The sequence below is a fragment of the Gopherus flavomarginatus genome, chromosome 20, assembly GCF_025201925.1.
Source record: "Gopherus flavomarginatus isolate rGopFla2 chromosome 20, rGopFla2.mat.asm, whole genome shotgun sequence".
Classification (NCBI taxonomy): Eukaryota; Metazoa; Chordata; order Testudines; family Testudinidae; genus Gopherus; species Gopherus flavomarginatus.
The window spans coordinates 4241472-4366300 of NC_066636.1; the positions used below are offsets into that span (position 1 = coordinate 4241472).

The 124829-nt window shown below is 49.7% G+C and overlaps 6 protein-coding genes across 7 annotated transcripts in view; all 6 read left to right on the forward strand.

Annotated features, from left to right (window-relative positions):
• LOC127037989 (serine protease 1-like) overlaps positions 1-5390 on the forward strand; it is a 7653-nt gene extending 2263 nt beyond the window's left edge. The window contains exons 3-4 of the mRNA XM_050930310.1: positions 250-386; positions 5088-5390. Coding sequence (XP_050786267.1) covers positions 250-386; positions 5088-5240 — 290 coding nt within the window. The 3' untranslated portion in view covers positions 5241-5390. The remainder of the gene's footprint in view (positions 1-249; positions 387-5087) is intronic.
• A 19702-nt stretch (positions 5391-25092) lies between these two features.
• Positions 25093-33614, forward strand: LOC127037984 (trypsin-like). Its single transcript, XM_050930298.1, has 5 exons — positions 25093-25132; positions 25266-25425; positions 26321-26574; positions 29646-29821; positions 33462-33614. The coding sequence occupies exons 1-5, from the start codon at positions 25093-25095 to the stop codon at positions 33612-33614; spliced, it is 783 nt and encodes a 260-aa protein (XP_050786255.1).
• Positions 33615-35324: 1710 nt separating this feature from the next.
• LOC127037980 (trypsin-3-like) lies at positions 35325-74097 on the forward strand. 2 transcript variants are annotated; one of them, XM_050930295.1, is made up of 8 exons: positions 35325-36241; positions 36704-36804; positions 61447-62276; positions 63559-63648; positions 68179-68341; positions 70760-71013; positions 71709-71845; positions 72302-74097. In XM_050930295.1, exons 4-8 carry the CDS (start codon positions 63603-63605, stop codon positions 72467-72469), a joined length of 768 nt encoding a protein of 255 aa, XP_050786252.1. In that variant the 5' UTR covers positions 35325-36241; positions 36704-36804; positions 61447-62276; positions 63559-63602; the 3' UTR covers positions 72470-74097. The 2 variants fall into 2 exon arrangements, with proteins under 2 accessions (XP_050786252.1, XP_050786251.1); XM_050930294.1 differs by having other exon boundaries at positions 35325-36804.
• Positions 74098-79068: 4971 nt separating this feature from the next.
• Positions 79069-86519, forward strand: LOC127037985 (trypsin-3-like). The gene is made up of 5 exons (XM_050930299.1): positions 79069-79114; positions 82479-82641; positions 84677-84930; positions 85751-85887; positions 86352-86519. Exons 1-5 carry the CDS (start codon positions 79069-79071, stop codon positions 86517-86519), a joined length of 768 nt encoding a protein of 255 aa, XP_050786256.1.
• A 2705-nt stretch (positions 86520-89224) lies between these two features.
• Positions 89225-102840, forward strand: LOC127038377 (trypsin-3-like). The gene is made up of 7 exons (XM_050930955.1): positions 89225-89285; positions 90794-91042; positions 91146-91235; positions 96382-96544; positions 99186-99439; positions 100510-100646; positions 101248-102840. The coding sequence occupies exons 1-7, from the start codon at positions 89225-89227 to the stop codon at positions 101443-101445; spliced, it is 1152 nt and encodes a 383-aa protein (XP_050786912.1). The 3' UTR covers positions 101446-102840.
• A 3725-nt stretch (positions 102841-106565) lies between these two features.
• LOC127037987 (kallikrein-14-like) lies at positions 106566-113618 on the forward strand. The gene is made up of 5 exons (XM_050930309.1): positions 106566-106611; positions 108200-108371; positions 111362-111615; positions 112261-112397; positions 113493-113618. The coding sequence occupies exons 1-5, from the start codon at positions 106566-106568 to the stop codon at positions 113616-113618; spliced, it is 735 nt and encodes a 244-aa protein (XP_050786266.1).
• The last annotated feature ends 11211 nt before the right edge of the window (positions 113619-124829 follow it).

Here is a 124829-nt window from a genome sequence, read left to right on the forward strand (position 1 = left end):
CACACTACGTCACTGAGGCTGTGTCCAATGACCCCGGCCCTGGATCTAACCCAAAGTCACTGGGGCTGTGTCCAATGACCCCGGCCCGGGATCCCACACTACGTCACTGAGGCTGTGTCCAATGACCCCAGCCCTGGATCTCACCCTACGTTACTGGGGCTGTGTCCATTGACTCCGGCCCTGGATCTAACTCTAAGACTTTCTCCCACTGACAAAATATCCATTGTGTTGTGTTGTCATTTTTTGTAGTGTACTTCCCACCTGTTCTCCACTGTGGCAAGGTGTCCATTTTCTCCCAGGAACAGTGCCGCAGTATCTACCCTCGCTACTACACTGAGAACATGCTGTGTGCTGGGGTGCTGGAAGGGGGAATAGACTCGTGCCAGGTGAGGGGATGGCACAGCTGAGGGTGGGATTTGGGAGCTGGCTTTGTGGTCCTACTGCCTTGGGGGCAGCTGGTGCAGGGATGGGACCAAGAGAGGGGAGAGGGAATGGGTGGAAGGTGAGACCAACTCGGGTGCACTCTTGAGTGGTTTTCTGTAGAGGTGTAGCTTTCCAGGCCAGAACAGACCAGTCTGCCCACCTAGGGTGCCCTGCTGCAGAGCCCAGGCTAGAAAACCTCCCCAGGGATTCCTGCATTCAGCCCATATTGGCAGGTCTAGCTAGAGCATCCGTAATTCCACCTCGTTGTGTGATTGCTCTTAACTCTGCCCAGTTCCGAGTTCTGATGGATGATTAGATCAACTAGCAGGGGCACCCAGAGTGGGGGGCAAGTGGGGCAATTTGCCCCGGCCCTGGGCCCTGCAGGGGCCCCCACGAGAGTTTTTCGGGGCCACTGGAGCGGGGTCCTTCACTCACTCCGGGGGCCCCAGAAAACTCTCGCGAGGCTCAGGCCCCCAGAGCTTCTTCCGCTCCGGGTCTTCGGCGGCAATTCAGCGGCGGGGGGTCCTTCCGCTCCTGGACCTGCCGCTGAAGTGCCCTGAAGTCCCATAGTGGGGGGTCCTTCTGCTCCGGGACCCACTGTCGACATGCCCCGAAGACCCATGGCAGGGAGTCCTTCCGTCCCAGAAATCCTCTGGGCGGCCTTGTCAACTAGGGTGGAAAATTTCACCCATATACTCCTGTATCAACCCAAATCTGATGTACACAGTTGCTTAGAGCTACACTGAGATGCGTGTTGTTTGCGTGAGCACCGTTTACTATGCAATCCAGATGGTTCTGGAGAATTGACCTGTTCTCTGCTGTCTGGTTATTGACCCTCTCCGGGATCACATTTTTCCAGCCCAAGAGGGTTAGAAAGCTACTTTATTTTTTAAATCAGAGCTGAAATTCTCCTACACTCACCAGGGCAATAATGGATTTTTCAGGTCTCTGGACATTCCAGAAAATCAGGAAAAAAAAAAGTCATTCCTGCTCCAACCACATATGAAAATTTTCATAATTTTTGGTCAATCAAAAAGTCCGAAAAAATAGCTTTGGGTCGAGGGGAAGGTTTCATTTCAACAACATCAAAATATTTCCTTTCAGTTGTGACCCTTTGTAACTAGGGTTAGATTTAAAAGGAAATTGTGAAGAGCAACGTCATTGCGAGCCGGAAAATGGCCAGGTTTGGTTTCCAAATTGGCGAGACGACACATTTTGATGTTTCAGAAACGTTGGGTCAGTTTCTGTCCGTCTGAAACAAATTGGGTGAAATCGAGGTGAAGTCACAGAATGGGTCCGTGTCACCAAACCGCCACTTTTCACCGAAAGAAAGCTTTGTGTGAAAAAAATTTTCAGCTCTCCTCGCATAGTCATAAAGTCATAGAGTTCCAGGCTAGATGAGATCACCAGCCCATTTAGCCTCCTGTATATCACAGGCCATCAGCACTGAAGCCAACGACCAAAATTAAACGAAATTATTACAGCGAGGATCCCATGACCAGGGCTGGCTCCAGTTTTTTTTGCTGCCCCAAGTGATGAAAAAAAAAAAAAGATAAAGCCACAATCGGCGGCACTTCGGTGGCAGCTCTCCCGCGCTGCTTCATTCTTCGGTGGCAATTCAGTGGATGGTCCTTCCCTCCGAGAGGGACTGAGAGACTCGCTGCCGAATTGCGGCCGAAGACCCAGACATGCCGCCCCTCTCCATTGACCGACTCAAGCACCTGCTTCCTGCGCTGGTGCCTGGAGCCGGCCCTGCCAGTGACTCTGGGAGCGGAGGGGTTAAAGAAAGCCCTGAACATCCTGAGCCTCACCAGAGTTTGGCAAGTTTGGAGATGAATTCCGAAGTTCTCAGAAACCCGGGACAAAGAGCAGGAGCGAATGAATGCAATTATAATGGGTGGGACTTGCTTATCTGATTGTTGCAGTAGGATCTGAGTAACTAATGGGCAGACATGTCTTGACAGGGGAGGGTTGGGGTAGCCCGGAGTAACCCCAGTCACAAAAATGATCCCATTGTGGCTGCAAAGACGAGAAGTTCTCTGAAATCTCCCTGTGCTCTGCTTTGGACAAGGGAAAGGGAGCATAAACCTGCCACATCTCTTGTGCCCCTGAGGTGGCTGGGTGGGAGCTTCCTACGACAGCAAAAAGCCGGATCTTCCCATTCTGCCCCCATATCGGCAGCGTGGTCCACACGTTAGAGCAGGGGAGGGTAGGCGCTGGGGATCTGTGCTTCCACTGTCTGTGAATTTAAATAGAAGCGGAACAACCACATTTCCTTCCCCCACCCGTCCCCCAAGCTGGGTTTGAAAATCCCAGCCCTACCTGCTGCGGCAAGTGACCGCTCTCATCTGTGACTCAGTTTCCCCATCTTGGGTATAATAAAAATATTTGCTCCTCCCATGCCTAGAATCAGGGTAGCAAAGAGTCAGGACACCTTTGTTCTGTTCTCAGTTCCTGCTGGGTTACCTTGGCCAAATCACTTCTCCCCACTCTGTGCCTCAGTTTCCCCCTCTGCATAATGGAGAATAAGGGAACAAACACATGCTATGCCCATGCAAGTAGCCATCAAGAGACTTAGACAAAGGTGCTGGCTTAGAAGTCAGGACACCTGGGTTCTTTTGCCACCAGGTGACCTTGGGCAAATCACTTCTCCTCTCTCTTTACCTCAGCCCACCCCACCCCGTTTGCTTAGACTCCTTTTTTTGTAAAGGGGGGAGGAATTGAACACCAGGCACCCAGAACCCCAGTTGGCACCTTAACCATTAGACTTTTTTTCCTAGCCAGTTAGTGGCAACCTAAACGAAAGGCGTTTTTGAAAAATGTTGGCCTGTAGTTTTAAAGTGGTAGCAAGAATCCAGTCAACGGGAGGGGCTGGGGATTGTCATAATCAGGAATGAAGCAGACAAAGGAGACAGAGCCACTTCCGAGGATAACGCCATTTCCTTTATTAGAATAGAGCCCCTTGTTCAGCATCAGAAGAAAGTGACTATGCACAGCATAGGTGGACACCAAACGGCTCGCAGCCCCCTCTAGTGGCTGCTGCGTGGGCTCCTGGTGGCAGACTAGAATGATACTGCCCAAGCTTTCGTTCCCTAGCTGTGCAGTCACTTCGGGGTCTGCTGATGAGGCTCAGAAGAAGCTATTCATGTGTAACCCTGTGCGTTTGCATCACAGCAGGGTGGGGAATTTTGCTCCTGGCCATTGCTGAAAGGTCTCAGGGCTTCTGTTCAGCCACAAAGAGGAATTAAAGTTGCTGATGGGAAAAGCCATTTGGTGGGTCTTACAACACCCAGAACACGTGTTACATACTTTTGAGCGCCACCTATTGGCACCTTTTACCTTGACGAGCTATTTGCTAGGCCTGGTCGGAAATTTTCCAAAGAAATGGTGAAAGTGGGTTTTCGACTAAACTAAGCTTATGGTGAAAAGTGTCTGTTCTCTACGAAAATTTAATTTTTTTGGCGACAAACCAAATGCCAGAGGAACAAAAATCTGGAAAGGCCACTGTGATGCTTCATAGCAGTTGTAGTTCAGGTAGCATGTCCCTGTTCTCTGTAGGCTGGACTCCTCAGCCAGACAACTTCTCCCATCATGCACCACAACCTAGGATTTCCATGATGCACCATATCCCGTCTCCAAGAGTGGAGATTGTGGTGCATCCTGGGAGGTGTAGTCCGGCTGGGGAGCCCGACCTATAGAGGAGAACATGGGGTATCTGAACTACAATTCCCATGAAGTATCACAGGTTTAAAACAAACAAACACAACTTCTTCACACAACCCGCAGTCAGCCTGTAAAACTTGTTCCCAGGGGATGTTGTGAAGGCCAAAAAATTTACTGGATTCAAAAGAGAGAACTTCTGGAGAAGTTCATGGAAGATAAGTCCATCAGTGGCTATTAGTCAAGATGGTCATGGATGCAACCCCATGCTCTGGGTGTCCCTCAGCCTCTGACTGCCAGAAGATGGGCCTGGACAGCAGGGAATGGCTCACTCGATAATTGCCCTGTTCTGTTCATTCCCTCTTAAGCATCTGGCACCAGCCACTGTCAGAAGACAGGATACTGGACTAGATGGGCCATTGACCATTTTTATGTTCTTATGTCCTTTCCAGATGGAACTATAATGGTTTTCAGGCAGTTGGTTCTTTGCCAAATTTTCACAGCCAGCAGATACTTTCCTCCAAAATTTACGTTAGTCGAAGCCCCAATTTTCCATCGAAAAGCGGTTTCTATGGAAAATGTCCCTAGCAAATAGTTCGTCAAGGCAAATGGTGCCAATAAGTGGTGCTTAAGGGTATGCAACACGTGCTGGATGTTATAAAACCAGTCAAATGCATTGTGCTACAAATGACTTCCCCTGCGCGTTGCTTCCCATCATTTCCGAGTTGAAATATTTCAGTTGGGGCCAAACTACTTCGATATTTGAATTTTTGATGAAGAAAATCAAGAAGTTGGGTGGAAAACGTGGGCAAAAGTGAAATTTGTTATCATTTTCGTTGATTGTTTCTACTGGAAAAGACCTGCCTTTTCGGGTGTGCTTTGCTCTGTACCCATAGAGCAGAGAACTCTCGTCACGGCATTGTAGATTCGATAATGTTGTTTCTGAGGTGCATTCTTGCCTGTCGTTCTTGGCCATGATGTAGTGTTGTCTTGTCTCCTTCTAGGGAGATTCCGGGGGACCCCTACTCTGCAACGGGAAACTCCAGGGTATTGTGTCTTGGGGGACCCAGACATGCGCACTGCCCAACAAACCAGGTGTCTATGTTGCCGTCTGTAAATATGTCGACTGGATCCGGGAGACCATGAACAACAACTGATCCTCAGTCCCTCAGGAGACCACGGTATCCCTCCCTCTCCGACCTGCGTTGCCACATAGGGTCCATACGGTGCCATTGCAGGCGCATTAACCGGATTGTCCCTCCTGGCTCTGTGCACAGATGTTAAATAATAAATGCCCTCTGCTGCTGGGAGCGGTTAGTTCATGGATGCACCACATGATTTCATGCCACCTTCTTAGTGTAGCACCATGCCCTGTAAGTGTAACTCTTCACTTCAGCATCTGGGTGCCTCACAGTCACCAAAGTCTTTATCCTCACACACCCATTTGAGGCAAAGCAGGGCTATTCTCCTCATTATATAGCTGGGGAAACTGAGGAACGGAGCAGCTAAGTGATTTGTTCATGCTCACCCGAAGTCTGTAGCAGAGCAGTGGCTTGAACCCAGGTCACCAAGGCCAAGGTGTGTGCATTAACCTCTAGGCCATCCTGTGCTCCCCTTCCCTGTTAGCTGGTTGGAAAAGTGGGTCGGGTGAGAAATGGAACGTTCCATGGGAAAATGCAGAACTTCCCATCTGGGAAGATTCCAAAGTTTGGGTAAGCAGAAAACAGCTACTTTCTCTTTCCCCGATGGGCAGAAAACTGGACAAAAGTTTGTGAAAGCTCCTTCCCACTTTCTCATTCTTTGGTGCTGGCCAAAGTTGGGAAACAATGTGAGACAGTAGGTTTCCCCCTGCATTTTCTTTCTTTTTTGAACGTTTTCCCACTGGGAAACAGAAATTTCCTGGTGGGAAAATTTCAGAAGGAGGTATTCTCTCCCCTCTCCAGTGTGAAAAATCTGCTGAACACCGAGAGCCATTGACTTTGGATCAGGCACTGAGTGGAGACACATTTGATCCCAGGCTCCCAGCGTGCAAACCCTCTGCCATTTCAGAACGGGCCAGTATCTCTGACCCAGCAGTGCTGGGCTCGGCACAGGAAACTGGAGGTGTTGGGCAAATGCAGATTGCATCTTGGAAGATCTAGTCCTGCCAGAAAAAGAAAAAGGAGGCATCTGAAACTACAACTTCCATAATGCACCATGGTGGTTTAGCAAGGGGGGAGACCACGGTGCATCATGGGAGCTGTAGTCAAACCACAGTGCCTGGCCCATAGAGGAAAATGAGGGTACAAGGCACCTGAACTACATTTATTTACTTATTTCCTGTTTGAACTAGGGCAGATCTTTTAGAAAAAAAAATCCCATCTTGACTTAATAACAGCCAGTGATGGAGAATCCCCTATGGTCCTTGGTACATTTTTTCAATAATCAATTACCCTTCCTGTTAAAAATATAGCATTGTATTTCTAGTCTGCATTTGTCTCCCTTCAACTTCCAGCCATTGGATCTTGTTACATCTTAGCTAGATTGAAGAGGCCTCCTTGATCAAATTTCTACTTAAGGGCAGGGATCACATCACCCCTTAACCTCCTCTTTGTCGAACTGAATAAACTGAGCTCCTTGCGTGTGTCACTATAACACATGTTTTCGAATCCTTTACTCATTCTGGTGGCTCTTCTCTGCCCCTTCTCCAACTGATCATCAGCCTTCTTGAATTACAGATGCCAGAACTGGGTGCAGTATTCCAGCAGCGGTCGCATCAGTGCCAAACACAGCATTGCACTCCATGAAAGAGAGAGCATGCGGTTTTCACACCGCTTAAGAAAAGAAACAGGAGAGGCTCATGCAGATCTTTGAGGCTTGTATAATCCTCATTTCCCTTCCGTGCATGAGCCCCTGTATCACCAGCTCGGAACAGGCAAAAATCACGAGCTTGCATTTAAAAATCATGCGATCTTTACAAAAATAATAAATGCCGGCTCACCAGCTCCAGTGTCCACATTACTGAAGGGAAGTTGGACAACAGCAGAGAGTGCAGAGAAGAGCCACGGAAATGATCTGAGGGTTGTGGAAAAGGCCAGATGTTAGGGCAAACATATTCATATCTCTGTACAGCAGTAGAGCTTTTTTCCTTCCCCCTCCTCCTTCTTAATAGGCTTAATTATACCCATAGTGCCTGCCTCTGGTCCCATCCCTTGCAATTTATGGTCATGTTCCATTTTGGAGGGTGTTGAATCTGGGGGCTTTGGCACTACCTCTTTTGTACCCCATGGGAGGGTTAGGGAGTGAGGTTATGTACTGGCCATGGCCACCTTCTCTTTGGCTTGTAGAGTTTCTTATACCTCCCACACACATCGCCTTCACCCCTCCCAGCTGGTTGCTTGACCTTGTCTTGGGAAAGGAGTTATACAGTCGTATAGTAAACTCCCACCACATCCAGCAACACTTTAACACTCTGTCTTATCTTTCCACATTGCATTAAAACACCCTATCTGGCTGCAGGCAAAGCAACACCTGGCGTCTTTGTTCCTTGTTCACTATGTCAATAAGGATATAAGGCGCAAAGAATTGCATTTTTAAAACCTCAGAATTAAGACGGTCAGTGGCTCAAAGAGAAGGCTGGATGTTTGCCTAGCAGAGCTGCTCTAGGAGTGATTTGGGGGGCAGGTCTCTGGCCAGGGTTACACAGCAGGTCAGACTAGAAGATCCCAATGCTTCCTTCTGGCCTGGGGAATCTCTGAACATGGATCTTGGCATCTTGACAAACCCAAGTTATTGAGCTCCAGGTTGGGTAACTCGGTGGAATGTATTGGCAAGTGTGCTCTGCAGGAGGCCAGATTAGATGCTGGTCTTCTGACCTTAAACTCCATGAATCAGTTATTTCTGTAGAACCATAGAAATGTGGGGCTGGAAGGGACCTTGAGAGGTCATCAAATCCAGTCCCCTGTGCTGTGTCAGGACCCAGTAACCTCATCCCTGATGGGGTTTGTCTAACCTGTCCTTTAAAACCTCCAGTGATGGGGATCCTGCAGCCGCCCTTGGAAGCCTGTTCCAGAGCTGAACTCCCCTGAGAGTTAGAAAGTGTTTCCTAATATCTTGCCTCAGTCTCCCTTGCTGCAGATGAAGCCCATTCCTGCTTGTCCTACCTTCAGTGGACATGGAGAACTACTGATTCCCAGCCTCTATAACAGCCTGTAACATGTTTGAATGCCATTATCAGGTCCCGGGTCAGTCGTCTTTTCTTAAGGCTAAACGTGCACCCATAGGTGCCAACTCTGGAGGTGCTCTGGACTGGAGCACCCACAGGAAAAAAACAGCGGGTGCTCAGCACCCACTGGCAGCCCCATGGATCAGGACTTCCCCCTCCCACCAGTGCCTCCTGCCTGCTATCAGCCCCGCTGATCAGCACCTCCCCCTCCCTTCCCTTGCCTCCCACCCACCATGGATCAGCTGTTCCACAGTGTGCAGGAGGTGCTGAGGGGGAGGGGAGAGAATTGGGGCAGGAAGAGGCAGGGTGGCTTTGAGGAAGGGATGGAGGGGGGGAAGAGCCTGGAGTGGAGGGAGAGTCGAGCACACCCCGGGTAGAGAGGAAGTCGGTGCCTATGCATGCACCATTTTTTAAACCTTTCCTCACAGGTCCAGTTTTCTAAACCTTCTATCGCGTTTGTTGCCCTCCAGCTTGTCCACATCTGTCCTAGAGTGTGGTGCCCAGAGCTGGACATGGGGCTTCAGCTGAGGCCTCATCAGTGCTGAGTAGAGCAGGACAGGTACCTCCCATGTCTTACTTACAGCATTCCTGTTAATCCACCCCACAGTGATATCAGCCTTTTCCCCAGCGGCCTCCCGCTGTTGACATATTCATTCTGACCCACTATAACCCCCCGGTCCTGTTCAACAGGACGACCACCTGGCTGGCTAGTCCCCTTTTTGTCATCATGCGTTTGATTTTTCCCCCAAAGTAAAATTGTTAGTTCTTGATTCATCTTTTCTGGAGGTGCCAGACGGGTGTTGAGCTCCATCTCCTGTCCAATAAACAGGTGTCTGTGCATCACGCTGTGGGTATGGATTATCAAAGTGTGAATCCATTGGGCGATAAAGATCTCTGCCCCGCCAATAATCCCTCTTGGAAGACGCTGCTAGTGGAGCTGGTGCGAGTGCTAATCAGGGATAATTATGGGTGAAGCAGATCCTGGCAGATATTCCCTTCCCTGCACATTCCAGCTCCAAGTATCCGAGGGTAGCCGTGTTAGTCTGTATCCACAAAAACAACGAGGAGTCGGATGGCACCTTGAAGACTAACAGATTCATTTGGGCATAAACTGTCATGGGCAAAAACCCACTGCTTCAGATGCATGGAATGAAAATTACAGATACAGGCATATATATACTGGCACATGAAGAGAAGGGAATTACCTTACAAATGGAGAACCAGTGTTGACAAGGCCGATTCAGGCAGGCTGGAGGTGGTCCACTCCCAATCATTGATGAGGTGGTGTCAATACCAGGAGAGGGAAAATTGCTTTTGTAGTGAGCCAGCCACTCCCAGTCCCTATCCAAACCCAAATTGATGGTATTAAATTTGCAGTTTCTCTTTGAAGTCTGTTTTTGACGTTTTTCTGTTGAAGGATGGCTACTTTTAAATCTGTTATTGAATGTTCAGGGAGATTGAAGTGTTCTCCTACTGGCTTTTGTACGTAACCATTCCTGATGTCTGATTTGTGTCCATTTATCCTTTTACCTAGAGACTGTCTGGTCTGGCCAATGTATATGGCAGAGGGGCATTGCTGGCACATGATGGCACATATCACCCCACCATCAGCCTCAGCCTGGACCAGTCCACACAAGAGATCCACTTCCTGGACATTACAGTGCAAATAAGTGATGGTCACATAAATACCACCCTGTACCGGAAATCTACGGACCACTATACTTACCTACATGCCTCCAGCTTCCATCCAGGACACATCACACGATCCATTGTCTACAGCCAAGCCCTAAGATACAACCACATTTGCTCCAATCCCTCAGACAGAGACAAACACCCACAAGATCTCTATTAAGCATTCTTAAAACTACAATACCCACCTGGGGAAGTGAGGGAACAGATTGACAGAGCGAGATGGGTACTCAGAAGTCACTTACTACAGACCAGACCCAACAAGGAAAATAACAGAACAGCACTGGCCATCACGTACAGCCCCCAGCTAAAACCTCTCCAGCGCACGATCAATGATCTACAACTTATCCTGGAAAACAATTTCCCCACTCTCACAGACCTTGGGAGACAGGCCAGTCCTCGCTTACAGACAGCCCCCCAACCTGAAGCAAATACTTACCAGCAATTACACACCTCGCCAAAGGAACACTAACCCAGGAACCAATCCCTCTAACAAACCCCATTGCCTTCTCTGTCCCCATATCTACTCTAGTGACACCATCATAGGACCCAGCCACACTATCAGGGGCTCATTCCCCTGCACATCTACCAATGTGATATATGCCATCATGTGCCAGCAATGCCCCTCTGCCTGCACATTGGTCAAACCGGACAGGATCTATGTAATAGAATAAATGGACACAAATCGGACATCAGGAATGGTAATGTACAAAAGCCGTAGGAGAACACTTCAATCTCCCTGGACACTCAATAACAGATTTAAAAGTAGCCATCCTTCAACAAAAGATCTTCAAAAACAGACTTCAAAGAGAAACTGCAGAACTTCAATTTATTTGCAAACTTAACACCATCAGTTTGGGTTTGCATAGGGACTGGGAGTGGCTGGCTCACTACAAAAGCAATTTTTCCTCTCTTGGTATTGACACCTCCTCATCAATGACTGAGCGTGGACCACCTCCAGCCCGACCGAATTGGCCTTCAGCACTGGTTCTCCACTTGTATGGCAACTCCCTTCTCTTCATGTGCCAGTATATCTATGCCTGTGTCTGTAATTTTCACTCCATGCACCTGAAGAAGTGTTTTGTTACCACGACAGCTTATGCCCAAATAAATCTGTTAGGCTTTAAGGTGCCACTGGTCTTCTTGGAATTCCACAGCCCCACTCCCAGAGTGGGAGGGAGATAACTTAGATACCGCCCTAAACAAAGACCTGAGCCCTGCCAAGAATGCACATAGCTGATCCCAGCCTGTGGCGTGTTCTGTGCATGTCCTTTCCATGCTAACGCAACCCTGAATTCATGCTCCGTTGAGCTGGCCCCAAGTGTGAGCGTCCCACTTCCCCTGGCTAAGCTCATCCAGCCTTCCCTGTGGGACTCAGCAGCCCTCTGCCCTGCCCAGCCATGCCCCCAATCTTCACAGCCACCCTCCCACCTCCATACATACACCTGGCTCTGAATTTCCCTTCTCCCCTCCCCGGAGGAACAGTCACTCCAGAGTGGAGCTCAGAGGGCAGTGGGGATTAGCATCTGCCCCACCTGGGGAGGTGGAAGGTTTCAACAACGCCCGAACTGCCTTGCAAAACTCATTTGGGAACGCGAGCTTCGTGGCAGCAACTCTGGCCCTCTGCCAGCATTGATTTCACTGCAGTAGCTTTTTCCGATGACATTTTCAGCCTCTGTTGCCTATACAGTGGAGGCGCTGGGCAACTGCATGCAGCAGGTGGAGGTGGGGGGAGGGCTTTTTGTCAACCAGATCTAGTCCACCAGGAGTCAACTGCTCCGTCATGCATAGTGCTTCAAGTGGCATCTTCCACCCAGCTCATTGCGCATGCGAGGTCCCTGGTAGGGGCCCCAGAGTTAAGCTTTGCAGGGGAGCAACCACCGCCATAGCCCCCACTTGTATTTCCAAACAAGCCCCTCCGTGGCAGCTCCCACACTGCCCCTCCTGGGCCCTGCAGACACCCCCCGAATCTGCTTTGCCTGCGAAACCCTTGCCAATGCTCAGGCCGCGGTGTGCAGAGGCCATTGTCTGTCAGGCAGACTGGCAGGGTCTCATGGTTGCTTCCAGGGGCTCAGCTGTCTGTAGCCACCTGTTCTCGCTTGTCTCAGACTTAGGTTGTCAGCTCTTCGGGGCGGGGTCCTCTTTTGGTGCAGCACCTAGCGGAATGGGAGGCCTGCTCCAGGAGTGGGGGGCCTACATGCTCTGAGAACTCTAGATATAGATGATCAATTAATAATTGTCACACCTCCCATCAGGGCCGCCCGAGGGGGTCAAGTGGGGAAAACCCATGAGAGTTTTTTGGGGCCCCTGGAGCAGGGTCTTTCACTCGCTTCGGGGGCCCCAGAAAACTCTCGCAGGGCCCGGGCCCCCAGAGCTGCTTCTGCTCTGGGTCTTCGGTGGCATTTCGGCAGTAGGGGGGTCCTTCAGCTCCGGGACCCACTGCCAAAGTGCCCCGAAGGCCTGCAGCGGGGGGGTCCTTCTGCCCTGGGACCCGCCACCGAAGTGCCGGGTCTTCGGTGGCAATTCGGCCACGGGGGCCACCCGCCGCCAAAGACCCCAGGCCCCCTGAATTCTCTGAGCGGCCCTGCCTCCCATGGGCTCGACCCTGCCTAAATCAGGTGTTTGGAACAGGTCAACAGACCCAGATGGCTGAAATGACGCTGTGATTCGCTAGTGACCCTTTCCCTGCTGAAAATGTCGGAGCCTACCAGTCGAGGAACAGAAGCAGAGCCATGTGACTCACACGACCAATGCCACGTGGCGAATAATGGCAAGCACATAGTTTGCAAACACCCCTTGGCTGAAATTTATTGCCATAAATCTCTCGGTCAATATTTAGGAATATCAAATCCAAAGAAACTGGGATTGATCCACGGGGTGTTTGAAACAGCATAGATAGATAGATAGATAGATAGATAGATAGATAGAGGGGGTGTATGGAGATAGATAGATATTTAGGACCAATGGCTTGCAGTAGAACAGAGGACATTGGCCACTGCCCCTCTCAAGGGTGCTCAGCAGGCCAGCTGCAGGGCACAGCTGTGTACAGTTGCTGTGGAGAGCCCCCTAGTGGCTGATGATAAACAGCTCCATGTCCTTCTGCCTGGATGTCCCATACTCACTGTTTGATCCTCGGCTGGGGTCAATGGGCCGTAGCTCCATTGGAGCCAATGGGGCCAAACCCCAGCTGGGGTCAGTGGGCCATAGCTCCATTGGAGTCAGTGGGGCCAGATCCCAGCTGGGGTCAATGGGCCATAGCTCCATTGGAGTCAATGGGGCCAAACCCCAGCTGGGGTCAGTAGGCCATAGCTCCACTGGAGTCGGTGGGGCCAGATCCCAGCGGGGGTCAATGGGCTGTAGCTCTATTGGAGCCAATGGGGCCAAACCCCAGCTGGGGTCAGTGGGCCATAGCTCCATTGGAGTCAGTGGGGCCAGATCCCAGCTGGGGTCAATGGGCTGTAGCTCCATTGGAGCCAATGGGGCCAAACCTCAGCTGGGGTCAATGGGCCATAGCTCCATTGGAGTCAGTGGGGCCAGATCCCAGCTGGGGTCAATGGGCTGTAGCTCCATTGGAGCCAATGGGGCCAAACCTCAGCTGGGGTCAATGGGCCATAGCTCCATTGAGGTCAATGGGGCCAGCTCCCATCTGGGGTCAATCGGCCATAGGTCCACTGGAGTCAATGGGGCAGATCCCAGCTGGGGTCAATGGGCCATAGCTCCATTGGCGTCAATGGGGTCAGATCTCAGCTGGGGTCAATTGACCATAGCTCCATTGGAGTCAATGGGGCCAGCTTCCAGCTGGGGTCAATGGGCCGTAGCTCCATTGGGGTCAATGGGGCCAGATCTCAGCTAGGGTCAATCAGCCGTAGCTCCATTTGAGCCAATGGGGCCAGATCCCAGCTGGGGTCAATGGGCCTTAGCTCCATTGGAGCCAATGGGGCCAGCTCCCAGCTGGGGTCAATTGGCCGTAGCTCCACTCATGCCCAATGCTTTAGCCCATTTAGCTGAGTGTTTCCTTCATGGCGTTTGCTGTTTCCTCTCTGCCGATGGGACAGGCTTTCTCAGTCCTTGTCCTGGGTAGGAGCTGCCCTTCCTGTCCCTCTGCCGATCCTGTGCGGCATCGAAAGCCATTGACACCCAGCCAAGAAGAGATTATTCTGCTGCTAGACTAGATGTCTTGGCCTCACCCGTGCGTGGAGCTAACATGGGCTGGGAGCAAGGTGGCAGAAGCAGCACCCCACTCATCCAGCGCATTGGCATGACGCCTGGCCCTGCCCGCTCCAGACTCTATCCAGCACCTTACTGAGCATTCAATGGATTCTGGGATACTAGTAATTAGCCACCTTGCGATCATGGGAATAGTCCCTCAGAGGTGTGGTAGAACTTCAAAGATTGCCAGTTAATATCCACAGCTTGCCTGGGCAGAAAGAGGAACGAAAGCCCATTAGGCAATGACCTAAATCCCAGCCTGGTGCCATGAGAACACGCGTATCCATGGGCTGGTGCCAGTCCTCCGCCATGGCTCACTGGGCTTGGGTGTGACCATCAATAGCTTGTCAACAGCCGCATGGTGCCTGGCAATTTCTTTACTCCAAGGAGTTTGCAGGCCCTGTGCCAGATTCCAGTTTCACAGGGTACAGTGTGAATCAACTGTAGCTCCACTGGGGTCAATGAAGCCAGATCCCAGCTGGGGTCAATGGGCCGTAGCTCCATTGGAGTCAATGTGGCCAGATCCCAGCTGAGGTCAATGGGCCATAGCTCCATTGGAGTCCATGGGGCCAGTTTCCCCTCCACATTTTGTTCTGATGATGTATGATTTGTAGTTCATAGTTTCATTGTATTTCAGTCCAGAAGACAGCAGCTTGGCCATAGAATCATAGAATCATAGAATATCAGGGTTGGAAGGGACCTCAGGAGGTCATCTAGTCCAACCCCCTGCTCAAATCAGGACCAATTCCCAACTAAACCATCTCAGCCAGGGCTTTGTCAAGCCTGACCTTAAAAACCTCTAAGGATGGAGATTCCACCACCTCCCTAGGGAACCCATTCCAGTGTTTCACCACCCTCCTAATGAAAAAGTTTTTCCTAATATCCATCCTAAACCTCCCCCACTGCAACTCGAGACCATTAATCCTTGTTCTGTCATCTGGTACCACTTGGAACAGTCTAGATCCATCCTCTTTGGAATCCCCTTTCAGGAGTTGAAAGCAGTTGTCAATTCCCACCTCATTCTTCTCTTCTGCAGACTAAATAATCCCAGTTCCCTCAGCCTCTCCTCATAAATCATGTGCTCCAGCCCCCTAATCATTTTTGTTGCCCTCTGCTGGACTCTTTCCAATTTTTCCACAGGTCAGAGAAATTCACTCCATTCCCCCATGGATTGAGCCAGTAACTTGTTCCGGACTAAAGTGTCTTCCAGGAGGGCCTGGAAGATGGGCAATCCAGCCCTGCCCTGGAGAGTTTGTCCCAGTGGTTAATCATCTGGCTGTTCAAAACAGGTGCCTGATTTCTAACTGGAATGTGTCTGGCATTAACTCCCAGCTGTTGGCTCTTGTTCAGCCTTTTCCCCCCAGCTTCAAAAGCCTGTTAGGACCTAGGGTTTTTTCCCCACGAAGGTCCTTACACACCTCACGACTGCTTCGATCAGCTAAACAGATCAAGCCCCTCTCCAAAACAAACCTCAGAGCTGGGCGCATCATCCCAGAGTCGCTCTCTCCAGTGCCCTCCTAGGCTCCCCCTCACTGGCCCCATTTACATCCCCAAGGATTGCACCCGGGGGCTCCTTTTCCCCCCAGCCGCACCGTGGGAACTCCTGTTGAGTTTCTTATCCGCTGCGAACCCTAGAACCTTTCCGGTGCCCCTGTTTTCCAAGGTATGGCCCCCACTCAGGAGGTATGGCCTGCAGTACTTACTCGCATTTGGCTGGATTTAGGCTATCAGGGCCGTTTCCCCCATGCTTCAGGTCACTCTGTAACACTGCCCTCTCCTAGTCGTTGTTTGCCAGTCAGCTGCAAAGTCTGACCAGGCCCAGCTCACCCACGTGAAGGCTGAGTAGCGTCAGGCTATATCATGGGGCTCCCGGCCCAGGAGTGCCCCTTTGAGGCACATTCACCTGTCTCAGCCAGTGGGGTGGTTGGGTCTAACTGGAGCCCTGAATCAATGTCCAGTTCTGCTTTGGCCTGTCATCAGAGTCGCTGTAACCCAGGTCTCCTCCCTCCACAGCTCTGATCTCCAGCCCAGCTGGGTCAAATACTGATCTGAGTTTGATTCCTGCACCAGAGGGGCGCGAGGCTCCACGGGGTCTGAACCCAGCTCTGCAGAGCCGCAGCAAGTTGTCATAACCTGGTAGCCTCTCCACGGCTGGCCAGGAGGCTGCGGCTGATGGGACCCTGGCCCACTCGTGATGATGCCCTGACTGGAGGAGCCCGTTGCACTATTTAAGCTGGGGGAGGCAAGAGAAGTTGTCTGTGCAACCGGTCGAATTCCTGGCCGGCTGCTGTGTTGGAGCTGGACTTGCTCCCCGGTTCCTGAGCTGTGCCTGGCTCCTGATCCTAGACCAGGTCCCTGACGCCAGCTCCAGCTCGGACCCTTGGTTCAGCTCCCAGCTCCAGTTCCCAGCTCCCGGCTCCAGTTCCCAGCTCCCACCTGTGAATCCTAGCTCCGGTTCCAGTTCCTAGATCCCGACTCCAGTTCCCAGCTCCCACCTGTGAATCCTGGCTCTGACCCTTGGCTCAGCTCCCGGCTCCAGTTCCCAGCTCCCGACTCCAGTTCCCAGCTCCCTCCTGTGAATCCTGGCTCTGACCCTTGGGTTGTCTCCAGGCTCTGCCCCTCGGGTCAGCTTCTGGCTCAGGTTCCTGTCTCCTGGGCTCTGACCACTAGATCTGACCACCCAAGGTCTGGGCAGGACAGTGGGCCTCTTGGCCTCCCCTATCCCTTTGTTTCCCATGTGTTTCCCACCCCCCGGCCTAGTATTTGTGGTAGCAGCTCAAAGCAGAGCCAAGTGGGGAATGGCGTTTTCAGCTGACCCGAGAAATCCAGGAGAAAACGATATCCCATTAGACTTGAACTACACCACATCTTTTCAGTTTTGGCCACTGTGGATATTTTTTACCGTGTGTGTGTGGGGGGGGGGGGACTGTCCCCTGCTGGAGGGGCTGAGCTCTGCTTTGTGTATGTGTGTTTGTGTGCTTTGTCTATGTGTGTGTGTGTGCGTATGTGTGTCCGTCCCTGCTGCCCCCTGCTGGAGGGGCTGGGCCCTGCTGTGTGTGGGTGAACATAGAACATAAGAACGGCCGTACCGGGTCAGACCAAAGGTCCATCTAGCCCAATATCTATCTTCTGACAGTGGACAATACCAGGTGCCCCAAAGGGAGTGAACCTAACAGGCAATGATCAAGTGATCTCCCTCCTGCCATCCATCTCCATCCTCTGCCAAACAGAGGCTAGGGACACCATTCCTTACCCAGCCTGGCTAATAGCCATTTATGGACTTAACCTCCATGAATTTATCCAGTTCTCTTTCAAAAGCTGTTATAGTCCCAGCCCTCACAACCTGCTCAGGCAAAGAGTTCCACATGTTGACTGTGTGTTGTGTGAAGAAGAACTTCCTTTTATTTGTTTTTAAACCTGCTGCCCATTAATTTCATTTGGTGGCCCCTAGTTTTATTATGGGAACAGGTAAATAACTTTTCCTTATTTACTTTCTCCACATCACTCGTGATTTTATATACCTCTATCATATCCTCCCCACTTAGTCTCCTCTTTTCCAAGCTGAAAAGTCCTCGCCTCTTTAATCTCTCCTCATATGGGATCAGTTCCAAACTCCTAATCATTTTAGTTGCCCTTTTCGGAACCTTTTCTAGTGCTAGAATATCTTTTTTGAGATGAGGAGACCACATCTGTACACAGTATTCAAGATGCAGGAGTACCAGGGATTTATATAAGGGCAATAATATATTCTCACTCTTATTCTCTATCCCCGTTTTAATGATTCCTAACATCCTGTTGGTTTTTTTGACCGCCGCTGCACACTGCGTGGATGTCTTCAGAGAACTATCTACGATGACTCCAAGAACTTTTTCCTGATTCATTATAGCTAAATTAGCCTCCATCATATTGTATGTATAGTTGGGGTTATTTTTTCAAATGTGCATTACTTGACATTTATCCACATTAAATTTCATTTGCCATTTTGTTGCCCAATCACTTCGTTTTGTGAGATCTTTTTGAAGTTCTTCACAATCTGCTTTGGTCTTAACTATCTTGAGCAGTTTAGTATCATCTGCAAACTTTGCCACCTCACTGTTTATTCCTTTCTCCAGATCATTTATGAATAAGTTGAAAAGGATTGGTCTTGGGACTGACCCTTGCTGGAGGGGCTGGGCCCTGCTCTCTGTGTATGTGTTTTAATGGCCAGACAAATATGAAATGCCATTTAGAAATGAAAAAGCTGAAATGAAACTTTTTGGCTCTTGAAATCCCCCTGCTGCCGCCAATAGTTTTGGACTCTGAAAAGTGAATTTCTCAGTGAAACAATCTGCTGGAAAAAAAATTCACCGGGCTAAACACTCTGAGGGCACATGGTGTCCCAGCTTGTTTGTGTGGGAATAAGGGGCAGTTTTGACAAATGTCTCTACTGGAACATTCCCTTTTTCCATCCCCTCCCTCCAGTTTTCCAAAGTTTCCCTCCAATATTTCAATCATTTCTGGGGGGGTCCCAAAACATCACCATTTTTTCACAGAACAAACAAGTCAGTTCAAAATTTCAGCTTGTGTCCAAAAAGGTTGTAAAAAAAGGCTCGAGGCAGCAAGGAAATAGTTTGGAATTACCCCAACAAAATGGTTCAGAGGAGCTGACTTGATTTTTGTTTCATCTTGAGACAGGAAAAAATCATTTGGAATTACAAAGCTTTTCCTGGGCTTTTGAGTGGGACTCATGATGGGTGGTTTGACTGCAGTGTGATAGACCCAGGCCAGTTGGGAATGGCAGACTAGTAGAAGGCAGATATACTGGCCACTGGATAAGCAGTTTTCTGTTCCCTGAGTGACCAGAGCAGGGGCTGCTCCAGGCTAATCATAGAATATCAGGGTTGGAAGGGACTTCAGGAGATCATCTAGTCCAACCCCCTGCTCAAAGCAGGGCCAATCCCCAGACAGATTTTTGCCCCAGATCCCTAGGTGGCTCCCTCATGGGATGAACTCACAACCCTGGGTCTAGCAGGCCAATGCTCAAACCAATGAGCTATGCCTCCCCCTGAGAACACCTGACTCTAATTAACCTGCTACGAGTCAGGTGAGGCTGTTAAGTACCTGACTCTAATTAAGACCCTCTGATGCTATAAAAGAGCTCACTCCAGTCAGGCTAGAGGGAGCCAGGGACCCAGAGGAGAGGAAGTGCTTGCGTGCGTGCGTGCATGCATGTGTGTGTGAGGAACTGGGAGCAAGAGGTGTGCAAGGAGCTGAGAGTGAGTAGGCACACTGCTGGAGGACTGAGAAGTACAAGCGCGATCAGACGTCAGGAGGAAGGTCTGGTGATGAGGACAAACAAGTAGCCCAGGGAGTTGTAGCTGTCACGCAACTGTACCAGGAGGCACTCTAGACAGTTGCAGTGCACAGGGCCCTGGGCTGGAACCAGGAGTAAAGGGCAGGCCTGGGTTCCCCCTACACCTCCCAACTCCTGGTCAGACACAGGAGGAATTGACCTGGACTGTGGCTTCTACCAGAGGGGAAGGTCTCTGGGCTGTTTCCTGACCCACAGGGTGAATCTGTGAGGTGAGCAAATCCGCCAATAAGCACAGGACCCACCAAAGTAGAGGAAGAACTTTGTCACAGCAGGTAACTGCAGAGGCACTGGGCTGCATGCCTGGAGTCACAGATTCATAAATTCCAAGGCCAGAGGGGATCACTGTGAGCATCCAGTCCAGGGGGTCTCAAATGTCACTGCACCCCAACCCTTTTCTGACTACAAAAATTACTACATGGCCCCAGGAGGAGGGACCTGCCAGAGCCCCCCCACTCCGGGCAGTGGGGCCAAAGCTGAAGGCCAAGGGGCTTCAGCCCCTGGCAGAGGACCTGTAACCAGAGCCCCACCGCCCAGGGCTGAAGGCCTTGGGCTCCAGCCCCAGATGGTGGGGGTTGGGTTTTGGCTTTGGGCCCGGATCCTAGAAAGTCTAACACCAGCCCTGGTGACCCCATTAAAATAACATCGTGACCCACTTAGGGGTCCCAACCCACAGTCTGAGACCCCCTGATCTAGTCTGACCTCCTGTATAGCCCAAAACTTTCCCCAGAATAATTCTTAGAGAAGCTTTTTTAGATAACCAGCCACTCATGATGTAAACATTGTCGGTGATGGAGAACACACTCCCTCCATGACCCTTGTCAATTATCTTCTCCGTTAAAAAGTTCATCTGATTTCCAGTCTGAATTTGTCTAGCTTCAACTTGCAGCTGTTGGATTGCGGTAGGCCTTTCTCCGCTAGATTGCAGAGCCCATTATTAAAAATTTGCTCCCTGTGTAGATTCTCCCTGGCCTGTTGCTGGAAATATCTCCAGTGGTTTCACGCAACAATTCCCCTTCTGAGCAGAGGTGGAGGCCGGGAAAGTTCAGCCCTACGGGGAGTGTCTGTACGACATGGTCTCCAAAGCAAGGCCCTGTTACCTCTCTGCTCTAGGGTAGCAGAAACTGGGGCCTTGATGCTCCGCTTGCCATTGGAAGAAAGAGCAGCACTACAGAGGCTGGCTGTTTGTGCAGCTTGTTGATTTATACTGTAGATACTAGTCCTAGAGCACAGGCGGTCGCAAATGGCCACAACGGGTATACTCAGCTCAAGCACCAACAACCAGGGAGCAAGTGGCCCTCATTAGAGTAATTAAGGAAGGAGCCAACTTCCCTGCTGCTTGCAACAGCTCTGCTACAAAGAAAACTACAGCAAAAAATTAACAACAGGCACTTCTTCAAAGGCTGGCCACTGCCTATGCATTAAGGGGAAGAGCTTGTAAGAGCATATGTAAGAGCACCACCTGGTGCCCATAACAACAGAATCATTCTGCACCTCAGCCCTGTTGAGGCTGGTACCTGCAGGGCCAGCTCTAGCCATTTCGTTGCCCCAAGCACGGCGGCACGCCGCAGGGAGCGCTCTGCCGCTCGCTGGTCCCGTGGCTCCGGTGGACCTCCCGCAGGCGTGCCTGAGGATGCTCCACAGGAGCCCTGGGACCAGCGGACCCTCCACAGGCACTCCTGCAGGAGGTCCACAAGAGCCTCCTGCCACCCTCTCGGCAACCGGCAGAGCGCTCCCCACAGCATGCTGCGCCAAGCACGTGCTTGGCACGCTGGGGCCTAGAGCCGGCTCTGGGTACCTGGTCGGGGTCTGTGCAGTGTCTGGCACAATAGGATCCCTGATCTTGGTCAGAGTCTGTGCAGCGCCTGGCACAATGGAGCTCATGTTTTGGCTGTAACTCTTAGATGCTACCATAATACCCCTAATAACTTTTAAAATCTACGCCACCCTTTGTCCTTCAAGTATACTGAGAGTGAATTTAATTTCTGTTTGCTTTCACTTGTCATGACTCAATAGCCTAGTTTAACCCAATCTCATCTCGTTTTGCCCTCGGTCTGTCAAACATTCCAAGTACTTCTGTGTTATTGTAGGGCCTAACACAACATGCACCATCACAAACTAAAAACTCCCCCACTGCACCCCGTAGCCTTTTAATGTCTTGAAATGAAGCGGCCTCTCTTTGTTTGCAACTGGAGTGTAGATGGGCCCTTCAGCTAATGCATCTTAGTGAGAGTGGTAAATAACGATGTGGTAAATACGGAAAAAGACAGGACACTGACTCGGAGTGATCTGGACCTGGGGCCCACACATGGATCCATGTATCCATCTGAGAACAAAGAACTTCAGCCATACATCCGGGATGGGGGACTCTATGCTGGGAAGCAGTGATTCTGAAAAAGATTTGGGGGGTAGGGTTGTGATGGAGAATCAGCTGAACACGAGCTCCCAGTGTGACGTTGTGTCCACAAAAGCTAATGCAATCTTGGGAGACATAAACAGGGGACTCTCAAGTAGGAGCAGAGAGGTTAGTTTGACCTCTGTGTTTGGCCCTGGTGCAACAATGGCTGGAATCCTGCCTCCAGTTCCAATTCAAGAAGGATGTTGATCAATTGGAGACGGTTCGGAAAAAAGCCAGGAGAACGATGAATGGATCAGAAAACCGGCCTTATAGTAATAGACTCAAGGAGCTCAATTTGTTCAGTTTAACACAAAGAAGGCTGAGGGATGACTGGGGCCCCATCTATAAGTATCTACCCGGGCAACAAATCCCTAATAACAGGCTCTTCGATCCAGCAGAGGAAGGTCTAATCCAACCCCCCGGCTGGAAGCTGAAGTTAGACAAATCCAGACTGGAAATAAGGCAGACAGTTTTGACAGTGAGAGTAATTAACCACTGGGACGATTCACCAAGGGATTGTGGTGGATTCTTCCTCGGAGACAAGTCTAAAATCAAGACAGGATGTTTTTCTAACAGTTCTGCTCTAGGAACTATTCTGGGGCGGTTCTTCGGACTGCGCGATACAGGTCAGACTGGATGATCGCAGTGGGCCCTTCTGCCCTGGGAATCTAGGAATTCCACAGCACACAGAGGAGAGTGATTCTGGGGAGGGGCCAGTCTTGAGGCACCATGTGTTGCAACCAGAGCGTCTTTCCGCTTGTCTGAACCTGATGGTTGTTGGAGCTTAAACTGTCCAGCCTAGGGACCCCAGTGAGCTTTGCTCCATTAGTGACCTATATCCCCAATGGCCTGCTTGCATGTCAGTTTCTCTGGGCCTCCGCCCCAATAAAAATGACTCACATAGGGACATTTTTGCTTTATTGCAAGGAGGGGGCTAAATTAAGGAGGCGTCTCCGAGGGAGCGAATGCTCACCATTGCCTGGGGCCACGGGCTGGCTGGTGGTTAAAAGCAGGCGGCCCGGGGAGCGCGGCGGGCGAGACAGGGGAGCTAAGCCGGGCTGGATCCAAGCTGCCTGGGTGCCAAGCAGGGCGTGGGGTGAGTGCTGCTTGTGGAAGCGGTGGGGCAGGATCTGACTCGCTGAACCCAGGTCGGTGCGGGCGAGCGGGAGATAGCCAGGCCAGGTCTGCAGGAGGAGGGCAGTGCGGGCTTGGTCACCTGGGACTGCATGTTGCTGCTGGGTTGAGTCCAGACTCGTCCAGGAGGCAGTGGCTGGTTGCACCGTGGCAGGGTGCTCCTCTGGAAAGACTGGCTGCTTTGCACCAGAGCCACCTCGTAGGTTTGGGAAGGGAGCTGGGGTCTGTCGGGGGTGAAGCGAATATATGTGTGTGTGTGTGTGCGCGCGCCCGCACATGTGTGATACGTGTGTGCCTCTGTTTAACTCTCTATGTATATTTGTGTGTATGCATGTTTTGCTATGATCACGTGTGCACACATGTATGTGCCATATGTGTGTGCCCCTGGGTATTTAAACATGTCTGTGAACATGTATGTATTACATGTGTGTGTGCTCCTCTGCATGGCTATATGTGTGGGTGTGCACTCATATATGTGGATCATGTGTGTGAACACATGGTGTCATGTATGTGCCTCTGTGTACTTAAATGTAGGCATGTATGTATGTGTGATGTGTGTTTGAGTGTGCCACTGCATGTGTTGATATGTTTGTGTGTGTGTGTACATGTGTATATGAGATGTGTGCCGCTGTGTGTGTTGAGATATATCTGTGGGCATGTATATGTGGTGTATGTTTGTGTGTATGTGCCTCCACACATTAGCATGCTTGTGTGTGTAGGTGTGTGTGTGTATCTCTGTGTGTGCACATGTATGTGTGTGCCTCTGTGTGGTATAAATATATGTTCACACATGTGTCTCTGCATGAGTTTAACTATACACGTATGTGTGGGGCATACATGTGTGTGTGATACATTTGTGTGCCTCTTTGTATGTCTATATGTGTGCTCGTGTATATTTGATGCATGTTTTTGTGACTCTGTGTGTGTGTTTAAATATGTGTATGTATTTACATGCGTGCCTGTGAGTATATTTAAATGTGTGTGCGTGGGGGGGAGCATATGCTTGCACATGTGTCTGTATTTAAATGTGTATTAGAGTGTGTGTGTGTGTGTGTGTTCACTTGCATGTGGGAGTGTGCATCCGTGTGTGTCTGTGTGTGTTGTGCACATGTGTGTCCATGTGGGTACTTGCATGTGGATATTCACATGTGGGCAGTTTGAATGTGCATATAAATGTGTATGAAAATGGGTCTGTGATTGTGGGGGGGAGTGGGCGTGTGCGAATGTGTGTTGAAACGTGCTTACGTGGATTACTTGTGCATGTTCATGTATGGGCGTGTGAGCGTATTTAAAGATGTGTGGGCATTTCTGTTTGCACTGGAGATAGGTAATAACACCTAGCTCTTGTCAGAGCTTTGCATCAGGCCATTTAGGCGGGTGGGGTCATTTTCCCTATTGCACAGATGGGGAAATTGAGGCATGGGGCGGGAAGCAGAACTGGGACTAAAACCCCGGTTGTCTGAGTCCCACTCTAGTGCTCTTTCCACTAGGCACCACTACCTCAACGCGGAGGGTGGGCCATGGACTAGTGCGTGTGGAGACCTGTCTGTGGGCGGGGGGCTCATTGACCGATTGCACTCAGCAACGCTGGGTCTGGAGCACTGATCGTCTGCCTGCTGAGCTGAGGAACCAGCCGCAGATTCATAAGCATCTGCAGTACCCAGCTGCCAAGGGGGACCAGAAATCATCTGGTGATGTGCAGGTTACAGGTGTAATTAATTTCCATTGGGGTCCATGGAGCCGAATCCCGGCTGGGGTCAATTGGCCGTAGCTCCATTGGAGTCAATGGGGCCAGATCCCAGGTGAGGTCAATCGGCCATTGCTCTGTTGAGGTTATGTGAGGATCTGGCCCATAGACGCTATCCTTTTCATATGCCAATATCAGAACCATCAGCAGGTCTAAGTGGGTGGAGGCTGTGGGGTGACTGTGGGATCTGGGGGTCAATTCTCCATTCACAAGCCGCTCTCTGTCTCCTCACCAGAACCAGCAGCCTTCTGCCCTGCCCATCACCGCAACTGAGCACCATGAAGCTGCTGGGCCTCGTGCTGCTGTTGGTAACTGGGGGTGAGTGTGTGTGTCTGTACTTGTCTCTCTCTGTGGGGGTCTGTGGGTGCTGGGGAGGTGGGCTTCAACATGTGTGAGCATGTGACATGCCCATTGGTCATCCAGCTGTAACTCCTGCCCCTCTCCCCTGCAGCCACGGTGCAGGACATCCCCCGGATGCTGCGGGGTTTCCAGTGCCAGGAGCACTCCCATCCATGGATCGTGGCGCTTTTTGATGGGGTCCGTTTCCGGTGCACCGGCACCCTGATAGACAGGCAGTGGGTGGTGACGGCTGCTCGGTGCAACACTGGCCGGTAAGTCCGTCCATGGGCTGGGAGGGTCAAGGGGCTGGTGGGCAGGGGGGAATCCTTTGCACTGCAGGGACTGTTCTTCCAATGGAAGGAGGTTCTCCAGTCTGCCCTTAACTCTGCCCCTTTGGGTATATGTGTCCTTAACACCACCCCCGTGGGTGGGTGTGCCCTTAACTCTGTCTCCTTGTGTGTGCAACATTAAATTCACCCCCTTGGTGTGAGTAACATTAACTCCACCCCTTTGGATGGGAATGTCCTTAGCTCCACCCCTTGGGTGTGAATGACTTTAACACCACCCCTTGGGTGGATGTGTCCTTAACTCTGCCCCTTTGGATGTGTGGCTTTTAACTCTGTCCCCTTAGGTATGTTTATCTTTAAGTCTCCCACTTTGGATGAATACCCTTAACTCCATCACCCTCTTGGGTAAGTGTGTGTCCTTAACTCTTCCTCCTTGTGTGTGTTCTTAACTCCAACCCCTTAGATGAATGCCCTTAACTCTGCCCCTTATATATGTGTGTGGCAGTGTATGTACGTCCTTAGCTCCACCCCTTGTCTGAATGCCCTTTACTCCATCCCTTTCATTGTCTCATAGATTCTAAGGCCAGAAGGGACCGTTCTTCCCATCCATCCTGTCCCTCCTGCATAGCTCAGGCCGGAGAACCTCCCTCAAGGATGCATTGAGGGTGCTCTAGCTCGACCTGCGCTGGAGGCAGAAATCTGTGTGGGAGGGTCTCTGGACTGGGCTGTGCAGGGGGCTTAGACTGGAGGGTACTTCCTGGCCTCCTATGGGTGCCATCCTGGCCCCCTCACAGTCAAGTGGAGTTTTGCCCTGGGCTTCAGTGTGGCCGGCGCTTCACGCAGCCATGTACCCCGTGACCACGGTTCCTTTCTACTGCAGCACCCTGAACGTCCGCCTCGGGGAGCACAACCTCTGGCATCTAGACTGGTCAGAGCAGCTGATCATAAGCTCCCGGCTCATCCCGCACCCCTTGTACAACAGAAGCACCAGCCAAAACAACATCATGCTGGTGAAACTCCTGGCGCCGGCCATCCTGAACCGTGATGTCAAGCCGCTCCCGCTGCCCAGGAACTGCCCCAGGCCCGATTCGACCTGTGTGCTTTCCGGGTGGGGCAGCAGCGTCTTCCAGAAAGGTAGAGGAGCACAAACAAACCCCAAAAAACCCAAAACAAGGCCCAGGTTTTTATCAGGGAGGGTGATTAACCATTGAAGCAAACTTCCCAGGGAGGGGCGTGAAGGATCTGGGAGCTGGGGTGGATCACAATCTCCGCTTGAGTCAGCAATGCCATGCTGGTGCCAAACAAGTGAATGCAGTTGTAGGTTGTGTTAACAGAGGCATTGCCTGCAAGTCAGGGGGAGTGATAGCACCACTGTCCTCGGTGCTGGTGAGGCTTCAGCTGGAAGACTGTGTCCAGTTTTGGTCACTCCGGTTCCTGGACCATGGCCCCTCTGCACCGAGGCCCAGCTCCCTCTCTCACTCGGCCTCTTCCCCCTGACACCCACCTGCACTCTGCCTTGAGACCCTGCCCACCCCCCGGCCTCTTTCCCCCAAAGCCCCACCACTGGTCACACAGTGTTGGAGCGGAGAGAAGCGAGTGGTGGGCAGGGCCTCAGGGCGCAGCAGGGGGCAGGCCCATGGTCTGGGTGCCGTGGCACCATTGTAAACCCAGTACTGTGTATAGAAAGGAGGTCTCTTCACATACTTGAAAAGCTGCCATATAAGAGATGGAGAAAAGTTGTTCTCTCTCGCCACAGAGGGCAGAACAAGAGACAACGGGGTCAAACTACAGCAGAGCAGATTTAGATAGGGTGACCAGATGTCTCGATTTTATAGGGACAGTCCCAATTTTTGGGTCTTTTTCTTATATAGCAGGAGTTCCCAATGCGGCGCCCGCAGGTGCCATGGCGCCCGCGGGGGCATCTTAATGCGCCCGCGTCCTGGCCCCCGGGAGAGCACCTGCCAAAATGCCACCGAATTTCTGTGGCTTTTCAGCAGGGTTGCCTCTCGATGACATCACTTGTCGACGGCAAGTGGCGTCATCGAGAGGTGTCGCCACTGAAATGCCGCGGAAATTCGGCGGCATTTCAGCTGGTGCTCCACCACCACAGTGGTCCATCATCTGGTGCCCACCAGACTAAAAGGTTGGGGACCACTGTTATATAGGATCCTATTACCCCCCACTGCCATCCCAATTTTTCACACTTGCTGTCTGGTCACCCTAGATTTAGATTAAACCACAAGAAAAACTGCCTAACTGTGAGAGCAGTCGGGCAATGGACCAGACGCCCAGGGAGGTCGTGGAAGCTCCTTCACTGGGATGTTTTGAGAGAAGGCTGGACAACGTCTGTCTGGGATGATTTAGACACAACTAATCCTGCATCTTGGCAGGAGATTGGACTAGCTGACCCGTGCAGTCCCTTCTAACCCTGCGGTACTATGGTTCTATGGTGTATTCTCCTGCGCTTGGCATCTTCTAATCTAGCCTGGAGGCCCATCTCTAAAATGCTTCCATTAAACCTAAATTATTGAGCTGAGGACAGAGGGAACTGGGAGAACTTCTCTGGCCTGGATTGTCCAGCTCAGAATATGATCTGGCATTTTTTTCTGATCTTACGCCCTGTGATAATTCTATAAAATGGGTTCCAGTCCCAGGCAAATTTGGGAGATTTTGAACAATCTTGAGATCTCGAAAATTTTCCCAAGCTGAAAATCTTAGGGGAAAGATCAAAATCCAATTTGTGTTTCCATTTCAAACTTTCCCAAGCCAAAAAGTGGCAGCAGGGTGAAAACAAATCTGATTTGGTTTTCAATTTTGAACTTTCCCAAATGGAAAATCCAGGATTTCAATTTTGAGTTTAAATTTTTTTCATTTCAATTTTGAAATGAAAAGTGGTTTTTTGAAGTGAAAAAAACCTGATGAGTCCTGCTGGGAAAATGTCAAAAGGGGACTGACCCTTCCACCACTTTGAATGGTTTTTTATCTCCAGAATTAGCAAACTGGGAAATTTATCGCGTCCGCAGCCTTGTTGCCGGGAAAGATTCAGTTTCAACAAATCGCCATTTTTTGAATGAGGATCCCCCAAAAAGCAACCTGCTCAGGGTGCAGCTGATCTCCAGATTTGGAGTCAAGGAGAGATTTTCCCCAAGTTGGATTGGCAGAAACCATGGGTGGACTTTTTGCCGCCCTCTGCAATGTGGGGTGTGGGTCTCAGGTGATGAATTCCCTGCAGTTACCATGATCTTTTGCTTTGGTAGCACCTCGATCTCTCCTGTTCTCTGCCTGTGGCACTCAGCACTTTCATCTCCTGAGAACTGAAATGTGTTGGTCTAATTAAAGTCTTCGGGCGTAGTGCAGGGTAATGGAATGAGAGTCTCTGACCTCTGCTATACAGGAAATCAGACTAGACGATCGAACAATCCCCTCTGGCCTAAACTCTATGAATCTAGGAGCTCAGCAAAAGAGCTGGAGCATGAGACAAGAATCTGGGGCTGGTCTACATTGGGGGTGGAGGGAATTGATCTAAGATCCGCAATTTCAGCGACGAGAACAGCATAGCCGAAGTCAACGTATCTTTGATTTAAACTGATTTACTTCGCATCCTCGCGGCGCGGGATCGACAGCTGCCGCTCCCCAGTCAACTCCACTTCCGCCTCTCGCCTGGTGGAGTTCCAGAGTCGACAGGGAGCGCGTTCGGGGATTGATGTATCGCGTCCAGACGAGATGCAATACATCGATCCCTGATAGACGGATAACTACCCGTTGTTCAGCGGGTAGTGTAGACATACCCTGGGATGTGGATGAAGGGGAATCCATCTGCTGAAGCTGTGTTCTTCCCCTAGGAGCCTACACTAAAGCAGTGAGACGCACCAGGCTGCCACCCAGAGATAGATGCTACAAGAGAAAGAGGCCCTAGATAGATAGATAGAGGGGGGTATGTGGGGATAGATGGATGGATAGATAGAGGGGGGTGTCTGCGGATGGATAGATAGATGGAGAGATGTGGTGTCTGCGGATGGATAGATAGATGGATAGACGTGGTGTCTGCGGATGGATAGATAGGGTGTGTGGGGATAGATAGAGGGGGTGTACAGGGATACATAGATATATAGATAGATAAGAGCCCCACGTAGACCTCCTGGATCCAGCCTGGGCTGAGCATTTCCTAGAACTCAGGAGACTCTCACCCACTGTCTCTCCCACAGCCCAACAGTCTCCCGACCAGCCTCTCTGCACCCGCCAGCTGCTGCACTCCGACATCCTGCTCTGTGGGAATATCACGGTTCTGGCTGATGCCCAGTGTCAGCACAGCCACCCCAACCGCATCACCCCCAACATGATCTGTGCCGGTGTGGTCCACGGGGGCACTGACTCCTGCCAGGTGAGGGGCACGGGGGTAGGTGAATGATGTGAGCCCCCCCCAATGGGGCAGGATGGAGGGGCAGGACAGGGTGGGCTGGAGGGGGTGTATGAGGTGTGGCGCTCCCTGCTGGGACAGGATGGGGCAGGACAAGGTGAGTGGGGGTGTGAATCGGATGTGGAGCCCCCTGCTGGGGCAAGATGCAGGCAGCAGGACATGGAGGGCCAGGGGGTGTATGGGATACGCCCCCCCGCTGGAGCAGGACAGGGCGGGCTGGGGGCTGTATAGGGCATGGAGCCCCCCACTGGGGCAGGATGGAGGGGGTGGGACAGGGCGGGCTGGAGGCTCTATGGGGCGTGGAGCCACCCTGCTGGGGCAGGATGGGGCGTGGAGCCACCCTGCTGGGGCAGGATGAAGGGGGCGGGACAGGACGGGCTGGGGGCTGTATGGGACGTGGAGCCCCCTGCTGGGGCACGATGGAGGGGGCAGGACAAGGCGGGCTGGGGGCTCTATAGGGCGTGGAGCCCCCCACTGGGGCAGGACGGAGGGGTGGGACAGGGCGGGCTGGAGGTTCTATGGGGCGTGGAGCCACCCTGCTGGGGCAGGATGGGGCGTGGAGCCCCCTGCTGGGGCAGGATGAAGGGGGCGGGACAGGGCGGGCTGGGGGCTGTATGGGACGTGGAGCCACCCTGCTGGGGCAGGATGGGGCGTGGAGCCTCCCGCTGGGGCAGGATGAAGGGGGCGGGACAGGGCGGGCTGGGGGCTGCATGGGACGTGGAGCCCCCCGCTGGGGCAGGATGAAGGGGGCGGGACAGGGCGGGCTGGGGGATGTATGGGACGTGGAGCCCCCTGCTGGGGCAGGATGGAGGGGGCAGGACAAGGCGGACTGGGGGCTCTATAGGGCGTGGAGCCCCCCGCTGGGGCAGGATGGAGGCTCTATGGGGTGTGGAGCCCGCTCTGGGGCAGGATGAAGGGGGCGGGACAGGGTGGGCTGGGGGATGTATGAGACGTGGAGCCCCCTGCTGGGGCAGGATGGGGCATGGAGCCCCCCGCTGGGGCAGGATGGAGGGGGCAGGACAAGGCGGGCTGGGGGCTCTATAGGGCGTGGAGCCCCCCGTTGGAGCAGGACGGAGCGGGTGGGACAAACCTGCAGAAGTGTTTGAGATTCCCATGGTCTGGGCTGTCCTGGAGCTCAGAGCCAATGATCACAGCTGTCCTCTCTTGATCCCTTCTGCTTCTGCTTCACCCAAAAACAACTGGAAGGGGCTGGTGGGGACAGATCAGTGGCGAAAAATGCCAAATTAACTCTCTCCAAAACACTGCAAATCATCAACTGTCCCGTCACCTCAGCCTGGCTCAGGCAACGCGCTCGGTGACCTTGTGGTTCCCCGCAGCAGTTAAGGGCATTTGGGCCAAAGTGTCTTAGCTGGGCTGACCAGATAGCAAGTGTGAAAAATTGGGACACTTTTTGGTGGGGGCATCATTGTGTATATAAACAAAGCCCCTCAGATTGGGTCGTCTGGGCTAAAACTAGGGTGACCAAAGACTGGGGTTACTCTCTCAGCATCCGGTCGATACAGATCCAGCCGCGTGGGACGGATGCGACTTTTCCAGCCGAACCCTCCCCCGAAATGGTGGGTTTCCGCTCTCCAGGGCAAACAAGGACATGAAGGAAACAGCGGTTCCTGAGCTGGACATGGATGTTTGCTGGGCAGCTCTTGCGCAGCCACGTTGGGTCGTTAGCAGGGGACCTCGTTAATGATGCTGGGATTCTTCTGATGACCAGCTGTCTTCACTGGCTTCTGAACGGTCTCCCTTCCCCAGCCCTTCTGCAGAAGCACCCAGTGTAGGGTGACCAGACAGCAAGTATGAAAAAATAGGGACGGGGGTGGGGGGTAATAGGAGCCTAGACAAGAAAGAGACCCAGAAATCTGGACCGTCCCTATAAAATCAGGACAACTGGTCACCCTAACCCAGTGGGTTCTAGCCCCAGCTCTGGGAGGGGTGTGGAGTCTAGTGGGTTAGAGCAGGGGGGCTGGAAGTCAGGACTCCTGGGTTTTATTCCTGGTTCTTCTGCTGATTTCCTGCAAGTCCCTTCCTGCCTTTGCTTCTCTTCCTACCCTTAGTCCATATAGACTGTAACCCCTTGAGGGCAGGGACTGGTTATACAGCCTGCCTGGGGCCAGCGCTGGGCCCTCCTGAAGTGAAGAGCTCAGCACCAGTGTAATAGATTCACATCCTCTGTGACTGGCGCAAGGTATCGGACGTAGTGGATTACACAAGCCCATATCTTGACTTTAGCAAAGCTTTTGATACAGTCTCCCACAGGATTCCTGCCAGCAAGTTAAAGAAGTATGGGCTGGATGAATGGACTATAAGGTGCATAGAAACAATGAGGAGACCTAAAGTCTTTAAGGTGCCACCGGACTCCCCGTTGTTTTTGTGGATGCAGACTAACACAGCTACCTCCTGATATAAGGTAGATAGAAAGCTGGCTAGATTGTCAGGCTCAACGGGTCGTGATCAACGGCTCCATGTCTAGTTGGCAGCCGGTGTCAAGCAGAGTACTAGGGGTCGGTCCTGGGACCGGTTTGTTCTAACATCTTTATTAACGATCTGGAGGATGGCGTGGACTGCACCCTCAGCAAGTTCTCAGATGACACTAAGCTGGGCGGAGAGGTAGATACGCTGGAGGGTAGGGAGAGAATCCAGAGTGACCTAGACAAATTGGAGGACTGGGCCAAAAGAAATCTGATGAGGTTCAACAATGACACATGCAGAGTCCTGCGCTTAGGAAGGAAGAATCCCATGCACTGCTACAGGCTGGGAACCAACTGGCTAAGCAGCAGTTCTGCAGAAAAGGGCCTGGGGATTACAGTGGATGAGAAGCTGGATATGAGTCAGTAGGGTGCCCTTGTTGCCAAGAAGGCTACTAGCATATTGGGCTGTAGTAGTAGGACCATTGCCAGCAGATCAAGGGAAGTGATTATTCCCCTCTATTCAGCACTGGTGAGGTCACACCTGGAGTATTGTGTCCAGTTTTGAGCCTCCTCACTATAGAAAGGCTGTGGACAAATTGGAGAGAGTCCAGCAGAGAGCAATGAAAATGATCAGGGGCTGGGACACATGACTTATGAGGAGAGGCTGAGGGAACCAGGCTTGTTTAGTCTGCAGAAGAGAAGAGTGAGGGGGGATTTGATAGCAGCCTTCAACTACATGAAGGGGGGTCCAAAAGGGATGGAGCTCGGCTGTTCTCAGTGGTGGCAGATGACAGAACAGGGAGTAATGGTCTTCAGTTGCAGTGGGGGAAGTCCAGGATGGATATTAGGAAACACTGTTTCACTAGGAGGGTGGTGAAGCACTGGAATGGGTTACCTAGGGAGGTGGTGGAGTCTCCATCCTTAGAGGTTTTTAAGGTCAGGCTTGACAAAGCCCTGGCTGGGATGATTTAGTTGGGATTGGTCCTGCTTTGAGCAGGGGGTTGGACTAGAACCTCCTGAGGTCCCTTCCAACCCTGATATTCTATGGTAGGCATGGCACATTCACTCTGAAAGGCAAGGCTGAGGAGCAAAGGCTAGCTCTGTCACATGAGGGGCCTGGACTGGGCTCTGTACGTGTGATGCTTATCCTATTAACGCACTTTGCGGCACTTGCCCTGCAGGGAGACCCCGGCTCGCCGCTTGTCTGCCAGAGAGAACTTCAGGGCATCGCCTCCTGGGGCTTCGAAGGATGCTCCCGGCCCAACCAGACGGGTGTGTTCGTTAAGGTGTGCAACTACTTGACTTGGCTGCAGGACACCATGAGGTCTGGCTGACAACGCCGGCCGGGATGGGAGCACTGGCAGGGAGACCGCAGAATAAACCAGTGACAACCGTAGCCCTGCTTCTCTGGTGTCTCCTTCCTGCATGGCCACGCCTGCTGCTTGATCCGCCAAGGGACTTAAGTGCCCATGCAACACTGACGTGCACAAGACCCCTGCTCAGCTAACCCCATAGGTGCCTAATCCCCCTAGGCACCTACATTTTGGTCAGTCCTGCCTGAGTCTGCGGATCACCCGACCTCTAACAAGCTCCATGGTGCCAATTGCTCATGCCTAAATCCCAGCGTGATTCTGAAGCATGCTCCCATGCTGTGATGAGACCAGTCTGCGGGGGGGCTGCGCCTTGTGATGGGAGCAGCAGTCATGTCTAGTGGTTAGGGCTGGCATCAGTAGCCAGGAATCAGAGTCAGAACTGGAGTTAGGGGTCCTCTGGAATGAGGCAGGGTGGGAGAAAGGCTGGGGACAAGCGGGTGCAGGAGCTAATGTGGCTGGCTACTGACTCTCCCAATCAATTAGGCAAAGTAGCCCAATTAGGCAGCCTCCAACAGGCCAGCTGTGCTCATTAGGTTGCCTGGAGACTAGCTCTGCAGCAGGTCCTGACACTTACTGTGATAGGTTCAGTCAAAAAGGCCCCCTTGGGACTGTCATCTGATGTGCTGAAACTACCTCTGAGCCCATTTTCTCTGCCAGCTTGGGACTCCAGAACCCTGCCTTGTTGAGCCAGCCATGCTAGCCTGCTGCAACACAGACCCAGGGTCTGACCCACACCCCCAATAGCTGCAGACTTAACTGAAAACAGCTCGGTAAGTGCTCCTGTCTCCAGCACCCAGACACCCAGTTCCCAATGGGATTCAAACCCCAAATAAATCTGTTTTTATCTGTATAAAGCTTATACAGGGTAAACTCATAAATTGCCCTCCCTCTATAACACAGAGAGATATTCACAGCTGTTTGCTTCCCCAGATATTAATCACTTACTCTGGGTCAATTAATAAACAAAAAAGTGATTTTATTAAGTGTAAAAAAGTAAGGTTTAAGTGGTTCCAAGTAATAACAGACAGAACAAAGTAAGTTACTAAGCAAAATAAAACAAAACACCCAAGTCTAAGCCTAATACATTAAGAAACTGAATACAAGTAAATCTCACCCTTAGAGATGGTCCAATAAGCTTCTTTCACAGACTAGACTCCTTCCTAGTCTGGGCCCAAACCTTCCCCTGGTACAGCCCTTGTTAGTTCCAGCTCAGGTGGTACCTAGGGGATTTCTCATGACTGCAGTCCCTTTTTTCTGTTCCACCCACTTCTATAGCTTTGGCACAAGGCAGGAATCCTTGGTCTCTCTCTGGGTTCCCACTCCTCCTTCTAAATGGAAAAGCACCAGCTTAAAGATGGATTCTAGCATCATGTGACATGTTCACATGTCCTGTAAGCCCCCCTCCATTCCTCCAGGACTGGCCCGCACGTGTGCAGTGGAGGCTTTCAGGTAAACAGAGCCATCTACAACCAGTTGTCCTAGTCAATGGGAGCTGTCAAGATTCCAAGCCACCATTAATGGCCCACACTTTGCATAATTACAATAGGACTTCAGCGTTAAACTTTATATTTCTAGTTTCAGATCCAAGAATGATACATTCATACAAATAGGTTGAACACACTCAGTAGATTATAAGCGTTGTAATGATACCTTACAAGAGACCTTTTGCAGTTACATTATATTCACACTCATCAGCATATTTCCATAAAACATATGGAGGGCAACATCACGCGCTCCTTATGAACTTATTGCCGGAGGCTTGGACACTGTCCGTGGGGGAGGCAGTATGTGTAAAATCCCTGTTTGTCTCTGGTTACACACCCTCCCAGTACTTTTAAATCCTATGATGTAATTTATAGATGTTCTTGCAAAGTTCTGGATCCACAAGTGCCTGAAAACAGGTTGGGGTGTAGTATTGCTAACAGAATGCAGATAGCAATATCTGTTCAAGTGTAGGTGTCTTGGCATTTAGCCACGAGTGCCATGAGACAGTGTGCCTCAGTTTCCCCTTCCACACAGCAGCTTAGGCCGATTATGCTTTTGCTGCTGTGCCAAGCTTCCAGCCTGTTTACAGATATAAGCTGAAAATAACAGTCCCACAAGCACGTCTTGTCACCATTCCTAGCATGGACAAAAGTTTTTCCCACAAATCAGGTATGTCCCACATCTTTAAAGGTTAACCATTAGTATTAACTCCTTTGTCCTGACCCCTAGATGAAGTAGCAAAAGACACAAGATTAACAGCCAGCTTATGATGGACAGACTCTGTTCACGCAGCCTGGCTTGCCCAGCATCCACTATATTTCCCAATCCCTTTGTATACCATGCTGGGGGCTCAGACACAGATTCTCCTGCCTCTCGGGAGAAGGCTCTCAATACAGGCATGTGTTTGAGGTTCTGGCAAGGAAAGGGTGAACTGCAACCATGCCTGCCCTCGGCCCCTCCCTCTGGAATCTCTGTGTGTTGGACCCCACCCCCTTGTGAAGTTTCCCCAATGCAAAGTTTTCCTGCTGCCTACCTTGAAGAGGCAGTTTTCTCTCTTACAAGCATAGCAGGAACAACATCCTTCAATGGAGTGCTTTGGATTGGTAAGATTCCCCTCGGTCACCCCACTCTCTGTTCCCAAAAGGTCAGCTGGGTGGACTCTCCCCTCCAGGAGATCTGACCCCCAGTGTTCCCTTAAAACCTGATCCACAGGTGAGGGGTCTGGCATTTCAGATGCAGATCCTCCACCCTCCTCGTGGGGAAAAGCCTCCCTACAAATGTGGGCAGACTCCCCTGTCCCCTCTCACCTTCCATCTGGACTTTCCTCTCCGGGCTCCCCTCTGAGGCACACACTCCTGTGTCCCCCAGAAGGGAATGTGACCCTGTGATAAATGAGAGAAGGTAAAGCTCCATTTTATGGACACCCAGACACTTAGGCCCTCAACAGTAAAAAGTTACAGGAAGCTTAACCTGAGTTGGCACCTGACCAGGGGAACCAACAGGGAGGCTGCACCCTTTCAAATCTGAAAAATTGCTGGGTGTGGGTTTTTTGCTTTGTGTCTCAGACTGGAGAGAGGGGAAGACAGCAACAAGCTGTAAGCTTTAAGCCACGTGTGGAAATCATCAGCATCATACCTAGAAACTGCTCATTTGGAACCCCAGATACGTAAGTAGCACAAAAAAAGTTAAGACAGATGTGATTAGAAAGCTTTCTGGTTGTTTTGGTTTGTGGATTCCTCTGTGCTAATCCCAGGTGCTTTTGTTTTTCGTGTAACCTTTAAACTGAACCCCCCCAAAATATTTTTGGTCTTTAATCCCTAAAGCCTGAGTTTTCAGATGTTGTTTTTCTTTTTTAATAAAATTTACGTTTTAAAAAAAATCCTTTAATTCCAAAGTCCTTAGACAAGGGCTTGGTCTGTGCTCACATTGCTAAGGCAACTGATTGGTATTTTATTCTCAAGCTTCCCCAGGAAAGGGGGTGAAGAGACTGGGGGAGTTATTTGGGGGGGGAAATAGGGCTCCAAGTGACCGCTGAATATTTGTAAAAATCACTTGGTGGTGGCAGCAATATCTGTCCAAGGCAAAAAACTGTGCCTTGAAAAAGTTTTAACTTAAGCTGGTAGAAGATAAGCTTGGGGGGTCTTTCATGTGGATCACCACATCTGTACCCCAGAGTTCAGATCTGGGGGGGGGTATACCCTAACAAACTCTAATCCAGTCATGGGCTCACAGCTACCAGCCAAGACAGACCCTTCACTGGCCAGCAAAATCCCCCCCTTTCCCTCAGGTTGTGCTTGCTCCCAGCTACAGAGCCCTTGGGGTCTGTTCCCACTGTTGTGGTCCCCAGAACCCCAACTTCCGTCTCTGGGATACATGTCTCTGTGCACCCCATGGCAGGACCCCTGCTGACCTGCAACTTCCTGTCAGTCAACAGCTGGGAAGGCCACCCCCGTTACAAGGTGGAACATCCCCCTCCCCCAGGGAAATGATCACAGACAGGAGCTGGCTCTATCCAGCCCTTCCTACAGGGACTTGCCTTGAGCCCAGGGGCTACAGGAACTGGTTTTGACCACCCTTTTCCCCAAAGTCGCATTCTCCACTGCTACAGAGGAATTAAAGAGACACTCTCCTATTCCTCCAGCAGCACATGCCACTCCAGCCTACCCCCTGGGGCTTTCAGCACAAGATTCCTTCTTGCTGCTAACAAACCCTAGGACAGATTCTGCCACATCAAAAAAAATAATAATAATAATTTCCCAATAGAAACAGTGCAAAATTGTGTGCCACCGCTGCACCGTTCAGCCTGCTAACCACCAGTTTCCATGTGTACCTTAGCTAAAGGTGCAAGGATGTTGTTACCTCTGAACAATTCAAATTCTGCCATTTTTTCTGGTAACAAATCCTTCTTCTGGATCAAGTCTCTCCTGGCCACAGAAATTTCTGCACCAGTGTCTCTCCAGCCTTGGAGCACTTTGCCATTAAGCTTAACAGCATGCATATGCTCACTGCTTGGTTGTGCAGAAGCAACCTTTACAAATCCTGTGTGATAAGAGGCAGTGGCCTGGGATACCCCTGTGCTCTGGGAAGCAGCAGTTTCATGTGTTACTGCTGCCTGTTCCCACTTAGCCTCGGACATTTATTCCTCAGGTGCTCAGTGGACTTACAAAGATAGCACCTCTTGGGCTCCTCTGCTTGTACAGGAGACTTGGGACAAGTAACAGGGGAATGGGGGGGAGGTGAACGCCCAGCCGCCTTTTTCTCATGGGTAAAACAGTGATTCTGCTTTCCATCAACCCTATATCCCTCTGCCAGTGGTTTATGGTTAATTGCAGCTTGTGACTGTTCGAAAGAGTCTGCAAACCCAGCTAATTCACCCACAGAACCTACCTTTTTGTCCCACAAATACTGTTTTACATCATCACTGTACATATTCAGGAACCGTTCTCGAGTAACCAAATCACACATTTCTTCCAAGCTTGTAATGCCTTTTCCCCTCTCCCCTGTGTCTAACAAATCTTTCATTTCATTTACATAGGCCACATTACTTAATTCAGATCCCCTCTTAAGACTCCTGAATTTCACCCTGTGGGTTTCAGATGTAACCTGGAACTCTTTCAAAACCAGTTCCTTAAATTTACCACCGTTTGAAGCATCAGCAATAGGCATCTTATTAAATATGTCCAAAGCTCTCCCAGTCGATTTTGCAACCAAAATGGTCATCTTCTCATCTTCAGGAATTGAAAAGAGAGTGCACAGTCTTTCAAAGGTGTTGAAATATTCACCAATATCACTGGATTCATCATACTGCGGACACAACTGCTCCCATTTATGGATTTTTGGGGAAGTGGGGTCAGCTTCTGGAGGGTTTTGCCTCTTCTACTTCATTACAGCCAGTTCATGCTTCTGAGTCTCAATTTGGGCCTGTATTTCTTGGTCTTTTAACGCCAGGGCTAGCTGCCTCTCCCTTTCCTTGTCCTCCTGGGCAGCTTTCTGGGCTTCAAGCTCTTTTTCTTTTAAGCCCATGGCTCTTTTGTGAGCAGCTTCCTCTCTGGCTGCCTCTGCTTCTTTGAGCCTCATCTGAAACTCACGGTCCTTTGCCTTCTCTTCTGCTCCCAGTCTGGCCTGCTCTAGTTTTGCAGCTGTCTCACTGGTAGTCATTTTTCTGCTTTCTTGTGCTTATTTCCCTCACCCAAAATAAACAAACCGAAAATAACAAACCAGTAACCACTTCATCTGTTCTCCAGCCACCACACTCAAAACTCACTTACAGTCACTACCAGTGTCTCAAAACAATCAGCTGTGCACAGATCCTGCCAACTACGCCACTGTGATGGGTTCGGTCACAGGGACCGTCTTGGGACTGTCACCAGATGTGCTGAGACTACCTCTGAGTCCATTTTGTCTGCTAGCTTGGGCCTCCAGAATCCTGCCTTGTTGAGCCAGACACGCAACACAGACCCAGGGTCTGAACCACGCCCTCAAAGCTGCAGACTGAACTGAAAACAGCTCAGCAAGTGCTCCTGTCTCTAGTACCCAGACACCCAGCTCCCAATGGGATCTAAACCTCAAATAAATCCATTTTACTCTGTATAAAGCTTATACAGGGTAAACTCATAAATTGCCCTCCCTCTGTAACACTGATAGAAAGTATCAGAGGGGTAACCGTGTTGGATCTGTAAAAAGCAATATAGAATCCTGTGGCACCTTATAGACTAAAAGACGTATTGGAGAAAAAGCTTTCATGGGTGAATACCCACTTAATCAGACGCAAGAACACCCACTTGACAAAGTGGATATTCACCCACAAAAGCTTATGCTCCAATACATCTGTTAGCCTATCAGCGGTGCAGCGGGGGCCGGGGGCTAAGGCAGGCTCCCTGCCTGCCCTAGTTCCGTGTGGCTCCTGGAAGTGGCCACCAGGTCCCTTCAGCATCTGGGCAGCCAGAAAGGCTCCATGTGCTGCCCTAGCCCTGAGTGCCAGCTCCGCACTTCCCATTGGCCAAGAACCATGGCCAATGGGAGCTGTGGGGGCGGTTCCTGTGGGTGCGAGGGCAGCTCGTGAAGCCTCCCCTGCTGCCAGTGCATCTAGGGGCTGCAAGGACCTGATGTTCGCTTCTCAGGAGCCATGGTAACCACTGCCAGCACCTCCTCCCATACCCCAACACCTTGCCCCAGCTGAATTCCCTCCCAGAGGCCGCACCTTCCCCCAACACCCGAACCCCTGCCACAGCCCCCTCCTGCACCCCAAAAACCCAAATATGGCCCCACCCCAGAGCTGACACTCCCAGTCATAGGCCACACCCCTTCCCACACCTTAACCCCTATCCCAGCCTGGAGCCCCTTTCTTCACCCCAAACCACTCATCTCCAGTCCCACCCAGAGTCCACAACCCCAGCTGGAGCCCAGAGCCATCTCCCACACCCTGAACCCCTCATTTCTGGCCCCACCCAGAGCCTACACCCCCAGCCCAGAGCCCATAACCCCCCACATTCCAACCCCCTGCCCCAGGCTGGCGCCCTCTCCTGTACCCCAAACTTCTCATCCCCGGCCCTACCCCAGAGCCTGCACCCCCAACCAGAGTCCTCACCCCCCCTCCTGCACCCCAACCACCTACCCCAGCCCAGTGAGGGTGTGGGAGGGTGAGCGATGGAGGGAGAGGGGATGCAGCGAGTGGGGGTGGGGCCTCAGAGAAGGGGCAGGGTAGGGGAGCCTCAGGAGTGGGGTGGGGCAGGGGTGTTTGGTTTTGTTCAATTAGAAAGTTGGCAACCCTACTAGCTAGCAATAACCAAATTACAATAATTTGGACATGTCTGTGTGCATATTTATTTGTTCTTCCTAAACCAAATAAAGTATTTTAGGGAAAAGTGTGAGCGTGGCCAAGTCTGAGGCCACCAAAAAATGTGTCCTGAGAACCCCTGATCTAGACCATCCCTGACAGGTGTTTGTCCAACCTGGTCTTAACATTCTCCAGTGATGGAGATTCCACAACCTTCCTAGGCAATTTATGCCAGTGCTTAACCACTGAATGTTAGGAAGTTTTTCCTAATGTCCAACCTAAACCTCCCTTGCTGCAGTTTAATCCCATTGATTTTTGTCCTACCCTCAGAGATTAAGGAGAACAATTTATTACCCTCCTCTTTATGACAACCTTTCATGTACTTGAAAACTGTTCTCATGTCCCCTCTCAGTCATCTCTTCTCTGGACTAAACAAACCCAAATGTTTCAATCTTTCCTCCTCGGTCATAAGCCGACCCTATATTTCAGGAGTTGGCAAACTTTGGCTCCTGACCATCAGGGTAAGCCGCTGGCAGGTAGGGACATTTTGTTTACTTGGAGCGTCTGCAGGCATGGAGCCTCTCAGCGGCGAACCGCAGCCACAGGGAGTTGAGGGGCTCCATGCCTGCAGACTCTCCAGGTAAACAAATGACAATGTATTAGATATTCAGTTCAATGATGCCATAGAGTTTAAAATCATCAGATTTTGGTGTCAACCCATTTATAAGCCAACCCCCACTCTTTCATGCATCACTTTTTTATCAGAAATATGCCTCTTATGAACGAGTGTCTTGCTGACACCACTCCTGCTTATACATCCCAGAATGGTGTTTGCTTTTTATGCAATGGTGTTACATTGTTGACTCTTATGTAGCTTGTGATCCACCCAGATCCCTTTCTGCCGGACTCCTTCCTAGACAGGCCTTTCCCATTTTGTATTTCTGCAATGGGTTGTTCCTTCCTCAGTGTTGTCCTTATTGAATTTCATCCTATTTACTTCAGACCATTTCTCCAGTGTGTCCTGATCATTTTGAATTCTGACCCTGTGCTCCAAAGCACTTGTAACCCATCCCCACGTGGTATCGTCCGCAAACTTTCTCTTTGTTCTCCCTATGCCATTATTCAAATCATTGATGAAGAAATTGAACAGGACCAAACCAGGACTGATCCCCCAGGGACCCCACCCATGATGCCCTTCCAGCTTGTCTGTGAACCTCTGATAACGACTCTCTGAGTCAGCTTTTCCAACCAGGTGTGCACCCACCTCATAATAAGCTGGTCTAGGCGGTTCCCTTATAATCAGTGGTGATGTTGGATGATTGGAGATGTGTAGAATAATTGCCACAAAAACAATTCAAGGGCTGGAGAAATGGTCTGACAGTGAGAGACTTAAAGAGCTCTGTCTGCTTAGCTCAGTGTGTTTCTCAAGGACCGGTCCGTGGCAGCCTCCTTGCCACTCACTGAGATCTCCCTGACACAGGTTGGAAAGGCAGCAAGCTGGTCCCTGGTATCAGAGGCGTTGACTTCCCCGGTTCCAGGGGGGGAGCTCGACCCCTGCTCTGCTCCAGGCCCATCCCCCTCCACCCCTTCCCCCAAGCCCTCACCTCTGCCCTGCCTCTTCCCACCCCTACACCATCCCGTTCTGCCCCCTCCCCCACCTCTTCTTGCCCCCACTCCTCCCCCATGTGTCTCCTGCACACCACTGAACAGCTGATCGCAGTGGACAGGAGGCACTGGGAGGTGGAGGAGGAGCCGATCCGCGAGGCTGCCGGTGGGTGCCGAGTGTGACGTTGCACTCCACATGTTTTATGGAAATATGCCTATGAGTGTGACTATAATGTAACTGGAATATGCTTTATGCAAAAGGTCTCTTGTAAGGTATCACTACAAAGTTTATAATCTACTAAGTGATTAATACCTGGGGGAGCAAACAGCTGGGCATATCTCTCTATCAGTGTTATAGAGGGCGAACAATTTATGAATTTACCCTGTATAAGCTTTATACAGAGTAAAATGGATTTATTTGGGGTTTGGATCCCGTTGGGAACTGGGTGTCTGGGTGCTGGAGATAGGTGACCTGCTAGCAGTTTTTGGTTAAAGCCTGCAGCTTTTGGGGTCATGGACCAGACCTGGGTCTGTGTTGCAGCAGGCTAGCATGTCTGGCTCAACAAGGCAGGGTTCTGGAGTTCCAAGCCAGCAGGGAAAATGGGCTCAGAGGTAATTCCAGCACATCAAGTGACAGTCCCAAGGGAGAATCTGTGACCAAACCCGTCACACTGAGCACCTGCTATTTTTTTCCGTGGGTGCTCAGCTCTGGTTAGCTGATCACAAAGATCAAAAGGTGATGATTTATGGTAACTAGGTACCTTTTGGGGGGGCGGAAATACAGGGTACTTGAGTGATAGAGGACAGACGTTCAAACTGTTTAGCTTCACAAGGAGAAGATTCCGAAGTAACATGATCCCCGTCTATAAGTACCTACGTGGGGAACAAATATTTAATAACGGGATCTTCGCTCTAGCCAAGGAAGGTCAAACACCATCCCTTGGCTGGAAGTTGAAGCCAGACATATTCAACTTAGAAATACATTTCAAATATTTACCAGCACAGGTGATCGATCATTGGAACAAACGCTGTGTGGAAGTAGTGAATTGTCCATTTCTTGGTGTTTCACAAATCAAATCTTTTGCATCCTGAATAATGTCTTACATTTTTTACAAAAAAAAACCCTCCTAAAATTCGAAACATAAAATGCTGCTCAACCACTACTACCTCCAAACCCATAAAACCTCAGTATAAAAATATTTTTTAAAAAAATCTTTAAAAAGCCCACTGCCATTTCTCCACTGGCCAGAAATAATTCCCCTGCCGCATCCTTTTTAATCGTCAAATGGGGTGGAGTAATTGTAAAAATAATTTACTCTAAATGTCCAGTGGGTCAGTCCGTACTCCATTGTAAATCACATCCCCCACCCCCAACAGCGTACCAGCTTTAGCAACCATGCAAACTAAAATAAGTGCATGCCAATCAGCTCACAACATATGTTTGTTTCTCCCTAAATTTCTGGTCATAGCATCACATGCCTCGGTTATAAACCAGCCACCTACCTAAACTCTCCTGGTTTCCAGCTGTCCATAAAATTATCTAAAAAACAATAATAAGAATTAAAAGAAAAAAACCACCCCTCCAAAGGCGCTCTCTCTGTCTCAAGCTGCTAATAAAGCCCAAACCATCATGTAGCGCAAGGCTACAAACAAACAAAAAAGTCTGAAAACTGGCACATAATCCAGATAAACACAGCAGGACCACAGCAAAATACCTGGTGGGTGGCCCCAACCCTCCCTTAAATCCCATAGAAACAAACCCTGTTCCTCCTAGAATGGCCTAAAATGAAAATAATATAAAAAGCACTTTGGCAAGTAATAGCAATCCCTAAATGCAATATTATTGTTACCACCTACTAAACCAAGCAAACAACACCCAAAACAAAAGCTAAAAAAAGCTATAAAAAAAACTCATAATTAAAAAAAAAAATTTCATCCACGCCTCAGTTTCCCCATGTATGTTGTTCAGGTATGTTAACAAAACAAAGCAACAATAGCAAAAGCCCCCAAACACCCTAAACAAAAGTGGTAAAACAACTCTTGCTGCTTCAGGCCTGCAAAATCCTCTTTCATTGTAATACAACATTTTTTCTGGGTATTTTCCAAAAACAGCCACCGGCCGAAAGCTTCAGCTCCCCTAGCTCTGCATATCACCGCCCCAGTTAGGTCCCAAATAAAATTAACCCAAAAAAGCTCCGTACCCCGCCAGGGAGCACCACACAGAACAATGTTGTGTCCCATTGTCTCATCAGCGGTGGTAGCAGATTTTACCAGCCACCAAATAAAAGGCAGCCATTCAACGCTAAATCCTCCTGAATGCCACCTTGGGAGCTTTAAACATCTACCTGCCCCTAACACACTTCCAGGTCCCAGCCTTCCTTCCCAATTGTACTGGGGGGGGGGGGCACCCTCCAGCTCGCTCTCTCAGGTATACAGTGTCCTTGTCCCGCCCCCAAAAGGAAACCCTAATGGGCTCCTTGTGCAGGGGGCCGGAATAACACGGTCCTCAAAATCTCACCGCATTATAGGTGAGACCGTGTTATATCAAATTTGCTTTGCCCCCTTGTTCCTCATTCCCTGACCGCTCCCCCCAGAGACTCCCAGGACCCCACCCCTTATCCAACCCCCATGTCCCCTGACTGCTCCAACCCCTATCAACCCCGTCCCTCCACCCCCGACAGGCACTTACCGGCGGCAGTGGGAAACGGAGCAACCCGGCCCCAGCCCGCTCCACCCTACCAGCTCCCAGCTGTGGCGCTCCACTTCCCGCTGCAGGTGAGCGGGGAGGTTGGGGAAAGGATGCCCCCTGCACTCACCTGCCCGGCGGGAAGTGGAGCGACACAGCTGGGAGCTGGCGGAATGGAGCTGGCTGGGTTTGGGCTGCTCTGCTTCCCACCGTTAGTGGTGAGTGCGGGGAGGATCCCTTCTCCCAAGTGCCCACCCCTGAGCGACACGGCTGGGGCGAGGGAAGCAGAGTGGGCTGCTCCCGGACCCCCGCGAATCCCCTGGGCCACTCTTGGACTGCGGGGCCCCCAAAAGTGCCCCCCACAGCTCCTGCCCCCCAGACTCTTGGGGGGAGAGCCCCTGACCGCCCCCGAGACCCTCTGCCCCTTATTGAACCCCTCAGCCCTGGCCTGACCCTGCACCCTTAACACGCTGCTCAGAGCAGCGTGTCAGAGCTTTACCGCCTTGTATGCGAACCCACGTTATATTGGGGTAGAGGTGTAAAACAATTAAAAACCCATAAAACTGGTCATAAATGCAAATCTCACCCACCAACAGTGGCCACCGCCATCCTCAAACAAACTGCCAAAATGGCCCTCCACATGCAAAACGCCTTACAAAAACAAATTAAATCCATAATTAAAGCCCAAAACCAACCAACATTAAATTCGGTGTGCTCCCAGCTCCAACAATATGTAACCCAACAAATCTGTAGCCCAGGCATGCTATATTGCTATATATATAAAAGGCCAATGGTAACCCTAGCCACTGTGTCAAAAAAAGGGTAAAACCCAAATTGGTGACCCCTCACAACAAAATGTTGATTCGGGATCAAGGTGGAGACTGTCCCAGACCCAAGGACTCCCTCCCTCAGGCATCCCACGGGACGGCAGATCAGCATTGTGTGTTGCTAACGCGGTTGTGAGCATCGCAAGGCATTTTAGGGATGGAGGAGAGAAGGTCAAAGGTGTACGTGTAGAATGGAAGGTTCCCTTGCAGGGAGCGAGAGGCCAAGAGGGGGAAGGAGGAGATGGGCAGAGAATGGGTTAACTCGATACTCCAGCTTGCTCAGTCAAAAGATAAAGCACTGACTCCGGCCCAAGGCCGCAGCTCACAGCCGACCCTCAGCTGCCTGCCAAGAAAGAGGGGGGCCTGGATTTCCCCCCCTTGCCCCAACCAACCATAAGAAAAGGGGATCCAGCTAAACAAGCCTGAAAGGTAGCCCAAAACAAACAAGACAGCAAAGGCCAACACGGGGGAAAACAAAGTCCCGCTGGTGTGTCTGGAGCTGGGGGGGTTTGGAAAAGTTGAGGAAACCACTGAAAGCCAGTTTGGACTGGTACAAAAAGCCTCAGGAGCAGAGGTCCCTAAACAAAACACCCCCAAAGAGAAGCCATGACTTAAAACCCTCCTAAGAGCTGGAGCAACTCGGAGATTACAGCGGACCCCAAATGACCCGGGCCCAGGACAAAACTCCCGTCCCCCTGTTCTTGCATTACACTCAGGCTTGGCCAGCCGTGGGTAAAACGTGTGAGAGTATGAAAATGGGTTAGGGCTTGGGGCACTAATGTTTTTTTCCTTCCTCTGAGAGACGTGGGGGGTACCCATCCCTCTCCACTGTTCTGTTTATTATTTTATTAATAAAGCTTTACAATTTAAACCCTTGGCATGTTTCGTCATCTCCTCCCCCAACAATCCTGTGGCCTCAGCCCAATCCCCTGACGCCTCAGGCAGATTGGTAACTAAAATCTGTCACAATAATGCTGCGGAGGAGGAGAACACTCATCCCCTACCCCAGATAGATCCTGGCAGTGTCAGAGAGCTGCTGCAGCATGAAATAATCCTCCATCAGCTCACCCACCCTTGGAAAGGTGAATCGCTCCTGGGTGGCTCGCCTGTGTCCTTGACTCGTAGGGTCACCCCTTTTGGCCTGAGCCCCTCACTGAGATCTGCGGCCTGGCAGGGTCATTCCTGTCAGGATTCTGGCCAGTGCTTGGAGGAATCTCGTTTACTCCCAGAAATACGTCCCCACAGGCCTGTTCTCTTGAGTGCAGCAAGCAGTTCCATAGTTCTAAAATCCCCACACCTGTCCCTCCAGCAGGCCCTGGGCCCAAAAATCTCTGCCTCTCTGCTTCCACCCACAGTCCCACTTGCAGCTTCTGCTCCTGGCTTCCTGCTTCCCACATGCACAGGCTGCAGCCGATCGCCTCGCCCCCATGTTGGCTACCAGAGAAACCCTTCAACCCACATGGCTCAGCTCTGAGCCACCATGGATTACGGGTGGTAACTTCCTTTGCATGCAGCTCTCTCTGCACCATAATGGGGTTTGATTTCTCCTTCCATTGAGCCTGAAGCAGGGAGTTTGGGGCAGCCACTGGCTTAGCAGGTCCTGTGACTGACTTTGGATCCAATATCCCACTGAGCCAGCCATTTCAGCATAACATGAGCACAGAGCTGAGCTCTCCAAACTTTGCTCTTTATAGCCAAGAGACAATGTGGCCAAATGGATAGCACACCAGGCTGGGCCTTCAGAGGCCTGAGTTTTAGTGCCAGTTCTTCCAGTGGCCTGCTGTGGATCACGTCACTTGTCTGTGACTCAGTTTCCCCCCCGGCAAATAGGGTAATGATACTGAACTCCTTTGTACAGTGCTTAGAGATCTCTGGGTGGAAAGTCCTAGATAAGTATTTATTAATGACGCTGGGTGGGAAATCTGGTCTGTTTCCCAAGTATAAATTTTCAAAGGAAAAACATTTCCCACTGGGGAATTCCAGGTTTCCTACGGGCAGTCTAGAAACCTGGGGAAATGGGTGGCTTTCCACATTTTTGGAGTGTTTTCCTCCAGGGGGAAAACAGAAAATGTTGGGGGAAAACTCCCACTTTTCACTTTTGAAACACCCTCCTGGTCAGATGATAACTACAGCTGGTGACGAAACCTGCCGATGGAACAGTTTTCTGTTGAAAGGTGGGGAGGGGAGACCCAGCATTTCATTTTTCAAAATGAAAAATGTCAGAAACACCCTCAAACTAGCCCCCCCGCCAACATTTTTTTTTCTCTTTTGAAAACTATTCTGGAAAATGAAAAATTTCATCGAAAATGAACTTTTTTCTACAAAAAATCTAATAGAAAAAAATCATTTTTGTTCAACTATTGCTACATAAAAATCCTTTCCTTCCAGGGGTGAGTTAAGTCCATAAATATCTGGGAGATGATCTTGCCACTGTGGTGATGTGGGTCGCACATGAGCATTTAGCCATCCCTGTCCTGGGATCCTTTTCCTTATCTGACCCCCAATCACCAGGGCATCTAGACACCTCACGATCTTCCTTCCCAGCTGGGTCTCGCACTCTTTGCTAAGGTAGGTGGCTGCCAGGCATGCTTTACGGCTGGAAAGCAACCATAAGTGTTTGGTATGACAGTGGGTGAATCACTCCGGGTGGCTTCTGAAAAGAGTGACTCATGGCAGCAATGCGGATGGTGAAAGAGGCCGTGTTGCCAGGCAGCGTTTGAGATGAGTGGATCTTGGCCTGCTGATGACGGTGGATACCGAACTAATGTTGGAACCCGAGAGTTCTTGGCCTATGGTTGGGTAACCTGTTGGAACGCATCTATATGCCCATAGGATTGGGTCACTGAGTCCAGATCCCAGATGAGGGTTTGGTCTAGTGGTTAGATCATGAGGGGGCTGGAGGTCAGGACTCCTGTCTGCCATTCCCGGCTCTGGGAGGTGAGCTGGGTCTAGTGTGCTAGAGCAGGGGACTAGGGGTTCAGGACTCCTGGGTTCTGTCCCCAGATCTGAGTGGGGTCTAGTGCATTAGAGCACAAGGGGCTAGGTATCAGACTCCTGGGTTCCATCCCTGGCTTGGGAAGGGGCATAAGGTCTAGTGGTTGGAGCATTGGGGACTCCCTGACTACTCCACATCTTCCATGATGCACCACGTGGCCCAGCCAGCCAGTGGTGCACCGTAGGAGTTGTAGCCCAGCCAAGGACTCCAGCTCCCACAAGAGAATGAGGGCGTGACATGAACTACAACTCCCATAACGCACCTTGGGGAGATGCACTTTAATGTTTACATTACAATTTGCCTGGTGGACAATGCAAATATTGGAGCACAACGCGTGGAAAACGCCGATTTCACAGAAACCACTTTTTTCTGCTCCAAAAATGGCTTTGATGGAAAATTCCCCTCCAACTCCAGTTCTGATTTTAAATCCCTGCCTGCAACCGTAACTAAAGTTGGAGTACGGCCCTCTCCTCCCACTGAGTTTGACACCCTTAATCTAGTGACATTTAAGCTACTCACAATCACTTGCAGAAGCAGCTGGAAAATTGCAGGAGGAGCAATTCCAGGTGCCTTCACTAGGAGGCGTTGCCTCCATGAAAGAGCAGGTGCTAGCAGATGCAAATACACAGCTTAGGTGTAGGTTTCCTTAGGGAACCAGGGAGGTAAGAGTGGGGAAGAGAAGAGGGCAACAGGCAGCTTTGGGAGAGGGGATGAAATGACGACTTTACAGATCTCCATCTGTAGATCTCAAAGCACTTTACACCAGAGGGTCAATATCATTATCCCAATGGGGAAACTGAGGCTTGGGGGGACAAAGTGACTTGACAGAGGTCAGTAGCAGAGCCAGGAATTGAATCCAGCTCTCCTGAGAAGAATTTTTTTGGGCAAAAAAAAAAATGCAGATTCAGGTCGACTGCACCATCTTGCGAATTCATGTCCGTTTTACTGAATCGCTTTGGTGGAGGAAATAACAGACCTTATACACGTTCCATTTTTGGCATTTCTAAACCAAACAGTTCCATGGTTTGGAGTCAAAATGCCTTTTCTTTCAAAATCACCTTCAGATTCATTTTTGACAACAGTTTGAAAATCTTTCAAACAAGCTGAAATCGTTTCATTTGACCCCGAAATGATTTTTTTTTCAACATTTAGATTGGTTGAAAATGTTGAAAAATTTCGTTGTTGGGCCAACCTAAAATTAATCTCCCCCCAACTTTTTCAGAATGGTTAGAGAACCAAAAACTCCATTCTTTGCCCCATTCTGCTCTTGTGTACCTAATCGCTAGGCAGTCCTGCCTTCCATCCACGCCCAGGCCATTTTGACTCGTGTAATCCCTTGACAATGTGCATCCTTGCGACACTGCTGCTAGGACGAGAACTAGGATAACACCCAACTGCAAAGCACTCAGCGTAAGCTGATTGTAGCAGGGTGCTGGGGCAAAAGCACCTAATTAGCCCCTGCCCAGTAAGCTCCAATCAGGGGAAGCTGATGGGGGCTGCTGGAAAAGGTGTGATGCCGGCCTGAGGATTGGCAACACCTGCTGGCCTGACAAGCCAAGGGCTAAAAAGGCTGGGAGAGAGTCGGGAGGGGGAGGCACCCAGGGAGAAGTCAGTCAGGGAGGGAACTGGAGGCCTCCCAGCTGAAAGCTGCCTCTGCCTGTAAAGGAGGTGACCAATCCTGCAAGACTTGTCTATAAATAGACACTGGTGGTGGGATAATCTTAAGTGAATAAAGACACGGGTGTTGCACAATGCCAAAGCCTCTCTGAGCCTTAGTGGGGGCAGCAAGCGGGCCCCAGGGAGAGGGGCAGGTCATGGACCCTGTGACACTAGGGTGACCAGACAGCAAGTGTGAAAAATTGGGACAGGGACTGGGAGTAATAGGAACCTATATAAGAAAAAGCCCCAAAATCAGGACTGGCCCTATAAAATCAAGAAACCTGGTCACCCAATGTGACACTGATGTGCATGCAGGATGCGTGGGGAAATCGGCCACCCGGCTACGCATTGGGCTCTGCACCATTGTTCCATTGCACAGCCAGTGTGGGCATCTGCAAGTGGCGAGTGGAAAAGATCAGCCTCAGCATGGACCATGGGGGAGGGATCCATTGGCCAACGGTGTGATGGGACACAGTTTCCTTTCCGAGGTTTGCAGGCAGGGCCAGCTCGAACTTTTTTGCCACCCCAAGCAAAAAAAAAAAAAGCGCCACTCTGCCATAACAACCCCCCCCCCCGAGCACCGCGCTGCCCCACTGAAACAACCCCCCGAGCGCTGTGCTGCACCGCCAAAACAACCCCCCCAAGCGCCACCCCGCTGGGCTGTAACAACTCCCCCAGTGCCACCCCGCTCCACTGAAACAACCCTCCCGAACACCATGCCACGATAACAACCCCCCCCCGAGCGCCGCCCCACTGAAACAACCCCCCGAGCGCCGCCCCGCCACCCGAAGATTGGCCACCACTTGCAAGGTGCCACCTCAAGCACGTGCTTGGTCGGCTGGTGCCTGGAGCCAGCCCTGTTTGCGGGCTCATACGTGAATCAACCTTCTGGAAGAGCTCCAGGTTAGGAATGCTGCAGCAGAGCTAATTAGAGCCAATTACAAGGTAATTACCCAGCCCTGGCATGAAAGGTCTGGTCGAACCAGCTGAGAGCAACCCTGCCCAGTGACTGGTTTGCTCCTCTACTTCTGGGAAGCTTTGAGCTTTCAATCAGCGGGGAGCAGACATGCTAAACCAGTGGGAAAAATGCAGACATTGGGCTTGGGTTTAGCTTAACTGGCTTGTAAGTTGCTTGTTGGCTAGTTTTTGGCTTGTAGCCTGTTGCTTGTTTGGCTTGTAGCTTCTTTTTTTTTTTTCCAATCATCTCCAGACAAGCAGCAGGGTGAACAGATGTCCCGATTTTATAGGGACAGTCCTGATATTTGGGTCTTTTTCTTGTAGGTCACCCTAGCAAGCAGGGGCAAGGGGGGGAGAGAGAGTCAGGGGTGCCCAGCGGGCCCACCACAGTCCCAGCCTGCACGCCGGGGGGATATAGTCACATACAGTGTTGGCATTTTCAGGGAGTGGCTTGTTTGCGCCTTGTTTTGAAATGGGATTAGCTGGATTTTTGGCTCATTGTGAAAGTTGAGGGGGGCTTCTTTACTGCACGAAAGTTGTCAGCTGTGGCGCAGAGCTGGTTCTTTTCACCGTCAGATGAGCGAGACAATGAAAAAGCAAGGAGCAGCCTTCAGTTTATGATCCGTCTAAGCTGACCGTAAGTGTGACACAGATAAGTTGTCACGGTCATCAGGCTGTACGTACCATCAGTGGCAGGTTTCATTAAGAAAAAAAGAAAGTTTCTTGCCCTTATGGAGAAAAGCTTGAAAATGTGACCTGTCCATCCTCCAGCACCAGAACTTAAAACAAAAGAGCCAGTGTTTCTTTATTTTTTTGAGCCAGTTTTTTGCAGCGGCCGTGCACCTCCTTCTTGCTCACAAGTCTATGTGAATTACGCGCCACATTTGAAGAGCCGGTGTTATCCTGGTTTTAAGATCATTCGGGGCACAGAGAATAATGGCACAGGGCTGGATTGCAAAAACGACCCAGTTATTTAATTAATATTAGTTTGCTGCCTAATGAATGGTTTCAGAGGGGTAACCGTGTTAGTCTGTATCAGCAAAAACAACAAGGAGTCCTTGTGGCACCTTAGAAACTAATGCATTTATTTGGGCATAAACTTTCATGGGCTAGAACCCACTTCATCAGATGCATGGAGTGGAAAATACAGTAAGCAGAGTACATATGATAGCACATGAAAAGATGGGAGTTGCCTTACCAAGTGGGAGGGGTCAGTGCTAACGAACCAATTCAATTAAGATGGAAGTGGCTTATTCTCAACAGTCGATAACAAGGGGCCAGTACCAAGGGAAGGAAAATCACTTTTGTAGTGCTAACGAGGCCAATGCAATCAAGGTGGCCTATCTCAAACAGTTGACAAGAAGGTGTGAATATCAACAGAGGGAAAATTACTTTTTGCAGTGACCCAGCCACTCCTAGTCTCTATTCAGGACACAAGATTCCAGCAGCAGTCACAGCAGTGCCAACTCCAGAGGTGAAATAACCACTCTGCTCCCACTCGAGATTCCCCTGTTTATGAGTCACACTTGGAGCCCGTGTGTAACTGGAAACAGAAATCTCTCCCTGCTGGAGGTTCTCCGGCCTGGGCTATGCAGGATGATAGGATGGATGGATCACAGGTTCCTTGTGATTTTTAAAATCGATGAAATCACAGGGTCCTTCACAAACACCTGCTGAAAGAAAGCGTGAAGTGTTTAAATAGTCGAGGGAATGAGGCTGAGATGAGGGAATGACGCCCACGCCCTGTGATTGCAAAAGGCTTCCCAATACTACACCCTGATAACGAAAAACATTTCCGGCACCACATCCACGTGCGGCCTGTTGTTTTCCAAAAGGGCAACAAACATTCTTCATCACAAAGAAATAACTCACATCCGTCAAAACTCTGCATCTCCGTTCATTGGGAAATTTCAACATTTGGACATTTGTTTTCGTTCCCAATCGGAAGGAAAAACAAAAATTTTGAACTCTCCCATGAAACAACTTCTGAGTTCTCTCCCTGGTTCTGGGCAGGAAGTGGGGTCTAGTGGTTGGAGTGGGTGGGGGGGAGGAAACCAGGACTCCTGGGTTCTATCCCTGGTTCTGGACAGGAAGTGGGGTCTTGTGGTTGCAGCAGGGGGGGTGGGAGGGAGCCAGGACTCCTGGGTTCTCTCCCTGGTTCTGGGCAGGAAGTGGGGTCTGGTGGGCTAGGGCAGGAGAGGGTGGTAGCCCTATAGATGCCTTCTAACAGTTGTGCATCTTCCAGTGCTCCCTACCACTGGCCTGAGGTGACACTCAAGGGTTCAGACATCAGTTAGGCATCCACCCTCATCAGCAGCTCGAGGGTCACGGGTATCAAACGCTGCCCAGCAGCTGCAAGGAGTTGCTCACTTCACAAGCCAGCCTGGAGTAGGGCTGCCAACGCTCCAGGATTGTCCAGGAGTCACCAGGAATTAAAGAGCAGCCTTTAATTAAAGACTATGGTGGGTGATGGAACCTCCAGGAAGACACGCAGCCCAAACTGGCAACCCTAACCTGGAGTGAATCACTTATCGTCGTACCGAACGCTCATGGTCATTTCCCAGCCACAGACCTGGTCTGGCAGAGTCCTACCCTTGCAAAGTGGGGGATGAACACAGGGGCCTTGGCCAATTGGGGGCCCCCGCCAGAGCACCGGAACCTGCGTAGAAGTAGGGGGCCACCGGTGCCAGGACTGTGGCCCTGCCCCCTGCTCCTCCTCTTCTTCCAAGGCCCCACCTCCTGCTCCTCCCCTGCCCCCTGGGCCCCTCCCCATGGCCAGGCCGGAAGCCAGGCGGGGGCTGCAGTAAGAGCTATCCAGGGAGTCCAGGCCACTGCGAGGAGCCCCAGATGCTCCACCTGCCCTGGACCGGGGGACCAGGCACCTGAGAGCATCTCTCAGCCCTTGTTCCTGCCCCCCAGGGTGCACCACCCGGGGCAGGTAGAGGGTCTGGGGCTCCCTGGGTAGCTCTTACTGTCACTCGGCTCCAACTTCCACCCTGGCCAGGGGGTGGGGTCTTGGGGGGAAGAGGAGAAGCAGGGGGTGGTGCAAGTGGGGTATCGGGGGGCCAAATGTTCTTTGTGCCCAGGACCCCAATAAATCTCAATCTGCCTCTGATAGGATCTGGAGGACCCTGCTGGGAAGGAATCTGGCCGGGTGGAGCTGGCAGGATGGCTAGGTAAGGGGGAGCTGACCTGCTGGGCTCAGAAAGGACAGATGGACCAGTGGTTAGAGCACTAGCTTTCCATTCCCTGCTCCATCACCGGCAGGGGAGCGGGCTCATCACCCCAATGAAACATCCTCCCACCGGAGCAGAGCAGGATCCCTTGGTTTGACAATGCTCCTATTCAATTCGCCAGGTCAGGGAGGAAGAGATGGGCGTGACCATCCCAGCTCCACCCACCCTATAAGTCCCACCCATGTACGGAACCAAAATGGGGTAGGGGGGCGGTCACACTCGATTTTGCTGATGCTCAAAATAAGTTTCTCCTTGGGCTTGGTTAGAATGTGCCATAAGGCATGTTGGGCTACTTGGGACAAGGCCCAGATCCTCCACAGTGTTAGGCACCTAATTCCCATGGATCCCAATGGTATTTAGGTGCTGAACTGCCATAGAAATCAAAGATATTTACAGACCTCACTTTCCTAGCAAGCAAAGTATTTAGATGCCTAACTCCCCTAGGCATCAAAATGTCAGTACCTAACTATTTCTTCTGTATAATTAGAGATGGGCAAATAATGGGGTTTTCAGTCTGCTGGCAATTTTGTAAAGTTGGGGTGGGGGAGGAATTGTTTCGGGTTGGACCAGAAACGGAAAGGTTTGAATTTTTTGGTGAATTGGAAAAATCAGGAAACAAAGTTGGTTTAATGTCAGATGAAACTTTCAGTTTAATCAAAATCAAAACGTTTCGTTTCAATTTCATCCATTTTTAAATGTGCTTGAATTTTCTTTTAAAGAAATTTTGACAAGAAAATTCATTTAGCACCAACAAACCAAATACATTTCAAAATGAAACGTTTCATTCCCTTTGCAATCTCTTCATTTTGGTTTGGTTTAGAAACAACAAATTCACTGGCACAGACACAAATTCGCAAAGTGTCTCCCAGAAAAAATTTCAGCTGAAAGATTTTGCCAGGCTCCTGTCGTCAGCGATTCACCAGCATTTAAACAGCTCCCAAAAGATTTGTGAATTTTAGCAGATGCAAATAAACAGGAAAAGCCCAGTGGGCGTTGGCATCCTGGGTTCTACCACTGACCTCCTGAGTTGTCCTGAGCAAATCACTTCTGTGCTCCAGGCCTCAGTTTTTCCTCTCCCTTTTGTCCCTCCTGTCTATTTAGACTGTAAAGGCTAAGGCCACAAAAAAATCTGGCATCTTAGTGAACATTTCTGTGCCACTGAGATCCTTACCACTGCTGTTCGGCTGCCATCCAAACCTCTAGACATCTAAAGTCCTAGATACTTGAATTTCTGCCAGGGAGCAGTCCGGGCACCAGGGCTGGTTCTAACTTTTTTGCTGCTCCAAGCAAAAAAAAAAGAGTGCCACCCTGCCGTAACACCCCTCCCACAAGCACCGTGCCACCGAACCCCCCAAGCGCTGTGCTACCCAAACCCCGCGCCCCTCCGAGTGCCGCGCTGCCCAAGCCCCTGCCCCCCAAGCGCCGCGCAGCCCAAGTCTCCCAAACACCACGCCGCCCAAGCCCCTCACCCCCCGAGCACCGCGCCGCCCAAGCCCCTCGCCTCCCCAAGCACCGCGCAGCCCAAGCCCCCCCAAATTCTGTGCTGCCCAAGCCCCCGCCCCCCCAAATGCTGTGCTGCCCAAGCCCCCGCCCCCCCCAAGCGCCACACAGCCCAAGCCCCCCGCCCCCCGAGCGCCATGCCATGCTGCCCAAGCCCCCCGCTCCCCCGAGCGCCACACAGCCCAAGCCCCCCGCCCCTCCGAGCACCATGCCATACCGTCCAAGCCCCCCACCCCTCCGAGTGCCATGCCGTGCCGCCCAAGCCCCCTGCCCCCGCAAGCACCATGTCTCCCAAGCCCCTCGCCCCCCTGAGCGCCATGCTATGCTGCCCAAGCCCCTGCCCCCCCAAGCACCGCACAGCCCAAGCCCCCCGAACGCCACATTGCCCAAGCCCCTGCCCCCCCTGAGCACCGCGCCGCCAAAACAAAAACAAGCCAAAAAAACCCTCCAGCGCCGCCCTGCCGAACCAAAAAAAACCCAAACAAACCCGAGCGCCACCCCACCCCAGAGTGCCACCCCTGCTGGTGCCTGGAGCCGGCCCTGCCAGGCACTTACCAACATCTCATCCCCATCAGGGCAGAAACTAGCCTCCTCCATTTCTCTCTGTCATCTGCTGCTGCTTCCATCTGCTTTGTGCTGTTGACATCAACTGTTCTGCCCTCCCTACTTAGGGTTCTTCTGAAGGTTTCCTGGGGGTGCCCATCTGTCCTCGCACCAGTTAGTTTCTTCTTGACAGCTTCCCGCGCCTTGGCATCCAGAGTCCACACGCTCCAGCTGCGTCAAGCCTTTCCTTCAGATTCTGGTGGAAACAAACTGCTGGTTGCCGGTTCCTCTGATCTTTTCATTGGTGAAGAAGTCTTTCCAGCCAGTGGCCAAGAATTATTTTCAAAGGTGTCTAGCTTCTGATTAACGTTGTGGTATATCTCCAGCTTTTCCAGCCTTATGTTTGCGTGACCAATGCCCTTTTGATGCCAACTGGCAGAGGAGAACATAGGTGTACAGGGATCCCATAGGTTCCCCAAAAGAGGTCGTGGAAGGTCTCTCTCCACTGGATGTCTGAGTCACACTGGTCATGCTAATCATTGCAGGATGTACATATGGAAAAAATGTGAGGAGATATAGCCTCATAGACTTTAAGGTCAGAAGAGACTATCATGACCATCTAGTCTGACCTACCACACATTGCAGACCACAGAACCTCACCCACCCACTCCTGTAATACACCCCTAACCACTGGCTGAGTTACTGAAGTCCTCAAATCATGATTTAAGACTTCAAGTTACAGAGAATCCACCATCTACACTAGTTGAAAACTACAAGTGGCCAGTGCTTCATGCTACAGAGGAAGGTGAGAACCGCGCCCCCGCCCCCACACCCCACCAGGGTCTCTGCCAATCTGACCTGGGGGGAAATTCCATCTCGACCCCCAGATCTGGTGATCAGTTAGACCCTGAACATGTGGACAAGACCCACTGGGCAGACACCTGGGAAACAATTCTCTGTAGTAACTCAAAGACCCTCCCCATCTAGTGTCCCATCACCGGCCGTTGGACATATTTGCTGCTAGCAGTCACAGATCGGCTACATGCCATTGTCGGCAGTCTCATCATACCATCCCCTCCATAAAGGTATCCAGTTCAGTCGTCTTGAAGCCAGTTCGGTGTTTTGCGCCCACTGCTCCTCTTGGACGGCTGTTCCAGAACTTCATGGTGATGCTAACGGTTGTGTTCTCTAGGTCTGCAGCTACAAGCAGGTCACTCAAAGGTATCGTGTCTTGAGACAAACTTCTCCAGCCAGCGGGTGGCCTGCCAGACCCCTTGTTAGGGAGCTTAATCCTTCGCCCTTTACAGACAGGCCTGAATATCTATATCCTAACACCCCTGTGTACTGCGTGGTGTACAACAGAAGTTGATCGGCACACTAAGTCAAATGCTAACGAAGAGTGGCTGGAGGCTGCCGAAGGAAATTAACAGGAAGAGGTAAACAGCAGGACTCTATTTACGGATGAACCTTGAAGCTCTGTTGGGGGTGCAGAGAGTCACCCTGACATCCTTCCACCTGCAAAGATTAACCACCAACCTGCTTGATCTTATGGAAGGGGCATCTGAGCCAACCTGGTTGCAAACACTGGGGAAAGGACATGGGGCAAACCATCCTGCCGGAGATGGGGGAACGTTTTTGCGAGTGACGTTTCAGCTCCAGGAAGCGAGCTACAATTTGGTTTCTGCTATGACCCTTTGCTTCCCAAGTTCTTAATCTCTAGCGCCTGGAGCTCTGTTCTTTGACCGTAAACTTATTCGTGGCTTTCACTCAGTGAAACGTTTTTAAGTGCCGTGGGCTATGGAGAGTGAGAAGCCTGACTTGAACCTTGCAAGCGGGTCAGGATGACATTATAGCCCAGGTGGTCTTCTAGGAGACCGGAAACCCACATTCAAATCCCTTCTTCACAGAAAGCAGAGGGGGGCACTGAGGGGAGGGCTAACTCAGTGGTTTGAGCATTAGCCTGCTAAACGCAGGGTTGTGAGCTCAATCCTTGAGGGGGCCATTTAGGGATCTGGGGCAAAAATCTGTCTGGGGATTGGTCCTGCTTTGAGCAGGGGGTTGGACTAGATGACCTCCTGAGGCCCCTTCCAACCGTGACTCTGTGAGATGAGAGTGCTCCCCCACCAGCCTTCCACAGGGAACAAAATGCTTTAAGTGTCTAACTCTGGGAGATGGCTTCCAGAGGAGACTCAATCATGGAAATAGGTGCCTAAGATGCTCTGAGTGGCAGGGTATAGGCCACCCCCCTGGTGCTCAGCATTTCCTATTACAGTAGCACCTTGGAGTTCCAGTCACAGATCAGTGCCCCGCTCTGCTTAGCACTGAACATTGTTATTTATTAGGTGTATTACGGTAGAGCCCATGAACCCCATATTTGGGCTGGGATCCATTGTGCTATGTGCTGTGCATTGTTAACTGGGTGTATTACGATAGCACCTAGGAGCCGCAGACCTCGGCCAGGACACCCTTGTGTTAGACGCTGTACAGTGTCATTTATTAGGTGTATTATGGTAGAGTCAACCCAAGCCTTCCCTTTATCAGCCCCCAGCACTGTCAGCACCGGGCTGGCACAGCACCAGTTTGGGGCACCGGATGTGAGCCAGTTACTCAGAGCGGCTCCTTCTTAATACTCGGTACAGCCAACATTCACAAGGAGCAAGGTTGCCAGGTCTCCTGACAGCTGGGGCTTTTCTCCAAGCCCCAGCAGCTGGAGTCCTGTGGCTGGCCCAGAATCAAAACAAGCGCTTGTGATTCCAAAAGAAAGCTGGAAAACATGACCTACATTCCCCTTAAAAGCCCAGGTCATGGTGGAGATCTATTCCACCCCCCAGCTACCCGTGTGATTCTCAACAAGGCATTCAGCCTCGCTCTCTGCCTCAGTTTCCCTATCGGCACAATGGATAGAGTGGCTGGGAATTTTTTTCCCCCCATAAAATGCCAAGGTGTCAAAACTGAAACTGTTCCCAGGACAGGATTTGTTTGGGTGAAGTTCCCAATGCCAAAAAAGTTGGGGCTGGGGGGGAGAAAGGTGTGACATTGTCAAAACATCCCGGCATGACGAAGTGTTGTCACTGAATTTATATCCATTTTTAAAATGGGGTTAAAAGGGCTAAAGCAAAATGAAAGCTTTAGAAATGTTCTCAATGAAATGTTGCAGCTGACCCAAATCAAGATGGGTTTTGTTTTCCTTTGTTGAATGGCAACATTTGTCAAGATTTTTGAGATGGGACAGCTTTTCAAAATCTTGAGCATTCTCCTGGGATGGGAAAATCATTCCCTGCCCCACCCTAACTGGAGTGACTCAAGTTCCCAATATTATTGGGACCGTCCCAATATTAGGGGTTTTGTCTTATATGGGCAAATATGCCCTCCCCGCCCTCCTAAAAAAAAGTATCCTGATTTTTCGCACTTGCTATTAGGTCACCCTAAAGGGAGTAGCAGCCTCTACCTTCTTCTCAGGGGTGTGCAAGGATAAATATATTAAAGAATGTGAGGTGCCCAGATACCAAGGTGATGGGAGGCCCGATAAGGACCTAAAATGAGCAGATCGAAACCCGAAGGCAAATAAACAGAATCCAACACTTTTATTTTTACAAAAAAGCAATCTCCCTATCTGGTCTAGCATCTGGTCACTGCCAGCGCTCATTGGAAGGTGTGAGACCCCCTGCAGTGCCTGATGGGAGATAATCTGTCCCCCTCCCAGAAAACACATCTTAATCATCACCCTGCTCTCTTATAATTAGAGATTAACTCAAACCCTGAAAGAGGAGGTTTGATCGTCCCAGACACTAATTGGTTTGCAATCACGTACTGTGATAATTCCGGTTATTTCACTCCCTTCTTCATCTTCTTAGGGTTTTGGTTTCAACAGCTTCCTGTGGCAGTGAGTTCCATGGGTCAATTACACATTGCATGAAAAATACAAGCCCTTTTATGGGCATTGAACTCACAGATTCATCAGTTGCGTCTCCATCGCAATTCAAACCCAGCGGCATCACGTCTCAGAGCCCGGATCATTGGACTCGAGCTCACAGGGTTTGGGCTGTGGGGCTAAAAATAGCAACGCAGAGGTTCCCACTTGGGATGGAGCCCTGGCTCTGAAACCAACCCACCCCCCCTTCACGTGGGGTTGCCCAGCTCAAACTCCAGCCCAAGCCTGAACATCTACATTGCTGTTTTCAGCCCCACAGCCCAAGCCCTGTGAGCCCAAGTCAGCTGACCCAGGCCAGGTGTGGCCATACTGGGGGTCTTTCATCACAATGTAGGTGTACTCATATATTCTAAGGCCAGATGGGGTTTAGAGATTATCTAGTCTGGCCTCCTGTCTAATGCGGGTCGGAGAAATTCACCCAGTTCCCCCTGCATTGACTCCAATCCATAGTCAGCATTTTCCCAGGATGGCACCTGCGCTTCCCTGGAAGCTGTCAAACGATGGAGAATCCATCAGGGAACGGCTAATCAACCCGCACTGTGAAAAATCGGTGCCTTATTCCTAACCTGAATGTGTCTGTCTTTAATTTCCAGCCACCAGTTCTTGTTCTCGTTCCTTCACGAGCCCATCGGTACGCAGGTTTTTCTTCCTGTGAAGATATGCACACGCCGTGACCAAGCCACCTCTTGCTCTGCTTTTGGATCAGTGGAACAGATCTGGCTCTTTCCATCGCACATGGTGTAGGCGGGGTTTATGCTAAAAAACAAAGTTGACCCAGTTATGTCGTTCAGGGATGAGTGAAAAATTCACACCCCCGAGTGATGTAGTGAAGCCATCCTAACCCTCCATGTAGACAGCTCTAGGTTTATGGAAAAATTCTCCCATCTACCTAGCTCCTGCCTTTCGGGGAGATGGATTGACTACGCCAATGGGCCAACCCCTCGCTGGAGCGTGTCAAGTGTAGGCAAGTCCTCAGGCCCGTCTTCCCCCAAGTCCCTGTGGCTCATCTCTGCTCCCCTCCCCGCCCCGATTCTCCATCTCCTTTTTTTTCCCCCCTTGTCCTCATGCGAGGAGACAGAGTGGAAGGTTCAAGGAGTCGCTTTCGCCAATGGAGAAGGTGCCATTTCAAGGGCTAACTCCTGCCAGGTTCCCCTGCAGAGGACAGAGGCAGGAACAAAGGCCAGTTTGCTCCTGCAACTCCGTGGGATCCAGCCTACTGAAACCAGGAGCATGAGGGCGGAGGGAGCCATCTGGCTGCCAAATAGTGGGGCAGCTCCCCAGATACAACGATCATGTTGACTCACAGGGACAGCCCATTTCCCTGGTATAAAAAGTGACCCATCCCAGAGGATCTTGAGCTTTATCCAAGACACAAGTGCCGGAGCCTCTTCCGCTCCCGAGGGCCCCCTGCCAGGAGCTACAGGTGAAGCAAGGCTAGTCTAGCCCCTGTTGTGATGCCTGGCTGGTGGGTGGAGGGGATGTCATGGTGATAGGGTGGAAAGGAGATAGCTGTGGTTTGGAGAGTGATGTAGGGTGGTGGCTTGGGACATCTCTCTGTTATTGGGGTGATTACAGGCTGCCGATGGCATCACTTTATTATTGGGGGGCTATGGGGTACCAGGGGGCATCTCTCAAGTTTCAGGGGACAATAGAGTAACATGAGGGTATTGCATTGTTATTGGGGGTGATAATGGGGTGCCAAGGTGCATTGCTGTATTATTGGGGGGATTATACGGGATGGCAAGAGGCACTCAATGTAGACGGATGGCTTGGCATTTTGGCCACTCAGCTGGTACTTGGAAGACATGGCTTCTAATCTCTGGTCTGCTGCTCCTCTCTGTAGGACCTTGGCCTGTAGGATCTGTGCCTCAGTTTTGCCATCTGTACAATGGGGATCATAGCCCTGCCCTGCTCACCAACAGATTGTGGGGATAAATAGGATAAAGATTGGGAGGTGCTCAGGTAGTACCGTAATGGGGCCCAGATAACACCTCAGGTCTATTAATTTCTCTATTATTAAGCTGGTTACGAGGGTTTCGCCCTCCTCTGTTATTGGAGTAACACATTAGAAGGGGAACTAGTAGGAGAGGGGTGAGCTCAGTCCTGTTCATGGAAATTTTTGTGATCTGGCTTGAGATTTAGTTCCCCCTACGGATCAGATCTTTTCATGGAACATGCCGCTGGGGGCAGCTGAGACCAGGCGGAAGTGGAAGATGGAGCTGAGCTGCGGGACACTGGGCCCCCATTGCCAACAGATGATCACAGTGCGTTTCTCCTCCCCGTGTCGGGCAGTGCTGTCATCCCCTGATAAAAGGCAGGGCAGCCGAGGTGCAGAGAAACAGCTCGCTCATGAGAGCCTGTGGAAGAACAGGAACTCAAGTGTGGCTTTCCTGAATCCTAAGCGTGCACCTTCGCTGTGAGGCATCCATCCTCCTCAAGACGCCAGCGGCATGTTCCATGAAAAGATCTGATCTGTAGGGGGAACTAAATCTCAAGCCAGATCACAAAAATTTCCATGAACAGGACTAAGCCCACCCCTCTCCTACTAGTTCCCCTTCTAATGTGTTACTCCAATAACAGAGGAGGGCGAAACCCTCATAACCAGCTTAATAATAGAGAAATTAATAGACCTGAGGTGTTATCTGGGCCCCATTACGGTAGTACCTGAGCACCTCCCAATTCCCTTTCGATCTCTTTCCCTGCAGGAAAGCCAGTGACTCCGCCGACTCTATCTATCGCCACAACCGCCATGGAGCTGCTGATCATCGCGATGCTGGTAGTCGGGGCAGCAGCAGGTAGGAAAAAGAGTCAAGCGAGAAGCCAAAGTTGGGTTGGGTGAGAAGGTTCTGCAGTTTCACCGCAAGGCTCTTCCAGGAACGTCTCAGAGATGTTGCTTAAGATAGGTTCCTGCTAATGAGGAGTGAAGTTCCCAGCACTCCCATTATCTATTCCATGGGTTATGAAAGGGAATTAATATATTCAGGCTCGTCTCTGATTATTCATTATTGTTTGTAGGGCAGGCAGGGAGCCATGATTTCACAATCTGTTTTCAGCCCGAATCAGGACAGAAGGAAAGAATTTTTAAATTTCTCAAAAAATGAATCTGTTTCACTGAGATTTCAATGCCTTTAAATGTTAAGCATATATCAAAATATATGACTTTTATAGATCATCATGTCTAATATAAAAACATGTAAACAAAAAATTATTTTAATAAAATCAAAATGTTTTTTTCCAAAAATGTCCAATGGCCTAGTCAAACTACCTATCCCATGATGCACCATGCAGCACTTGGTGAGGAGAAGTTAATGCATTAGGGGAGTCTCTGGCTGTGAGCATCATCCAAAATGTAGTTTGATTGGGGAGCCAAGTCCATACAGGAGACTGCTTTGTTTTGAACTTTTTTAAAGGATTTGCATCACAATCAACACATTCTCACAGAAATTTTCAACTTTGACACAATGGCATTTTCTGGTGGGAAGAAAAAAGTTTGACAGTTTTTATTATTTGTATTACAATAAAGCCTAGAAATGCCAGTCACTGACCAACCCCCTGCTCTCCTGAGTATGTGTAAATTGTGCTTTCCAGAGGTTTATAATTTAACCAAGTCTGGGGGAATTTTCATGGGAACAGCAAAAGGCACCTCCCTGACCCCAGGGCTATTCCTTTGCAAAACTTCAAGTCCCTGCTACCCAGGCACTAGAGCATTTCAAAAAGTGGTTGGAGAATTGTTTCAACATTGCAAAACTGACCTATCATTTCCAAACCTCATTCTTGGAAAAGGCTGAACTAGATCTTTCCAGAGCATATTCATAGAGCAAGCGTGGAAAATCTCTGCCTGAAGAGTTAAAGTTTGGAGAAGCTTTCAGCCACTGAAAACAGGGTTTGATCACGGAAAGTGTTAGGCAACCTTGACTCTAGGTGTTGATACCAACACCGCCTACAATAGTTTATCATCCCTGCCTGAGAAAGTTGATTTTATATGTAAATTCTGCCTCCCCAAATATTCAGCTCAAGCAAATTGTACACATCATTAGCAGAGAACACCAGCTAGCCTGCGATGGTCTATTCCAAAAAACAAATTATTTCTGCTCCCCCTACCCAAAAAAATTTGACTTTTCCAAAAACACCCCCAAAAAAACAAAAACAAACAAACAAAAACAAACCACCACCACCCTGAAACATTCTGATCTGGAAATACTACTGCAATGCTTCATGGGAGTTGTAGTATGGGGGCTTGAGGCTCCCATCCTTCTCTATTGGCCAACCTCTGTGGTTGGACTACATCTCCCAGTCATAGTGAGGGAAGGTGGAGTCTCTGGCTGTGATGCATCATGGGAGATGGAGTCCTTCTGTGATACATGGCTTATAGAGGAATATGGGGCACCCAAACTGCAATACTGCAGAAGGGTGCCAGCAGTAGTTCCAAATAAAAAAAAAATCAAAATTTTCCCCAGGAATAGAAAAGCTCTGTTTTGCTGAAACCCTGATTGTCCATTAAAACAGTTTCTATCCATCCCTGTTAATGATGCCCCTGGCTAGCTTGTCTGCTGGGATAAGATCCAGGACCCAATATGTAAAACCATAAGCCTTTCCTCTCTAAATGAAAGGATCCTGCTCCGTGCACCTGTAGATTTGCGCATGCAGTTGGGCAGGAACTAGAATCTTCTGCGAGACATCCTGTGATTTTGAAATTTATTTTCATTCCAAATCAGAACCACACCAACAAATTCTGACATTTTCAAATGAAATTTTCAAAAAAACTAGTTCTGATCAATGAAAATTGTTTAATTTTGGTACAATTGAGGAGTTTAGTTCCAATTTTTAATTTGTAAAGAATTTAAATAAATTAAATAAGGTAGTAAAATAGCAAAACAAATTGTCATTTCAAAATGAAAATTGAAATGTTCCATTCCGATCATGTCAATTTCTTTCCAAACAAAATATCGTTGAAATTGATATGATCCCTGTGAAATGTCTCCATTTCGACAAAATGGCATTTTCCAATAAAAAAAGCTGTTCCACTGGAAATTTTCCAACCAGCTGTACCCCTGAGCTTCTATCCTCTAGTGTAGCTATTAGGTAAGGGCCCTATGCTAGTGTGGCATGCACTAGATATGCCAATTTTCTTGGGAAAAATCGTTTGATGACATCTCTGATAACACAACACATGGGATAATAGTGCTGCTGCTGGATGTGGACCATGGATGGTGAATCTGAAGAACTGAAAAGACTATTGGCCTATGCATCTCAGCTACAATATTCTGCCTTTTTGTGCAAAATTTACCAGATGGGCTAGGGGCAAAGACTGCAGCTGGGGATGTGTATCATTAGCATCTAGAGTCTTCACAAATGCAGTCTCCAAACACACACCACTTCAGAAGGAAAGTCTGAGAAATCTGACTTGGTCTTGAAGCTTCTCCCAGCTGTGTCTATGGATCATTCACAATTGAAATAACCTATCTCAAAGCTGAGTGCCATCTCAGATCCCAGTGCTCATTCTTCAGAATTATGACTCCACCATTTAATTCATATCAGGAAGTGAAATCATTGTGGGATGATGCTTCTTCCAAGATCTAAATGAGACCCATCAAACCAGGCTCCAGAAACCAACTCCAAGGTTGACTTCCACATCAATCTACTCAGATGGTGTGTCATCTCGCATGTGGGATGTGCAACTGCAGAGATACTGGCATCCATGATGCATGCTCCACATTCTGGATGGAAAACACATTTCATGCCTAAACATTATGCCGTCTGAGCCTACAGTGGTGGATAATGTTCTCCTCAAAGGGAAGCATGTTAGGGACAACTGCAAAGTACTTCACATCAGAAAGAAAAATCAAATGCACAACTACAAAAAGGGGAATAACTGGCTAGGTGGCAGCACTGCTGAAAAGGATCTGGGGGTGATAGTGGATCACAAATGGAATATGAGTCAGCAGTGTGATGCACTACGAAAAAGCCCAATATCATTCTGGGCATTCTGGGATGCATTAAGAGGAGTGCCATATGAGAGACATGGGAAGTAATTGTTCCACTCTACTCAGCACCGGTGAGGCCCCAATTGGAGAAATGTGTCCACTTCTGGGCAACCATACTTTAGTAAAGATGTGGATAAATTGGAGAGAGTCCAGAGAACAGCAACAACAATGATCAAAGGTTTAGAAAACCTGACCTGTGAGGAGAGGTTAAGATAACTGGGTACATTCAGTCCTGAGAAAGGAAGACTGAGGTCAGACCTAAGAACAGTCTTCACACATGTTAAAGGCTGTTATGAAGAGGACAGTGATCAATTGCTTTCCATGTCCACTAAAGGCAGGACAAGAGACAATGGGCTCAATCTTCAGCAAGGCAGATTTAGGGTAGATTTTAGGAAAAACTTCTCCACTCTCAGGATAGTTAAGCTCTGGAATCAGCTTCCAAGGAATCCCCATCATTGGAAGTTTTTAAGACCAGGTTGGGCAAACATCTGACAGGGATGGTCTAGGTATTTTGGGGGGTTCGGCCTCAGGGGGCTGGTCTCAACATCCTCTGGAGATCCCTTCCAGTCCCATATATCTATGACACTATGATTTTGTCAAAACCAAAAGGTTCTGAACAACCTGAAAGGGGGTCCCCTTCCCTCCCGAATTTGTTTCATGGGAAATATTGGGGGCACATTTGGCCCCTGTCCCTGGCAGCCGAGCCCAGAGTCTGGATCAGGAGCAGGACAGAGCCCTTCTCACGTGGCTGAAGGTCGCTGCTCAGGGTTGCTGCTCTGTGCAGGATGGTGGCTGGCTGAGGAGGCGATGGCTTCCTCTCCCTGCCTGGGCCAGGCTGCCGGGGACAGAGGCCGAGTGAGCCGGAAATGTGCAGGGGGAGGAGGGGGCTCTGCTCACTCAGCCTCTGTCCCTGACAGCCAGGCCCAGGTGGGGGGTGGAAGCCGCCACATCCTCTGCCGGACTCTCTTTCAGGCAGCCGCCGCACTGCACAGAGCAGCGACCCGGAGCGGCTGGTCCCACCCTTTCCGCTCCCTGCCTGGGAGGGGGGCCGAGCGTGCTGGGGACAGGCGCATTGGAGAAGGACAGAGCCTCCCTCCTGGCAGGCCAACAGAAATCTAGGGGAGGGGCACGTGACCCCACACGCCCCCCCACATGTTGCCTATGAATACATCCCTATCACTACTGCAAATACCTCGCCGGGTATAACCTCGGACCGCCTTGGGCTTTTGCACGACCGCGTGCGAGCGGCAGCTCATGGGCATCCTGCCACGGGCCAATCCATATTGCCCCGCCTTGCCCCCTGCCCTGCTTTCAGTTGCTGTTTGCCACTCTCCATTGCAGACTCAGTCTCAGAGGGAGACCGGATCATTGGCGGGAGAGACTGCCGCAATGGCTCCCGGCCCTACCAGGTGGCTCTCCTGAGGAACGGCCACATCTACTGTGGCGGGAGCCTGATAGACCCGAAGTGGGTGCTAACTGCTGCGCACTGCAACAGAAATATCAGGTAAGTCAGTGCTGGGGTGGAGAGAGAGGTAGATGCATGGGAGTAACCCACGTCCCCAGTCCTTATCTTCTCCCTTGGTGTTCCCCATCCGTACCCAGATCTCCCTCTGCGTCCTCTAAACCCCAGCCAGCCCCATCCTCCTCCATTTTTTTCCAGCCCTCAAATCATTTTTGTGGCTCTTTTCTGCACCCTCTGTAGTTTTCCAGTATCTTTGTACAGATGTGCCCACCACAGCACGGACGCAGCACGCCAGCAACGCTCTCCGCAGCGGCTTGTACAGAGGGAAACTCGCCCCCAGGCTCGCCAGCATCAGCCCCTTTAGCATCCCACTGGCAGGTCATGTGCAGGTGCTCTAGGAGCTGATGGAATGGAGGGGAGCTCCGGGAAATATTTCCCCTTGACTCCAGTCTGATGCTCTTGGTTCTCAATCGGAGGGTCTGCAGCCCCCTACTGGTTACAGGGGGTCTTTGGGGCCCTGTGGCTGAAGCCTGGAGCCCTGAGCCCCGGTGCACCCCATGGGGCTGGCGCACCCTGCAGCGCTAAAGCCCCAAGCCCCCCTCTGGCAACCCCCACCAGATGCAAACTGGAACTGGGGTGCTACTGTTTTACCAATCTGGGTTCCCTCTCACACTATGATGTGACAAGCTGCAAAGCCCTCCAAGCTTGCCCTCACACCAACATCCACAGGCAGGGGTCACACCCATGCTTCCCTGAGTCATAACAGGGGCCATTAGCCCTAGAATGTCCTCAGGAAAGTCCATCAAGTGTGGATAGGCTTCTTCCATGGTCCATTGCGAGTTAAGCATTCTTTGATGGGCCATTCAACTTGAATAGTTCCCTCACGATGTGCTGGCCAAACTAGAAGCAAATTGCCTTGAGGGTGCTACCCCAGGAGCAAACATATTTGAAATACAGATACATAATCAATATTCATAACTCCAGATACAAAAATGCTACTTGCCTGCAAACAGGATAATCATATTTAGCAAAGCCTACATAGCAAAGCAAAGCACACATTTTCCATTGACACCTCACATGCCATGGTGCACAAGATGCATCATAATTATGTCATACTCATATCATAATCATATCACTATGATGAATATGGGGTGCAGAGTGTCACACCCCACCCTGAAGCTGAAGGCCAGAGCCCTGAATGGAGGGAGCCTGTGGAGGGCTCCGGGAAATACTCGATGAGAATTTAAATCCTGGAATGAACGCTTGGTGTTCTGCAGAAGGGGAGTGCCTGAAAAATCGAAAGCAGTTCAGGCTGCCTTTTTAGATCTCCGTAATTACTGCAAATCCTGCAGATAGATCTGTCCTTCCCCTCCCCTCCTTTTCTCCCACCTCTCTTTGTGTATTCGAATGAAGCTGGTATATTTGTTGCATTTGGAAAACTAATTGAAAAGTATAAATAAGACATTAAAAATTGCAATATCTCATGTTGACATTTTCAAAACGTTTCGATTTTCAATTTGAGACTTCTTCTTTCAGCCATGTCTCGTCATGATCAAAATGAACTTTTCTCCCCTGACTTTTTGATTCACTGGAAAATTCTTTGGCCCAGATTTACTCTTTGTGGTTCTCAGGGCTCCCGCATATTGGTTTAACTTGGCATGAGAGAGCCGCAGGAATCCAGAACAAGGCAAAAGTAAAAATAACTGTGTTAAATGGGTCCCAAAAGTAGGATGAGCTGCTAGCATGTGTGAAAAACCAGGAAACTTTTGCTCAGGGAGAGAGGTAGAGTTGCACAAACCTTTTATATTGGGACGATCTCGATATTATTGGAACAACTGGTCGCCCCACTCAAAAGCCAAGGACAAGGAATTCATGATCTTTGATGAAAACTGCAGCTTTGATAACATCAAAATGTCCCAGAAATTCAGAACGATTTTACCAAATTTTTTATCTCAGCTGTGTAAAACCAGGTGCAAGAAATAGTAGTGTCAGCAACAATAGCTAAGAATTGTGGAAGGAGACTATTCAGATAGGGAGAAAACCAACAAAATATACCGTGCACATGTGGCATGAGAACAAAGCATGATATGTACAGGACTTGGACCTGAAAAAAACGGATAAACCATAAAGTGCATGATTGCATGTAAAATGGAGGACGCATGCATCAGAATAGGGTTAAACTTGTATATAAAGTAACCAATACCTGTATTCTTTGGCTCTGTGATATACCCTGTACCCACTCCTTACACATGATTCTGATCAGCTCTGAGGAGTCTAAGTGTATGTCAAGAAAAACACAAGATTGGAGTGAAACTGAGTTCTTGGTGAACCAAGTTGATGAGATCTCAGAGACTACCCCATCACTGAAAAATCCATTATTGGCCCAATTCTGGTTGCTTGCCAGATATTACCATTGAATTGCCAGCCATTGAGCTCTTCCTTTGTCCTCTCTCCATACAGATCCGTGCAGGTGCATGTGGGGGATTATAATTTACGGGCGAAGGAACCCACAGAACAGATACGAAGAGTCCGCAACTTCTTTGTGCATCCAGGGTACAACCTCCGCCGTTATGACAATGACTTCATGCTTCTGGAGTTGGATGCGCCAGCTCAACTCAACAACGACGTGAACACAATCAACCTGGCTACCAGTTGTCCCTCTCCTGGAACACCATGCGTCGTGTCAGGATGGGGCACTATCAGGTCCCCCCAAAGTATGGCATGCTGGGGTTTAGAGGGAGGTTGAGGTTGGGCTCAGGTTGCTGAGGGGGTAGAAGCTCTTTAAGGAGACCTCGTTAATGAATTGTCAAGGGTTCTTGGCTTCTCCTGGGGGAAATTTTTCAACAGAATGATTTGTAATGAAAAACGCAACTTCGACAACACCAAAGTGTCCCATACATTCGAGGTGATTTCATTCATTTCAGAAAAAAAAAATTCTGAAAATAGTCAAAACTTTGCATTTGAAAACAATGGGACACAATGGCTTGAATTTTTTTTTCTATTCAGAATGTTTCCTTTTGAAATTTCCTTTTCTTTTGTTTTCAAAACAATTTAAAAACGTTTCAGACATGCTTCAAATCACAATGAAATATTATAAGATCACATAAAATACTGGATTTAAATGAAAGGATATGTTTGATCTGAAATGAGGATTTTTTTTCTGTCTTTTCTGCTCATCAAAATTTTCCTTTTTTGCAAAAGGAATACGGCCAGATCCCAGCTGGGGTCAATCGGCCACAGCTCCATTGGAGTCAATGAGACCAGATCCTAGCTGGGGTCAATGAGTTGTAGCTCCATTGAAGTCAGTGGCTCTCTGCTAGTTTACATCAGTTGAGGGACTTACACCAAGTTTTCTTCTCTTGCACCTTGTTCCCTACTCATGAACTCCTGTTTTTCTGTCATTGCCCAGGGCTGTTCCCAAGTGTCCTGCGGTGTGCAGATATCTATAGCATCAGCCAGGCCAGGTGCCAGACCACTTACGGGGGCATAATCACAGAGAACATGTTCTGCGCTGGCGTGGAAAAGGGCGGCATAGACTCATGCCAGGTAAGGGGGCATCCTGGAGAGCAGGGTAGGTGCCGGGTGTCGAAGCTCACACAGCTCCATACTCTTTGTCCCCTACGACCTGCAAACCCTTCTCAGCCTGCTACTGAGGGGCCGTCGTCACTCAGCCCCTGGCACCAGCCAGTCTCCATGCCCCGTGGAAGAGCAGCCGATCTGCCCTCCGGCCGCACCAAGGGCTGGGCTTCATCCAGCTCCTGGGCCTGTCTGATCCCCAGCACAAGTGTAGAAAGCTCAGACCACTTGAAACCATTTCTGCTCTTTAAACCCTTCCTGTGTCCTTGTGTGTCCCTGTCATCCCCTGCTGGAGGGTATGAGTGCTGGTGTGTGGGGGTGTGTCCCTGTCACCCCCTGCTGGAGAGAGTGGGCCCTGTTCTATGGGGGGGCGTGGGCCTGGGGGCATGGCTGTATTTTACAGGTGGCTCCACATTGTCTCCGCAGGGTGATTCAGGAGGCCCACTGGTCTGCAATGGGAAGCTGCAGGGTGTGGTCTCCTGGGGGATGTCCGTTTGTGCCCAGCCAGGACGGCCCGGAGTCTATGCCAATGTCTGCAAAGCTGCCGAGTGGGTGAGGAAAACAATAGAGAGGAAGTGCATCGGATCAGACTGAGAGCTCACAGCGGGTCACGCCTGCCACAATAACCCACCAACACATGCCCCAGCCACACCTCTCCTCATCTCACCGCGGCACCCAGGAGGTGCTGATCTGGGTGGGACTAGGATGGTGGCACTGCGGTGGGCCAGCCCAAAGCAGGCAGTGGTTATGAGTCAGGCCTGACAAAATCCTGAGACTAGGTTAAAAATGTGGGACAGGTTCAAGAATCATGAATCAGCCTAAAGATTGTGAGATTGCTTTAAAAATCATGAGATCAGTGTTAAATTCATGAGATTGCTTTAATAAATCACGAGATTGCCTTAAAAGTCACAAATCAGCCTGAAGTTCACAGGATTGCTTTAAAAATCAAGATGTTGAGTTTAAATATCAGGAGATTTGGTTTAGAATCATGGGATTAGTTTGAAAGCCGCAAGACTACTGTAAAAGTCATGAGATCAGCCCAACAATTGTGAGATGGATTTAAAAATCATGAGATTGGATTAAAACCTGTCTCATAATTTTTAAAATGCCATAAATAGCGCACACGTCTTTGATCAGGTCTCTTGGATTAGTAAGGGTGGCATAAGCGGCTATAATGGCTCTGAAGTCACCGAGTCTGATGTCTCATGGAGTTCAAATTTTGTCATATTGTGCTACAGAAACACAGCTACTGCACCTGTGGCGTAGACAAGCCCCAGGAGTTCATGTTCAACTGATTATCCACCGCAGCCCCCAAATCTTTCTGAGTGTCACTTCTATGGAGAGGGTCCCCCATCCTACAAGTCTGGTGGACATTCTTTGGTCTGAGAGACATACATTTGCAGTAGCCATTTACATCCCCACAAGACTCATGGTAAAACGGTGAGACTTGGCAGTGGTGAGACTCAGTGACTCAAATCTCACATGATTTTATGACACGTCTCATGAGGGTGGGTTTGTTTCTTAAAGTCTTGAGCTCCTGGAGTCACGTGACTGTGAGAAGCTGAGGTTTTGCTGGCAGAAGTCACTTTTTAGACCTAGGCTTTGTGGAAAGAAAGCTGGGAAACCGACCCTTAGAGGTGCTAAAAACAGTGAATAAACAAACCCTACTGGTTTTGTTTTATTTTTCACATCTTCTGATTTTTTTTAAGTCAATCTCACAATTCTGAGTGGGCCCAGACTTGCAAATGTTAAACTCTAGAGGCAAGAGATACTAGCGACAAGGGGTGGAAAAATCACTGACCGATCCTAGAGAAAAAGCTAGGACAGGAGACATTGACAAAGAGTGAGGCAGTTTGTGCTCATAAACCACACCTGGTTGGAAAATAAGGCTCCCAGTCCATGCTGAAATGTCCATTTCTATAATGAAAGCATGTCATTTCTATACTCCTGCCTCTTGGCAGGGGGTTAGACTGGATGCCCCTTGCAGTCCCTCCTGAGCCTCCCGTTCTATTATTCTATGATAATGTTAGAAACCTTTAACACCAAGTATGTACACAAGAGAAGCACCCAAAAGAGGACAGATATTTAGAAATGTGTCACCTTCTCTAGCATACTCAGCAGAAGAGGGCCCAGGGATCAAACCAGAATCTTTAGCCTGGTTCTCTGAACATTAATCTGATCCTGGATAAGTAACGTGAGATGGACTGTGTTAAAGTGCTATTATAACTCTGCCTTAATAAAACATTTCAGAAAAGCAAAAACAAATGTTTTGTGTCAATATTGTCATCTTGAGTCATTGAGTTTTGACTTTGACTTTGGTGAAATCTTCATTGTTGGAGGTGTTTAAGAACACGTTAGACAAACACCTGTCAGGGATGGTCTAAATGTACCAAATGCGGTGTCAGCACAGGGCATGGACTTCACTAGATGATCTTTCAAGGTCCCTTCCATCCCTACATTTCTATGATTTTATGGATAGCAGAGAATACAGGGGGATGGGTAGGTGGGTGGATGGATGAATGGATGGATTAGTGGGTGGAGGGGTGATTGGGTGGGCAGATAGATGGATCCTGCCTGGACATGTTGTAGAAATAGTTCAGTGACGTTTGAGGTCTCTTCCCATCCCTACAGTTCTATGATTCTATCGACTATATAGAATATTAAATAAATTATTGAAATTAATATTTTAATGTCACATAAAGGCCTAAAACAAGTCAAAACAAATATTAGAACCTTATTGAAAAGAATTGTTTTCATATCACCAAAACAAGAGGATCATTTCTTTTTTTCCCATCAAAAATGTCAAAATTGACACCGAAAATTGGGCAGATAATGGATTTTTCTGTTCACTGGCAATTTTGGAACAAAAAATCATTTGGGGTCAACCAAAACATTTTGTTTGACCTGAAACTAAATATTTCATTTGGATGTTGAATATTTTTAAACATTTTAATTTTTTTAAAATAAAAGTTAAAGGATATTTCTGAACAAAAAGTGATTAGGAAGTGAAAATTGGGAAATGTTTTTTTTTTTGGAAATTTTTTAAACAAAATATTCTGATTTCTTGGAATTTTTTTTAGTTTTTATTTTTTCAGCTAAACAATTCAGTAAAACTGACAGGATAGTCTTCCATGAAATGCTAGCCAGTTACTGTTGGTGGATGTGCAGGTGGCCAGTAAAACCAGTCTTGGATCCACAGATCTCATCACATTGGGGCAGATGGCTCCCAGTGGAAGGGGCGGATCTGGATTATTGAGTCAGGCTGCACAGCGTTCTTGCCTCCTTTCCCGTTTCTCCATTTTCTGTTGTCTTCATTGGGTCTTGTAATGCTGGGATCCTTCCCATAAGGTCCTTCTCCATTTCAGTTGGTAGAGGGTTTCCCATAACTTGGGTTTCCCATAACTCCTCAACAGCACAGCAGGTGGACAAAGAGACAATTTCTCTCAATGTCTGTGAAGGCGGATGAAGGCTGCAGCACGATGGCGATCTCCAATCACCTCGGTTTCCTGGCGTTTGGATGAAGAGCCTCATCCTGCCAAGCACCATGTGGACCCTGGTGTGCAAAAGCATCTCCACGCAGGGGCACTGGAACAGGCAGGGCTAAGGGGCCATGACCCTCCCATTTTTTACTGGCCATAAGGGTGAGTGACAGTGGGGAGGAGATGGAGAGGAGCGAGTGGGGAGGTGGGTTTTGGGGGAGAAGAGGTGGTATGAGGATGATGGCTCAGGGGGAGAGGTGGTGTGGGGGCTGGGGTTCAGAGGAAAGGGTGGGGTCAGGGTGGGGCCATGGTTCAGATGCCAGTGGTCTCCCCCCGACACACACTTTTTGAGTGCTTCCATCGCCCCTGTCTCCACATTCAAAGAAATCACGCACAGGTGTCTTCCATACTCACATCAATGTCCAGATGCAGATTAAGGTCTCCTGGGGCCCTGGGCCGGAACAAGTGAGGGGACCCCAGGTCCAGAAAGTTGTCCCCACCCCACCTCTTCTGCCTGCAGTTCTGCCCCTTCTGCCTATGGCCCCGCCCACAGTCCCACCCTCTTCTGCCCCTTTCCCATGTCTGCCCACCACCCCCGCTTGCTGATTTCCATCACGCACCCACTCCACTGCAGTCCTGAGAGTGGAGAGAAGCTTTGTGTCCTGTGGCCACAGCAGGGAGCGAGAGCAACTCCAGCCTCCGGGCTGCAGCTGGGTTTGGGGGGAATTTTCAGGTGCCACAAATTGGCCTGGGCCCCTGGGCATGGGCCATGTTGGCCTGTGCAGTAATCCGCCTCTGTCCATGTCCAAGTCCTGTGGCGACGGGAGAGGGACAGCGATGTTTGGAAGCTCCTAGTCAACAACCAGCACGCAGCCAGCAGCTGTCAGAGGGTCATTTCTGCATTGGGACAGAGGCAGGCCTGCAACTCGGCAGCCGCAATACAACTGAGCAGTTGCTTTTACGGCCCGCTCCGCTCCTCTGCATGAGCAGGATGTGGGCAGTCTGACCTAGTATTCAAAGCAGGAGTTGGGAAATCAGGCCAGGCCATGTACCGGGAGATCAGAGTCTGAGGCAGGCCTGAGGGCAAACCCAGAGTCGAATGTGAGGCGGCAGGGTCTGGGTACCAGATCAGAGGTAGAAACCAAACCTGAGACCAGAAGCACAGATCAACACGCAGAGTCAGGCCGGGTCAGGATACCATTGTAAGCGGGGGAATGGTCTTGCTGTTGTGGGAAACTTTCCTGGTTTATACACCACTCCGATGAGATGGGTTAACGAAAAGATCTGAGTTTTCACTCCCACGCCCTTTACCCAGAGGCTTGCCTGACCTCAGGGACTCCCCTTCCATCTCCTGTCTGGCAGAGTCCTCGTAACGCCGACAAGGCTGGGCCCAGCATTCCTGGGGGACTCGACCCCCAACCTTGTCATGGTCACTTAGGGCAGGCGCAAGGGTGTCCCCACTCCGGGGTCCTCTCTCTGCACTGGATGCTTCCCTGACCCATTGAGCATTTCATACAGTTCAAAGCAAATACAATTTATTAAACGGCAACAAATTAAAAAAATTAGGGGGAAAATGGGAAGATGAAAGGAAAACCTGTCACCCTCCTCTGTGACAGGGGGACATCGCAACCAGCGTCTCTGGGATGTAAGGGCAGTTCACAGCCTGTTCCTCACACGTCCCTGGGTGTGCAGATGCCACAGTTCGACACTTGCTCTGGCGGTGGCCGCACGCTCTCAGGCTCTAGGCAACAGGACCCTTCTTCCCAGTGTCAGCCCCCTCCCGTCAGGGTGACGATCCCCCTCCCAGTCTGACCTGCCAGGCCCCTTGGCTGGGGGTGTCTCCCGGAGCTGGGCCCCCTGCCCAGGGTCCCCCTCGCTCTCCCCAGCTGCTCACTGCAGCCGGCTTTGGATGGCTCCAGCCCCAGTCCCAGCTCCAGCTCCACAATGCCTCAGCTTGACTCTGCCTCAGCGCGGTGGCTGCTGCTGCCCTGGGCTGCTTTCCTGGCCCCTCTGGCTCTGGTCCTGCACCTCTCCTCCCAGCACTGACTTGCTCCCTGGGCTGCTTCTCTGCTTCTCTGGCCGGCCCGGCTGTGCTCCCCAGCTCAGCTCGGGCCCTTGCTCTCCCCTTAGCTCAGCCCCACTCAGTCTGACCCAGGCAAATCCAGCTCACAGGGGGGACAGGACCCCCCTGGCCTCCTGACTCCCTCATTGTCCTGGAGCATTGGCCTCTCCCCATTGCGCATGGGGACTGTCAGTCTCAGGGTCCTGATTTCCCATCGACCCTTCCCCTTCCCTTTAGTGCTGGGAGCTAGCCAACCAAAAACCCCACTGACTTTTAGTAAGGGGCCAACAGTCTCCTTACACCAGGAAGAGGACGAGGAAGGTGGAAGGTTCAAGGTCGCTTTTGGCAATGGAGAAGGTGCCTTTCCAAGGGCTAATTCCTGCCAGGATTCCCGGCAGAGGACAGAGTCGGGAACAAAGGCTGGCAACTCCCCCGGATACAACTTCCTGGAGCAGGAGGGTGGAGGGAGTTGTCTGGATGCAGAAATGTGGGGAAGCTCCCCAGATAGGTCAATCATGTTGACTCACAGGGACAGCCCATTTCCTTAGTATAAAAAGTGGCTCATCCCAGAGTATCCTTAGTTTTGTCCAAGACGCAACTGCCGGAGCCTCTACCACTCCTGAGGGCCTCCACCGGGAGCTACAGGTGAAGCAGGGCCAGTCCAACATCTGTGTCAGGATGCCTGGCTGAGGGCATTGGGGCACTGGGATGGAAATGAGATAACTCTGGTTTGAGGAGCAACATAGGGTGGTGGCTTGCGGCATCTTGCGGTTATTGGGGTGATTATTGGCTGCCAGTGGGATCACTCCATTTTGGAAGTATTGATGGGATAGAATGGGGGCTCTGCTCTGTTATTGGGAGGACTGTGGCCTGGAATGGGGCACTCAATGAAGATGGATGACTTGGCGGTTTGCCTGCTCAGCTGGTTCTTGGAAGACATGGCTTCTAATCTCTGGTCTGGTGCTGTCGCCCAATCACTTCGCCACTCTGTGCCTGACTTTCCCCATCTCTCCAATGGGGATCATAGCCCTGCCCTGCCTCACCAAGGAGTTGTGGGGATAAATAGGATAAAGATTGGGAGGTGCTCGGGTACTACCGTAATGGGGCCCAGATAGCACCTCAGGTCTATTAATTTCTCTGTTATTAAGTTGGCTATGGGGGTTTCGGTCTATCTGTTATTGTTAGAAAGGGAACTAGTGGCAACGGGGTGGTCTCAGGCCAGCTCATGGAAATCCTTCTCATCTGGCTTGACTTTTAGCTTCTCTCCGCACACCCACCAACAGATCACATCTTTTCATGGAACATGCCCCTGGGGGCATCTGGGACCGGGTGGAAGTGGAAGATGGAGCTGAGTTGGGGGACACTGGGCCCCCATTGCCAACAGACAATCAGCGTGTTTCCCCTCCCCGTGTCGGTCAGTGCTGTCATCTCCTGCTACAGGCAGGGCAGCCGAGGTGCAGAAAAACTGCTTGCTCATGGGAGCCTGTGAAAGAAGAGGGACTCACGTGCGGCTTTCCTGAATCCTAACCATGCACCTTCCTCGTGAAGCATCCGTCCTCCTCAAGATGCCCATGGCCAACAATTCCCTTTCAATCTCTTTCTCTGCAGAAAAGCCAGTGACTCCGCCAACCGTATCCATCGCCACAACTGCCATGGAGCTGCTGATCATCGCGATGCTGGTAGTCGGGGCAGCCGCAGGTAGGAAAAAGAGTCAAGCGAGAAGCCAAGGTTGGGTTGGGTGAGAAGGTTCAGCAGTTTCACCACAGGCCCTTCCAGGAATATCTTAGAGACATTGCTTAAGACAGGTTCCTGCTCAGGAAGAGCAAAGTTCCCAACACTCCCATTATCCATTTCAGTGGTTGCAAAAGGAAATTAATATATTCAGTCCTTGTATCTGATTATTCTTTACTGTTTGTAGAGAAGGCTGGGAGCCATGATTTCAGAATCTGTTTTCATCCGAATCAGGATAGAAAGAAAGAATTTTGAAATTTCTCACAATAGAAAATGTTTTTTGGGAAAAAAAATAAATCTGTTACACTGAGATTTCAACGTCATTAAATTTAAAGCATTTATAAAAATATATAACTTTTACAGAGCATCATTTCAAAATATAATGTTAATTCTTTTAAAAAAAATGTGGAAACAAAAATTATTGAAAAAATAAAAAACAAATCAACATGGCCATTTCTGGTAATGGTCAATGCTCTGGTCAGACTGCCTGTCCCATGAAGCACCACGCACCACTTGGTGAGGAGACGTTAGTGCATCATGGAAGTCTCTGGTTGTCAGGCACCATGGGAGATGTAGTTTGATTGTGGAGCCCAGTCCTTACAGGAGACTGTTTCGTTTTAAACTTTTTTTAAAGAATGTGCATCACAACCAACACATTCCCGCAGAAATTATCAGCTTTGACAAAATGGCATTTTCCTATGGGAAAAAGTTCCATCCAAAAAAGTTGGGCAGTTTTTTATTTTGTGACAGGGTCAGGCCTGATGGCTACAGGAGAGTGGTGGAAGGTAGATTCACTAGCCCCAGATTAAGCAGGTCCCTTTTCCCTGGGTAAAATAACAGGGACTATTCGAGAACAATCAGGAACCTGCTAGAATCAATTAAGGTAGGTGGGCTAATTAGGACACCTAATTATGAGCCAATTAGGAAGCTACTAGAACAAATTAAGGCAAGTAGGCTAATCAGGGCACCTGGTTAAAAGAAAGACCTCCCTTCAGTTAGGGAGAAACGCATAAGGAGCTGGGAGTGGGAGGATGTGCTGCTGGAGGACTGAAGAATGCAAACACCATCAGGAATCAGGAAGAAGGTCCTGAGGTGAGGACAAAGAAGGTGCTGGGGGGAGGTCATGGAGAAGTGGCCCAGGGAGTTGTAGTTGTCACACAGCTGTTACAGGAGACATTGTAGACAGCTGTGATCTGCAGGCCCCCGGGCTGGAACCCAGAGTAGAGGGCGGGCTCGGGTTCCCTCTCATCCCCCCAACTCCCTATTTGACACAAGAGGAGTTGACCTGGACTGTGAGTCCTACCAGAGGGGAAGGTCTCTGGCCTGTCCCCAACCCACTAGGTGGGACAACAGAGACTGTGGGGATTATTCTCCTCCCTTCCCCCATGCTGGCCAGTGATGAAGTGAATGGCAGGTTTGAGCCAGTAGCAAAAGTGGCCAAACTGAGGGCTGCCGTGAACCTCTGAGGTGAGCAAATCTGCCGGAAAGCATAAGTTCCACCAAGGCAGAGGAGGAACTTTGTCACAATTTGTATTGTGGTAACGGGCGCTGACTCCATGGGTGCTCCAGGGCTGGAGCACCCACAGGGAAAACATTTTGGATGCTCCGCATCCATCAGCAGCCAAGGTCCCCCACCCTCACCTCCTTCTCCCACCCCCGGAGAGTGCTGTGCCCCCCCACTCCTCCCTCTCCCTCCCAGCGCTTCCCACTCCCCCCCCGCCTAACAGCAGTTTGGTGGCACTTAAGACTTTCTGGGAGGGAGCAGGAGGAGTAGGGATGCAGCACGCTTAGAGGAGGAGGCAAAGAAGAGGCAGGGCAGGGGCAGGGATTTTAGGGAAGGGGTCGAATGGGTGCAGGGTGAGAGACTGTACAGGGGAGGGAAGAGGCAGGGCAGGGGCGGGGGCAGAGGCAGAACCAGTGGCGGGGTGGAGATCGAGCATCCATCTGGCAGAGGGAAAGTCAGTACCTATGATTGCAGTAAAGCCTAGAAACAGAAGTCACTGACCAACACCCTGTTCTCCTGAACATGTGTAAATTGTGATTTCAAGAGGTTTATAATTTGATCAAATCAAAGTGAATTTTCATGAGAACAACAAAAGGTACCTCCTTGACTCCAGGGCTATTCCCTTGCAAAATTTCAAGTCCCTGCTGCCAAGGCAGCACTTTAAAAGCACTTTAAAAAGTGGTTGGAATATTGTTTGAGCATTAAAAAATGAAGGGTCCTCCTGGGTCATAATAACCAGTCCCTAGTACCATGGACAACTTGGTCGTAGAAGCGTACTGAGCTCCAGCTTCAAACTCAAGAGGTTTTTTGCCTCCCACTCCTGTTCCACAACTTACTTCCTGTGATGGTTAGTAACTGTCTTCTAATCTCAGCCTAGATTTATCCATAGTGCTTATCCTCATTTGTTCTTGTGCCAACACTGGATCTCCATCTCCTACAGATCTTCTCCCTCCCTGGTGCCCCCCCACATCCACACCCTGTATTTAGAGAGAACAATCAGATGCTGGCTCAGCCTTCCTTTTAGGTTAAACCAGCTGAGCTCTTCTGTCTCTCCTTGTAAGAGCAGCTCTCTATTCCCGTGATAATCCTAGCTCCCTTCTCGACACCTGTTCCAGTTGGAATTCCTCTTTCTGGAACACAGGTGATTGGAATTGGAGGTTTTCCCAGTGGCATTAATGCCTCCCTGTCCCTACTGGAAATACCTCATAGAATCATAGAATATCAAGGTTGGAAGGGACCTCAGGAGGTATCTAGTCCAACTCCCTGCTCAAAGCAGACAGACAGATTTTTACCTCAGTTCCCTAAATGGCCCCCTGAAGGATTGAACTCACTACCCTGGGTTTAGAAGGCCAATGCTCAAACCACTGAGCTATCCCCCCCATTTTACACTACGTCACCTGGTACAACCTCGGATCGCCTTCTGCATTTGCAAGGCCACACGTGAGCAGTGGCCCATGGTCATCTTGCCCAGGTCTGCCTGGGGGGGGCAAGTGGGGCAATTTGCCCCAGACCCTGGGCCCCGCAGTGGCCCCACGGGCCCTGGCCCAGCGGCAGTCTGGGTCTTGGGTGGCATTTCAACGGTGGGGGGCCCTTCAGTGCTGCCGAAGACACGGAGCGACTGAAGGGCCCCACGTCGCCAAAATGCCGCCAAAGACCCAGACCGCCGCTGGGTGAGTACTAGTGCCGCAGCTCCCCCACTTTGTCCCAGGCCCCCTGAATCCTCTGGGCGGCCCTGATCTTGCCACCAGCCAATCAATCTGGATATGACTGCTGCCCACCCCACCCCCTGCCCTGCTTTCAGCTGCTGTTTGCCACTCTCCATTGCAGACTCAGACTCAGAGGGAGCCCGAATCATTGGCGGGAGAGACTGCCGCATTGGCTCCCGGCCCTACCAGGTGGCTCTCCTGAGGAATGGCCGCATCTACTGTGGTGGGAGCCTGATAGCCCCGAAGTGGGTGCTAACTGCTGCGCACTGCAGCAGACGGATCAGGTAAGTCACTGCGGAGGTGGAGGGAAAGAGGGAGATGGAGGGAAAGAGGGAGGTGGAGGGAAAGAGGGAGATACTTATGGGAGTAACACACATCCCCAGTCCTTATCTTCTCCCTTGGTGTCCCCCATCCATGCCCAGGTCTCCCTCTGCACCCTCTAAATCCCCAGCTCTATCCTCCTCCATTTTCTCCAGCCCTCAAATCATTTTTGTGGTTCTTCTCTGCATCCTCTGCGGTTTTCCAGCATCCTTGTTCACATGTGCCCCTGCATGCCAGCAACACTCTCCCCAGCAGCGTGTGCAGAGGGAAACTCCCTCCCAGGCTCTCCAGCATCAGACTCTTTAGCATCTCACTGGCAGGTCATGTGCAGGTGCTCTAGCAGCTGATGGAATGGAGCGGAGCTTTAGGAAATGTTTCCCCTTGACTCTAGCCTGATGCTCTTGGTTCTCAACCATGGAGATCTGCGGCCCCCCGCTGGTTTCAGGGGGTCTGTTGGGCTCTGTGGCTGAAGCCAGGAGCCCTGAGCGGTGGTGCATCAGGGCTGAAGCTTTGAGTCCTGGCGCCTCCCAGAGCGCTGAATTGACAAGCCCAAGTGTCCCTATCCCACAGGTGAAGCCTGGATCCCCGAATGGAGGGGGCTGTGGGGAGCTCCGGGAAATACTCGATGAGAATTTAAGCCCTCGAACAAACACACAGAAGGGATGTGCCTGAAAAACTGAAAGCAATTCAAGCTGCTTTTTTTGAGTTCTGTAATTCTGCAGCTCCTCATAGACTCATAGACTTTAAGGTCAGAAGGGACCATTGTGATCATCTAGTCTGACCTCCTGCGCAACGCAGGCCACAGAATCTCTCCCAGCCGCTCCTGTAACAAACCTCTAACCTATGTGTGAGTTATTGAAATCCTCAAATTGTGGTTTAAAGACCTGCAGATAGATCTGTCCTTCCCCTCCCCTCCTTTTCTCCTAACTCTCTTTGTGTGTTACGACAAAGCTGGTCTCTTTGTTGTATTTGGAAAAACAAAGTAAAAGGCATAAATAATACGTTAAAAATCACAATGTCTCATGTCGGCATTCTTTAAACTTTTCAATTTTCCATTCGCAACTTTTTCTTTCAAAGGGCCCTGTTGGTTTATTTTCAGAAATATTTTGCAACAACTGAAACAAACTATTGCCACTCAATTTTTCAATTCTCTGGAAAGCACAAAACTCTTAGATTCAGATTTGCCTCTTTGAAATTCTCAGTGCTCCTGCATGTTGGTTTAGCTTGGTATGAGCAGGCCGCAGTGACCCAGGACAAGGGAAAAGAAAAATAACTAAATTAAGTTACTCACAAAAGTGGGTGAGGAGATAGCAAGTGTGAAAAACCAGGACACTTTTTTTCAGCAGTGGGGTATATTTGCATGAATAAGAAAAAGCCCCTAATATTGGGACAATCCCGATATTATTGGGATGTGTGGTCACCCTACCCAAAAGCCAAGAAGAAGGAATTCACGATTTTTGGTGAAAACTGCAGCTTTGATAACACCAAAGTGTCCCACAAATTAAGAGTGAAGTCATCAAATTATTCGTTTCAGCTCTGTGAAACCAGGTGCAAGAAACAATAATGTCACCAAAATGTGCTGTGAACCTGTGGTATGAGAACAAAGCATGATATGTACAGGAATTGGGGCTGAAAATAACCGGACAAACCATAAAGTGCATGATTTCAGGTAAAATGGAGGACGCATGCATCAGAACATAGTTAAACTTGTATGTAAAGTAACCAATACTTGTATTCTTTGGATCTGTGGTATGCCCCATAGCCGCCCCTTACTCATGACTCTGATCAATTCTGTGGAGTGTATGCCAGTATATGCCAAGAAAAACACAAGATCGGATGAGATTGGAGTCAAACTGAGTTCTTGGAGACCTAAGATGACAAGATCTCGGAAGCTACTCCAGCATCAAAAATCCATTATTGGCCCAGTTCTAGTTGCTTGTCCGATATGACCTTTGAATAGTCACCCATTATCTCTTCCTTTGTCCTCTCTCCATGCAGCTCCCTGCGGGTGCATCTGGGGGACTATAATCTGTGGGTGAAAGAACCCACAGAACAGATACGAAGAATCCGCAACTTCTTTGTGCACCCCGAGTATAACCTCCGTCTTCGTGACAACGACTTCATGCTTCTGGAGTTGGATAAGCCCGCTCGACTCAACAGCTACGTGAACACAATCAACCTGGCTACCTGTTGTCCTTCTCCTGGAACACGATGCAGTGTGTCGGGATGGGGCACCATTGAGTCCCCCCAAAGTATGGGCTGTTGGGGTATAGAGGGAGGGGTTGAAATTGGGCTCAGCTTGGAATGGAGGTGGAGGCTTTTTAAGGAGACCTCGGTAATGAGCTGTCAAGGGTTTTTGGAGTCTCTTGAGGGAAAATTTTCATCTGATACTATTGTTAGTGGACAGCTCAGGTCCAACAACTCCAAAGCGTCCCACAAATTTGGGGTGTTTTCATTCATTTCAGAAAAAATATTCTGAAAAAACTTTGCATTTGAAAACACTGGGATACAATGGCATTTTTTTCCTTTCAAAATATTTCCTTTCCTTTTCTTTTCAAACTGTTACAGATGTACTTCAAATCACAATGAAATATTATAATATAACATAAAATACTGAATCTTAATGAAACGATTTGTTTGCCATTAAATGAAGAGTTTTTTGTGGCTCTTCTGTACATCAAAAATTTATTTATTTTTTTTGGAAAATGAATGTGGCCAGATCCCAGCTGGGGTCAATCGACCGTAGCTCCATTGGAGTCAATGGGGCCAGATCCCAGCTGGGGTCAATTGGCCGTAGCTCCATTGGGGTCAATGGAGCCAGATCCCAACTGGGGTCAATCGGCCGTAGCTCCATTGGAGTCAATGGGGCCAGATCCCAGCTGGGGTCAATCGGCCGTAGCTCCATTGGAGTCAATGGGGCCAGATCCCAGCTGGGGTCAATCGGCCATAGCTCCTTTGGAGTCAGTGGATCTAAGCCAGTTTACAGCAGTTGAGGGTCCTACACTAAGCTTTTTTTCTCTTGCACCTTGTTCCCTGCTCATGATCTGCTGTTTTTTTTCTGTCATTGCCCAGAGCTGTTCCCAGCCATCATGCAGTGTGCAGATCTCTATAGCGTCTGCCAGACCAGGTGCCAGGCCACTTATGGGGGCAGGATCACGGAGAACATGTTCTGCGCTGGCGTGGAACAGGGTGGCTTAAGCTCATGCAAGGTAAAGGGGCGTCCCGGAGAATGGGATGGGTGAAGGGTGTTGGAGCTCACACAGCTCCATACTGTTTATCCCTTACAACCTGCAAACCCTTCTCAGCCTGCTACTGAGGGGCTGTGGTCACTCAGTCCCTGGCCCCAGCCAGCCTTCATGTCCTATGGAAGAGCAGCTGATCTGCCCTCCGGCCGCACCGAGCCCTAAATGCTGGTCTTCATCCAGCTCCTGGGCCTGTCTGATCTCAGCACAGGTGCAGCCAGCTGTAGGTACCTGAACCCATTTCTGCTCTTTAAACCCTTCCTGTCCGTGTGTCCCTGCCGCTACCTGCTGGAGGGGATGAGCTCTGTGAGTCTGTGTGTTTGTGTATGAGTGTGTGACCTTGCTGGAGAGGATGGACCCTGCTCTGGGTGTGTGCGCACACGCTGGGGGCATGGCTGTGTTTTGCTGATGTCTTCGCATTGTCTCTGCAGGGGGATTCAGGAGGCCCACTGGTCTGCAATGGGCAGCTGCAGGGTGTGGTCTCCTGGGGGAAATCTGTCTGTGCCCTGCCGGGACAGCCCAGGGTCTACGCCAATGTCTGCAAAGCTGCCGAGTGGGTGAGGAGCACCATAGGGAGGAAGTGCACCAGATCGGACTGAGAGCTCACAGCGCGTCATGCCTGCCACAATAACCCACCAACACATGCCCCAGCCACACCTCTCCTCATCTCACTGCAGCACCCAGATGCAGAATGGGGTCGGGGGAGCTGGCCCGGCTGGGGCTGGGATGGGGGAGCTGCAGTTGGGCCAGGCCTGACAAAATCCTAGGACTGGGTTAAAAGTGTGTGACTGGTTTGAAAAGCATGAATGAGCCTGAACATTGTGAAAACAAGGAGGAGTCCTTGTGGCACCTTAGAGACTAACACGTTTATTTGGGCATAAACTTTTGTGGGCTACAATCCACTTCATCAGATGCATGGAGTGGAAAATATTGGAGCAGGTACATAGTACATGAAAAGATGGGAGTTGCCTTACCAAGTCGGGGGGTCCGTCTAACGAGACAATTCAATTAACAGCAGGATACCAAGGGAGGAACAATCACTTTTGTAGTGGTAATGAGGGTGGCCCATTTCAAACAGTCGACAAAAAGGTGTGAGTAACAATAGGGGGAAATTAGTTTTTGTAATGGCCCATCCACTCCCAGTCTTTATATAGGCCTAATTTGATGGTATCCAGTTTGCAAATTAATTCCAGTTCTGCACTTTCATGGACACCATCATAGGACCTAATCACATCAGCCACACCATCAGGGGCTCGTTCACCTGCACATCTACCAACGTGATATATGCCATCATGTGCCAGCAATGCCCCTCTGCCATGTACATTGGCCACACCGGACAGTCTCTACGCAAAAGAATAAATGGACACAAAACTGACATCAGGAATTATAACATTCAAAAACCAATCAGAGAACACTTCGACCTCTCTGGTCACTCAATAACAGACTTAAAAGTGGCAATTCTTTAACAAAAAAACTTCAAAAACAGACTCCAATGTGGAACTGCAGAACTGAAAGCTAATAGGTCCATCAATGGCTATCTTCTGTGAATTTATCTAGGTCTTTTATGAACCCTTTTACAGTCTTGGCCTTCACAACATCCTCTGGCAAGGAGTTCCACAGATTGACTGTGCGTTGTGTGAAGAAATACTTCTTTGTGTTTGTTTTAAATCTGCTGCCTATTAATTTCATTGGGTGACCCCTGGTTCTTGAGTTATGAGAAAGAGTAAATAACACTTCCTTATTTATGGATGGATTGATAGATCCTGCAGAGACATGTGAAAATGGCTAGGTGACACTCGGAGCTTTTCCATCCCTGCATGTCTATGATTCTATTGACAATATAGAATATTAAATATATTATTAAAATTAATATTATATGTCACATACAGGTCTAGAAGAAATCAAGCAAAATATTCAAGTTGAACCAAAATACTGCAACCTTATTCAAATGAATCGTTTTCACACCATCAAAACAGAAGGATCATTTTGGCTTTTTGTCATCCAAAATATCAAAACTGACGCAGAGAATTGGGCAGATAATGGATTTTTCTCTTCACTGGCAATTTTGGAAAAAAAATCATTTGGGATCAAGCAAAATATTTTGTTATATCTGAATCTAAATGTTTCATTTGGACATTCAGCATTTTTAAACATTTTAATTTATTTTTTTTGAACTAAAAGTTAAAGGAAATTTCTAAACAGTCAAAGTACAAATTGGGAAATGTTTGATTCAGAAATTTTTGAAACAAAATGTTTTGGTTTTTTTGACATTTTTTGGGGGAGAGGGGGTGTTATTTTTTGACTGAAACATTTCAGCAAAATTGACACATGATCATCTTCTATGAAATGATAGCCAGTTACTGCTGGTGGGTCCACAAGTGGCCAATAAGACCAATCCGGATTATTGAGTCAGGCTGCCACATATTCTTTCCTCCTTTCCCATTTCTCTGTTTCCTGGTGTCTTAGTTGGGTCTTGAAATGCTGGGATCCTTCCCACAAGGTCCTTCTCCATTTTAGTGGGTGGAGGGCTTGGGTTTCCCATATGTCCTCAATGACAGAGCAGGCAGGCAAAGAGGCAGGTTCTCTCAATGGCTGAGAAGACAGATGAAGGCTACAGCAGGATGGCGATCTCCTGATTTCCTGGTGTTTGGATGAAGACCCTTATCCTGCCAAGCATTGTGTGGACACTGGTGTGGTGCCCTCTGATGTATTAGGGTGCCAACCATTACCTTCTACATGTTGGTTTGATCAAAACATCTCTATCCATCATGATGTCATCCTGACCTTATCCTTCAGATGACTTGGCATGTTCCTGTTCTCTTTGGGAAATGTGTTTGGTATCAAGGTGTTTTGGTACCACCTTTCTGGCATGTGTTTGCGTATATTTTCTTGTGCCTAACTCTACTCTTCTTACATGTTCCATTTTATGCATCTGATGAAGTGGGCTGTAGCCCACAAAAGCTTATGCTCAAATAAATGTGTTAGGCTCTAAGGTGCCACAAGGACTCCTGTTCTTTTTATGGATACAGACTAACACGGCTGCTACTCTGAACCCTCTACTTAGGAATGTGTGTTCTTGAAATATCAGCCCTGTTCTTGCCAGAGTCTGTGAGCAGGGCCTGTCTCTTGCTCACAATGTAACTTTGCTTTATATCAGCAAAGTTTTGACTACTTGAGCCCAGGTCTCAGGCCTCATATCAGGCCTCTGATACATGGGCTTATGTTTCAGGCCCTTTTCTTACTACAGCGCACACCTGTAGTATTCCATATTCACCTCCATGTCCAAGTCCTGTGGCGATCGGCGATGGAGCGGGACAGCAATGACTGGAAACTCCTAGTCACCAACCGACATGCAGGCAGCAGCTGTCAGAGGGCCATTCTCGCATTTGGAGAGAGACAGGCCTGCAACTCGGCAGCCACAAATGCGACAGAGCAGCTGTTTTTAGGGCCCACTCCACTCCCTTGCATGGGGTGTGGAGGGGGGGTGGGGAGGTGCCACGAGCAGGACATGGGCAGTCTGACTTAGTGCTCAAAGCAGGAGTTGGGAAATCAGGCCAGGCTACATACCGGAAGATCAGAGTCTGAGACAGGCCCGAGGGCAAACCCAGAGTTGAGCGATGGGAGGCAGGATCCGGTTACCAGGAGATCAGAGGTAGGAGCCAAACTTGAGAGCAGAACCAGGGATCAACACACAGAGTCAGACCGAGTCAGAGTACCAGGAAGAGGAAGAGGATGAGGAAGGCACACACTCCAGAACAGGGCGGAAGGTTCAGGGAGTCGCTTTCGGCAATACAGAAAGTGCCGTTCCAAGGGCTAATTCCTTCCAGGTTCCCCTGCAGAGGACAGAGGCAGGAACAAAGGCTGGCTTGCTTCCGCAACTCCCTGGGATCCAACCTGCTTGTGCCAGGTGTATGAGTGTGAAGGGAGTTACCTGCATGCCGACATGTGGGCAGCTCCCCAGATATGGCAATCACGTTGACTCACGGGACAGCCCATTTCCCCGGCATAAAAAATGGCCCATCCCAGAGGATCCTGTTTTGACCAAGACACAACCGTGCCAGGAGCTACAGGTGAAGCAGGGCCAATTCAGCCCCTGTGGTCGGGATGCCTGGCTGGGGGGGGTCAGGGCGCTGGGGTGGAAAGGAGATAACTGTGGCTTGGAGAGCAACATAGGGTGGTGTTTTGGGGCATCTTGCAGTTATTGGGATGATTATGGGCTGCCAGTGGGATTACTCTGTTTTGGGGGTATTGACGGGATGGAATGGGGATTCTGCTCTGTTATTGGGGGTGATTATGGAGTGTGAGGTGGCATTCTCTTTATTGGGGGTGATTATGGGATACAAGAGAGAATTTCTTTGTTATTGGGGGTGATTATGGGGTACGAGAAGGCAATTCTCTGTTATTGGGGGTGATTATGAGATATGAGGGGGCACTGCTCCGTTAATGGAGATGATTATGGGGTGGAATGGGACACTAAATGAAGATGGATGGCTTAGCGATTGGCTGCTCAGCTTGTACTTGGAAGACATAGCTTCTAATCTCTGGTCTGACGCTCCATCCCTGTAGGACCTTGGCCCAATCACTTAGCCTCTCTGTGCCTCAGTTCCCTCATCTCTACAATGGGGATTGTAGCCCTGCCCTGCCTCATCAAGGAATTGTGGGGATAAATAGAATAAAGATTGGGAGGTGCTCGGGTACTGCTATAATGGAGGCCAGATATCACCTGAGATCTATTAATTTCTCTGTTATTAAGCTGGTCATCGGGGTTACTCCCTCTTTTGTTATTGGGGTGACATGTTAGAAGGGGAACGAGTGGCAGTGGGGTGGCTCGGGCCAGCTCATGGAAATCTTTCTCATCTGGCTTGACTTTTAGTTTCTCTCACCATCCTCACCAACAGATCAGATCTTTTCATGGAACATGCCCCTGGGGGCAACTGGGACCGGGTGGACGTGGAAGATGGAGCTGAGTTGGGGGACACTGGGCCCCCATTGCCAACAGATGATTACAGTGTGTTTCCCCTCCCCATCTCGGGCAGTGCTGTCATCTCCTGCTACAGGCAGGGCAGCCGAGGTGCGGAGAAACCGCTTGCTCATGGGAGCCTGTGGAAGAAGAGGGACTCAAGTGCGGCTTTCCTGAATCCTAAGCGTGCACCTTCCCTGCGAAGCATCCATCCTCCTCAAGATGCCCATGGCCAACAATTCCCTTTTGATCTCTTTTCCTGCAGTAAAGCCAGTGACTTCGCCAACCGTATCCATTGCCACAACCTCCATGGAGCTGCTGATCATCGCGATGCTGATAGTCGGAGCAGCCGCAGGTAGGAAAAAGAGTCAAGCAAGAAGCCAAAGTTGGGTTGGGTGAGAAGGTTCTGCAGTTTCACCACAGGCCCTTCCAGGAATGTCTCAGAGACGTTGCTTAAGACAGGTTCCTGCTCAGGAAGAGTGAAGTTCCCAGAACTCCCATGATCAGTTCAAAAGTTGCAAAAGGGACTTCAGGCCTCATCTCTGATTATTCTTTATTGTTTGTAGAGCAGGCAGGGAGCCACGATTTCACAATCTGTTTGCGTGCCAAATCAGGACAAAAGGAAAGGGTGGGTGGTGAAGCACTGGAATGGGTTACCTAGGGAGGTGGTGGAATCTCCATCCTTAGATGTTTTTAAGGTCAGGCTTGACAAAGCCTTGGACTAGATGACCTTCTGAGGTCCCTTCCAACCCTGATACTCTATGATTCTATGAAATTTGAAATTTCCCACAAAATGAAATATTTTTTGGGAAAAAATAAATCTGCTTCACTGAGATTTCAATGTCTTTTGAGTTTAAAACATATATAAAATATATAACTTTTAGAGAGCATAATTTCTAATCCAATGTTAATTATTTTAAGAAAAAAGATAAAACAAAAAATTATTTAAAAAAACAACAAATCAAAACGGCCCTTTCTGATAATGTCCAATGCTCTGGTCAGACTGCCTATCTCATGAAGCACCATGCACCTTTTGATGAGAAGTTAGTGCATCATGGGAGTCCCTGGCTGTGAGCATCATGGGAAATGTAGTTTGATTGTGGAGCCCAGCCCATAGAGGAGACTGCTTCATTTTGATCTTTTTTTAAAATGAATTTGCATCACAAACAACACATTCCTGTGGAAATTTTAAATTTTGACAAAATGCCATTTTCCGATGGGAAAATGTTCCATCTGAAAAAGTTTGATAGCTTTAATTATTTGTATTGTGGTAAAGCCTAGAAACCCCAGTCACTGACATTATTCTTGGTCTTGAAGCTTCTCCCACTGTGTCTATAGATCATTCATGATAAAAAAAAACCCATTTCAAAGCTGAGTGCCATCTCAAATCCCAGCACTCGCTCTTCAGAATTATGATGCCACCACTGCATTCGCTTCAGGAAGTCAAATAATTGTGGGATGATGATGCTTTGTCCAAATCTGAAATGAGATCCATCAAGACCAGGATCCAGAAACCAGCTGCAAAGTTGACCTCCATATCAACCTACTCAGATGGTGTGTCATCATGTATGTGGGACATCTGAGAGATGCAACTGCAGAGGAAAAGATACTGGAGTCAATGATACATGCTGTATATCCTGGATGGGAAATGCATTTCATGCCTAAACACTGTGCTGTAGAATCCTGCGGTGGTGGATAATATTCTCTTCAAAGAGAAGTGTGTTAAGCTTCCATTTATCTTCAGGGGGAAAAACAGGATCTTAAAGTTTATTCATGAAGGACATATTGGCATGGGAAAATCCCATGGGAAGAAAATCTAAGGGAAGAAGGAGTTCAGGAGAACTGGCAGTTTCTCAAGGAGACAATATTGAAGACACAGCTGCAAATTATCTGGATGAGAAGAAATGATAGGAAGAATAGCAAGAGGCCAATAGGGCTCCATCAGGAGCAATTTAAGGACCTGAAAATCAAAAAGTGGAAATCCAGACAAATTGCTAAGAAGGAGAACGAAAGAATAGCCACAAGCATGAAGGGACAAAATCAGAAGATCTAAGGCACAACATGAGTTAGCAAGGGATATAAAAAGCAATAAGAAGAGCTTCTTTAAATACATTAGGAGCAAGAGAAAGACCAAGGAAAGTGGAGGTCCTCTACTTGGCAGGGAAAGAGAGCTAATAACGATGACATCAAGAAGGATGAGCTGTTTAATGCCTATTTTGCTTCAGTCTTCACTTAAAAGGTTAATGGTGTTCAGATAGTCAACACAATTAATATTAACAACCAGGGGAAGGAAGTCAAGCCGAAACATGGACAGAACGAGTTAAAGAATATTTAGCTAAGTTAGATGTATTCAAGTCACCAGGGCCTGATGAAATTTGTCCTGGGGTCTTTAAGGAATGAGCTGAAGCAATCTCAGAACCATTAGCAATGATCTTTGAGAACTTCTGGAAGACAGGTGAGGTCCCAGGAGACTGGAGAAGGGCAAACATAATTCCTTTTTTTAAAAAGAGGAACAAAGAGGACCCGGGGAATTACAGACCAGGCAGCCTCACTTCAATGGTCTAGATGAAATTACTAGAAGGTGGCTGCACAACTGGTTGAAAGACCGTACTCAAAGAGTAGTTATCAATGGTTCACTGTCAAACTGGGTGGGTGTATCTAGCCATGTCCCACGGGGCTCAGTCCTGGGTCTGGTACTATTCAATATTTTCATTAATGACTTGGATAATGGAGTGGAGAGTATGCTGATAAAATGTGTGGCTGATACCATGCTGGGTGGGGCTGCAAGAACTTTGGAGGGCAGGATTCAATTTCAAAATGACCTCAACGAATTAGAGAATTGGTCTGAACTCATCGAGATGAAATTCTGTAAAGACAACTGCAAAGTACTTCACTTCAGAAGGAAAAATCAAATGCACAACTACAAAATGGGGAATAACTGGCTAGGTGGCAGCACTGCTGAAAAGGATCTGAGGGGAAAGAGGATCCCAAATGGAATATGAGCCAACACTGTGATGCAGATCTGAACAAGGCTAATATCATTCTGGGGTGTATTAACAGAAGTGTCATATGAAAGAAACAGGAGGTAATTGTCCTGCTCTACTCAGCACGGTGAGACCTCGGCTGCAGAATTGTGTCCAAGTGGAAAGAGTCCAGAGGAGACCAGCAAAAATGATCAGAGGTTTAGAAAACGCTCCTTGTGAGGAAAGGTTACAACAACGAGGAGTGTTTAGTCTTGAGAAAAGACGATTGACAGGGAACCTGAGAGCAGTCTTCACACATGTTCAGGGCTGTTATAAAGAGGCTGATAATCAATTATTCCCCATGTCCGCTGAAGGTAGGATAAGAAGCAATGGGTCAATCTGCAGCAAGGCAGATTTAGGGTAGATATTAGGGAACACTTTCTAACTCTCGGGATAGTTAAACTCTGGCATCGGCTTCCAAGGCAGCTTGTGGACGTCCCATCATTGCAGATGTCATGGTATAAACCCCCACTCTGAACCTTAGCGTCCCAAAGATGGGGTACCAGCATGAATTCCTCTAAGCTCAATTATCAGCTTAGAACCTGTAGCGCTGCCATCAACCAGGAATTACAGTGCCTGGTACACTCTGGTCCCCCCAAAACCTTGCCCGGGGACCCCCAAGACCCAGACCCTCTGGATCTTAACACAAGGAAAGTAAACCCTTTCCCTCACCGTTGCCTCTCCCAGGCTTCCCCTCCCTGGGTTACCCTGGAAGATCACTGTGATTCAAACTCCTTAAATCTTAAAACAGAGAAGAAAATGCATCTTCCCCCCTCCTTCTCTCTTCCCCTTCCAGATTCTCCCTGAGAGAGACAGTAATCCTAACACAGAGAGAAATTAGCCTCTCTCTCCTCCTTCCCTCCTTTCTCCCCACCAATTCCCTGGTGAATCCAGACCCCGTCCCCTGGGGTCTCACACCAGAATAAAAAAACAATCAGGTTCTTAAACAAGAAACTTTTAATTAAAGAGAGAAAAACAGGAAAAATTCTTTGTAAATTTAAAATGGAATGGGTACAGGTTCTTTCAGCTATAGACACTGGGAACACCCTCCCTGCCTAAGTATTCAAGTACAAATTAAAATCCTTCCAGCCAAATACACATTTGCAAATAAAGAAAACAAACATAAGCCTAACTCGCCTTATCTACCTAGTACCCACTATTCTGAATCTATAAGAACCTGTATCAGGGAGATTGGAGAGAAACCTGGTTGCACGTCTGGTCCCTCTGAGCCCCCCGAGTGAACAACAACCAAACACTAACAGCACACACACAAACTAGCAGCGCACACACAAACTTCCCTCCCTCAAGATTTGAAAGTATCCTGTCCCTTGGTTGGTCCTCTGGTCAGATGACAGCCAGGCTCACTGTTCTTGTTAACCCTTTCCAGGCAAAAGAGATATGAAGCACTTTTGTTCTATTAACTCTTACTTATCTGTTTATGACAGCAGGTTTTTAAGACCAGGTTGGACAAACATCTGTCAGGGATGGTCTAGATTTTTGGGGGGGTCCTGCCTTAGCACGGGGGGCTGGACTTGATGATCTCCTGAGGCCCCTTCCAACCCCATATATCTATGACGCTATGATTTTGTCAAAAGCAAAAAGTTCTTCTGATCAACCTGAAATGGATTCCCCCCCACACACAACCCTGAATTTATTTCATGGGAAATTTGCAGGGGGGAGGGGGATTGCTTCCGCTCCGTAACAGAACACGGACTAAAAAAATGAAGTTGTGGGATTTCCTGCAACATAAAAAAACTGCGTCCTTCCTGGTTCCAGCCCTGATCCCTGTTAGAAGAGATGAACGTAAGATCATAGGGCTGGAAGGGGCCTCCTGGGGCATCATGTTCGGTCCGTGCTATCATGGGCAACTCAAGTCATAGAAACGTATTGAGCTCCATCTGCAAACTAATGAGGTTTTTTGCCCACCGGCTCCTGTTCCACAACCTCTCTCCTCCGATAGTTAGTAACCTTCTTCTAAGTCTCAGCCTAGACCTTATCCACAGCCACTTTATCCTCATTTGTTCTTGTGCCAACGCTGGTCTCTAGCTCTTCTCACTCCCCGGTATTTCCCCCATCCTCTCCCCCTCACACTCTGCATTTAGGGAGAACAATCAGATCCCCTCTCAGCCTTCCTTTTAGGTTAAACCAGCCGAGCTCTTTCTGTCTCCCCTTGTAAAATTTGCCCTTCATTCCCCTGATCACCCTAGTCCCCTTCTTTTCATGAGTTCCAGTTGGAATACCTCTTTCTGGAACATGGGTGACAGGAATTGGAGGTTTTCCCAGTGGCATTAATGCCTCCCTGTCCCTACTGGAAATACCTCGCCTGGTACAACCTCAGGTCGCCTTCTGCTTTTGCATGGCCCCGTGGGAGCAGCAGCTCATGGTCATCCTGCCACTGGCCAATCTGCACAGACATAACTGATGCTTGCCCCTTCCCCCGCCCTGCTTCCAGCTGATGTTTGCCACTTTCCATTGCAGACTCAGACACAGAGGGACACCGGATCATTGGGGGGAGAAACTGCCTCTTCGGCTCGCGGCCCTACCAGGTGGCTCTCCTGAGGAACGGCCGCATCTACTGTGGCGGGAGCCTGATAGCCCCGAAGTGGGTGCTAACTGCTGCGCACTGCAGCAGACGGATCAGGTAAGTCAGTGCGGGGGTGGAGAGAGAGAGGAAGATGCATGGGAGTAACCCACGTCCCCAGTCCTTATCTTCTCCCTTGGTGTCCCCCATCCATGCCCAGGTCTCCCTCTGCACCGTCTAAATCCCAGCCCCATCCTCCTCCATTTTTTTCCAGCCCTCAAATCATTTTTGTGGTTCTTGTCTGCACCCTCTGCAGTTTTCCAGCATCCTCGTACAGATGTGCCTCGGCACGCCAGTATCGGTCTCCCCAGTGGCGTGTGCAGAGGGAAACTCACCCCGGGCTCGCCAGCATCAGCCCCTTTAGCATCCCACTGGCAGTTCATGTGCAGGTGCTCTAGGAGCTGATGGAATGGAGCGGAGCTCCAGGAAATATTTTCCCTTGACTCCAGCCTGATGCTGTTGATTCTCAACCCGGGGTGTGTGTGTGAGTGTGTGGTCTGCTGCTCCCTGCTGGTTTTAGGGCATCAGTGGGACCCCACTGCTGAAGCCCTGAGTCCTGGCACCTCCTGTAGGGCTGAAGCCCCAAGTCCCCCTGCTCAGCAGCTGAAGCCCAGAGCCAGAATGGAGGAAGGATGTGGGGACCTCTGGGAAATACTTGATGAGAATATAAGCCCTGAAACAAACACCTGGCATTCTGCAAAGTGGGAGTGCCAGAAGAATTGGAACCAATTAAGGCTGCCTTTTTAGAGCTCTGTAATTACTGCAAGGCCTGCAGATAGATGTGTCCTTCCCCGCCCCTCGCTTTTCTCCCAACTCTCTATTAGGACGAAGCTGGTATCTTTGTTCTATTTGGAAAAACTAATGAAAATATATAAATAGTACGTTAAAAATCACAATGTCTCATGTTGACATTTTTCAAAAGTTTCCATTTTTCCATTCAAGACTTTTTCTTTCAAAGTGCCCTGTTAAGTTGATTGTCAGAAACATTTTGTGATGACTGAACTGAACTTTTCTTCCCTAACTTTACGATTCAGTGGAAAGTTTGAAACTCTTTGACCCAGGTTTACTCTTTGCAATTCTCAGTGCTCTGTATGTTGGTTTTAACTTGGCACGAGCGAGCCGCAGTAACCTGGGACAAGGCAAAAGTAAAAATAAACATGTTAAGTGGGTCCCAAAAGTAGAGTGAGCAGATAGCACACGTGAAAAACTGGGACAGTGTTTTTCATTGAGTGGGGTATGGTGGCATATATAAGACTAAACCCCTAGTATTGTGACAAACCCGATATTGGGATGTCTGGCCCTCCTACCCAAAAGCCAAGGACAAGGAATTCATGAATTTTGGTGAAAACTGCAGCTTTCATAACAAACTATCCCACAAATCTGGGGCAATTTCACCAGTTTTCATCCAGTGTGTAAAACAAAGGGCAAGAAACAATAGTGTGAGCAACAATAGCTCAGAATGTGTGGAAGGTGGCTATGCAGACAGAGAGAAAATTAACAAAATATGCTGTGTACATGTGGCATGAGAACAAAGCATGATATGTACAGCAATTGGGCTTGAAAATAACTGGACCAACCAAAAAGTGCGTGTAAAATGGATGGTGTATGTGTCAGAATAGGGTTAAACTTGTATATAAAGTAACCAATACTTTGTGACATGTTCCATACCTACCCTTTACAGGTGACTCTGACCAATTCTGTGCAGTCTAAGTGTATGCCTAGAAAAACACAAGAAAGGAAGAGATTGGAGTCAAACTGAGTTCCTGAAGAATTAAGCTGACAAGGTCTCAGAGGCTACTCCAGCATCAAAAATCCACTGTTGGCCTGTCAGGGTTCTCTCCCCACTCTGAACTCTGGGGTACAGATGTGGGGACCCACGTGAAAAACCCCCTAAGCTTATATTCCACCAGCTTAGGTTAAAAACTTCCCCAAGGCACAAATTCCTTGCCCTGGGATGGTATTGCTAACACCACCAAGTGATTCAGGAAAAAGACCACTTGGAGTTCCCGTTTCCCCCAAAATATTCCCTCCAAGCCCCTTCACCTCCTTTCCTGGGGAAGCTTGACAATAATATACCAACCAAATAGGTAACCAAGGTGAGCATAGATCAGACCCTTGGGTTTTTAGGCCACTAAAAACCCAATCAGATTCTTAAAAACAGAGCTTTATTATAAAGAAAAAAGTAAAAGAAGCACCTCTGTAAAATCAGGATAGCGGGTAATTTTACAGGGTAGTAAGATTTAAAACATAAAGGATTCCCCTCTAGGCAAAACTTCACAGTTACAAAAAAAAAAAAACACAGAAATAAACCTCCGTCTTAGCACAGGGAAAATTCACAAGCTAAAACAAAAGATAATCTAATGCATTTCCTTGCTATTACTTACTATTTCTGTAAAATTAAATATATCATTTCAGGAGGAGCTGGATTACTTACTTGGTCTCTCTCTTTGTCTCAGAGAGAAAAACACAGAGCACAAAGCAAAAACCTTCCCCCACGGATTTGAAAGTATCTTCTCCCCTTATTGGTCCTTTTGGTCAGGTGCCAACCAGTTATTTGAGCTGCTTAACCCTTTACAGGTAAAGGAGGATTTATGCTACCCTTAGCTGTATGTTCATGACATGGCCCAGCTGTACTTGCTTGTCTGCGATGGCCTTTGAATAGCCCCCCATTGATCTCTTCCTTTGTCCTCTCTCCATGCAGCACTGTTCGGGTGCATCTGGGGGATTATAATCTACAGGTGAAAGAAGGCACAGAACAGATACGAAGAATCCATAACTTCTTCATGCACCCTGGGTATAACCTCCGTCCTCGTGACAACGACTTCATGCTTCTGGAGTTGGATAAGCCCGCTCGACTCAACAGCTACGTGAACACAATCAACCTGGCTACCTGTTGTCCCTCTCCTGGAACACGATGCAGTGTGTCAGGATGGGGCACCCAAAAGTCCCCCCAAAGTATGGCGTGCTGAGTGTGGAGGGGAGCAGTTGAGCTTGGGCTAAGCTTTGGCAGGGGGTGGAAGCTCTTTAAGGAGACCTTGTTAATGGGCTCACAAGGGTCTTTGGCTTTTCCTGGGGGAAACAATTTTTAATTAAAAACGTAGCTTTGACAACACCAAAGTGTCCCACAAATTAGGAGCATTTTCATTCATTTCAGAGAAAAATATTTCAAAAAAAGTGAAATCTTTGCATTTTGAAAACACTGGGACACAATGGCTTAATATTTTTCTCTATTTGAAATGTCTCCTTTTGAAATTTCCTTTCCTTTTTTTTTCAAAACAAGTTTAAAATGTTACAGACGTGCCTCAAATCACAATGAAATATTATAAGATCACATAAAATACTGGATCTAAATAAAACAGTTTGTTTGACCTGAAATGAGGGCTGTTTTCTGGTTTTTCTGTTCCTCAAAAATTTCCTTTTTTGGAATATGATTGTGGCCAGATCCCAGCTGGGGTCAATGGGCCGCAGCTCCATTGGAGTCAATGGGGCAGATCCCAGCTGGGGTCAATGGGCCGTAGCTCCATTGGCGTTAATGGGACCAGATCCCAGCTGGGGTCAATGGGCCGCAGCTCCACTGGAGTCAATGGGCCAGATCCCAGCTGGGGTCAATGGGCCGTAGCTCCATTGGAGTCAATGGGGCAGATCCCAGCTGGGGTCAATGGGCCGTAGCTCCATTGGCGTTAATGGGACCAGATCCCAGCTGGGGTCAATGGGCCGTAGCTCCATTGGCATCAATGGGACCAGATCCCAGCTGGGGTCAATCGCCTGTAGCTCCATTGGCGTCAATGGGGCCAGATCCCAGCTGGGGTCAATGGGCCATAGCTCCATTGGAGTCAATGGGCCAGATCCCAGCTGGGGTTAATCGGCTGTAACTCCATTGGAGTCAATGGGCCAGATCCCTGCTGGGGTCAATGGGCCATAGCTCCATTGGAGTCAATGGGGCCAGTTGAGGGTCCTACACTAAGTTTTTTTCTCTTGTACCTTGTTCCCTGCTCATGATCTCCTGTTTTTGTGTCATTGCCCAGGGCAGTTCCCAGCCATCATGCAGTGTGCAGATGTCTATAGCGTCAGCCAGGCCAGGTGCCAGGCCAGTTACAGGGGCAGGATCACGGACAACATGCTATGCGCTGGTGTGGAACAGGGCGGCATAGGCACATGCCAGGTAAGGGGTCATCCCAGAGAGTGGGGTAGGTGCCGGGTGTCGAAGCTCACACAGCTCAATACTCATTATCCCCTACGACCTGCAAACCCTTCTCAGCCTGCTACTGAGGGGCCGTCGTCACTCAGCCTCTGCCCCCAGCCAGCCTTCGTGCCCTGTGGAAGAGCAGCCGATCTGCCTTCCAGCCGCACGGAGCCCTAAGTGCTGAGCTTCATCCAGCACCTGGGCCTGACAAAGGTGCTCAACACCCCTAGTTTTAGCACCTCTGGACCTGATCCCCAGCTCTAGTGTAGGAAGCTTGGACCACCTGAACCCATTTCTGCTCTTTAAACCCTTTGTGTGTGTTTGTGTGTGTGTGTGAGTGTGTGTGTGTCCCTGATGCCCACTGCTGGAGGGGATGAACCCTGTGTGTGTGTGTGTTGTGTGTTTATGGGTGTGTCCTTGTTGCCCCATGCTGGAGGGGATGAGTCCCGCTGTGTGTGTGTGTGTGTGTATGTGTGTCGCTGATGCCCGCAGCTGGAGGGGATGAGCCCTGCTCTCTGTGTGTGCACACATAGGGCATGGCTGTGTTTTGCTAATGGTTCTGTGTTGTCTCTCACTGCAGGGCGATTCAGGAGGCCCACTGGTCTGCCATGGGAAGCTGCAGGGTGTGGTCTCCTGGGGGAAGTCTGTCTGTGCCCTGCCTGGACAGCCCGGGGTCTATGCCAATGTCTGCAAAGCTGCTCAGTGGGTGAGGAGCACCATAAGGAGGAGGCTCACCAGATCAGACAGAGATCATAGGGTTTCTCACCTGCCACAATAACCCACCAAACACATGCCCCAGCCACACCTCTCCTTATCTCACTGCAGCACCTGGGGGATGCTGAATGGGGTAGGGGGAGATGGCCTGGGTGCGAATGGGATGGGGGAGCCGTAGTCCACAGCAGCCAATTGTTATGAGCCAGGCCTGACAAAATTCTGAGATTGGGTTAAAAATGTGTGACTGGTTTAAAAGGCATGAATCAGTGTGAAGATTGTGAGATTGCTTTAAAAATCATGAGATCAGCTTGAAATTCAAAAGATTGCTTTAAAAAATCACGAGATTGGTTTAAGATGGAGAGATTGGCTTAACAGTCATGAATCAGCCTGAAATTCACAGGACTGCTTCAAAAATCGAGATGTTGACTTTAAAAATCATGAGATTTGGCTTAGAATGATGGGATCAGCTTGAAAGCCATGAGAGTGCTTTTGAAACCATGAGATTGCTTTCACAATCATGAAATCAGCCTGACGATTGTGAGATGGGTTTAAAAATCATAAGACTGGATTAAAAATTATGAGACGGGTTTTAAAATGCCATAAATAGCACATAGATATTTGATTTGGTCTCTTGCATTGGTACGGTTGGCATAAGCGGCTATAACTGCTCTGATGTCACGAAATCTGACGTCTCATGGAGGTCAAGCTTCATTGTACAGTACTACAGCAACATAGCTAGAGCAATGGAGCGCCTGTAGTATAGACAAGCTCCGGGAGTTCATGCTCAGCTGATTATCCACCGCAACCCCCAAATCTTTCTGACAGTCACCACTTCTCCAGGTAGAGTCCGCCATCCTCTAAGTCTGGCAGACATGCTATGTTCCTGGATGCATGCATTTATATGCAACCATTTACATCCCCATGGAGACTCAGTGACCCAAATCTCACATGATTTTATGACATGTCTTGAGGGTGGGTTTGTTTCTTAAAGCCTCAAGCTCCTGGAGTCATGTGATTCCATGAGAATCTAAGCTTTTGTCGAAAAAAGTCACTTTTTGTAGACTTGGGGTTTGGGGAAAGAAAGCTGGGAAACTGACCCTTAGAGGCTCAAAAAAACTGTGAATAAACAAACCCTAGTAGTTTGGGGGTTGTTTTTCTTTTTACATCTTCTGATTTTTATGCCAATCTCACAATTTTGGTTGGGCCTAGACTTGTAAATTTTGAACACTTGGGGTAAGAGATACTAGCAACCCTTGACAACGGGTGGAAGAAGAACAGGCTGACCCCATAGTAGAAGCTGTTACAGAGGAGAGAATGACAAAGAGAGAGGCAGCTTGTGCTCATAAGCCAGAGCTGAGACTCCCATTCCATGGGAAATTCAGATATTTTGGAGTGGGGGGAAGAATCCATTGTGAACAGGTATACAAAGCTTAAATTTCTTAATGTCTGATGCAGCAAAAATGCCAAAAGAATTGTTTTGCTCATGTTCAAAAGTTATGTTTTTGTAATAAAATCATGTCATTCTTATAATCCTGCATGAAATGATAGACAGTTACTACTGGTGTGGGTCTGCAGGTGGCCAGTAAAACCAATCTGGGATCCACAGATCTTATCACATTGGGGCAGATGGCTCCCAGTGGAAGAGGTGGATCCAGATTATTGAATCAGGCTGCACAGCGTTCTTTCCTTGTTTCCCATTTCTCCATGTCCTGTCGTCTTCGTTGAGCCTCGTAATGCTGGGATCCTTCCCAGAAGGTCCTTCTCCATTTCAGGCGCTGGAGGGCTTGGGTTTCCCATAACGCCCCAGTGGCAGAGCAGGCGGACAAAGAGACAATTTCTCTCAATGTCTGTGAAGGTGGATGAAGGCTGCAGCACAATGCAGATCTCCAATCACTTCGGTTTCCTGGTGTTTGGATGAAGAGCCTAATCCTGCCAAGCACCACGTGGACTCTGGTGTGAAATGGCATCTCCACGCAGGGGCACTGGAACAGGCAGGGTCAAGAAGCCATGGCCTTCCCACTTTTTACTGGCCATGAGGGCGAACAAGAGGGGGTGGAGGTGGAGAGGTGCGTGCGGGGGGCAGGGTGTTGGGGAGAAGAGGCGGTGCGAGGGCAGGGCCTCAGGGGGGAATGAGCACCACGAGACCTCAGGGGGAAGGGTGGTGTGGGGGCAGGGGCTCAGGGGAAAGGCCAGCGTGAGGATGGGACCATGGTTCACGCACCAGTGGCCTTCCCGCTTTTTAGAGCTTCTGTTGCCCCAGTCTCCACATTCAAAGAAATCACGCACTGGTGTCTTCCATACTCTCATCATTGTCCAGATGCTGATTAAGGTCTCCTGGGGCCCTGGGTGGAACAAGTGAGGGGGCCCCGGGTCCAGGAAGTTGTCCCCACCCCACCTCTTCTGCCTATGGCCCTGCCCATGGCCCCACCCTCTTCTGCCCCTTTCCCATCTGCCCGCTCCTATTCTGCCCACAGCCCTGACCCATTACGCCCCTCCCCCATGACCCCACCCCTTTCTGCCCCAACCCTGACCCATTACGCCCCTCCCCCATGACCCCACCCCTTTCTGCCCCAACCCTGACCCATTCCACCCCTCCCCCCACAACTCTGCCCCTTTCTCCCACAGCCCTGACCCATTCCACCCCTCCCCCCACAACCTCGCCCTCTCTGCCCACAGCCCTGACCCATTGCACCCATTCCCCCACAACGCCACCCCTTTCTGCCCCAACCCTGACCCATTCCACTCCTCCCCCCACAACCCCACCCCTCTCTGCCCCAACCCTGACCCATTCCACCCCTCCCCCCACAACCCCGCCCCTCTCTGCCCACAGCCCCGACCCATTCCACCCCTCCCCCCACAACCCCGCCCCTCTCTGCCCACAGCCCTGACCCATTCCACCCCTCCCCCCACAACCCCGCCCCTCTCTGCCCACAGCCCAGACCCATTCCACCATTTCCCCCATGACCCCGCCCCTTTCTGCCCACAGCCCCGCCCCTCTCTGCCCCAACCCTGACCCATTCCACCCTGCTCGTCACCCCGCCCCTTTCTGTCACTTCCCTCATGACCCCGCCCCATTCTGCCCACAGCCCAGATGCTCATTTCCACCTCCACCCTGAGACCGAAGAAGCTTTGAAGCGAGAGCTCCCCCAGCCTCGGGCCTGCAGTGGTGGTTGCGGTTCTGGGGGCCCCAAATTGGCCCGGGACCCTGGACGTGGGCCCTGTTGGCCTGTGCACTAATCCGCCACTGTCCATGTCCAAGTGCTGTGGCGATCGGTGACGGGAGTGGGACAGCGATGACCAGAAGCTCCTATTCACCGACCGACATGCAGGCAGCAGCTATCAGGGAGCCATTTTTGCATTGGGACAGAGGCAGGCCTGCAAATTAGCAGCTGCAACACAACTGAGCGACTGTTTTCAGGGACCGCTCTGCTCCCCTGCATAGGGTGCGGGGTTCGGGGGGGTGTTACAAGCAGGACATGGGCTGTATGACCTAGTGCCCAAAGCAGGAGTTGGGAAATCAAGCCAGGCTATGAACCAGGAAATCAGAGTCTGAGGCAGGCCCGAGGGCAAACCCAGAGTCGAGCGTTGGAAGTCAAGCTCCGGTTACCAGCAGATCAGAGGTAGGAGCCAAACTTAAGAGCAGAACCAGGGATCAACACGCAGAGTGAGCCTGGGTCAGGGTACCAGAAAACGGATGAAGAAGAGGAAGGCCCAGACTCCAGAGCTGAGTGGAGGTTCAAGGAGTCGCTTTCGGCAATGGAGAAAGTGCCGTTCCAAGGGCTAATTCCTGCCAGGATCCTCGGCAGAGGACAGAATCGAGAACAAAGCCTGGTTTGCTTCTGCAACTCCCCCAGATACAACCTACTGGAGCACGAGGGCGGAGGGAGTTGCCTGCATGCCAACATGCAGGGCAGCTCCCCAGATATGGCAATCATGTTGACTCACAGGGACAACCCATTTTCGCAACATATGAAGTGGCCCATCCCGGAGGATCCTTAGTTTTGTCCAAGATACAAACACTGGAGTCTATTCCACTTCCGAGGGCCCCCAGCCGGGAGCTACAGGTGAAGCAGGGCCAGTCCAGCCTTTGTTGTTGGGATTCCTGGGGGGGGGGGGCAGCAGGGTGCTGGGGTGGAAAAGAGATAACTGTGGTTTGGGGAGCAACATGGGGTGCCCTTTTGGGGCATCTTGCAGTTATTAGGATACTTATGGTCTGCCAGGGCGCTCTGCTCTGTTATTGGGGGTGATTATGGGATCCAAGGGGGCATTGCTCTGTTATTGGGAGTAATTATGGGCTGCTAGGGGGCATTGCTCTGTTTTGGGGCTGTGGATGGGATAGAATGGGGGCTCTGCTCTGTTATTGGGGGAATTATAGGGTGGAATGGGGCACTCAATGAAGATAAATGACTTGGTGGTTTGGCTGCTCAGCTGGTACTTGGAAGACACGGCTTCTAATCTCTGGTCTGGTGCTGCCTCCCTGCAGGACCTTGGCCCAATCTCTTTGCCTCTTTGTGCCTCAGTTTCCCCATATGTATAGTCAGGATCATAGCCCTGCCCTGCTCACCAATGAGCTGTGGGGATAAATACAGCAAAGATTGGGAGGTGCTCAGATACTACCATAATATAGCATGTAATATGCCAGATACCACCTCAGATCTATTAATTTCTCTGTTATTAAGCTTACTGTGAGGGTTTCACCCTCCTCTGTTATTGTTAGAAGGGGAACTAGTGGCAATGGTGTGGGCTCAGGCCAGCTCATGGAAATCTTTGTCATCTGGCTTGACTTTTAGTTTCTCTCCGCACACTCACCAACAGATCACATCTTTTCATGGAACATGCCGCTGGGGGCATCTGGGACCAGGCGGAAGTGGAAGATGGAGCTGAGTTGGGGGACACTGGGCCCCCGTTGCCAACAGACAATCACAGAGTGTTTCCCCTCCCCGTGTCGGGCAATGCTGTCATCTCCTGCTACAGGAAGGCAGCCGAGGTGCAGAGAAACCGCTGCTTTTGGGAGTCTGTGGAAGAACAGGAACTCAAGCCTGGTTTTACTGAATCCTAAGCGTGCACCTTCCCCACCAGGCATCCGTCCTCCTCAAGACGCCCTTGGCCAACAATTCCCTTCCGATCTCTTTCCCTGCAGTAAAGCCAGTCACTCCGCCGACTATATCCATCGCCACAACCACCATGGAACTGCTGATCATCGCGATGCTGGTATTCGGGGCAGCCGTAGGTAGGAAAAAGAGTGAAGAGAGACGCCAAGGTTGGGCTGGGTGAGAAGGCTCAGCAGTTTCACCGCAGGCCCTTCCAGGATGGTCTCAGAGATGTTGCTTAAGACAGGTTGCTGCTTACCAAGTTCCCAGCAGTCCTGTTATCACTTCCATGTGTTGCGAACAGTAATTAATATGTTCCGACCTCATCTCTGATTATTCATATTGTTTGCAGAGCAGGCAGGGAGCCATGATTTCACAATCTGTTTGTGTCCTGAATCAGGACAGAAGAAAAGAATTTTGAAATTTCCCACAAAGCAAAATGTTTTGGGGGAAAAAAAATCTGTTTCACTGAGATTTCAATGTCTTTAAATTTAAAGCATATATAAAAATATATAACTTTTACAGAGCATCATTTCTAATATAATGTTACTACTTTTAAGAAAAACGTGGGAACAAAAACTATTTAAAAAAATAAAAACAAATGAAAATGGCCCTTTCTGATAATATTCAATGCTCTGGTGAGACTACCTGTCCCATGAAGGACCATGCACCATGTGGTGAGGAGAAGTTAGTGCATCGTGGAAATTCGTGGCTGTGAGGCATCATGGGAGATGTAGTTTGATTTTGGAGCCCGGCCCATAAAGGAGACTGCTTTCTTAATTTTTTTTTAAAAGAATATGCATCACAATCAACACAATCCTGTGGAAATTTTCAATTTTGACAAAATAGCATTTTCCAACGGGAAAGCATTCCATCTGGAAAAGTTTGACAGTTTTAATCATTTGTATTGCTGAAAAGGCTAGAAATGCCAGTCACTGACCAACCCCTGCTCTTCTGAGCATGTGTAAATTGTGATTTCCAGAGGTTTATAATTTGACCAAATCTAGGTGAATTTTCATGTGAACAGCAAAAAGCACCTCCCTGACTCCAGGGCTATTCCCTTGCAAAATTTCAAGTCCTGCTGCCAAGGCATTAGAGCACTGCAAAAAGTGGTTGGAAAATCATTTGAATATTAAAAAATGAAGGGTCCTCCTGGGTCATCATGAGCAGTCCCTGCTACCATGGGCAGCTCGGTCGTAGAAACATATTGAGCTCCATCTTCAAACGCAAGAGGTTTTTTGCCTTCCACTCCTGTTCCACAACTTCCTTCCTTTGATGGTTAATAACTGTCTTCTAATCTCAGCCTAGATTTATCCATGGTGCTTATCCCCATTTGTTCTTGGGCCAACGCTGGTCTCCATCTCCTACAGATCTTCTCCCTCCCTGGTGTTTCCCCCCCACTGTATTTAGAGAGAACAATCAGATGTTGTCTCAGCCTTCCTTTTAGGTTAAACCAGCCGAGCTCTTTCCGTCTCCCCTTGTAAGATCAGCCCTTTGTTCCCCGAATCATCCGAGCGCCCATGGGTGACTGGAATTGGAGGTTTTCCCAGTGACATTAATGCCTCCTTATCCCGACTGGAAATATGCCTTCTGGTACAACCTCGGATCGCCTTCTGCTTTTGCATGGCCACATGCAAGCGATGGCTCCATGGCTCCATACGGATGTGACCGATGGTCGCTCCGCCTACTACCCCACTTGTGCCTGATGTTTGCCACTCTCCGTTGCAGCCTCAGACACAGAGGGAAACCAGGTCACTGGGGGGAGCTTCTGCCTCTTCCGCTCGCGGCCCTACCAGGTAGTGCTCCTGAGGAACGGCCGCATCTACTGTGGTGGGAGCTTGATAGCCCCAAAGTGGGTGCTAACTGCTGCGCACTGCGGCAGACGGGTCAGACGGATCAGGTAAGTCAGTGCGGGGGTGGAGGGAGAGAGGGAGATACATTGGAATAACCCACATTCCCAGTCCTTATTTTCTCTCTTGGTGTCCCCCATCCATGCCCAGGTCTCCCTCTGCACCCCACAATCTCTTCCATTTTTTCCCATCTTCAAATCATTTTTGTGGCTCTTCTCCACACCCTCTGTGGTTTTCCAACGTCCTTCTTCAAATCTGCCTTCCCCCTCCACACTCCCCTGGACACAGCATGCCTGTATCAGTCTCCCTAGGACCATGTACAGAGAAAAACTCACCCCCACACTCACCAGCGTTACCCCTTGTAGCATCCCACTGGCAGGTCATGTGAAGGTGCTCTAGGAACTGATGGAATGGAGCAGAGCTCTGGGAAATATTTCCCCTTGACTCCAGCCTGATGCTGTTGGCGCTCAACTGGGGGTGTCTGTGGCTCCCCGCTGGATTCAGGGTGTCCACTGGGCCCCGCAGCTGAAGCCTGGAACACCTGAGCCCTGCGTTCCGGTGGCTCCCACAGGGCTGAAGCCACAAGCCCTGTTGCACCCTGCAGGGCTAAAGGCCAAGTAGCCCCACCCCACAGCTGAAGCCTGGAGCCCCAAATGGAGGTCGGGCATGGGGGGCTCTGGGAAATACTCGGATGAGAATTTAAGCCCTGGAATGAACGCCTGGTATGCTGCAGAAGGTGAGAGCCAGAAAAACTGAAAGCAATTCAGGCTGCCTCATTAGAGCTCCGTAATTACTGCAGAGCCTGCAGATAGATCTGTCCTGCCCCCCTCCACTCCCGCTTTTCTCCTAACTTTCTTTGTGTGTTAGGACAAAGCTGGTATCTTTGTTGTATTTGGAAAACTAATTAAAACATAAACAATACATTGAAAATCGCAATGTCTTGTGTCAGCATTTTATAAGTGTTTTCATTTTTCCATTCAAAAGGACTTTTTCTTTCAAAGTGCCCTGTGAGTTGATTTTCAGAAACGTTTCGCGATGACTGAACTGAACTTTTCTCTCTCAACTTTTCGATTTGGTGGAAATTTCAAAACTCTTTGACCCAGGTTTAAAGTCTTTGCAATTCTCAGTGCTCTGCGTGTTGGTTTAACTTGGCAGGAGCGTGCCTCAGTAACCAAGGATAAGGCAAAAGTAAAAATAACCAAAGGTAGGGTGAGCAAATAGCAAGTGTGAAAAACTGGGACACTTATTTTCATGGAAAGGGATATGGTGGCATACATAAGACAAAACCTCTAATATTATTGGGACATCTGGTCAACCTACGCAAAAGCCGAGGACAAGGACAGCTATATAAAACCAGGTGAAAGAAATAGTGTCAGCAGCAGTAGCTAAGAATGTGCAGAAGGTGACTATGCAGACAGGGAGAAAACCAACAAAATATGATGTGTACATGTGGCATGAGAACACAGCATGATATGTACAGGAATTGGGCCTGAAAATAATCCTCCAATTGGAGGACTGGGCTAAAAGAAACCTGATGAGGTTCAACAAGGACAAGTGCAGAGTCCTGCACTTAGGATGGAAGAATCACATGCACCGCTACAGGCTGGGGACCCACTGGCTAAGCAGGAGTCCTGCAGAAAAGGACCTGGGGATTACAGTGGACGAGAAGCTGGATGTGAGTCAGCAGTGTGCCCTTGTTGCCAAGAAAGCGAATGGCATATTGGGCTGTATTAGTAGGAGCATTGCCAGCAGACCAAGGGAAGTGATTATTCCCCTCTATTTGGCACTGGTGAGGCCACACTGGTATGTCCAATTTTGGTCCCCCCACTGCAGAAGGGATGTGGACAAATTGGAGAGAGTCCAGCGAAGGGCAACAAAAATGATCAGGGGCTGGGGCACATGACTTTCGAGGAAAGGCTGAGGGAACTGGGGTTATTTAGTCTGCAGAAGAGAAGAGTGTGTGTGTGGTGGAGGGGGGGAATGATAGCAGCCTTCAATTACCTGAAGGAGGGTTCCAAAGAGAATGGAGTTCGGCTGTTCTCAGTGGTAGCAGATGACAGAACAAGGAGTAATGGTCTCAAGTTGCAGTGGGGGAGGTCTAGGTTGGATATTAGGAAACACTATTTCACTAGGAGGATGGTGAGGCATCGGAAGGAGGGGGTGGAATCTTCATCCTTAGAGGTTTTTAAGGCTCGGCTTGACAAAGCCCTGGCTGGGATGATTTAGTTGGGAATTGGTCCTGCTTTGTGCAGGGAGTTGGACTAGATGACCTCCTGAGGTCTCTTCCAACCCGAATATTCTATGATTCTGTGATAAAGTGCATGACATCCTGTAAAATGGAGGATGCATATGCAACGCCGCCAGACCCCAGTTGCCAGTGGGCAGGATTAAACCGGGCAGGACCTCTAGAGCTTAGTGCATGAACCAAAACCCAACGGGCTGTTAGCGTCTGTAAGTGATCTCGTGCCACTAGATGGGACAGAACACCCAGGGCCGGCACCAGTGCAGCAAGCAGGTGCTTGGGGCGGCCAAGGGGAAGGGGCAGCACGTCCGGCTCTTCGGCAGCAATTTGGCGGCGGGTCCCTCAGTCCCTCTCGGAGGGAAGGACCTGCTGCCAATTTACCCGTGAAGAATGAAGCGGCGGCAGTAGAGTGCCGATCACGGCTTTTTTTTTTTTCTCACTGCTTGGGGCAGCAACAACCCTGGAGCCGGCCCTGAGAACACCACATCCAGAAGGTGTGTGGGTTACACATACATTAGAATAGGGATAAACTTGTATGTAAAGTAACCAATACTTGTATTCTTTGGATCTGTGGTATGCCTCGTACCCACTCCTTATATGTGACTCTGACCAGCCCTGTGGAGTCTAAAAAAATGAGATCAGATGAGATTGGAGTCAACTGAATTCCAGAGAAGCCAAGTTGATGAGATCTTGGAGGCTACCCTAGCATCAAAAAATCTATTATTGGCCCAATTCTAGTTGCTTGCCCGCTATGACCTTTGAATAGATACCCTGTGATCTCTCCTTCTCTCCATGCAGCTCTCTGTGGGTGCATCTGGGAGATTATAAGCTACCGGCAAAGGAAGGCACAGAACAGATACGAAGAATCCACAACTTCTTCATGCACCCAGGGTATAACCTCTACCCTCGTGACAACGACTTCATGCTTCTGGAATTGGATGAGCCCGCTCAACTCAACAACTATGAGAACACAATCAACATGACTACCCATTGTCCCTCTCCTGGAACACGATGCAGTGTGTCGGGATGGGGCACCATCAAGTCCCCCCAAAGTATAGTGTGCTGGGGTGTAGAGGCGAGGGGTTGAGGTTGGCTCAGCTTGGGAGGTAGTGGAAGATCTTCAAGGAGATCTTGTTAATGGGCTCACAAGGGTCTTTCCCTGGGATTTTCATCTGAAATGATTTTTAGTGGACAATTCAGCTTTGACAACACCAAAGTGTTCCACAAATTCGAGGCATTTTCATTCATTTCAGAAAAATAATATTCCAAAAAAGTGAAAACTTTGCATTTTGAAAACACTGGGACACAATGGCTTGATTTTTGTTCTATTTGAAACATTTTATTTTGAAATTTCCTTTCCTTTCGTATTCAAAACAATTTTAAAACATTACAGACATGCTTCAAATCACAATGAAATATTATAATATGACATAAAATACTGGATCTAAATGAAACAATTTGTTTTTTTGGCTTTTCCGTTCATCAAAAATTTCCTTTTCAGGAAAATGAATGTGGCCAGATCAGCTACAGCTCCTTTGGAGCCAATGGGGCCAGATCCCAGTTGGGGCCAGTGCCATACCTCCATTGGAATCAGTGGCTCTCTGCCAGTTTACACCAGTTGAGGGACTTACACTAAGTTTTTTTCTCTTGCACCTTGTTCCCTGCTCATGATCTCTTGTTCTTCTGTCATTGCCCAGGGTGGTTTCCAGCCACCATGCAGTGTGCAGATGTCTATAGTGTCAGCCAGGCCAGGTGCCAGGACAGTTACCGGGGCAGGATCACAGATAATACGCTGTGCGCTGGCGTGGAACAGGGTGGCATAGTTACATGCCAGGTAAGGGGGCATCCCGGAGAGCAGGGTAGGTGCCAGGTGTCGTAGCTCACACAGCTCAATACTCTTTATCCCCTACGACCTGCAAACCCTTCTCAGCCTGCTACTGAGGGGCTGTCGTCACTCAGCCTCTGGCCCCAGCCAGCCTTCGTGCCCCATGTAAGAGCAGCTGATCTGCCCTCCAGCCACACCAAGCCCTAAGGGCTGGGCTTAGTCCAGCTCATGGGCCCCTGATTCCCAGCACAGGTGTAGCAGGTTGGGGCCATCTGAACCCATTTTTGCTCCTTAAATCCTTCCTGTCCTCGTGTCCCTGCCGCCACCTGCTGGAGGGGATGGGCCCTGTTCTGGATGTGCGTGTGTGTGTGTGTGTGTGTGTGTGTGTCCCTGCTGCCCCCTGCTGGAGGGGATGGGCCCTGCTCTGGGAGTGTCCCTAACGCCCCCTGCTGGAGGGGATGGACCCTGGTGTGTGTGTGTATGTGTGTGTGTGTGTGTCCCTGCTGCCCCCTATTGAAGGGGATTGGCCCTGCTCTGGATGTGTGTGTGTGTGTGTGTGTGTGTGTGTGTCCCTGCCGCCACCTGCTGGAGGGGATTGGCCCTGCTCTGTGTGTGTGTGTGTGTGTGTGTGTGTGTGTGTGTGTGTGTGTGTGTCCCTGCCGCCACCTGCTGGACGGGATGGGCCCTGTTCTGGATGTGCGTGTGTGTGTGTCCCTGCTGCCCTTGCTAGAGGGGATGGGCCCTGCTCTGGGAGTGTCCCTGATGCCCCCTGCTGGAGGGGATGGACCCTGGTGTGTGTGTGTGTGTGTGTGTGTGTGTGTGTGTGTGATTGTCCCTGCTGCCCCCTATTGAAGGGGATTGGCCCTGCTCTGGATGTGTGTGTGTGTGTGTGTGTGTGTGTGTGTGTGTGTGTGTGTGTCCCTGACGCCACCTGCTGGAGGGGATGGGCCCTGCTCTGCGTGTGTGTGTGTGTGTGTGTGTGTGTGTGTGTGTGTGTGTGTCCCTGCTGCCCCCTCCTGGAGGGGATGAGCCCTGCTCTGGGTGTTTGCGCAGGTGGGGCATGGCTATGTTTTGCTGATGGCTCCGTGTTGTCTCTCACTGCAGGGCAATTCAGGAGGCCCACTGGTCTGCAATGGGCAGCTGCAGAGTGTGGTCTCCTGGGGTGAGTCTGTCTGTGCCCTGCCCGGACAGCCTGGGATCTATGCCAAAGTCTGCAAAGCTGTCCAGTAGATGAGGAGCACCATAGGGAGGAAGTGCCCAGATCAGCCTGAGAGCTCACAGCGCTTCCCGCCTGCCACAATAACCCACCAACACATGCCCCAGCCACACCTCTCCTCATCTCACTACGGTACCTGGGGGGTGCTGAATGGGGTGGGGAGAGCTGGCCCAGGTGGAACTGGAATGGGGGCGCTGCAGTGGGTCAGCCCAAAACAGCTAACAGTTACTAGCCAGGCCTGACAAAATCCTGAGGCTGGGTTAAAAACGTGTGACTGGTTTATAAAAAGGATGAATCAGCCTGAAGATTGTGAGATTGCTTTACAAAATCATGAGATTGGTTTAAAATGGGGAGTTTTGCTTAAAAATCATGAATCAGTCTCAAATTCACAAGACTGGTTCAAAAATCAAGAGGTTGACTTTAAAAATTGTGAGATTTGGTTTAGAATCACGGGATTAGCTGGAAAGCCATGAGATTGCTGTAAAAATCATGAGATCAGCTTGACGATTGTGAGATGGTTTTAAAAATCATGAGGTTGGATTAAAAATTATGAGACTGGTTTTAAAATGCATAAATAGCGCACAGGTCTTTGATCTGGTCTCTTGCATTAGTATGGGTGGCGTAAGCGGCTGTGACTGCTCTGAAGTCATGAACTCTGACATCTCATGGAGTTCAAGCTTTGTTATACGGAGTTACAGCAACATAGCGGCAGCGCCTGTAGCATAGACAAGCCCCAGGAGTTCATGTTCAGCTGATTATCCACCACAGCCCCCAAATCTTTCGGAGCGTCACTGCTTCTATGGAGAGAGTCCACTATATTCTAAGTCTGGTGGACAGTCTTTGTTCCTAGATGGATACATTTACATGTACTGTAGCCATTAACATTCCCGCAAGACTCAGGGTAAAACTGCAAGACTTGGTAGTGGTGAGACTCAGTGACTCAAATCTCACATTCTTTTATGACACATTTCATGAGGGTGGGTGTGTTTCTTTAAGCCTCAAGCTCTGGGAGTCATGTGATTCCATAAAAATCTGAGCTTTTGTCAGAAAAAGTCACTTTCTAAACCTAGGTTTTGGGGAGAGAAAGCTGGGAAACTGACCCTGAGAGGTTCAAAAAACCTGAATACTCAATCACTAGTGGTCTGGGTTTTTTTGTTTTGTTTTGTAGTTTACATCATCTGATTTTTACACCAATCTCACAAATTTGGGTGAGCCAAGACTTGCAAATTTTGAACTCTTGTGGAAGGAGATACTAGCAACCACAGAGAAGGGGTGGGAAAAGCGCAGGCTGACCTCAGAGGAGAAGCTATGATAGAGGAGAGATTGACAAAGAGAGACTCGGTTTGTGCTCATAAACCAGGGCTGAGACTCTCATTCCATGGGAAATTCAGACTTTTCAAGTGGTGGGAAGAATCTGTTGTGCACGGGAATGCAAAGCTGAAATTTCTTAACAGCTGATGTGGCAAAAATACCCCCAAAAATGTTTTGCTCATGTTGAAAAGCTATATTTCTGTACTAAAAATATGTTGTTTCTATGATCCTGCATGAAATGATAGCCAGTTACTCCTGGTGGATCCTCAGGTGGCTAATAAGAACACAAGAACGGCCATACTGGGTCAGACCAAAGGTTCATCGAGCCAAGTATCCTGTCTTCCAACTGTGGCCAATGCCAGGTGCCGCAGGGGGAATGAACAGAACAGAGAATCATCAAGTGATCCATCCCCTGTCACCCATTCCCAGCTTCTGGCTAACAGAGGCTTGGGACACCATCCCTGCCCATCCTGGCTAATAGCCATTGATGGACCTATCCTCCAGGAACTTATCTAGTTCATAGTCTTGGCCTTCACAACATCCTCTGGCAAGGAGTTCCATCCTCTGGCAATGAGTGTGCATTGTGTGAAAAAACACTTCCTTTTGTTTGTTTTAAACCTGCTGCCTATTAATTTCATTTGGTGTTGTGTTATGTGAAGGAGTAAATAACACTTCCTGCTTGACTTTCTCCACACCCGTCATGATTTTGCAGAGCTCCATCATATCCGCCCTTAGTTATCTCTTTTCCAAGCTGAAAAGTCCCAGTCTTATGAATTGCTTCTCATATGGCAGCTGTTCCGTACCCCTAAGAATTTGTGTCGCTCTTTTCTGAACCTTTTCTAATTCCAGTAAATCTTTTTTGAGATGGCGCGATCACATCTGCACGCAGTATTCAAGATGTGGGAGTACCATGGATTTATATAGAGGCAACATGACATTTTCTGTCTTATTATTTATGCCTTGCTTAATGATTTCCAACATTCTTTAAGCTTTCTTGACTGCCACTGCACATTGAGTGGATGTTTTCAGAGAACTCTCCACAATGACTCCAAGATCTCTTTCCAGAGTGGTAACAGCTAATTTAGACCCCATCATTTTACACGTATGGTTGGGATTATGTTTTCCAATGTGCACTACTTTGCATTTATCAACTTTGAATTTCATCTGCCATTTTGTTGCCCAGTCACCCGGTTTTATGAGATCCTTTTGTAGCTCTTCGGAGTCTGCCTGGACCTTAACTATCTTGACTAGTTTTGTATCATCTGCAAATTTTGCCACCTCCCTGGTTACCCTTTTTCCCAGATTGTTTATGAATTTTTTAAATAGGACTGGTCCCAGTAAAGACCCCTGGGGAACACCACTATTTTCCAGTCTCCATTCTGAAAACTGACCATTTAATCCTACCCTTTGTTTCCTATCTTTTAACCAGTTACCAATCCATGAGAGAACCTTCCCTCTTATCCCATGACAAGACCAATCTGGATCCGCAGATCTTATCACAATGGGGCAGACGGCCCCAAGTGAAAGGGGCAGATCTGGATTATGGAGTCGGGCTGCACGTCGTTCTTTCCTCCTTTCCCATTCCTCCATTTCCTGTTTTCTTCATTGGGTCTCGTAATGCTGGGATCCTTCCCACAAGGTCCTTCTCCATTTCATGCACTGGAGGGCTTGGGTTTCCCATAACTCCCCAGCGGCAGAGCAGGCTGACAAAGACACAATTTCTCTCAATGTCTGTGAAGGCGGATGAAGGCTGCAGCAGGATGGCGATCTCTAATCGCCTCGGTTTCCTGGTGCTTGGATGAAGAGCCTCATCCTGCCAAGCACCGTGTGGACATTGATGTGCAATGGAGTCTCCATGTTAAAAGAAATCACACACAGGTGTCTTCCATAGTCACATCTAAGTCCTGTGGCGATCAGTGACAAACTCCTGGTCACCGACCAGCACACAAGCGGTGGCTGTCAGAGGGTCATTTTTGCATTTTCACAGAGGCGGCCTGCGACTCGGCAGCCGCAGCCATGACCGAGCAGCCCTTTTAGGGCCCACTCCACTCCCCTGCATTGGGAGGGCAGGTCGTGGGCAGTCTGACCTAGTGCTCAAAGCAGGAGTTGGGAAATCAGGCCAGGCCACGTACCGGGAGGTCAGAGTCTGAGACAAGCCCGAGGGCAAACCCAGAGCAGAGTGTTGGGAGGCAGGGTCTGGTTACCAGGAGATCAGAGGCAGGAGCCAAACTTGAGGGCAGAACCAGGGATCAACAACCAGAGTCAGGCTGGGTCAGGATACCAGGAAGAGGAAAAGGGCAAGGAAAAGGAAGAGGAAGGCACACACTGCAGAGCAGGGTGGATCCCATTTGCATGGACATCTTCCTGTTCCTGTGCTGGATTTAAATAGGGGCTGTGGACCAATCAGGGCTCCCCAGTGTTTGGCCAATCAGCTCCCAGTATTGGAGCCCTGTGAGTTCAGCTCCTAATCTGTGAGTGCTTAGCACGTCCCTGGGTGGCAGGTTGGAAACTGCTAGCACCAGAGACCCCTGAAGACCTGGATTCAAGACACTAACATCAGGCTGGAAAAGGTGCCCTAAAAGGAGTCCTCCTTGCCTCCCCCAACTGGATACTCGTGTTCAAAGGGAACACGGGAAACTTTATCATTTATGCTGATTATAGTTATAACAATTATAGAGACAAGGTGGCAGAGGTTATATCTTTTATTCGACCAACTTCTGTTGATGAAAGAGACAAGCGTTCGAGCTTATGCAGAGCCTTCATTCTTCAAGTCTGGGAAAGGTCCCTCAGAGAAGTTCCAGCTAAATACAAGGTTGACCAGATTGTTTAGCCGAAGCAGTTAACACATGTTGCAAGAGACCATTCAAAATGAAGTGGACAGCTAACCCCTTGGCAGTCGTAGTACAAAGGCGGGTCAGTGGGTTACAGATTGTTGTAATAAGCCAGAAATCCACTGTCTTTACTGAGGCCATGTCGACACTACACAATTGAGTCAACCTAACTTACGTTGGCATACAGCCGCCACAGTAATTCCATCGCATGTGTGGATCTATACTTTGCTCTTTGTGTCGGCGGTTTGCGTCCTCAGTCTGCGACTCCAGACGTGATTATTTGGCTTTACCATCTACATGTAAACGTCTAGTGGTTGCCCTACATTTCTGTCAGCCATACAAAGAAGAAAACTGATTGAACTGTGAGGGTGGGGCATTCTGGGATGGATTCTGAAAGCCAGTAACAGTCAACATAAATGCTACCATATCTACGCTGGCACTGTGTCGACCTAACTATGTTGACTGTGACTCTATGCCACTCGTGGAGGTGGAGTTGTTAAGTCAGCGTAGCAGGGTAGTTATATCAACGGGAGTGAAATTTGAGCGTAGACACTTACAAGATTAGGTAGATGTGAGCTGACCTAACTCTGTAGTATCAGGGAGTAGCCGTGTTAGTCTGTATCCAGAAAAACAACAAGGAGTTCGATGGCACCTTAAAGACTAACAGATTTATTTGTTTACTCTGTAGGAGTTGTAGGGTCTAGCAAAATTATGAATTGAAGCTCTCCAGCTCATCTTTTGAAGGTGTTGTGCAGGTTCCCTTTGACCATAAGGATGGAGAGGTCAGATATGGAGTTTTTTGCCCAGCTCTATATCCGAGAGGATTAAGCTAAATCTGGAAAAGGCACTTTTATCCTGGAATAAGTGTGTCCACACAGACAGCAAATCTGGTCAATTTCCCCATGTAGAATCTTTGAAATGTCGGGCTGGAAGGGACCTTGAGAAGGCATCAAATCCAGCCTCCTTCCACTGACCCAGAACCAAGTAAACCTGGATCATCCCTGACAGGCGCTTATCCAACCTGTTCTTAAAACCACCAATGACAACCCTACTGGCTTGTCTTTGGGTATGTCTACACTGCAGCTGGACATCTCTGACAGTGGGGATATTGCAGGGTCAGGCTGGAGCTTAGGATCTCACCCCCCCTGCCACCAGCTTGCCACGCTCCATATCATTGTGTAGACAAGACGTAAGACACAGCATCGCTCCAGGAACTCTCGCTCGCTCGCATTATGCCATGAGCCGTCTTTAAAACCCCTGCACGTGTGGTGTCGATGCACTTACAGACACCCCATGCCACATGCTCGGGCTTGTCCTGTGCCCCGGTGGGATTCAGACACACCCTCACGCCATTGCAGGTCGACTCCAGGCATTCATGTTCTGGCAGTGTCAGCAGAGGCCAGCAGACGCCTTGTGCACCTACCTTGGTTCCAGGATATGGATGCATGCAACAAGGTCAGTGTACGTCCCCTTCTTGGAGCAGAGACAGACACTAGGGTTCAGGTGTCGAAACCAGCGCTCTTTCCTGGGTGGAGCTGTTTGAAACAAAACATACAGAACGAGATTTTGTTTTTTCAGAGGCCATTAATTGTGGCTGCACTTAAAAGCCACTCACATCCCTGAACGCACCCGCTTATCAGCTCGTTAAATTATTAAGTGACGTGAAATTGCACACACACCACCATCACCATCCCCACAGGGCGAAACAACTCACCCACTAATTTGCAGGGAGCAGCTGAGCTGTAAATCAGGGTGGAACCATGACACTCTGAGGAAGCACTGGAGTTTGGGCATGCCCGTCCTTAGCTGTATGTATCATGTATGTTAGCGTGGGGCTCATGGGAGACATTGGCCCATAGAGCTAGTGGGGAGTATTTTTTTTTCCCACCAGGAAAATGCTGATTTCACAAAACCGAAACTTTTGGCAGAAAAGTTTTGACAAAACTTTTGTCACAAAGGTTTCTTGGGTCCAGGATGGGACTTGTGGTCAAAGCTAGAGCTTAATGACTAATAGCCCAGATTGGACCACTTGTCTGGCAGACCCTGGATATTTCTGAAGAGGGGCAGGAACCTCCCCCAGGTGCATGCCCTAAGTACCTGGAAATCCTTGGGGGGAGTGGGGGCTTTCAGTCTCACTTGCATCAGGGTTGCCAGATTTTTTTCAAGACCGCAAGCCTGAAATGAGTCTCAAAAGCAGCCCAAAATTCACATGGAACAGGGTCAGAGAGCAGTGTGGGGCAAGGAGGTGGGGTCAGAGAGCAGTGTGGGGCAAGGAGGCTGGGCTAGAAAGCAGCAGGGGTAGAGTTGCCAACTTTCTACTCATACAAAACTGAACACCCTTCTCTGAGGCCTCGCCCTTTCTATGAGGACCTACCATCCACTCACTCCATCTCCCCTCCCTCTGTCACTCGCTGTCCCTAATCCTCACTCACTCGCTCATTTTCACTGGGCTGTCTCGGGGGGTTGGGGTGCGGGAGGGGATGAGGGCTCTGACTGGGGATGTGTGCTCCGGGATGGGGCCAGAAATGAGGCGTTTAGGGTGCGGGAGAGGGCTCCGGGCTAGGGGGTGGAGCAAGGTGTTCGGAGCACGAGGGGGGGATCCGAGCTGAGGCAGGGAGGGGGTAAGGGGGTTAGGGCTCTGGGCTGGAGGTGGAGTTTCCAGGTTGGGGCCAGAAATGAGGGGTTCAGGGTGCGGGAAGTGGGCTTTGGTGTGGGGCCGGGGATGAGGGATTTGGGATGCAGGAGGGGGCTTCGGACTGGGGTTGAGGGGTTGGGCTGCGAGGGTTGGGATGCGGGGGTGGTGAGGACTCTGGCTAGGGATGCAGACTCTGGGATGGGGCTGGGGATTAGGGGTTTTGGGATGCCAGAGGATGCTCTGGACTGGGACTGATGGGTTGGAGGGCAGGAGGGGGATAAGGGCTGGGGCAGGGGGTTGGGGCATGGAAGAGGGTCGGGGTGCAGGCTCCAGGTGACGCTTACCTCAGGCAGCGGCATGTCCCCCCCTCTGACTCCTACCTGGAGGTGCAGCCAGGCAGCTCTGCACTGCCCTGTCTGCAGGTGCCGCCCCTGCAGCTCACCTTGGCCACAGTTCCCAGCCAATGGGAGCTGCAGAGCTGGCAACTGGGACAGTGGCAGCGTGTGGAGCCCCCTGGACACCTGGCAACCCTAAGCGAGGGTGAGGAAGCAGGATCAGAGAGCAGTGCATGGGTGGGCTCAGACACCTATGGGGGGGCGACGTCAGAGAGCCATGGAGGAGGCTGGGTCAGACAGACATGTGGGGGCAGGGTCAGACAGATGTGTGGAGGCGGGGGTCAGCGAGCTGTGGGGGGGGCAGGGTCAGCAAGCCGTGTGGGGGCGGGGTCAGACAGCCATGCAGGGGTGGGGTCAGACAGCTGTGTGGGGGCGGGGTCAGACAGCCATGCAGGGGTGGGGTCAGACATCCATGCGGGGGCAGGGGCAGACAGCAGTGTAGGGGTGGGGGCAGAGAGCAGTGCGGGGCATAATTTCTCACAGTCATGCTGGGAAGAGGGCAGGGCTGAAGAAAAGGAAACACCCTGTGATGAAGCGAGAGAGCCCCACAGAGTTCAGCAAACAACCCCCCAGCCACCACTGGGTTGAAAAACCAATTAAGCTTAAAACGCATCGACCAGCAGTCGCATCTGGTCAGCGAGCTGCTGGTGCTCATCCCCTTTGTCTAAAGAATCAGATAGTCGCTGGGGTAGGGCAGGGCCGCCACTACTGGGCTGCAGGTTAGGCCTTGGTGGCTTGCTCTGGGGTTCCTGAAAAGTGTAAACAGTCCTCAGTTTCATTCTGGACAGAAAACAAATGTGGATGCATCAGAATTGTTCCTAAAGTGGAATTTCTGTTTTCCAGCCAGCCCTTACCATGCCTGTTCCCTAAGCCCCTCTGGAGACATTTGGACCAGTGCTACATCATGTTCGCTGGGCCCCACACCCTCCCATTTCAGCCACCTTCCCCCCCTCACCCCCTGCCATTAGAAGCATTTTGAGGACCCCCTTGAGCTTGGGTCCCTGCTACAACTGTTCCCATTCCCCGCCCCCCGTCAGCCCCTGCTGTCCCCTAAACTGATTTTTTTTTCCAACCTCACTGCCCACAGAGTGGGACTGCGGTGTAGATTTTCCTTCTCCCACATGCAGGGCAGCACCGAGGCAGAGAAAAGGGAGACCATTGTGATCATCTAGTCTGAGCTCCCGCACATTGCAGACCACAGAAGCTTGTCTACCCACTCCTATAATAGACCTCTGCCCTCTAACTGAGTTACTGACGTCCTCAAATCATGATGTAAAGACTTCACATTACAGAGAATCCATCATTTACACTAGTGTAAACCTGCAAGTCACCCATGCCCCACGATGCAGAGGAAGGCAGAACCCCCCTCCCCAAGGTCTCTGCCAATCTGACCTGGGGGGAAATTCCTTCCCAGCACCAGACATGGCAATCAATTAGACCAGGGGTCGGCAACCTTTCAGAAGTGGTGGGCCGAGTCTTCATTTAGTCACTCTAATTTAAGGTTTCACGTGCCAGTAATACATTTTAACATTTTTCAAAGATCTCTTTCTATAACTCTATAATATATAACTAAACTATTGTTGTAAGTAAAGTAACTAAGGTTTTTAAAATGTTTAAGAAACTTCATTTAAAATTAAATTAAAATGCAGAGCCCCCTGGACCAGTGGCCAGGACCCGGGCAGTGTGAGTGCCACTGAAAATCAGCTCGCGTGCCGCCTTCAGCACACGTGCCATAGGTTGTCTACCCCCGAGTTAGACCCTAAGCAAGTGGGCAAGACCCACCACGCAGATACTTGGGAAAGAATTTCATAACTCAGAGCCCTCCCTACCTAGTGTTCCATCACTGGGCCATTGGAGATATCTGCTGCCAGCAGTCACAGATCGGCTATGTGCCATCGGCAGCCCCCTCCATAAACTTATCCAGTTCAGTCTTGAAGCAAGTTCAGCTTTTTGCCCCCACTGCTCCCCTTGGTAGGCTGTTCCAAAACTTCACCCCTCTGAGAATTAGAAACCTTCAGCTAATTTCAAGCCTAAACTTGCTGATGGCCAGTTTATAGCCATTTGTTCTTGTGGCCATATTGGTGTTTAAATAACTCCTCTCCCTGCCTAGTGTTTATCTTTCTGATGTGTTTATAGACAGCAATTGATCTCCCCCCTCTCCAGCCTTCATTTGGTTAGGCTAAACAAGCCCAGTGCTTTGAATCTCCTCTCATGAGGTAGGTTTTCCATTCCTCAGATCATCCAAGGAGCCCTTCTGTTTAGTGGTCATCAGTTTCACCCTCCGTGATGGCCGACCAGCAGTCTGAAAATTGCTCTTTCTCTCCATATGGTGCTCATCTGCCCAGAAAGAAAGGAACCATGGGAGTTTTTGGGCCCCAACTCCCAGAGGTCCATTGGCTTCCCACCATGCACCATGAGAAAAATCCCAGAATTCACGAAGGCCAACAGCGAAGACAAGGCACAGCATCAGGGGATACCTGTCTAACATGATCCAATAGGCCTAACATGATAGGTCTAGCAAGATCCAATGGCTGGGAAAGTTGAAACTAGACAAATTCTGACAGGGAATGAGGTAGACATTTTTAATGGTGAAAGTAATTATGCATTGGAACAGTTACCAAGGGTTGTGGTGGATTCTCCATCACTGACCATTATTAAATCCAGACTGGATGGTTTTCTAAAAGCTCAGCTCTAGGAATTATTTGGCAGAAGTTGTCTAGCTTGTGTTATGCAGGTGGCCAGACCAGATGATCACAGTGTCTGGCCCTGGAATCTATGAACTCCCACGAATATTTTTGGGGAGTTCAAAATGTTTTCCCGTCTCAAATTGGGACACAAAGTCAAAATCCTGAAAATATTCATGAACCGAAAAAAGGATTTTTTGGTCTCCATTATGGGTCAATGGAAACATTCTGTTTCGATCATTTCAAAATGTTTTGTTTTGATTCTGACCTTTCTTACTTCTTTTTCTCACTCTTGTTAGCTTCAACTCTGCCTTCTCTGAGCAAAACTCCACAGATCGAGCTTCTTCAGTCTCTGGCTCTCAGGCAGGTTTTCCAGCTCTTGGATCTCTCCCGTCGCTCTTCTCTGAACCCTCCCCGATTTCCTGACATCTTGTTTGATGCGCAGCCCCCTAGAGCTGGGGGAATCTCCAGTCATGAGCGCCTCAATGCTGTATCCACAGAAGATCCCACCTTCCAGCTCCTACTCGCTCTTCACTTGCTTCTGCAGCCCAGGGTTGCATTCAGCCTCTTAGCCAAAGCATCTCCCAGGGAGTTCATGGGCTGTTGGCCCCATCAGGTCTCCTGGGTCCTTCCCAGTATCACCAGTCTCCAGGATACAGTCCACCACCTTCAAAATAACTTATTAAGAATGGAACCTCTTTGGAGGCAAGGACCATCTTTTTGTTCTGTGTTTGTGCAGCACCTGGCGCAGTGAGGTCCTGCTCCATGACTGAGGTTCAAAGGCACTTCCACCATAATAACAAGAATAATTAATTAATTAATAAGTGATAACTGCCTTGGAAACCAGAAATATCTCCGTTTATATTAGATCAATCTAGCCCAGACACTTTTTAAATAACTGTGACAGAGCTCCTTCTCCTCCTCAGTGGGTTCTGCGCTTCCGTTTAGTGACGGGCCGGGGTACACACCTTGCCTGAGCAGGCTTCCTCCCAGCCTCCTTGACGGGGGGAGGGGAAGGAGAGCCTCTTAGTCTCTGGTAGCCCCTCCGGGCGTGGTGGCGACAGGCCAGACCCGCAGTTCAGTCTCTTCCCTCTGGTGGGGTCTCTTCCCTCAGACCGTAGGGGCCCAAAAGTGCTGTTCGCCCTGTTGGGCAGGGTTTCCCCTGCCCTTCACCCCTGTACCTGTGGGGTTTCACTCCTGGTTTCCTCTTCTGCACCACCCAGCTCACCAGTAGCTCACCTTCCTCCCACAGCTTCTATCCTACACCTCTCTCTGGCTGGAGGGGAGGCTCATAACAGGTTCTAGCAAGCCCTTGATTGACCCCAAGTGTCCTAATTAACCTAGAGTTATCCCTGTTCTGTTACCAAGG

What these genes read in the sequence shown, in the direction of transcription:
- LOC127037984 (XM_050930298.1), top strand. Translation starts at nt 25,093, where the DNA reads ATGAAGCTGCTGGGCCTCGTGCTGCTGTTGGTAACTGGGG. An exon ending in GCTCGGTGCAACACTGGCCG is followed by an intron (nt 25,426 to 26,320) that starts GTAAGTCCGTCC and finishes TTTCTACTGCAG; the next exon opens with CACCCTGAACGTCCGCCTCG. An exon ending in CAGCAGCGTCTTCCAGAAAG is followed by an intron (nt 26,575 to 29,645) that starts GTAGAGGAGCAC and finishes TCTCTCCCACAG; the next exon opens with CCCAACAGTCTCCCGACCAG.
- LOC127037980 (XM_050930294.1), top strand. Translation starts at nt 63,603, where the DNA reads ATGGAGCTGCTGATCATCGCGATGCTGGTAGTCGGGGCAGCAGCAG. An exon ending in CACTATCAGGTCCCCCCAAA is followed by an intron (nt 71,014 to 71,708) that starts GTATGGCATGCT and finishes GTCATTGCCCAG; the next exon opens with GGCTGTTCCCAAGTGTCCTG. An exon ending in GCGGCATAGACTCATGCCAG is followed by an intron (nt 71,846 to 72,301) that starts GTAAGGGGGCAT and finishes TTGTCTCCGCAG; the next exon opens with GGTGATTCAGGAGGCCCACT.
- LOC127037985 (XM_050930299.1), top strand. Translation starts at nt 79,069, where the DNA reads ATGGAGCTGCTGATCATCGCGATGCTGGTAGTCGGGGCAGCCGCAG. An exon ending in GGTAGTCGGGGCAGCCGCAG is followed by an intron (nt 79,115 to 82,478) that starts GTAGGAAAAAGA and finishes TCTCCATTGCAG; the next exon opens with ACTCAGACTCAGAGGGAGCC. An exon ending in GTGGCTTAAGCTCATGCAAG is followed by an intron (nt 85,888 to 86,351) that starts GTAAAGGGGCGT and finishes TTGTCTCTGCAG; the next exon opens with GGGGATTCAGGAGGCCCACT.
- LOC127038377 (XM_050930955.1), top strand. Translation starts at nt 89,225, where the DNA reads ATGGAGCGGGACAGCAATGACTGGAAACTCCTAGTCACCAACCGACAT. An exon ending in GTGGAAGAAGAGGGACTCAA is followed by an intron (nt 91,043 to 91,145) that starts GTGCGGCTTTCC and finishes CTTTTCCTGCAG; the next exon opens with TAAAGCCAGTGACTTCGCCA. An exon ending in GCGGCATAGGCACATGCCAG is followed by an intron (nt 100,647 to 101,247) that starts GTAAGGGGTCAT and finishes CTCTCACTGCAG; the next exon opens with GGCGATTCAGGAGGCCCACT.
- LOC127037987 (XM_050930309.1), top strand. Translation starts at nt 106,566, where the DNA reads ATGGAACTGCTGATCATCGCGATGCTGGTATTCGGGGCAGCCGTAG. An exon ending in AGACGGGTCAGACGGATCAG is followed by an intron (nt 108,372 to 111,361) that starts GTAAGTCAGTGC and finishes CTCTCCATGCAG; the next exon opens with CTCTCTGTGGGTGCATCTGG. An exon ending in CACCATCAAGTCCCCCCAAA is followed by an intron (nt 111,616 to 112,260) that starts GTATAGTGTGCT and finishes GTCATTGCCCAG; the next exon opens with GGTGGTTTCCAGCCACCATG.